Source organism: Vulpes vulpes, unplaced genomic scaffold (genome assembly GCF_048418805.1).
Source record: "Vulpes vulpes isolate BD-2025 unplaced genomic scaffold, VulVul3 u000000899, whole genome shotgun sequence".
Taxonomy (NCBI): Eukaryota; Metazoa; Chordata; class Mammalia; order Carnivora; family Canidae; genus Vulpes; species Vulpes vulpes.
Window position 1 is genome coordinate 2,502,189 of NW_027325780.1, and position 121,896 is coordinate 2,624,084.

General features: G+C 37.0%; 1 protein-coding gene and 1 pseudogene across 6 annotated transcripts; one reads left to right on the forward strand and one right to left on the reverse strand.

Moving 5' to 3' along the window:
• Positions 1-15,681: 15,681 nt before the first annotated feature.
• On the reverse strand, positions 15,682-121,634 carry MRPL1 (mitochondrial ribosomal protein L1). 6 transcript variants are annotated; one of them, XM_025998223.2, is made up of 9 exons: positions 121,393-121,634; positions 108,786-108,897; positions 93,699-93,957; positions 90,705-90,788; positions 89,276-89,347; positions 85,095-85,206; positions 66,798-66,904; positions 32,545-32,626; positions 15,682-18,376 (listed from the first exon to the last, which is right to left on the reverse strand). In XM_025998223.2, the coding sequence occupies exons 1-9, from the start codon at positions 121,421-121,423 to the stop codon at positions 18,258-18,260; spliced, it is 978 nt and encodes a 325-aa protein (XP_025854008.1). In that variant the 5' UTR covers positions 121,424-121,634; the 3' UTR covers positions 15,682-18,257. The 6 variants fall into 6 exon arrangements, with proteins under 6 accessions (XP_025854008.1, XP_072601628.1, XP_072601629.1 ...); XM_072745527.1 differs by having other exon boundaries at positions 121,075-121,395; XM_072745528.1 differs by lacking the exon at positions 121,393-121,634 and adding an exon at positions 111,854-111,997.
• Positions 27,470-27,768, forward strand: LOC112919714 (ATP synthase subunit f, mitochondrial pseudogene; annotated as a pseudogene).
• Positions 121,635-121,896: the final 262 nt, after the last annotated feature.

The following is a 121,896-nucleotide window of genomic DNA, read 5'->3' on the forward strand; positions in this document are numbered from 1 at the left end:
CATCCAAGACAGACCTATTAAAATAAAAATTTGGAAAAAAATGACAGCATAATTCACTCACCCTTGTCATTTTAGTTTTCACAATTTGATCCTCATTGATACTTGCTGACCTTAATATTAAAACTCAGCTATAAGTCTCAAACACTCCTTCAAAATTATATACTATCCTAAAAACAAACTTACACCATTTCTTAATTACTTTTTGTAGGAACTCAAAGGATCCCATTGTTTTTAATTTTATTCTTTTAAAATATTGAGAGTTATTGTTGTTATACTCAAACATTATTTTCCCATGGGAACATATATTTGTTAAGTGATTAGCTTTCTCATTGAAAGAGGATTTCTCCCAAACTACAGACATGTAACAAAGGCTCTGATTTATTTTTCCTTTGAATTATCAATGAATCCATTGAGATGATTTGACAAGTCCATCTGCTTTTAACGGTTAATTTAGGCTTTTAATTTATGCAAAATTGCTTTCTACCTTGTAGGCAATATTGGGAGAAGAATAAGACAGAAGGACACCTACAACCTGAAAATAAAAGGTTGGAGAACCATTTACCATTCAAATGGTCCTCAAAAGAAAGCAGGGGTTGCCATCCTTATATCAGATAAATTAAAATTTACCCCGAAGACTATAGTGAGAGATGAAGAGGGACACTATCTCATACTCAAAGGATCTATCCAACAAGAGGACTTAACAATCCTCAATATATATGCCCCGAATGTGGGAGCTGCCATATATTTAAACCAATTAATAACCAAACTGAAGAAATACTTTGATAATAATACACTTATACTTGGTGACTTCAATCTAGCTCTCTCTATACTAGATAGGTCTTCTAAGCACAACATCTCCAAAGAAACGAGAGCTTTAAATGATACACTGGACCAGATGGATTTCACAGTATCTACAGAACTTTACATCCAAACTCAACTGAATACACATTCTTCTCAAGTGCACATGGAACTTTCTCCAGAATAGACCACATACTGGGTCACAAATCGGGTCTGAACCGATACCAAAAGAGCAGGATAGTCCCCTGTATATTCTCAGACCATAATGCCTTGAAATTAGAACTTAATCACAACAAGAAGTTTGGAAGGACCACAAACACGTGGAGGTTAAGGACCATCCTGCTAAAAGATGAAAAGGTCAACCAGGAAATTAAGGAAGAATTAAAAAGATTCATGGAAACTAATGAGAATGAAGATACAACCGTTCAAAATCTTTGGGATGCAGCAAAAGCAGTCCTGAGGGGGAAATACATCGCAATACAAGCATCCATTAAAAAACTGGAAAGATCTCAAATTCGAAAGCTCACCTTACACATAAAGGAACTAGAGAAAAAGCAACAAATAGACCCCACCCCCAGCAGAAGAAGACAGTTAATTAAAATTCGAGCAGAACTCAATGATATCGAGACCAAAAGAACTGTGGAACAGATCAACAGAACCAGGAGTTGGTTCTTTGAAAGAATTAATAAGATAGATAAACCATTAGCCAACCTTATTAAAAAGAAGAGAGAGAAGACTCAAATTAATAAAATCATGAATGAGAAAGGAGAGATCACTACCAACACCAAGGAAATACAAACGATTTTAAAAACATATTATGAACAGCTGTACGCCAATAAATTAGGCAATCTAGAAGAAATGGACGCATTCCTGGAAAGCCACAAACTACCAAAACTGGAGCAGGAAGAAATAGAAAACCTGAACAGGCCAATAACCAGGGAGGAAATTGAAGCAGTCATCAAAAACCTCCCAAGACACAAGAGTCCAGGGCCAGATGGCTTCCCAGGGGAATTCTATCAAACGTTTAAAGAAGAAATCATACCTATTCTACTAAAGCTGTTTGGAAAGATAGAAAGAGATGGAGTACTTCCAAATTCGTTCTATGAGGCCAGCATCACCTTAATTCCAAAACCAGACAAAGACCCCACCAAAAAGGAGAATTACACACCAATATCCCTGATGAACATGGATGCAAAAATTCTCAACAAGATACTAGCCAATAGGATCCAACAACACATTAAGAAAATTATTCACCATGACCAAGTAGGATTTATCCCTGGGACACAAGGCTGGTTCAACACTCGTAAAACCATCAATGTGATTCATCATATCAGCAAGAGAAAAACCAAGAACGATATGATCCTCTCATTAGATGCAGAGAAAGCATTTGACAAAATACAGCATCCATTCCTGATCAAAACCCTTCAGAGTGTTGGGATAGAGGGAACTTTCCTCGACATCTTAAAAGCCATCTACGAAAAGCCCACAGCAAATATCATTCTCAATGGGGAAGCACTGGGAGCCTTTCCCCTAAGATCAGGAACAAGACAGGGATGTCCAGTCTCACCATTGCTGTTCAACATAGTTCTGGAAGTCCTCGCCTCAGCAATCAGACAACAAAAAGACATTAAAGGCATTCAAATTGGCAAAGAAGAAGTCAAACTCTCCCTCTTTGCCGATGACATGATACTCTACATAGAAAACCCAAAAGCCTCCACCCCAAGATTGCTAGAACTCATACAGCAATTTGGTAGCGTGGCAGGATACAAAATCAGTGCCCAGAAATCAATGGCATTTCTATACACTAACAATGAGACTGAAGAAAGAGAAATTAAGGAGTCAATCCCATTTACAATTGCACCCAAAAGAATAAGATACCTAGGAATAAACCTAACCAAAGAGGTGAAGGATCTATACCCTAAAAACTATAGAACACTTCTGAAAGAAATTGAGGAAGACACAAAGAGATGGAAAAATATTCCATGCTCATGGATTGGCAGAATTAATATTGTGAAAATGTCAATGTTACCCAGGGCAATTTACACGTTTAATGCAATCCCTATCAAAATACCATGGACTTTCTTCAGAGAGTTAGAACAAATTATTTTAAGATTTGTGTGGAATCAGAAAAGACCACGAATAGCCAGGGGAATTTTAAAAAAGAAAACCATATCTGGGGGCATCACAATGCCAGATTTCAGGTTGTACTACAAAGCTGTGGTCATCAAGACAGTGTGGTACTGGCACAAAAACAGACACATAGATCAATGGAACAGAATAGAGAACCCAGAAGTGGACCCTGAAATGTATGGTCATCTAATATTCGATAAAGGAGGAAAGACTATCCACTGGAAGAAAGACAGTCTCTTCAATAAATGGTGCTGGGAAAATTGGACATCCACATGCAGAAGAATGAAACTGGACCACTCTCTTTCACCATACACAAAGATAAACTCAAAATGGATGAGAGATCTAAATGTGAGACAAGAGTCCATCAAAATCCTAGAGGAGAACACAGGCAACACCCTCTTTGAACTCGGCCACAGTAACTTCTTGCAAGATACATCCACGAAGGCAAAAGAAACAAAAGCAAAAATGAACTATTGGGACTTCATCAAGATAAGAAGCTTTTGCACAGCAAAGGATACAGTCAACAAAACTCAAAGACAACCTACAGAATGGGAGAAGATATTTGCAAATGACATATCAGATAAAGGGCTAGTTTCCAAAATCTATAAAGAACTTATTAAACTCATCACCAAAGAAACAAACAATCCAATCATGAAATGGGCAAAAGACATGAAGAGAAATCTCACAGAGGAAGACATGGACATGGCCAACATGCACATGAGAAAATGCTCTGCATCACTTGCCATCAGGGAAATACAAATCAAAACCACAATGAGATACCACCTCACACCAGTGAGAATGGGGAAAATTAACAAGGCAGGAAACGACAAATGTTGGAGAGGATGCGGAGAAAAGGGAACCCTCTTACACTGTTGGTGGGAATGTGAACTGGTGCAGCCACTCTGGAAAACTGTGTGGAGGTTCCTCAAAGAGTTAAAAATAGACCTGCCCTACGACCCAGCAATTGCACTGTTGGGGATTTACCCCAAAGATTCAGATGCAATGAAACGTCGGGACACCTGCACCCCGATGTTTCTATCAGCAATGGCCACAATAGCTAAACTGTGGAAGGAGCCTCGGTGTCCATCGAAAGATGAATGGATAAAGAAGATGTGGTTTATGTATACAATGGAATATTCCTCAGCCATTAGAAACGACAAATACCCACCATTTGCTTCAACGTGGATGGAACTGGAGGGTATTATGCTGAGTGAAATAAGTCAATCGGAGAAGGACAAACAGTGTATGTTCTCATTCATTTGGGGAATATGAATAATAGTGAAAGGGAATATAAAGGAAGGGAAAAGAAATGTTGGGAAATATCAGGAAGGGAGACAGAACATAAAGACTCCTAACTCTGGGAAACGAACTAGGGTGGTGGAAGGGGAGGAGGGCGGGTGTTGGAGGGGAATGGGTGACGGGCGCTGAGGTGGACACTTGACGGGATGAGCACTGGGTGTTTTTCTGTATGTTGGTAAATTGAACACCAATAAAAATTAATTAAAAAAAAAGTTACTGTAGGAAATTATTTTACTAATAAGTGGGAAATATCAGAAAGGGAGACAGAACATGAAAGACTCCTAACTCTGGGAAACAAACTAGGGGTGGTGGAAGGGGAGGTGGGCGGGAGGTGGGGGTGACTGGGTGTCGGGCACTGAGGTGGGCACTTGACAGGATGAGCACTGGGTGTTATTCTGTATGTTGACAAATTGAACACCAATAAAAAATAAATTTATTAAGAAAAAGAAATTATTTTACCACCTTAAATAACTTAGCCCCAGAATTATTAATTTCTGTTTAAATTGATTTTGAGGAATAACTTACATGAAATAAAATGTACCCATCTTAAGCAATCATTTCTTCTATAACCCAGCATAATTATTCCTAAAAATCACAGTGCTGTGCAAATTACCACAGTAAAAAACAAAGGGCCCCGGGGGAAAATGGGGTTAGGAAAGCAAGTCTCCCTTTCCGTCTGTTCCTCCCTCCCCCAGCTCATGTGCTCTCTCTCTCTCCCTCTCTCAAAAAAAAAAATGCTTAAAAATAAAATAAAATAAAATAAAAGTTAAAAAATGTCCCACATGTCACACACACACACACACACACACACACAAACTCTAGCTGGCTTTTTGCAAAAATTGACAAATTGATCCTACAATTTGTATGGAAATGTAAAAGACCCAAAATAAGTCCAGAAATAAACACTTACATTTATAGTCACTTAATTTGTAACAAGGGTACCAAGACCACTGGCAGATGAAAAGAGCAGTCCTTGCAATAAATGGTGGTCAAACAACCAAATACCATACACAAAGGAATAAAGTTGAACCCCCTACCTAACACCATATAAATATTTAACTAAAAATGAATCAATGACCTAAATGTAAGATTACAACTATTAATATATTTAGAGGAACACACAGGTGTTAATTTTTATGAACTTGATAAAAAAGGAGGGTTCTTAGATACCAAAAACAGGGCAGTCCGGGTGGCTCAGTGGTTTAGCGCTGCCTTCAGCCCAGGGTGTGATCCTGGAGACCCCAGATCGAGTCCCATGTTGGGCTCCCTGCATAGAGCTTGTTTCTCCCTCTGCCTATGTCTCTGCCTCTCTCTCTCTCTCTGTGTCTCTCATGAATAAATAAATAAAATCTTAAAAAAAAAAAAGGACACCATCAAGAAAGTGAAAAGCCAACTCAGAGAATGGGAGACAAATCTTACAAAACATTTATCTGATAAGAAACTTGTATCTAGAATACATAATGACTTCCCAAAAATCAATAAAAAAACAAACATATAACCTAGTTAAAAAATGAGCAAAAATTTTGAATATACACATCTCCAAAGAAGAAACAAATGTCCAATAAGCACATCTTTAACTATCCAGGAAATGCAAATCAAAACTACAAGGAGATACAAATTCACACCCACTAAGATGGCTATAATTTAAAAAAAAAAAAAACCCCAGATAATAACAACTGTTGGTGAGGATGTGGAGAAATTGGAATCCTTACATGTGCCAAAATGATTATAACATGATGCAGTCATTTTGGGAAAAAGCCTAGCATATCCTCCAAAGACAAAACACCGAGTAACCATTTGGTCCAGCAATTCTACTGCTAGGTAAATATTCAGGAGAAATTAAAACATATGTCCATACATAAGAGACTCTTAACTATAGGAAGCAAACTGAGGGTTGCTGGAGGGTAAGTGGGTGAGGAGATGGGCTAACTGGGTGATGGGCATTAAGGAGGACACATGATGTGATGAGCACTGGGTGTTACATAAGACTGATGAATCACTAAATTCTACCTCTGAAACTAATAATACACTATATGTTAATTAAATTGAATTTTTTTAAAGTCCATACAAAAACCTGTATACAAATGTTTGTAGTACTATTGTTCATAATAGCCAAATAATGGAATCAATCCAAATGTCCATTAACTGTTGACTGGACAAACTATGATGTAGTCATACAATGGAAAAGTACTCAAAAATAAAAATAAATGAAGTACTGATGCATGCTATAGAATAGATAAATCTTAAAAACATTATGCTAAGTGAAAAAGCTAGTCACAAAAGACCACATATTATATGATTCCATGTATTTGAAATATCCAGAATAGGCAAATTTTTAAAAGATAGAATGTTTAGAGGTTACCTAGGGCTGGGGAAAGCATGTTAGGAAAATGAAGAATGAATAGATAGGAAATTGCCCTTGGGGTTTATAAATTTTTCAAATTGATGATGGTAATGGTTGCATTACGCTAAAGAAAACCCAAAACTGTACACTCCAAATGGATGCATTGTATGGTATGTCACTTATACCTTAATAAAGCTGCTATAAAATTTTCAATTAAATATGAGCTGCATAAACAGAGAAAAATCAATTAATCTAAAGCTGCTTTTTTATTTATTTTTATTTTTTTAATTTTTTAAAGCTGCTTTTAAAAAAAGATCAATAAAATAATAAACTTCTAGCTTAGAAGAATCAAGAAAAAAAGAGAAGACACAAACTACCAGTATAGAAGAGAGGGGCATCACCATATCAATATTAAAAGGATAATAAAGAAATACCTTAAGCACATTTATTGCAACAAATTTGACATTTTAGAAGAAATAGACAAAACCAAAACTGACACAAAAAATATTTTTAAAAAAACCCTGAACAACCCTGCATCATTTGAATAAATGAAATTAGTCACTTAAAATGTTTCTACAAAAAATATCCTAGTTCCAGATGGATTTACTGGTAACATTTATCCAAATTTGAGGAAGACATAATAGTTATCTTACTGAAAGTTTCAGAAAATAGAAGGAATATTTCCCAACTCATTTTGAATCATTACCCTGATGATAAAGCTATTACTAAAATATAAAATTTAAAAAAATTAAAGACCATTGTTTCTCCTGAAACTTGCTGGAAAAGTTTCTAATAAAATCTTATCAACTCCAAATTGCAACATATAAAAAAGATAATGCAGCATGACCACATGACCAAATGGGATTTACCTCAGGAGCAGAAGGTTGGTCTAACATTTGAAAACAAGCAATGTAATCCACCATGTTAACTAAAAAAGAAAATCCATATGGTTCTCTAAATAAGTGTGGAAAAAGCACTTGATGAAATTTAACACCTATCATGAACAACAACAATAACAAAAAAAATTCTCAGCAAACTAGAAATAGGAAAGAACTTCCTCAACCTTTCTCTGGCTAAGAGCCATTAAAGAATATTTAAATAAACACAGATACTAAACACGTATTAGTAGACAATATTGTTAACATACCAGTTCTATCTAAATTCAAATGCATATTCAATAAAATCTCAATCAAAATACAATAGCCCATTTTGTAGAAATTGATGAGCCAATTCTAAAATTTATCTAGGAAAACAAATGGCCCGGGGAGTCTGGGTGGCTCAGCTAAGGTTTAGCGCCACCAGCAGCCCAGGGCGTGACCCTGGGGTCCCGGGAGTGCCACGACGGGCTCCCTGCCTGGAGCCTGCTTCTCCCTCTGCCTGTGTCTCTGCCTCTCTCCCTCTCTGTGTCTCTCATGAATAAATAAATAATCGTTAAAAAAAAAAAAAAAGGCCTAAAACAGCCAGAACAAAAAAAAAATTTTTTTTTTTAAATTTTTTTAAAGATTTTATTTACTCATTCCTGAGAGACACAGAGATAGAGGCAGAGACTCAGGCAGAGGGAGAAGCAGGACCCCAGGATCACACCCTGAACGGAAGGCAAACGCTCAACCGCTGAGCCAGCCAGGTGTCCCAGAACAAATTTTTTTAAAAAACAAAGTTGGAATGCTTACATTATTTGGTTTTAAGGTTTACCATAAATTATAGATATCAAGACAATGTGGTATTAATATACAGACAGATAAATAGTTCTGTTGAACAAAATAGAGAGCTCAAATACATACCTATACATATACGATTAATTAATTTTGATCAAGCCAAATATGAGAGAACAGAGGAGATGGTCTTTTCAACAAATGGTGCTAGAAAAATTAAATATCTACATGGAAAAAATGCATTTCAATCATTATACCATGGAAAAAAATCTTTTTGAAATAAACCAGAAACCTAAAAATGAAGGTTAAAAACTATTAAACCCCCCCAAAAATTATAAATCCCCCAAAAACAATACTAAAAAATAAGATAAAAATTATAAACCTTATAGAAGAAATGTAATACAGCAAAATATAGAAAAAATTTTTTGCAATTTTGGGGAAGGAAAGCATTAACCATATGAGAAACATTAAATAAAATAGTTATGAAAGTTGTAAAATTCCACTTTTTGAAAGACATAACTAAGAAATGAAGTTAGAGCACAACTGGAAGAAAATATTTGCAACATATACATTGCAATGGACTTGAAACCAAATTATATAAAATACTCATAACTCAGTAAGAAGACAACCCAATTTTTAAAGAGCAAAACATCTGAACAGACACTTTGTTCTAATTACAAAATAAGATATGAGAACATCTAATTAGCACATGAAAAGCTCATTAGTCACCAGAGGAATGCAAATTGAAATCACAATGATACCACTACACACCCACTAAAATAGCTAAAATTAAACAAATGAAAAACCCAACTGAGAATATTAAGTAATTTCAACATTCAGACGTTGCTGGTGGGAGTATAAAACGGTATGACCACTTTGTAGACCTATTTGGTTGTTTCTTGAGAAAAATGTCAGTTACCATAAGACCTAGCAGTTCCATTATTTATCCAAGGGAAATGAAAGCAAATGTCCACCAAAATAAAAACAAAAAGTTTGAACATGAATATTCAGTTTTATTCATAATAGCCCCAAACTGGAAACAACACAAATACCCATCTGTTGAATGGATAAATACAGTTGCCGTATCTATATGAGGGAATATATTTCAGCAATAAAAAAAAAAAAAAGAACGAACACTATATTTGATATATACTATATAGCAACTTGGATAAATTTCAAAACATTATTCCTTTTTTTTAAAGATTTATTTATTTACTTTTATTTATGATAGACACACAGAGAGAGAGAAAGAGGCAAAGACACAGGAGGAGGGAGAAGCAGGCTCCATGTCAGGAGCCCGACGTGGGATTCGATCCCAGGACTCCAGGATCGCGCCCCGGGCCAAAGGCAGGCGCCAAACCACTGAGCCACCCAGGGATCCCTCAAAACATTATTCCTGAGCAAAAGAAGCCAAACATAAAATACATGTGTCAATCCTATGGTCCATTTATATGAAAGTCTAGAGCAGTCTGCAAATCTGTTGCTTGAGGTGAAGGCAGGAATTAGTATAAATGCACTAACTAAACTCTTTGAGGTGACGGAAATATTCTGCATTTTGATTTTCATCGTGGTCACATGTGTATAAACTTTTGTCATACTCAGTGAACTGTAAGGTCAGTTCTACTATAATGCTTACTTTTCACAATGTAAATTTGTTCTAACACAGTACAAAAAATTACTATAAGTTAAATTTTGACTTTGTGTGATTTCATCCACTAAAAAACACCAGATGAACACAGAAAATTGTACCCAGCTGCAATGATATGCATATATAACTTGCCAACCTTTATGCTATTATTTTCATATTTTACTTCAAACTGCCATAAACCCCACCATACACTGTTACATTTGCTTTTAAAAGGTAATTTTTTAAATGATAAAAATGAAAAAAAATCTCATATTTTCCCACGTATTTACCATTTCTGGCATTTTTCATTCATTTGTATGGAACTAGGTTTGTATCTGGTATAATTTTTCTTCCTCTGGAAGAACTTGCAAATTTTCTTGTAATTCAGGTTTGCTGGAAATAAACTCTTTGCTTTTGTCTGCCTCAAAATGTCTTTATATTGCTCTCCTTTTTAAAGGTTATTTTCATTTGACATAGAATCTTAGATTATCTTTTTTTTTTTTTAAGATTTTATTTATTTGAGAGAGAGAAAGCAAGAGACAGAGCACAAGCAGGGGGGGCAGGGGCAGAGAGAGGGAGAAGCAGACTCCCTGCTGAGCAGGGAGCCCAACAGGGGGCCCTGTCCCAGGAATCTGGGATCATGACCTGAGTCAAGGTCAGATGCCCAACTGACTGAGCCACTCTTAGATCAACTTTTTAAAAAAGCATATTAAAGTTATCATCCCATTCCTTGTTTTGGCTTGATTTTTTCTGACAAGAAATCAGTAGTAATTCTTATCTTGATATCCCTATATTTAATGTTTCTTTTTTTCCTTTGGCTGCTTCTCAGAGCTTCACTTTATCACTGGTTCTCAACAATTTGAATATGGTATGCCTTAGAATAGTTTTCTTTTCAATTATCCTTCATGGAATTTGTTGAGTTTAAGGCAATGAAACTTGCCTTAAAATTACTGGACAATAACAACAATGTACCTAATATAGCAGAGTTGGAACTTAAATCCTTAGTTTGACTCCAGGGTTTGTGCTCTTAATCACTATATTATTTTAGCAAACTACCTTAGAGAAGTACTTGCTCATACTTACAAAGACACACATAATAATTACGTTCATCAAAATGTTATATTGGAAAAAACCAAAATGTCTATCAATAGGGACTGGTAATATACATATGGTAATATATATATTAGGGTACATTCATATTATGGAGCAACATACAAACTTTAAAAAAAATATAGTAGTCATAGAATAATGCTCCGGATATTGAGTAAAAAAATAATTGTAAAACATTAAATATAGTATAATGCGGTCGATTTTAATCCATATGCCACAGGCAATTGACTGTATACATGTGGGAACAGAATTTGTATAAGTATAGAAGATTCACATGGAGCCACCAGAGAGGTTGGGTGGGCGATTCACAGAAAGTTTTGATATGATTGAATCTTTTTACCATGGGAATCTGTTCATGTGTTTATAATTAACAAAATGAAAATGAAATGGACATTTCTCCCCTCCAAAAAATAAATGGACACTTTTTTCTGCAAAGAATATCTACTATGTGTCTAAAAATACTTTGAGTAAGAAATATTTTGAGCTCATAGAAATAGTTACTGATTTCACAGAAATCAGAGGAGATATTTAATAAAAATTCAAAGAATGAACGGGCGTTAAAGATTTGTTAACCCTCCCATCAGTGCTCCTAATTCTTCCTAAATATCCATCCAAGTTGTAGTAACCTAATGTAGTACACATCTATTGGTTTTCATGCCCAACACGCAATAGCCACTTCTTTTGGTAAAAGCACCTCAATGTTCTCCTGAGGACTTTTTTTTACCCTACTGAATGCATTTTCAGTGAAATGATCAATTCTGTCTTTTCCTGACCAAGGAGTGGGTGTGTAAGCTAAACTAGGCCAAGCAGACCCTCTGCCTTGAGAACTTAAATCTTGAGTGGAATGACACAAGGTCAGAAGACTGAGCTGATTCAGTAGCTGAGGAAACTGTCCATTGGTTCCCGCTACTTAGATTCCATGAGATGCTTCCTATCCTTTCCCAAGACCAGTTCCTTGGCCTTTCCTTAAGTTCTGTGAATCAGCCCAAATCCTTATGAGTAATCCCGTCTCTGTTTAAGTCAGTCAGTTTCCATTGACAGTAATTACAGAATGCTAACTGATACAGCTGGATGTAAATACACTCAATAAAGAGATTACAACTAATTTGTAAGAGAGTACACTGCATCTAAGTTTTGCTTAACTTTGTGCCAGAACTTACTTCTTTATAAAATCTATATTAGTTATAGCTCTATTTCTGGAGCTTCAGAGTATCCAAGCTCCATCTTGCAATGGCATGTATTTAAAAACTATTATCATTTATACCTAAATACTTTCTTAGCAAAAAACTCATTTTCTCAATTAAAATATGTATAACTACTTCACACTGACTAGAAATGGTTATAAGAAAAAAGACAGACAATTCTAAATGTTGACGAGAATGTGAAGAAACTGGAAGCTTCATACCTTGCTGCAGGTAATATAAAATAAGACAGCCACTGTGGAAAAGTTTATATGATTAAAATATTTATATAATTTAATGTTTTCAAATGGACTTTATAAATAATCACCTATTGTAATATCATCCCATGTCATGATATCCATGAAATCATGGACTTTAGATGTTATATTTTTCTATGATACATTAAAGATACACTTAAATATTCATTTAAAATGTGGTTCACTTACTATTGAAATTGATTTCTTGTGCCGCTAATGGTAGATACTTATTGCCCTTTGGGAAACCCTGTTTTTTTTATATTTTAAAAAATGTATAAATTAATTTTCATTAAACCAATTACCAACTTAGGAAACAAAAATATAAAATTTATGTAACATGTGATACAGAAAGTATTAAACCTTTCATTTAGTAAATAGTGATTGTTTCTGGTTGCCTTTTTTCAAAAGGAAGTGATTAAAGTGCTGGCAATTTGGGAGCCAAGAAGTCTCTCTTCTACTCTGTACCCAACATGACCATAGCCACTCTATTTCAGGGAAAAAGGAGACCTCCACATAGAGAAAAGGAAAAAAAGGAAGTACAACAAAATGTTAACTGGTTATTTAAGAAATTATGGGTCATTGTTTTCTTTACATTTTTTACTGTGTTCTTTCTCCTTTGCTTCGTTTATTTAATGTTCCTCTATTTTTTAAAATAAAATTATATAGTAAAACTTTTTGTTCTTTGGATACGTTCAGATGAAAATATTATTTCAACCTATTCCTTATAATAGTTATATTTCTAATTTTAGATTTTGATTCAAAAATAAAAATTTAAGTGAGGATACCAACTTCTTCCTTATTTTTTGAAGTACTGATATTTATATACCCTTTTTTTAAAGATTATTTATTTATTTATTCATGAGAGATACAGAGAGAGAGAGAGAGAGAGAGAGAGAAAGAGAGGCAGAGACACAGGCAGAGGGAGAAGCAGGCTCCATGCAGGGAGCCCAACGCGGGACTCAATTCTGGGTCTCCAGGATCACACCCCAGGCTGAAGGCGGCGCTAAACCGCTGAGCCACCCGGCCTGCCCTTATACACACCTTCTATAGCTAATTATGTTACTAAGTTCTCAGAGCAATAGAAATAGATATTTGCCCATTATTACACGAAAAATTTTTAGATATTTGCCCAGTATTACATGAAAAAAATTAATAAAAACTGAATGCCCTCAATGGCCAGAGTAGCACACACAAAAATTGGGTTCTGAGACCTAAAACCTTCTTGTAATTATAGCTTCATTATTCTCAAGACACTATTGGTTAAGATATATGATACATGGGATTTTTCAGAATTTGCTTTTAATTACTCTAGTAGGCATAAGGACAAACTGGGGGCTGGTGGATAGATGAAAGGGATAGATGTAATTAGCACAATTGCATAATGCTGATAATTACTGAAGGTGGGTGGTAAGTAAACAGGTTTTCCTTATTTTTTAAAATTTACTGTCTGTTTGAAAAATTCTATAATAAAATTTAAAACAAAGAAAAGAATTCTAAATGCACTATTTACAGTGACAACTAAAGCAAACTCCACGGTATATCCAAAACAGAATTAAAATGAACAAATAAAAACTCATTATAAAACAAAGCTCCAAGTGGTCTATATAATAATTTTGCTTTTTTATCTGTATAGCCAAAGGAAAAAACCAAGTATTTACCAATAAACACAAGGCTATTTAAAAGTTGCATGAAAGCTTATGATCGCCACCTACTGTACACTGTTATTAACTGCTTGCTACAGAAAAAATCACTATTGAATAAGTGCCTGCCTCCCTCCTCCAGGCAAAGCATCTGGTCCTTCATGTGATAATCCTAATACCATTAAATTCATGTTTACATGTATGTTTATATTAGTAATATTAATTAACGTTCTATTAAATAACTTCTAACAACGTGAAATGCCACCTGCAAAAAATACTTTGTCAGAAAAGCATAGTGGTATCATTTTACAATGTCCTTATTTTACAGAAGAAAGATCCTAGATTTTGAATTGTTTTCTCATACACTGAGAACCCAGAATTTAAATTACTTACACATAGAGATAAATCAAAAACCTATAAATTAGTCCTGGCTTTTTTTTTTTTAAGATTTTATTTATTTATTCATGAGAGACACACAGAGAGAGGCAGAGACACAGGCAGAGGGAGAAGCAGGCTCCATGCAGGAAGCCCGATGTGGGACTCAATCCCAGATCTCCAGGATCATGCCCTGAGCCAAAGGCAGTTGCTTAACCGCTGAGCCACCCAGGCATCCCAGTCCTGGCTCTTAAATTTGGTGCATTAGCTTTTTATTACCTGTTCTTAAAATTGCAACTTATTTTTTTTTAAGATTATTTATTTACTCAGGAGAGACAGAGAGAGGGAGACAGAGACACAGGCAGAGGGAGAAGCAGGCTCCATGCAGGGAGAGTGCATGGTCATTATAGTGTTGTCATTATAAAGACCCTGGGTCTCCAGGATCACGCCCTGGGCTGAAGGCAGGTGCTAAACCGCTGAGCCACCCGGGCTGCCCTAAAATTGCAACTTTTATTGCAAATTTTACTTTTTTAAAAATAACCTAGCTAATTGCATATACCAGTGATTCTTGATCCTGGTGCATCAGTATTACCTGTGACTTTTTTTTTTTGAGTAGGCTCCATGCCCACCCAACACAGGGGTTGAACTCACAACCCAGAAATTAAGAGTCACATGCTCTACCGACTGAGCCAGACAGGTGCACCTGGAGTTTTTATTTTTTTAATATTTTATTTATTTATTCATGAGACACACACACACACACACAGAGGCAGAGACACAGGCAGAGGGAGAAGCAGGCTCCAAGCAGAGAGCCTGATGTGGGACTCGATCCTCGAGACTCCAGGATCACGCCCTGGGCAGAAGGCAGGTGCCAAACAGCTGAGGCACCCAGGGATCCCTCCCCTGGAGTTTTTAAATAAATTGTTGGTGGTACCACAGCCAGAGTTGTTTTTTATCTAGCCAGAATTTAAAAAGCCAATAGAAAATAACAGGGGTTCTCAAAGTGTTATCCATGAAACAGCAACATCACCACCTGGGAATTTGTTAGAAATGTACATTTTAAAGGTTCACCCAAGACTGCTAAGCAGAGCCCAGAGATTCGTGATTGTGAGCCCACCAGGTGATTTGAATACAGGCTAAAGTCTGAATATCACTGGTATTTAATATAAAATTTTTAAGTTTTTAATCTCTTTAAATGTAAGATTGAATTCTCTGTTCTCTATGAAAATATGACGATAATAATAATGCAAAAGAGAAAGACATTTACATTAAGGGTAATCTAGTACAATTTTATTTTCTAGAAACATATCATTATAAACACTCAACATTAGTTCTAGTTAGCCAAAAGGAAAAATTCTTAATGAAAGAGTAGGGAATAATTTATCCCTTAATGTTAATAAAACCCTTGAATGTTCTTGCCTAGAGCAAATTTTCCAACCATACTTCCTTGTTCTGGTTTGTTCTGATCACAAAAGCACCTAAGACACAATTAAGACTTCTAGCCATATCATACCTTTTAACCCAGGATGTCACTGCTAGGACTAGAGAGGAAAATACACTCAAAGATTTTCTCCAAAGCATTGTAAATAACAGAGAAGGGGGATCTGAGAGTGATTTAAATGTCCGACAATTAAGAAATGATTCCATAAATTACAGGACAGGATGGAATATTGCTCAACCATTAAAATGATGCTTTCTACATGAGATTTCAAATAATATGGAAAAATGCTTACTTTATAGCATCATGTGTATGTTCTCTTTCTCTCTGTCAAGTGAAAAAGACAATATAAAGCACCAAAATATTAATGCTCGTTATCTCTTAGTTGGATTATGAGATTTTTTATAATTATTAGTGTTTTTAAAACTTTCCATCATAAGAGTACACTTAATCTACTCATCAGAATAAGATCCACAAATATAAAATACAGCTTCTACTCTGAATTAGGATCTTCAAATAATGACTAATCAGTAAGCCTTCAAAAGATAGTAACTAGGGAAAACAAGTAAATATCTTTTTGTCTCCCTAACCTACACCACTCTTTTCTCATACCACTCCTTCCATACCATACCACTCCTTCCATACCATAACCCTTTTATTTCTACTTTCTTCACTTCAGCTCTGCCATAACCAGAGATACTAAGACATAATTATCCAATGTTCTCACAATTTTAAACTGTTCAGCTAAACAGTCCAATTTATCTTAGAATATATAAAAAGAAGATAAAATACCCTAATGGTTAAGAGAACAGACTTCAAACTCAGACAGATCTAGGTTTGAGTCTTAGTTTAGGGGAGCTCACAGAGGTTTCAATTTCATTATCTGTAAGTAGGAGTACCAACCCTCCTTCAGTGAACTGTTATGAGGATGAAATGAGAGGATGCATATAAAGCATAAGCTGGTAGTAGGCACTCAGAAGATAACTGCTATTACTATTTTACAGTTAATGTTAAAATTGTTTTAGGTAAATAGCCCTCAAATTTTAATTTTCCTGTGGAAAAAAGCTTACTAAGGTACAATGGTTGCTCACAGTCATTTGGACTCCTCCATCCACTTCTATTTCAAAAACAATTTGGAAGCTGCCAAAATACTCTTTACAAAGTGGGTGTTACTAAAACCCACCAACAAATTTATCAATGCTATTATTTCATGAAAGAAGCAGCATTTGAACATCTGAAAAAGAAAGAAGAGAACAAAAAAGAAAAGAAAAGAAAAGAAAAGAAAAAAGAAAAGAAAAGAAAAGAAAAGTCTGAAGATAGTCTTTGGGTAAAGGAAATCATTCCAAAGAAAGGACAGTGGGCAACTGCATCTCAAACTTATCCTTATGTTTTCCATTTTGTCACCTGCCAGTAAATACATAAAGACCAACACCACTTTGCAAACGGACACTTGATGAAATACACTCAACTTCCTAGCCTGATACTTCTCCATTCGATGAAGTTGTTCTATCCACATCATGGGATGTTCATTCAACAAACACTATCCAAACCTATTACTTGCTGTTAAGTAAAGGAATTCAAGATCAAATGAGGTTAAGTATATGAAGTATAGTGAAAACACTATACACTATATGTATATTGTAAAGCACCATTAAATTATAGAGTGTTGTCATTATAAAGCCCCACAAATATTATAAATTAATTCCTAAAAGGAAAAACTATTTCCCACTCACATGTTTTAATGTCTTAGTCATTTTCTATGTTCACGCTATCACAAGTCACATTTAAAATTCTTAGAATGAACACTTGCCATACTTTTTCTTTAGAAAATAGTCAAATTTGGGATCCCTGGGTGGTGCAGCGGTTTGGCGCCTGCCTTTGGCCCAGGGCACGATCCTGGAGACCCGGGATCGAATCCCACGTCAGGCTCCCGGTGCATGGAGCCTGCTTCTCCCTCTGCCTATGTCTCTGCCCCTCTCTCTCTCTCTCTGTGTCTATCATAAATAAGTAAAAATTTAAAAAAAAGAAAGAAAAAGAAAATAGTCAAATTTGTGATATAGCTCACGACTCTGCCATTTTCTATCTTACAAAAGTTGAGAATATTACTTTTCCCCAGACAGTATGGCTCTCAAGGGAAAGTTATTAAGCTAGATATTGCCGCTATAATTACCAGCATGCAGAATCTAAATTCTAAAGAAGACAATTTAATAGGATTTAAAATATAGGTTCAGAGAGAGAAAATTTTCTTTTATTTTGGAAAGTGTTGTTGTAAGATTTTCCAAGTGTTAAAATTCACTGTCAAACACGATGACTGAGAAATAACAAGACACCAAATATAGAAATTATACAGCTTTATAATTTCCTCTGTTGCTTCTTAATCCACTGAAAATAATTTAATAACATTTTTCACGCATCTTCTTTGTTACTTTCTTCGGTTTCTACTTCTTTAGGCAACAATGGCTTGATCTTTAGTAATAAACCTTCACTTGTTGAAGTACGAAGGAAAGCTCGTACCACGAAAGGTCCTGGAAACAAAGAATCAACTTTTGTTTTATTTCATAGATATATAATGAGCAAATAGAAACATACAACAAACCTTTTAAAACTCATGTTATATTTTCTACTTTTAAAGTATTTATATAACTGAATTAATATTGTGAATTATAAAGATCATCTCATCTCTAAAGTAGAAGACTAACTGTACAGTAGCATATTAGAATTTTATCATTAAAACTACATATTCTGTAATAATTCATTTCTCTCTTCCAGAAAATGACCACCCAGAATTTATTTTACTGCAGAGCTGAAAGTGAAGGGAGCAGGTGGTGATATTTACACTTGATGGCCATATTCTAAATATTTATATGAAACAGTACTGATGCTACTTTGTGTTACTGAACATTTAGCACAATTCCTTAAAAATTAAATAGCTTTTCATAAGAACAATTAAGGCACTTCATTTAAATTGTCAAAAAAAAAAAAAAAAAGATGGGAGATAGTTCAAGATGACAGCTTAAGAAGATCCTTAACTCATCTCCTCCCACAGACACAATAAATTTACAACTATATATGGAACAAATTCCTCGAAAAAGTCCTGAAGACTAGATGAGCAGCATCTTCACAACAAAGGATAAAAGGGCTGCACTGAGACACATGGGAAAGTCAGAGACAACACTCTGCAAAAACACCATGCCAGGCAAGGCGATCATCAATTAGGAGGGATCTCAAAAATACAGTACTTTTCCCTGAGGACCAAGGGCTTTGTCTCCCACACCAGGCATCCCAAGCACTGTGTCCTGTACCAGAGAGATGAGCTCCCAAAATATATGAATTTGAAAACCAACAGTGCATTCAGAACCCCAGAACTGGGAAGAGCAGAGAACTTGCTCTTAAAGGGCTCACACACAAACTCACTCACTCCACAACTGGTGCAAAAGAAGCAGTTTGAGAAGTGTCTAGACCATATGTGAAGGAAACCCACTTATTATCTTAAAGCAACTGCTAGAATGCAGGAACCTATTGAGACTCTCTCTCTGGGGATGAAAGTGCAGGTTGAGGCAATTTTTGCAATATCATTTGACTTCGCTAATGCTAATGCTGGAAGAGTCATGTTGGCAATGCCACTCTAACCTACTAGTGCCACTGGGCATGCTCTGCCCCCACATGCCATAGCCACAGCACAGCTGGTGGTCAAGAGTCCCATGTACCACTACCCTGCTGTGTTGCAGTCAAATCACAACCAGCCAGGTGGCCAGCCCCAACCAAAAATATAGCCTGTTACACAGTCAGCCAGGTGAACCCCCACCCCCATTCCTTCATTCCTACCATGCCACAAATAGACAAGCACCCTACATACAGCTGGCAAGTGTGTGAAGCCCACACAGGGGATATCCCTTGAGCACGTGGCTCCCTCCTACAGCTAAGCACCACAGAAAATCTTGTACATGGCCAACAAATCTTGTTGCCTACAGAAGTAGAAACCAAAGAAAGTAACAAATCTACCACTCCCTCAAGTAATACATAGAAACACACAAAATCAGGCCAAAATTGGAGGTAAAGAAATATGTTCCAAATGAAAGAACAAGGAAAAACCTGAGAAAAAGACCTTAATGAAATGGAGATAAGTAATCTATCTGATAAAGAGATCAAAGTAATGGTCATAAAGATGCTCACTCAGAAGAATAAATAAACATAAGGAGAACTTCAACAAAGAGAGACAAAATATATGAAAGTACCAAACAAAAATCAGAGCTGAAGAATAAAATTACTGAAATGAAAAATACACTGGAAGGGTTCAATAGCACCTGGATGAAGAACATAGCAGCAACCTGTAAGACGCAACAATGGACTCACCCAGACAGGGAAACAAACAAACAAAAAAAGAATTTTAAATCGTGAAAATAGCTTAAGGAATACATAGGACAACACCAAGCAAAATAATATTCTCATTATAGGGGTTCCATAAAGAAAATAAACAGGCAGAAAACTTATAACAAAGAAATAATAACTGAAAACCCTAACTTGAGGAAGGACATCAACATCCAAATCCAAGAAGGTCAGAAAGTTCCAAATAAGACAAAACCAAAGAGATTCACACCAAGACACATTAAAATTAAAATGTCAAAAGTTAAAGTTAAAAGTAGCAGGAAAAAAACAACTTGATACACACAAAGGAAACCCCATAAGGCTATCAGCAAATTTTTCAGAGGAAACTTTGAAGGCCAAGAGTAAAGGGCAGGACATATTCAAGGTGCTTAAAGGAAAAAACCTACAAGCAGTAATACTCTACCAAGCAAAATTATTCAAAATAGAAGGAGAGATAGAGTTTTTCAGATAAGTAAAAGCTAAAGGAGTTCATAATCACTAAACTAATCTTATTAAGAAATGTCAAAAGGACTTCTTTAAACTGAAATGAAATAGTACTAATAATGACAAGAAAACATACTAAAGTAAAAAGAATCTCACTGGAAAATGTAAATATTGTAAAAGTAGTGCATTTACTCACCTATATGGCTAGCATAAAAGTCAAAAGACAAAAGTAGTAAAACTAAAACTATAATAATTAGTTAAGGGATATATAAAACGAAAAAGTGTAAAATGTGACATAAAAACCATAAAATACAGAGGGTGGAAAAAAACTGTAGATTTCCCAGGGTGCTGGGGTGGCTCAGTTAGTTAGGGATCTGCCTTTGGCTCAGGTCATGATCCTAGAGCACTGAGATCAAGTCCTGCATCAGGCTCCCTGCTCAGTAGGGAGTCTTCTACCTCTACCTTGCTCCCACTCATGCTTGCTCCCTCTCTCACTCTCTCTCTCTCAAATAAATAAAATCTTAGAAAACTATCAAATCAAAAGAGACAGAGGAACAACAAAAACACTCAGAAAACAATTAACAAAATGGCAATAAGCAGGGATGGCTGGGTAGCTCAGCGGTTAAGCATCTGCCTTTGTTTTTTTGTTTTTTTTTTAGCATCTGCCTTTGGCTCAGGGCATGATCCTGGGATCTGGGATCGAGTCCCACATTGGGCTTCTTTAGGGAAGCCTGCTGCTCCCTCTGCCTATGCCTCTCTCTCTGTGTGTCTCTCATGAATAAATAAATACAATCTTTAAAAAAAAAAGGAAATAACTACACACCTATCAATAATTACTTTAGATGTAAATGGACTAAATCCTTCAATCAGAAGAGAGTGGCTGAATGGATTTAAAAACAAAAACAAAAAACAAGACTCATCTATACTCTGCCTACAAGAAACTAAGCTTAGAAGTAATAACTGAGTAAAGTAAAAACTGAGAAAAAAGATATTCTATGCAAATGGAAACAAACAAAAAGCTGGTGTAGCTAGGCTTATCCAACAAAATAGATTTTAAAACAGACTGTAGTAAAAGAAGGGCAAACTATATAATGATGAAAGGGTCAACCTGGCAAGAAGATATAGCATGTATAGGGATGCCTGGGTTTCTCAGCAGTTAAGCATCTGCCTTTGGCTCAGGGCGTGATCCCAAAGTCCCAGGATCGAGTCCCACAACAGGCTCCCGAGGGAGCCTGCTTCTCCCTCTGCCTATGTCTCTGCCTCTCTCTGTCACGAATAAATAAAATCTAAAAAGAAAAGAAGATACAGCATGTGTAAATATCTATGCACCCAACATAAAAGCACCAAAATACATAAAACAAGATTATATATAAAAAAGATAAAGATTACACAAAAAACTGTTAGAACCAATAGACAAATTCAATCAAGTGACAGGGTACAAAATGAATATACAAAAATCAGCTGTTTCTAGACATTAACAACAAAATATCACAAAGAGAAATTAAGGTAACAATCCCATTACAATCATATTGAAAAGAATAAAATACCTAGGAATAAATCTAATAAGGAAGGTGAAAGATTACACTGAACACTGTAAGACAGTAATAGAAGAAATTGAAGATGATACAAAGAAATAGATATTCCATGCACACGGATTAGAAGAATTAATATTTTTAGAATGTACATTACCCAAAGCGATCTACAAATTAAATGCAATCTCTATCAGAATTTCAATGGTATTGTTCAGAAATAGAACAAATAACTCTAAAATTTGTATGGAACCACAAAATTTGTTTGGCTACCCTGAGTAGCCAAAACAATCCTAACAAAGAACAAAGCCAGGGCAGCCCGGGTTGCTCAGTGGTTTGGTGCCGCCTGCAGCCCAGGGTGTCACCCTGGAGTCCCAGATCGAGTCCCACGTCAGGTTCCCTGCATGGAGCCTGCTTCTCCCTCTGCCTGTGTCACTGCCTCTCTCTCTCTCTCTCTCTCTCTCTCTCTCTCTGTGTGTCTCTATGAATAATAAATAAATCTTAAAAAAAAATAAAACAGGATGGTATTGACATAAAAAGACATATGGGAGGGGAGGGCAAGATGGTAGAGGAGTAAGTGCAACTCACTTGGCCCCACCAACAAACCTAGGTAACTTCCAAACCGTCCTGAAAACCTATGAATTCAACCTGAGATTTAAAGAAAGAACAGCTGGAATGCTATAGAGAGAAGGGTTTTTGCTTCTAACAAGGTAGGAAGGCAGAAAAATAATAAAGAAGAATCAGGTGGGGGGGGGGGGGGCACGAGGAGCCAGGCTAAGGGGGGCCGTGAGAGCCTCCGGGATAGGAGAGCCCAGCCCCGGGGACACCGAAACTTGAAAAAATGCGCACCAGGATTCTTCCCTGACTGACGAAAAGGCGCTCAGCAGGGAAACAGGAGCTCAGCAGGGAAATAGGGCAGAATTGCAGGAGGGGCAGTGGAGCTTCCAGTTTCCCAGAGTCATTAATAGAGGAAGTGCGCCCGGGAGAGAGCGCACCGCGCACACCATGGCTAATCTTGTTGAAGGGCTAGAGCCCGCATGGGGCAGGACCATGGGGAGATGCCGGTGGGTCAGGGGGCTCCGGGGCGGGGGGAGCTGCGCCCTGCTGCCTTCAGGAGCCATGGCCCCAGGTGCGTGATTCCAGCAGCAAAGGCCCTGGATCCCAGGGCGCTGGGGGGACACAGCCCACGATCCTGCGCTCCCCCAGGACACACGGAGGCAGGGAGGGCACAGGACAGCGAGGACGCTCTTGCCGCTGGGTGCCCCCAAGCTGTGCAGGTCAGTGCCTCCTCACCCCCCACCCCAGGCAGGGAGCATGTAGTCCAGCGTGGACTGGGAGAAGGCAGTGGTTCCTGCGGGGAGCTGACTCAAGGTCTGGAGAGCTGGCCGCTGCCAGTGTTGTTATTCCTCCTGGTGTCACCGTGTGCCTGGGAGAGGCGGCTGCCAGAGAACAACAGGGGCCTCACTGAGCCCAGCAGCCGGCAGGGGGCGGGGCAGCTCCCCCAGGTGCACACACCTGAGAATCAGCACAGCAGGCCCCTCACCCGAAAGACCAGCTGAAGGACAGGGGAAGAGCAAGTTCTTCACTAAGCAGCAATGGAAAGCTCCAGGGGAAGTCAGTCAAGGGAGTTACAGTATATAGAACCAGAGGGTACCCCGATTTTTTTTTCTTCCTTTTTCCAGTACAACTCGTTTTTATATCAGACTGCAAAATTTCCAATGTTTTTTTCTCTTTTCCCACCCTAATTACAATGTTTTACCACCTCTTCATTTTTAAGATTCTTTTTTTATGACTTTCATACAATTAGAGGTCCCACATATATTTTCCACTTCTAGATTCCTTTCAACATACTCAACTTAATTTTGGGAGATATACAAGATATGTTTTTTTGTTTGTTTGTTTGTGTTTCTTGTTTCCTCTGCCTCATTTTGTTCTATAATGGTGGAAGTTAATATAACCTTCTAAAACATGACCAGTATGCACCCAGAACCAAGTGGTATACTGTGCTGGTTCATTCTGTGAGATTCCTCATTTCCATTCTGCCCCCTCTTTTATCTCATTTATGTTTTGGTGGTCTATGTTGGGGCCCTCCACATTAGTTCTGGTTTATATAAATTTGGGACTAAGCATCTTCTAACATACAGAACTTAATATACTCAGAAACAAGAGGATCATCCTCTAAACCCCTCAGGTAGACTACATTCTCCCTCCACTACAACTTCATCACCACCACCATCTCCCAGTCCTCCCCTCCTTTTTTTTTCTTTTTTCTTCTTCTTTCTTCTTTTTCCTCCTCCTCCTCCTTCTTTTTTCTCTCTCTTCTTTAGGATTTCGGCCTTTTTTTACTACTTTGTTTTAAAATTTGTTTTTCACTTTAGTGGTCCTTTTGTGTTTTATTTCGTTCTAATCTTTGTTTTCAATTTCTGGTCTCTGACCTTGGCAGAATCATCAAGGGTGAAATTTACTTAAGTCATGGTTGATATTCTTGACACAGCCTGCTCATATAGCCACTCTGCACTGAGCAAAAGGACTAGAAAGAAGAACTCACCACAAAAGAAAGAATCAGAAACAGTACTCTCTCCCACAGAGTTACAGAATTTGGATTACAATTCGATGTCAGAAAGCCAATTCAGAAGCACAATTATAAAGCTACTGGTGGATCTGGAAAAATGCATAAAGGAATCAAGAGATTTCATGGCTGCAGAATTTAGATCTAATCAGGCCAAAATTAAAAATCAATTAAATGAGATGCAATCCAAACTGGTTGAGGGTTGATGAGGTAGAAGAGAGTGAGTGACATAGAAGACAAGTTGATGGCAAGGAAGAAAGCTGAGGAAAAAAGAGAAAAAAAAAAAAAGATCATGAGGAAAGGCTAAGGAAAATAAATGTCAGCCTCAGAAGGAAAAAATCTATGTATAATTGGGGTTCTAGAGGGCACCGAGAGGGACAGAGGACCAGAAAGCATATTTGAACAAATTATAGCTGAGAATTTCCCTAATTTGGGGAGGGAAACAGGCATTCAGATCCAGGAGATAGACAGGTCCCCCGCCAAGATCAATAAAAACTGTTCAATACCTTGACATTTAATAGCGAAACTTGCAAATTCCAAAGATAAAGAGAAAATCCTTAAAGCAGCAAGAGACTAGAGATCCCTAACTTACATGGGGAGAAATATGAGATTAACAGCAGACCCCTCCACAGAGACCTGGCAGGCCAGAAAGGGCTGCCAGGATATATTCAGGGTCCTAAATCAGAAGAACATGCAGCCAAGAATACTCTATCCAGCATGGCTCTCATTCAGAATAGGAGGAGAGATAAAGAGCTTCCAAGATAGGCAGAAACTGAAAGAATATGTGACCACCAAACTAGCTCTGCAAGAAATATTAAGGGGGATCCTGTAAAAGAAAGAGGACGCCCAAAGAAACAACCCACAAAAACAGGGACTGAATAGGTATCATGATGACACTAAATTCATATCTTTCAATAGTAACTCTGGACGTGAATGGGCTTAATGATCCCATCAAAAGACGCAGGGTTTCAGACTGGATAAAAAAGCAAGATCCATCTATCTGCTGTCTACAAGAGACCCATTTTAGACCTAAGGACACCTACAGCCTGAAAATGAAAGGTTGGAGAACCATTTACCACTCAAATGGTCCTCAAAAGAAAGCTGGGGTAGCCATCCTTATGTCAGATAAATTAAAGTTTATTCCAAAGACTGTAGTAAGAGATGAAGAGGGACACTATATCATACTTAAAGGATGTACCCAACAAGAGGACCTAACAATCATGAATATTTATGCCCCTAATGTGGGAGCTGCCAAGTATATCAATTAATAACCAAAGTTAAGACATACTTAGATAACAATGTACTTATACTGGGAGACTTCAACATGGTGGTTTCTACAAATGACTGATCTTCTAAGCACATCTCCAAAGAAATGAGAGCTTTAAATGATACAGTGGACCAGATGGATTTCACAGATATTTACAGAACTTTACATCCAAATGCAACTGAATACACAAATTCTTCTCAAGTGCACATGGAACTTCATCCAGAATAGACCACATACTGGGTCACAAATCAGGTCTTAACCGATACCTAAAGATTGGGATTGTCCCCTGCATATTTTCAGACCATAATGCTTTGAAACTAGAACTCAATCACAAGAAGAAATTTGGAAGAAATTGAAACACATGGAGGTAAAAGACCATGCTGCTAAAAGATGAAAGGGTCAACCAGGAAATTAGAGAAGAATTAAAAAGATTCATGAAAACTAATGAGAATGAAGATACAACCGTTCAAAATCTTTGGGATACAGCGAAAGCAGTCCTGAGAGGGAAATACATTGCAATACAAGCCTCCCTCAAAAAATTGGAAAAAAACTCAAATACACAAGCTAACCTTGCACGTAAAGGAACTGGAGAAAAAACAGCAAATAAAACCTACACCTAGCAGAAGAAGAGAATTAATAAAGATACGAGCAGGGCAAACCGGGTGGCACAGGAGTTTAGCGCCATCTGCCGCCCAGGGTGTGATCCTGGAGACTCGGGATTGAGTCCCGCGTCAGGCTTCCTGCATGGAGCCTACTTCTCCCTCTGCCTGTGTCTCTGACTCTCTCTCTCTCTGAATGAATGAATGAATGAATAAATCTTAAAAAAAAAAAAAAAAAAAGATACGAGCAGAACTCAATGAAACAGAGACCAGAAGAACTGTAGAACAGATCACCAAACCAGAAGTTGGTTCTTTGAATAAATTAATAAGATAGATAAACTATTAGCCAGCCTTATTAAAAACAAAAAAGAAACAACTCAAATTAATAAAATCATAAATGAAAAAGGAGAGATCACAACCAATTCTAAGGAAATACAAACGGTTTTGAATACGTATTATGAACAGCTATAGGCTAATAAATTAGGCAATCTAGAAGAAATGGACGCATTTCTGGAAAACCTTAAACTACCAAAACTGGAACAGGAAGAAATAGAAAACCTGAACAGGCCAATAACCAGCATGGAAATTGAAGCAGTTATCAAAAACCTCCCAAAGTACAAACGCCCAGGACCAGATGGCTTCCCAGGGGAATTCTATCAAACGTTTAAAGAAGAAACATACCTATTCTACTAAAGCTGTTCCAAAAGATAGAAAGGGACAGAACCCTTCCAAACTCGTTCTATGAGGCCAGCATCACCTTAATTCCAAAACCAGACAAAGACCCCACCAAAAAGGAGAATTATAGACCAATATCCCTGATGAACACAGATGCAAAAATTCTCAACAAGAGACTAGCCAATAGGACACCCAGGACTCCAAGATGGCGTCATCCGAACCAGTGAAGGAAAAGAAGCTCATGGAGGTGAAACTAGGAGAGCTGCCAGGCTGGATACTGATCTGGGATTTCACCCCTTAGGGCATTTTTGGAGCATTTCAAAGAGGTTACTACCGGTATTACAACAAGTATTCAATGTGAAGTAGGGGTCATCACTGGGATTTCTATGGTACTGGTTGCTTATGTGCTGTTCAACTACTTTTGTTCTTAAAAGGAGCTCAAACAAAACAGCTACGCAAGTACCACTGAAGAGGGCCCAGTGCGGAAGCACATTTGGCATTCCTGACCATGACTTTTGCCTGGCATCCTTGAATCCTTCCATTACCTAATTCACAATTATTATCCAATAAAAGTTGACTGTTGAAAAGAAAAAGATACTAGCCAATAGGATCCAACAGTACATTAAGAAGATTATTCACCCTGACCAAGTGGGATTTGTCCCCGGTATACAAGGCTGTTTCAACATTCGTAAAACAATTAATGTGATAGATCACATCAATAAGAGAAAAAAACAAGAACCATATGATCCTCTCAATATATACAGAGAAAACATTTGACAAAATACAGCATCCATTCCTGATCAAAACTCTTCAGAGTGTAGGGATAGAGGGCATATTCCCCAGCGTCTTAAAAGCCATCGATGAAAAGCCCACAGCAAACATCATTCTCAATGGGAAAACACTGGGAGCCTTTCCCCTAAGATCAGGAACATGACAGGGATGTCCACTCTCACCACTGCTAGTCAACAGTACTAGAAGTCCTCGCCTCAGCAATCAGACAACAAAAAGAAATAAAAGGCATTCAAATTGGCAAAGAAGAAGTCAAACTCTCCCTCTTTGCAAATGACATGGTACTATATATAGAAAACCCAAAAGGCTCCACCCCAAGACTGCTAAAACTCATACAGCAATTCGGCAGCGTGGCAGAATACAAAATCAATGCCCAGAAATCAGTGGCATTTCTATACACTAACAATGAGACTGAAGAAAGAGAAATTAAGGAGTCAGTCCCATTTACAATTGCAACCAAAAACATAAGATACCTAGGAATAAACCTAATCAAAGAGGTAAAGGATCTATACCCTAAAACCTACAGAACAATTCTGAAAGAAATTGAGGAAGACACAAAGAGATGGAAAAATATTCCACGCTCATGGATTGAAGAATTAACATTGTGAAAATGTCAACACTACCCAGGGCAACTGACACATTTAATGCAATCCCTATCAAAATACCATGGACTTTCTTCAGAGAGTTGGAACAAGTCATCTTAAGATTTGTGTGGAATCAGAAAAGACCCTGAATAGCCAGGGGAATATTGAAAAAGAAAACCAATGCCAGAGGCATCACAATGCCGGATTTCAAGTTGTACTACAAAGCTGTGGTAATCAAGACAGTGTGGTACTGGCACAAAAAACAGACACAGAGATCAATGGAACAGAATAGAAAACCCAGAAATGGGCCCTCAACTCTATGGTCAACTAATATTCGACAAAGCAGGAAAGACTATCCACGGAAAAAGGACAGTCTCTTCAATAAATGGTGTTGGGAATTTGGACAGCCACGTGTAGAAGAATGAAACTAGACCATTCTCTTAACCATACACAAAGATAAACTCAAAATGGATGAAAGGTCTAAATGTGAGACAAGATTCCATCAAAATCCTAGAGGACAACACAGGCAACACCCTTTTTAAACTTGGACACAGCAACTTCTTGCAAGACACATCTATGAAGGCAAGGGAAACAAAAGCAAAAATGAATTATTGGGACTTACTCAAGATAAAAAGCTTCTGCACAGCAAAAGAAACAGTCAACAAAACTAAAAGACAACCTACAGAATGGGAGAAGATATTTGCAAATGACGTATCAGATAAAGGGCTAGTTTCCAAGATCTATAAAGAACTTATTAAACTCAACAGCAAAGAAACAAACAATCCAATCATGAAATGGGCAAAAGTCATGAACAGAAATTTCACCAAAGAAGACATACACATGGCCATCAAGCACATGAGAAAATGCTCCGCATCCCTTGCCATCAGGGAAATACAAATCAAAACCACAATGAGATACCACCTCACACCAGTGAGAATGGGGAAAATTAATAAGACAGGAAACAACAAATGTTGGAGAGGATGTGGAGAAAGGGGGACCCTCTTTCACTGTTGGTGGGAATGTGAACTGGTACAGCCACTTTGGAAAATTGAGTGGAGGTTCCTCAAAGAGTTAAAAATAGAGCTACCCTATGACCCAGCAATTGCACTGCTGGGGATTTACCCCAAAGATACCTATGCAGTGAAACACCGGAACACCTGCACCCCAATGTTTATAGCAGCAATGTCCACAATAGCCAAGCTGTGGAAGGAGCCACACTCCTTTAAATTCATTTAAATTTAAATTCATCGACAGATGAATGGATAAAGAAGATGTGGTCTATATATAACCATGGAATATTACTCAGCCATCAGAAACGACAAATACCCAACATTTGCTTTGATGTGGATAGAACTGGAGGGTATTATGCTGAGTGAAGTGAGTCAATTGGAGAAGGACAAACATTATATGGTCTCATTCATTCGGAGAATATAGAAAATAGTAAAAGGATTATAGGGGAAAGGAGAGAAAATGAGCGGGAAATATCAGAGAGGGTGACAGAACATGAGAGACTCCTAACTCTGGGAAACGAACAAGGGGCAGTGGAAGAGAGGTGGGCATGGGGATGGTACAACTGGGTTTCGGGCACTGAGGGGGGCACTTGATAGGATGAGCTCTGGTTATTATGCGATATTTGGCAAATCGAACTCCAATAAAAAATATACAAAAAAAAAAGACATATGGATTGATAGAAGAAGACAGAGGGACCAGAAATAAAGCCACACACATATAGTCAATTCAGAACAAAGGAAGCAAGGATATATACAATGGAGGAAAGACAGTCTCTTTAATAAATGGTGTGGGAAAACTGGACCAATACCTCACACCACATACAAAAATTAACTCAAAGAAATTGAAAAATTGAAAGTAAGACCTGAAACCATAAAACTGCTAGAAGAAAACACGAGTCATAAGCTCCTCAACATAGGTCTTAGCAGTTTTTTTTTCTTAGGATGACTACAAAGGGCAAAAAAAATAAAAATAAACAAGTGGGACTATATTAAACTAGAAAGTTCTGCAGAGCAAAGGACACTATCAACAAAATGAAAAGGCAACTTACTGAACAAAAGAAGGTATCTGCAAATCATATATCCAATAAGGGGTTAATATCCAAAATTTATAAAGAACTCCTATAACTCAATAACAAAAAAATCCAACTTAAAATTGGGCAGAGAATCTAAGTAGACAGTTTCCCAAAGACATACAAATGGACAACAGGCACATGAAAAGAAACTCAACATCATTAATCATTGGAAATGCAAATCAAAACCACAATGGTATGAGTTCCATACCACCAGTTCCGTGGTATGAGTTATCACCTCATACCTGTCAGAATGGGTATTATCAAAAATAACATGTTGGAAAGGATGTGGAGAAAAAGAGAACCCTTATGCATTGTTAGTGGGAATGTAAATTGGTGCAGACACTGGAAAACAGTATGAGGATTCCTCGAAAAATTTAAAAAAGAACAGTCCAGCAATTCCACTTTGGGGTATATCTAAAGAAAATGAACACACTGGTTTGAAAAGATATAAACACCTCTATGTTCCTTTCAGCATATTTATAATAGCCAAGATATGAAAACAACCTAAGTGTCCACCTATACATGAATGAATAAAGAAGATATGGTATACACACACACACACACACACACACACAGTGGAATTCTACTCAGGCATATTAAAGAATGAAATCTTTCTGTTATATATCCTTTTCTTTCAGCTGGATATGCAAAGTGACCAGATAGCTGCCAATCTGCAAGCAGTTATCAGTGAAGTTTGTAAGCACAGACCACTCTGTTTGGGTAAGTGGGATAAATATAAATAAATATAAATAAATATAAATAATATAAATAAATAAATATAAATAAATATAAATAATAAGCACTAAAGGACCTTGAAGACACTATGCTAAATGAAATGATTCAACAGAGAAAGACAAATACCAATGATTTCATTTATAAGTGAAATCTAAAATACAAAACAAACTAACAAAACCAAACCAAACCCCGTCTCACAGATAAGGAGAACAGAGCGGTGGGTGCCAAGGGGGTATAGAGTTGGAGGAGGGAACAAGATGGGTGAAGGGGATCAAGAGGTAGAAACATTCAGTTATGAAATAAGTCCATAGGATGTAATGTACAGCACACGGAATACAGTCAATATTATTTTATTAACTTTGTATGTTGACAGATGGTTACTAGTCTTATGGTGGCGATCAAGATCAATTTGCAATGTATACAAATGCTGAATTACTATGTTGTACACTTGAAACTAAAAGAACATTATATGTTAATTATACTTCTATTTAAAAAACTGTAAAAAGAGGATATATTCCTTTTAGAGATTTACTGTTCATCATTCCACTCCTGCCATAGTCTCAGAAGATCCTATACTGAAATTAAAGTGCTTCATAGAATATAAGAATGCATACACATACAATTACTAAGAACTATGGCCATATCTACGACAGCAGAATTAACAATGAGGTATTTATTCACCAGTGTGTTTAACTCCCAAAGAAGGTTTAAAAAAAAAAAAAAAAGCTTAAGATTGTGTTTTAATTATACACTTGGTTATAAAACTAAACTTGACAGAGTCCTATAATAGTAAGTCTATAAACAAAGAGTCTACTGAGTATAATGAACCCTTTTTTTGGCTGCAACCAGCCAGGAGTGAAATTGCAAAGAGAATATGCATGGCACATAATGCAATAATAAGGGCACTATATGTGTTCCTAGCCTACTAAACAGCTTCCAGAAAATACTGCTGCTATTGTATACTGTACTTGCTCTTAACTTCATTGTTTTCTTAATATTTTACATTTTTAAAGAACCACAGAGCAATAGGGAAGTACTCCAGCAAATCACTTACCCAAACTGAGTGGTCTGTGCTTACAAACTTCACTGATAACTGCTTGCAGATTGGCAGCTATCTGGTCACTTTGCATATCCAGCTGAAAGAAAAGGATATATAACATTAATAATGTGAAAGTGAGAAGATAATGCAACTCTTGGTAACTATACCAATACTTATTTTAGACAGTGTTTTCCTGAGGCAGAATACACCATCCCTGATCCCTGTCTCCCAAGGATTTAGTGATACTTCCACTTAAAGTTTTTTTTTGTTTTGTTTTGTTTTTTAAAAAAGATTTTATTTATTTATGATAGAGAAAAAGAGAGAGAGAGAGAGAGAGAGAGAGAGGCAGAGACACAGGCAGAGGGAGAAGCAGGCTCCATGCCGGGAGCCTGACGCGGGACTCGATTCCGGGACTCCAGGATCGCACCCTGGGCCAAAGGCAGGCGCCAAACCGCTGAGCCACCCAGGGATCCCCTTAAAGTTTTTTTGTTGATTTACTTTTACTTTTTGTTTTCTTTTTTAAAGATTTTATTTATTTGAGAAAGAGAGAGAGCAAGAGTGGGGAAATGAGGGGTAGAGAGGGACAAGCAGACTCCACACTGAGAGCAGAGTCCAAAATGAGGCCCAGAGATCATGACCTGAGTAGAAGTCAGATGCTTAACTGATTGAGCCACTCAGACATCCCCTTTGCTGATTTACTTTTAAAGGACGCCAAGAAAATGTTTAGAAATTCATGCTTTCAGGAGTACAAAATAAAACTACCACACATTCAAACATACATATCTGATACAGAGACATTTTTCAGGATGCTATGGTAACACTCTATGCAATAACAAATATCTTGCTATTCAACAAAAATTATAGTAAGTACATATATAGTGAACAAGCCCTATTCATAAAACTCCAAAACCTAGCTCACAACTTTGGAATGTTTATCATTCAAATTTAATGCACGTTACTCTACTAAAATATACCAATTAAAATCAGTTATATTACATCCCGATGTTTAAAGGATTTTACACTTTGCCAAATGAATCAATTTTTTGAAATTCATGTAAAACTCACAATAGAATAATGGCAAAAAAAAAAAAAAAACAAATCACATGGTAAGAGTTCAAGTATGTTTTCTATTTTCTAGTGACTCTGAAACCCCTGTGGAAAATGTGCTGTGTAAGCATGAAGAGAATTCCTCATGAAAAAAAAAAAAAAAAACTATTCTCATCATCACCATTTATTTTACATTCACTTGGACATGATGCCATACCAAACCCTAAATGAGAAGGTTTGGATATTATTGGAGGCATTTTCACGTTATGCCAATCCATAAGTGAAACTGTGAGAGGAAAAAAATAATATCAAGCAATGCTTAATTCACCTTCTTAAGTCCACAGAACTCTATATGTTCTAACCAAGTAGTTCACTGGCAGAAAAGGCACCTTACATTTGCTTTGTTCAAAAGCAAAACAAAAACTAAGATGATCAGCATGTGTCTCCCTTCATCCGTACTTCTCCACATTAATCAAATTGTCCTTCTCTCTATTATCAAATGAAGTAACCACCACAGCTCTAGTAAGCCCCCTCACCCTTTGTTAAAGACCCACTGCTACCTTAAATTTGGGAAAGTAATAAGTACAAGAAAAAGCAAGATGTCCAACGTATGTTTTTACTATTTACTATTAAGTTACGCTCTACACTGTTATATAATATACTGAATATACTAAACTCAACTATACTTCTGTGGACTCGTCCTGCCTACAGTAAGATAAAACAAGATGCTAAACATATGCAACATATGCTTGAGAAACACAAAACAAATACTTCCTCTGCAACTTTCATTATTAGGATAACTTCAATGATTTCATTAAGTTCTAAAATACATAAAAATGTTTTCAAACATAGTTCACATTTTTGTCCAAATTTTAGCACATCTAATTTTTAGTACTGTGTCCTCTACTAAATTTTAAAATATTTATGGGCATAATACGTCATTTTACCTTTTCTTTTAGATATTACATAAAATTATGAAAAAAATCTATATATTTTATGGTTATGCAGTAACTGTGATTATTTAATTGGCTATTTGTGCAAATTATGGCCCAGTAAAAGTATGCATGTATGAATTTTATCAAAATTTGCACAGGAAATGAATTTGGGCTGACAATAACCTAGAGATAACTCAGGAAAGTAACATTCTTAGGCTTCTCTATCTATATCTCAGTTACTCTGCACTTCTATAGTGCCCTCATGCAATAACATTTTATAGTCTTACAAAAATAGGACAGACCATTTTGAGATATTATCTGTTAGATTCTCAATATCAGAGCATAAGACTTGGTACAGCAGAAAAGAAAACTGGGATTGGTGAACCCTGAACTATAGTAAGCACCATATTCATACATGTGCCTATGTGTGCATTTGAATATCTAATAGTTACAATCCTACTTACGTTTAGTTAAATGTCCACTACAGGACATGATAGTTATTCCTCATTCTGTAGCAGACATGGTTTCAAGAAAAGACTACTGAATCTTCCTTTCTGCTTAACATCCCTTATTATGTCAGAAATAATTCCCTAAGCAGACTAGATGGAAGACTTACCAAAGATGTTTTTGGGTAGAGGCTCAGTGCATATGTCTCTCTTTGCTTTAACTCTCAGATTTTCCTCTTTCCATGCAATTCCTAACCTTTGTCCTCAATTAGTTTTTACAATTATGAGAAAACTAAAAATCAATGGTTCCTGACCATTTTTTCATCCCTTTGAGATGTAGATGTATGCAAAGCAAACTGTAGTCATGAGTACCTAACACAATGATTCTTTTCTTTCAAGTTTTTATTTAAATTCCATTAGTTAGTACATGGTATAATACTAGTTTCAGGTATAGAATTTAGTGATTCATTACTTACGTACAATACCCAGTGCTCATCTCAACAAGTGCACTCCTTAATACCTATCACCCATTTAACTCCTCCCTCCCTCTCAAGCAACCTACAATTTATTCTCTATAGTTGAGAGTCTGTAGGTGTATCTGGGTGGCACAGTTAGTTAAGCATCCAACTCTTTGTTTCAGCTTAGGTTGTGATTTTAGGGTCATATGATTGAGCCCAGAGTTGGGCTCCAAGCTCAGCAGGAGTCTGCTTGAGATTTTCTCTCCCTCTCTTTTTGCCCCTCCCATTCATGTTCTCTCTTGCTCTCTCAAATAAATCTTTTCTTTTTTAAAAAGTCTTTTCTCTTTCCCCCCCCTACATTCATATTTGTTTCTTAAATTTCATATCAGTGAAATCATACAGTATTTGTTTTTCTCTGATTTATTTTACTTAGTATACTACAACTCTTTAGCTCCAGGACTCCCTTCCTCTGCAGTACCCACAATGTGTTTCTCCCCCAAACCACATCTTGGCACTTCCCTACCTTCCTGGAGGTGACCTCTTCTCTCCCTTTAGCTATGCAGTTTGTTCTATCAGCCCTCAGGTTGATTTCTTGAGTATTCAGAATGATTTGATAGTTATCTAGCTGTGTTCAAGGGACAAGGAAAGTCTAGGGTCCTCCTACTACACCACCATTTTAGTACCTCCCCCCCCAAGGCAATGATTCTTAAATTTTGGGAGGTTATCAAATCTCACTCCAGAAAACTGCACACAGGCACACACAAAAATTAGTCTATGCTTTCAGGGTCTTCATGGATTCTCTGATTAAAAGAAAGGGGAAGGGAGAAGAAAGGCTTCTGAGGAAAGTGTGTCTGTTAAAAGGGATCTATAATCACACTTTGAGAACTGCTGGAAAAAAAGGTGAGTCTCCAAATATTTTGGAGGACTAAGGACTATAGTGTAGGAAAAGTATTTGACTTAATTTTTTACCTTTTACAGGGGATAAAACTGAAGCAAACAAGTGACGTATGTACACATAATTTTTTAACAATTTCCTAAGGTTGTCAGGTGCTGTCACTGTAAACGTTCTGGCAGCCCGTAGATGATCATCTCTAACTGAAATCCGTGGAGAGGACTGTTCCTTTGGAAAGCACCTGTTAGAACAGCTGACCTCCAAAATTTCTTCCAAACACAATATTCTAAGATTAAATACAGCATGGCATAGCATACAGTTTCTGCAGACGGGCCAGTGGTCTTAATCACCATGACTCCTAACAGTCTCAACCAAGAAAAGGAAAATAATGTGTGTCTCCTATATATATATACATAGAGGAAAATAATAATAAGAATAACTATTGATTGAGCATCTTGATTTTTTTTCAAAGATTTTATTTTTTTTTTAATTTATTCATGAGAGGCACAGAGAGAGAGAGAGAGAAAGAGAGGCAGAGACACAGGCAGAGAGAGAGGCAGAGAGAGAGGCAGGCTCCATGCAGGGAGCCCGATGTGGGACTTGATCCTGGGACTCCAGGACCATGCCCTGGGCCAAAGGCAGGCACTAAACGGCTGAGCCATCCAGGGATCCCCCGAGCATCTCGATTTATTGAGTAAATCCTCTGCGCCAAGCTCTATTCTTAGCACTACATAAATATTCTCATTCATTTCTCCCAAGAATCCTTTGAGATAGGAACTACTGCAATTCCTCTTTTACCATTAGAAACTAAGACTTGGAAAACTTTGTAACTTATCCAAGGGCACATACTCCTGGTAAGGAGTGGCTCAACAGCTATAGTGAGCTCTAAAGGCATAGAAATCTTAATCTGAAGTCCACTTACACTACTTACTAGCTTGTGACGTGGGACACAGTTTTTAAGTGTTGGTAGCTCTTATGAAAAATAAATTATCAGTTGCCTGGAAAACACAAATGAGTGTGTTATAGAGTAGGAAAAGAAGAAACTAAGTGAAATACTTAATGGAAAAAAATATGCATTTAAGTGGGAAAAAATATGAATTTTTCTCTCTGTCAAATGAATCCTTTACCACCTGCCAACTTTTGATAGAGACGGTAACACCATATAATTCAGAAACCCTTTCTCATCTCCCACTCTATCCATCATCAGGTTGGGAACTAGGAGCAAAAGATGAATAAGATACAAACCTTGCTCTCAAGGAACTTACAATCAGGTAACTAAAACACATCATCATATATGCCACTCTATGTGAACAATGTAGTATAAGGGCACAGAGGAAGAACTGATTGACTTTGAGAGAAAAGGCTACCCCAAGACAGTGACAAGTAAGTCTTAAAGATTAACTGAGTCTTAAAGGATGAAGAGTTTTGAGGGACAATGAGGATCTTTTAGGCAGAAGGAGCAGCATGATATAATATGATAATAAGGTAGAACAGATGAGCACAAGGTAGTTCACTGTATCTAGGCCTGTGTAGCAAACTCAAATGCCTACAGTGGCTAGAGCAGGTTAACTTGTAGGATTGAGGAGGACCAGATCTGAATATATATGCATACAAAACCTGTGTGACACAGGCTGCGGAGAGGTGGGTAGCACCACTCCACATGGGGGAGGCAGAAAGCTACTTAGCACTGAGGCCCATGAGGCCAGTGTTAACAGAATTCCTGACTTGTCAAGAACTAGAAATCTGAACTTCTTTGTGATATCCTCTAGTTTTTCATGCTGATTCAACAAAACAAAACAAAACAAAACCACTATTTGGGCCCAAGCAGTATGAGGACCAAATTTAGCCTGTAAGCTGCCAATCTGTAACTCCAGACTTTAGCCTCCATCACCGAAAATAGGAAGAAATACTGAGTCCAAACCTGACACAGGGATTGGAGACCACAAAAAGATTGAAATGTAAGGCTAAAGATTTTTTTTTTTTTGGAACTGCGAAGCTGTGAGAAACTATTTAATGTTTAATTTTTCTCAGCAGACAAATGGTATATCTGAGTGGATTTTAGAAAGAATTCTACAGGATGGGTGTAAAACAGGAGTTGGCATACTTTCTCTATAAATGGTCAGACAACAAATATTTTGGGTTCTGCAGGCTAAACAGTCTGTGTTGCAACTATTCAACTCCACTCTTTAGCAAGAAGGAAGCCATAGACAATACATGAACAAATGAGTCCAACTGTGTTCCAGTGAAATTTGCCTTACGAAAACAAGTGAAGAACTAGAAATGGCCCACAGACCAGTTTGCAGACCCCTGGTATGGAAGACAGACTGAAGGATGATGTTTAAAGATGTGAATGGGCAAAAAGAGCCATTAATTTTTGCTAGATCAAAAAAGATTTTGTTTTGTTAACAGAAAGCTTTGTCAGATGCTGAGACATTTCTAAGTAACTACTATGCAGATGAAGCAAAAAAATGTTTTGTCAGGCTAAGAATTGCATTGCCATTTAAAGTAACAGTAGGAAAAATGCTTAGTGACTGCTTTAACAACTGTCCAAAGCTTGGATATGTGTTTAAATTCTTTTTTTTTTTTTTTTAGATTTTATTTATTTCTGCATGAGACACAGGCAGAGACATAGGCAGAGGGAGAAGCAGGCTTCCCGCAGGGAGCTCGACATGGGACTCAGTCCCAGGATCCCAGGATCATGACCTGAGCCAAAGGCAGAGGCTCAAACACTGAACCACTCAGGTGCCCTAGATATTTGTTTAGAAGAAGTTGTTGTATGGGGCTTTTCTGGAAGTTTCTTCAGGACTTCCAGATCAGGTGATAAATCTGAAACAAAAAAAGGCATACTACAAGTACCCTATATTCTAAACAGATTTTTAAAAAATATTTTTATTCATTTATTCATAGAGACACACAGAGGAGAGAGAGAGAGAGATAGAGAGAGAGAGAGAGGCAGAGACACAGGCAGAGGGAGAAGCACGCTCCATGCAGGGAACCCGATGCGGGACTCGATCCAGGGTCTCCAGGATCACACCCCGGGCTGCAGGCGGCGCTAAACCACTGCGCCACTGGGGCTGCCCAATACCCTATATTCTAAAGAAAGATACCAACAATTAAAGGCGCCAAAAAAGTCCTATTATAATCAACATCCACCTAAGTAGAAGCAGGCCAATTAAGGAGGCAAAGCTCCAAGAAGTCTTGGAGAGGGGGCACCTAGCAAAGGGGAGACTAGCTGGCTAAACACATGCTATGAAGGACATCAAAACAATAAGGGTTAGCCAGAGATGGAGCAATAATCAAAGTGGAGACAAGAAATATACATAGGTAGGCAGAGGCCTGTGCCTTCTATCCCTTATTCCCTTCATCAGGTCTGCAAAGGTGATTGGAACAAGGTATTTCAGAACTGAATCAAGTCATTGTAGCACTCTAAGTTCCAGAGTGGGAGGAGGTGTGAGTGAAAACTTAATGAAGCCCTCCTCACTTCAGATCACATGAACCATAAAAGCCTGGTTCCAAACTGAACAAGGGAAGTTTTTGCATATGAGATTAGAGTTCTGAACTGAATCAGATTGCACTTTTAATTACTGAGAGTCACTCGAATTATGAGCTCTATCTAACATGTCAGAGAAGGAAACAAAGAAAGGAAATCGTACACATGGCACAGCTAGAATCAGAGAACGGAAAAAACTACTCTGTGTTTGTATCCCACTAAATTCAGACTTTTCAATGAAGGGTTACACATTTATACACAGACTGTATTTCTGTACCTATGAAAGATGTGAATTTATGTTCACAGGAATGATATAAATAATAATGAGAGATATCACAGTCTAAATGCCCAAGAAAAGGATCAAGTTTGAATAAATTATGATATACCTACATGACATTATGATATAGCTATTAAAATGGTATCTTGCAAGAATTTTAATAATTCGAAAAGTATTCAAGAAACAGTATTTAAGAAAAAGAAAATATAAAGTTAATTTATAGTATGATAGCAATTACATAAACAAAAACTACAAGCATAGAGGCAGCAGTAATAAAAATACTAAAATGTTACCAAGGGCAACCCTTGTATGAATTTTATATTCTTATGCTATTTAACATTTTTCAAATATTTTATTACATACTTGTTAATAAAAAAATTAGTTTCAGTTTAGTATTTAAAATGACAAAAGCAGTCCTTTATGATGCTACAAATTATAGGGCATACTTTTTGTCTTCACATTTTTTTGAAATGAGACTCATTCATAGTGATAGTGGAGGGAAAAGCAAAATCCCCACCTTCACCACCACCACAGCCCCAACAGGCTAATTATTTTGTTACAGCTGATATGCTTTTTAATTATATTTTCAGGATTAAAGACAGATTAAAATGCAATTATATTTTCAAGATTAAAAATTGACCTTTTATAGGTTTACAGTTCCATGAATTCTAACTCACACATACATTTGAGGAACCATCACCACAATACATAATAAATAACAAAAGAACTATCTCACGTGATCTCTCTCAGCCACTTCTAACCCTGGCAACTCCTGATATGTGACTAAAGTGTTGTCTTCTCAAAAATGTCATACAAATGAAGTAACAGGGCATAACTTTTCTTTCCTTTGTGATTGTTTAAAACTGTGGTAAAATTTACATGGCATAAAATATACCATTTTAACTGTTTTGAAGTATGTGGTTCAGTGGCATTAAGTATACTCTCATTGTTGTGCAACTCTCACCACCATCCATCTCAAAAACCTTTTCCGTCTTCCTCATCTAAAACTCTGTACCCATTTAACACTAATTCCCCATTCTCCCATTCCCCCGGCCCCTGGAAACCACCATTCCACTGTCTCTATGAATATGACTGCTCTAGGTACCTCAAGTAAGTCATAGAGAGTATCCTTTGTCAATTGGTTTACTTCATTCAGCATAATGTCTTCAAGGTTCATACATGTTATATATATGTGTAAGAATTTCCTTCCTTTTTTATTCTGAATAATATTCCATTGTATATATAGCTAGCATACCTCATTTTCTTGAACTTCACTTTATTGTATTTTACAGATACTGCATTTTTCACAAATTGAAGTTCTGTGACAACCTTATGTCGAACAAGTCTACTGGCACCATTTTTTTTTTAAAAATTTTTTATTTATTATTTATGATAGTCACACAGAGAGAGAGAGGCAGAGACATAGGCAGAGGGAGAAACAGGCTCCATGCAGCGGGAGCCCGACGTGGGATTCGATCCCGGGTCTCCAGGATCGCGCCCTGGGCCAAAGGCAGGCGCCAAACCTCTGCGCCACCCAGGGATCCCTACTGGCACCATTTTTCCAACAGCATTTGTTCAATTCATGTCTGTCATATTTTGGTAATTCTCACAGTATTTCATACCTTTTCATTATTATATTTGTTATGGAGTCAATTGCAACAATCCAACTTCATTGTTGACTTATTTTAAGAAATTTCCACAGCCACCTAACCTTTAGCAACCACTGCCCTGATCAATCAGCAGCCATCAACAGGAAGGCAAGACCCTCAATTACTCCATCAGCATTAAGATTACAAATCCCTGAAAGTTCAGATGATGGTTAGGATTTCTTAGCAATAAAGTAATTTTTTTTTTAAGATTTTATTTGTTCATTCATGAGAGACACAGAGAGAGAGGCAGAGACACACGCAGAGGGAGAAGCAGGCCCCACGCAGGGAGCCTGACGTGGGACCCGATCCCGGGACTCCAGGATCATGCCCCTGGCTGAAGGCAGGCGCTAAACCGCTGAGCCACCCAGGGATCCCCAATAAAGTAATTTTTAATTAAGGCACATATATTGTTCTTTTAGACATAATGTTATCTCACACTTTAATGGACTACATATAATATAAACATAACTTTTATATGCAGTAGGAAACCAAAAAAATTCATTTGACTCACTTGATTGTAATATTTACTTTATTGCAGCGGTCTAGAACTGAACCTGCAATATCTCCAAAGTACGCTTGAATATGCATTTTGTTTATCCATTCATCTGTCTTGGACACTTGGGTTGCTTCCACTTTTTGGCTATTTGAATAATGCTGCAATGAACATGGCTGTACATACATCTGTTTGAGTTCCTGCTTTCAATTCTTTCGGGTATATTAACTATAACTACAATCTATGGATCTATGGTAGCTGTATGTTTAATTTTTTGAGGAACTGTCATGTCATTTCCCACACCAACTGCACCATTTCACATCCCCACCACCAATGCACAGGGTCCCAATTTCTTTGTATCCTCACCAACACTTACTTTTGGGTATTTTTGATAACAGATAGCCCTGTAAGTATGAAGCAGTATCTCATTTTGGTTTTAATTTGCATTTTCCTGTTGGCTAATGATGCTCAGTCTCTTTTCATGTCTTTATTGGCCATTTATATATCTTATTTAGAGAAATGTGTATTCAGACCCTTTGCTCATTTTTAAATATAGTTTTTAAAAGATTTTATTTATTCATGAGAGACCCAGAGAGAGAGGGGCAGAGACATAGGCAGAGGGAGAAGTAGGCTCCCTGTGAGGATCCTGAAGCAGGACTTGATCCCAGGACCCCGGGATCATGCCCTAAGCCAAAGGCAGATGCTCAACCACTGAGCTACCCAGGTGCCCCTCCTTTGCTCATTTTTTGAATTATTTATAATTTTATTATTGAGTTAGAGTGGTCCCCCCTTATCAATGGAGGATAGGTTCCAAGACCCCCAGTGGATGTCTGAAACTGCAGATAGTACCAAACCTCTATACTATGTTTTCATACATATCTATGATAAAGTTTAACTTATAAATTAGGCACAGTAAGAAATGAATAATAAAACAGAAAAATTATAACAACACACTATAATAAAACTTATGTGAATGTGGCCTCCCTCTCTCTCTTTCAAAACATCTTCCTCTACTATGCTCACATTTCTTGTGATGATGTGAGATGGTAAAATGCCTACATGGTGGGGCACCTAGGTGGCTCAGTCAGTTAAGTGCCCAACTCTTGATTTCAGCTCAGGTTATGATCTTGGGGTTGTGGGATCAAGTCCTGTGCGGGGCTCCAAGCTCAGCTGGAAGTCTGCTTGAGATTCTGTCTCTCCCTCTCCCTCAGCTCCTCCCCATGCCCCCCCCCCAAATAAATAAGTAAATCTTAAAAAAAAAATGCCTACATGGTGAGATGAAGTGAGGTAAGTGACACAGGCATTGTGACGTAGCGTCAGACTGTTACTGACCTCCTGACAATGCATCAGGAGGACTGTCTACTTCCAGATAGCAGTTGACTGTGGGGAACTGAAACTGTGAAAAGGGAAACCACAGATAAGGGGGGGTGGGGAAGACTACTGTGTAAGAGTTCTTCATATATTCTAGATACAAGTCTCTTACTATTTATATATGATTTGCAGATATTTTCTGCCATTCAGTTGGTTGCCTTTTTACTCTGCTGATAGTAATCTTAGATGCACAGTTTTAAATTTTGATGAAGTCCTATTTATCTCTTTCATTGCCTGTGCTTTCGGTGTATGTAACCTTCTGAGTACTTTCACTTGGGTTATAGAATGTAACCTTTAGAGATTCTCTAAAGTTGTTCTATAAGTAGTTCATACCCTTTTTATCCCTGATTAGTATTCCATTGCATGATATACCAGATGGGGTTTTTTAATCCATTCACATATAGAAGGACAACTGAGTTTCTTCTAGCTTTTGATGATTATCAATATAATTTCTATAAACATGTATTCAGATATTTGTATGAATATAAGTTTTGATTTCACTTTAAATGTTTCAATTTTAGGGGTGCCTGGATGGCTCAATCGGTTAAGCATCCAACTCTGATCTCAGCTCAGGTCTTGATTTTAGGGTCGTGAGCTCAAGCCCCTCCCTAGGCTTCTTCTCTTTCAGGGACACCAACAACATGAAGGTTAGATCTTTTTATTGGCCTATAGGACCCTAAGGCTTTCTTACTTTTCCCTATATTTTGTCTTTGTTTTTCAGACTGGATAATTCCTATGATCTATCTTCAAGTTCTTTCTTTCCTCTGTCCATCTCTAGTAGTTCATAAATAATTTTTATGAGGTCCCTTTTCTAGTTTCCCCCCTCTCCTTGATCTTCCTAGTACCTTCTGATTCCCTAAGACTCTCCTTTCGGAACCCTGGCCAGATAGCTGGGGCTTTATTTACCCCATTTTGCCACTTACTCTCTGTAACTGTTCCTGCATTGGTTGCCAACAGACAAGACAGAGAAAAGAAGCAAAGACAGTGTGCACACCCATCTTCTTGTGATCAGAGATCCTCCAGTCAGAGAGGAAGGCTCTCTGTTATCAAATTTTAGATACTTGTACCAATTTTCTGCACCAATTGTCCCCACTAGGATCCATGTTCTCTACTTCTCAAGCCTGAAGTAAAAGGCTTCTCGTGAAACTCCCCGCCTGCATCAATGTCCGCTTCCCAGTTTTAGACTTATGGTGAGAGTAGTTCATGTGACAAGACAAGGAGAAAAATGGCAAACTCATCACCAGTGGTGAGTGAGTGGTGGTACTTTAAATTCTGGTCTTCCCTAATTCGCCTGCTACTATTTACTTTTCAGGGTCTTCAAATAGCTACTCCAAGCATTCTGTCCAGGTTTTATAACAGCTGCATTCAGTGCAAGAGACAAGTTGTCATATGATTACACCGTATCACCTGGAACCAGAACTTTAGGCTTTTATGTTATGTATTTATATTTTAGAGTTGGGAAACTTTTTCTGCAAAGAACCAGATGGTAAATATATTAGGCTTTTAAGGCCACATACGATTTTTGCTGCATATTCCTTTTTTTTTTTTTCTTTTTAACAGCCCTTTAAAAGATCATTCTAAGTGGTGGTACAAAAACAGTGGTACAAAAATAGACTCACAGAGCCACTGTTTGCCAACTCCTGTATGAGAATACATTATTTGTCACCAAATATATAAGAATTCTTGCAAAGACAAGTTGTGGTATGAGTTATGCTTTACATCATTTTAACAAATTCCTAACTTTACCAAAATCTAAATGGGGGAAGGAGGGTACTCTCAGGCAACAGCAGCTTTCCTCATTGCTAATGATAAACCTATTTGGAAAACACTTAATTTTGTGTTTCTACTTAATATATTTAATAATTTGAAACAGGGGCTTATTGGTATTTTGTTTACTATTTACACAATATTAGTGAAAGTTATTTGTTTGAAAGTAACAGTGATGAAACTTACAAGGAATTATCTTTCAGACCCATTCAATTTCCTTTCCCAGCATTTGGATAAAGATAGATTTCAGTAAAACCTATCAAATTTATCACTGGTTTTTGAAGTAAACAAAAGAAAGCTATATGTGCAGTATGTGCAGTATACTGATAACTACTTGCTAACAAATGGATTAACAAAGGAAAGCAAGTCAGTTTATTCCCCTTTTACATGTTATGACCTACTCATATTTTTCATGTTATTCTATTAATCAATGATCACTACATTATTAAGTTAATGCAATTAATTAAAGAGAAAAGTTAGTGGTTTCTCTCAAATGGTATGGTTTGTCCTATGGTATTATTTATATCTGATAGAACGGGAAAGTCCCACCTTCAATTTCCCAAAAGCTCTTGGAAATTTTCCTCTAATTTCATGACAATATAGGTAAGAAAATTGGAAATGGTAATAAATAATTCTTGACCTAATACTGATGATTATCCATCCAAAGGATGTAATGTAACATACTACAAGAATTATTCATCCCAGTTAAATATACATCTCTCACAATAAAGCATCAAGCAGAAGGCTGGCACATACTGGGTTCTGGATAAATATTAGTTTCTTTCTCCTCTTTCTTAGATGCACACTTTTGAAGATCGAAGATCTATCACCAATCTACTTCCTTCTTTTTAAATGAGAACTAACAAGTACAGAATTTGACTTTTACATTCTAAAGTTTATTTTCTCCTCCTTGTAATTCCCTTACCTATGAGACAGCCCACTGTAGTATGCCAGAAATAATGCAACAAATGAAAAGTTAATTATCAAATGGAAGGAATGGAGGAAAAAGAGGAGAAGTGGCAGTGAACTATGAGCCAATGGGCTACCTACCACCTTTTATCCAACTATTGCTTGGGTCTAACTGATTTAAGCAATATTCTTTGCTTGCCACTTTCACAATTTATAGGCCTCATTGCTACAAAATACGCCTTCAATTTCCATGAATGATATTATCCACATCTTGTTTAAGTGAACTTCAATACATTCACTTCTCCTGTTGTAACATGTTTGTTAAAACTGGAGGCTCTGGTTTCATCACAAGATTTTACTATGTTTATATTCTCTTACCCTGAACTTGTTTATTTTTGTTACAATATACTTCAGCTTTTATTAGCTGCCAGGTTAACAATAATCTTGCCACAAAACAATTCACTATTACATAAGTAAAGCAAAGTAACATGCCTATGAATGAACCATGTCTACAACTTTAATTAAGAGAAAAAGTACATCGAAGACACTGCCTTTTTAAGTGTGTCAAAGATCCAAGTATTTTTGAAACCTAAACAAGAAACACTAGTTAAATCAGGCCTTGGCTCAATCTGGTATAAATGTAAATCTGAGCTGTCCTTCCCTGTTTTTTTTTTTTTAGAAAATGAGTATGGGCTTTATTTGTTGATACATTTGTCATTTATAAGTCTTCAAAATCTGGTTATTTATATGATTGTAAAAGGGCTTCAGCTGTTTTTTCTTTAATGCTATGAATAACTGCTCATGTCAAAGCCAGTCTATTATATAATGTATATTTTAAAGATATATATTCTTCAAAATTTCAATTATATTTAGTGAAGTTTTTACAAGTCTTCCTCATTCCAAATCATTCAAGATTTTATGTTCTAATTATCCAAAGGATATACAAACATAGTGCTTCAAAGGACTACATATTAAAAAATTAAAAGAATAGAAATAGTTTCTAAACTGAAACAGAACAAATGACACACATATTTTTAAAGAATATAGTTGCTTTAGAATACACTCTTTTATATACTTGGTTTTATAGTATACTAGTGGGATCTTGTCCTGTAATATAGGAAAATATAAAGGAAGAGGAGGACTCCATTCACTCACAAGAGGAATCAATGTTTAATAATAAATACTGATGCCACTAATTTGGAATTAGTAATAATTCACAGACTGTCAAATATATTTTTTAAAAGTTTATAATGTAACAAATGAATAATATAAGACCACAGGAAAACATTTAAACACCGTTAGAGAACTTTTATATTAAAAACATTTTTAGATAAACAATGATTTGTTAAGACAGAGCATTATAACTTTGGCAACATCTACCAGGCAACATTTTGTGATTAGATACCCTAAGCAATCAAAGTTAACTTGAATGTCACTGAAAAATTACTCTGTGGTATTCACTTCCCACTAATTCATACTAATTTTCCCATAAATTTAATTATATTTTCATCTTTCCAGTATGTAAGTGGACAGCCAAAGAGGGAGGGATGAGTAGAAAAGAAGTAAAAAAAGAAAAGCAAAAAGAAGGAGAGGGAGGAAGAAAATAGAAAAGAAAAACTTCAAAGAGCTATTAAAAGAAAAAAAGAGAGAGCAGAAGGCAGAAAGAAAGGAAAGGGGAATCTGAAAACAAACCTTACTATTACTACTACTGCTGCTGCTCCTGCTATTATTATTACTATCACTATCATTATTACTGAACCAAACCTCATCTAATCCCCTCCTGCCAGAGTTCTGAAAGCCAAGTCAGGGGAAGGGAGGGACTGCGGATAGAGGAAGGATTTCTCAGCATTCAGTATACCTAGATTCACTTAATCTCCATTATCAATTTTCTCAACTTCCAATCTCCCCTAGGTTAGAAACTGTTTTAATCTTTCTATCCATCTGCCAGCATGGGAAAGGGCAGTTACCCAGTGTTGTGAAGTATGTAAGAATCTTCAATAGTTTTAATTAAAGCTCCCTATTTCAGAGGGCTTTTGTCCCATCTCCAGATATACCACCAACACTCAGTTCCAGAGGTATCTAGAGTAAGATCCTGAGCCTCTTTGCAAGATCCTGAAATTTAGACTGTACTCGTTTTTTGGCTTTCTCCAGTGCTGGCTTAGATTTGGCATTTTCTAATCAGTTATCACTGTGGTGTTCAATCTGTAATCTTTACCTGGAAGCCTCACCATATATGTTATTTTGAAGCATCACTGGTACACTTGAAAAAAGAATACCGGGGATCCCTGGGTGGGGCAGCGGTTTGGCGCCTGCCTTTGGCCCAGGGCACGATCCTGGAGACCCGGGATCGAATCCCACGTCGGGCTCCCGGTGCATGGAGCCTGCTTCTCCCTCTGCCTGTGTCTCTGCCTCTCTCTCTCTCTCTGTGTGACTATCATAAATAAATAGAAATTAAAAAAAAAAAAGAAAAAAGAAAAAGGAATACCAATCTTACACCACAGGCCACAATGAAAGATTCAAGAAATTTTTAAAAAGCAAAAACTACATAGAATGCCTTCAACAATAAGGCAGTCAAACTAGAATAAAACAAAAACAAAAACTTAAGCCAAAAAAGGTTCCAATTTTCTTTAAGTTTTTTTTCTTAAAGATTTTATTTATTTATTCACAAGAGACAAAGTGAGAGAGGCAGAGACAAAGGCAGAGGGAGAAGCAGGCTCCTCGCAGGGAGCCTGATGCGGGACTTGTGGGACTCGATCCCTAGACAAAAGATCATGCCCTGAGCCAAAAGCAATCTCTCAATACTCAACCACTGAGCCACCCAGGCATCCCTAAGAAGTTTTTTTTTTTTTAAATAATCTGCCAAAAAATTTTTTTAAATACTCTGCCAAATAAGATTTAAAAAAATACCATGACACAGCATTTTAAAAATAATGACAAGAAAACTAAATATCAAGACATACAATCAGAGGCAAATTCACAGATTTAAACTCTTTGGAATTTAAGATACAAGACAGACGAACATAGGGAAAGGGGAGAAAAAACAGGAAGGCAAACCATAAGACACTCTTTACTATAGAGAATAAACTGAAAGTTACTGGAGGTAGCTGGTAGGAGGATGGGCTAGATAGGTGATGGGTATTAAGGAAGGCATTTGATGAGCACTGGGTGGTATATGTAATCACTAAATAGATGAATCACTAAATTCTACTCCTGAAACTAATATTACCCTATATGTTAACTAACTAGAATTTAAATAAAAATAAAAAGGGAATACTTATAAATCTCATATAAAACTTAGAAAATTAGAAAACCAATGAGCAAAAATCTCAGGATAATAGGATAAAGAAAAAGAACAAATCAATAAATTATAAATAGAAAAAAGGTACTAATAAATTATAAAAGCCATACCAAAAAATAAAACTACTTTGAAAAGCACATATAGAGGAATATTCTGTACTTAGGCTCTGCATGAGAAAATATTTAGCATGAAATGTTATGATGTCTGCAATTTTATGTGTTTCAGAAAATAAAAAGATATCTACTACTTTCTCTAAGCAAACTACTTTTACTAGTTTTTCTAAGCAAATGTGGCAAAATTAGTGAATCTAGATGGTGATGAGAATATAGTATATAGGTGTTCATTGTACTATTCTTTCAACTTTTCTATTCATTTAAAATTTTTCAAAATAAAAAACTGAAGAAAAATATTGAGGATATTTACAAATAGGAGCTTAACTAGAGGTAAGAATAAGCAATAAATCCCAAGAAAATGTGTGGTATTTAATTACATTTTGTTATTCATATATTTGTATATTCATTCTTTTATATTCATACTTTTGTATATTTTGTATATTTGTATATTCATTCTTTATATTCATACTTTTGTTATTCATATATTTGTATATTCATTCATTTAACAACTACTTGCTGAGCACCTATATTTGCCAGGTACTATTCTAAGAACTGGGGATACAGCAATAAACAAAACGAACAAAAATTCCTTTTATTTTCTTATTCTTTTAGGTTTCTTGGTTCCTCCTCAGCTGTGTCAAAACCTTAATTATCAGGCAGCCTGGGTGGCTCAGCAGTTCAGCGCCGCCTTCAGCCCAGGGCGTGATCCTGGAGACCGGGGATCGAGTCCCAAGTCGGGCTCCCTGTGTGGAGCCTGCCTCTCCCTCTGCCTGTGTTTCTGCTTCTCTCTTTCTCTCTCTCTGTCTCTCATAAGTAAATAAATAAAATCTTAAACAAACAAACAAACAAACAAAAAAACACCTTAATTATCTCACAAATCTAGCCAGTCTTCTTTTACTTTATTTATTTTTTAAAGATTTGACAGAGAGGGAGAGAGAAGGCGTGAAAGCACAAGCAGGGAGAGTGGCAGGCAGCGGGAGAGGGAGAAGCAGACTCCACACTGCACAGGGAGCCTGATTCAATCAGGACCCTGGGATCACGACCCCAGCCGAAGGCAGATGCCTAACTGACTGAGCCACTCAGGTGCCCACCAGCCTTCTTTTAAATAAAGTTTTTCTGAGCACATGGTCACCAGCTAGCACAGATCTTCAGCTAAGCCATATCTGTAAGCTCTGACCATGGTGTAGGGGCAGAAGTGATAAGGTCAATGGTTCACATGCTTGAAAGAAAGCTGCTTGCTCTCCATCTCCTTCTTGCCTCCTTCACACAGGCTACAAATCAGACATGGTATCCGCAAGAATTAAGCACCCAGAATAAAAGACCTTAGCAGATGGAAAGAAAAAGGAGTTGGGGGGAGAACTTTGACTCCTAGATGACTCTGGGGCAGAACAGCCCTAAGCTGCCCACCAGCAGCTCAAACTTGGGAGAGAAATAACTTTCGACCATGGTGAAGTCACTGTTATTTGGTCCCTTTAAAACAGCTAAACCAATATAGATATATAGGAGACCACTCATCATTTTGTGTATTATTTTAAAATATAAATAATGACCCTTAATTTACCCGGTATATATTTTCAAACTCCTCATAGAGAAGCCATCCTTGATCTACTCCATGCCATGATTACATCAATCACAGCTCCTTACATGCAACTTCTTCATTTTTTATATGAATCTCTATTATTACATTTATCATACTTTATTATAGTTTACTTCCATATTTATCTCACTATTAGTTATGTCTTAAGAAAAATATCTTATTCTTTTTTGTATCTAGCACAGAGCCAGTACTTAATATTTATTAAATAAAACATGTTTAATTGGTTGTTTTTGGTTTTTTCTTTTTTTGGTTAGGTTACAAGTAAACTATTAGTTTCTTGTATTCAGAGAATAAAGTTTAAGAAAAATCAATAAATGAAGATATTTTTAATACAGGATGTAGGGAAAATCTCTAAAATATTATGGGCCAGAAAAATCAGCCCAAAAACACTGGGTAGAAAAGGCCTTATTTTAAGTAATTAGCAGATGTTAGGCAATATCAGTATCTATAAACATTTCAATTTTACAAGCACCCTCAGTCATTTAGTAGGCACTGGTAAACAGAGCAAGTCATGGTAGAGGTGAGTCAGACAGGGTCCACAGTAAAGGGAGTCATAGGAACCCACATAGGAAAAAAAAAGTGTTGGAAAATCAGAGCAGGTTAGAAATATAGAAAAAAGGAGTAAGAATGGGATGGGGGGAAGGATGAGGAAACTCAGAATCTTAAGAAGAACAGAAGAGAACTATATAACCAAAGAAGAAAACGATAATGTTTACCCTGGAATTTTTAAGCTATTAAAAGTACACACACACACGCGCGCGCGCACACACACACGTAATATATCACTTAACAAACAAAATGATTACATCTGATGATATCTAATTCTGGTGAGTATGTGAGGTAACACACATAACACACTACTGGATGAATTGTAAGTTAATATAAACATTTTAGAGAGCAATTTAGCAATACTTACAATAACATTTTCTTTTCTTTCTTTTTTAAGATTTTATTTATTTATTCATGAGAGACACAGAGAGAGAGAGAGGCAGAGACACAAGCCGTGGGAGAAGTAGGCTCCATGAAAGGAGCCCGATGTGGGACTCGATCCCAGGCCACCCAGGCGTCCCTACAATAACATTTTCAATAGAATTCTATTTCTGGACACTTATCTTCTGGGTATACTTGGAAAAAGCTGGCAATGTGTATTTATAAGAATGTCATTATGGGATCCCTGAGTGGCTCAGTGGTTTAGCACCTGCCTTTCGCCCAGGGTGTGATCTTGGAGTCCCGGGATCGAGTCCTGCATCAGGCTCCCTAAACCGCTGAGCCACCCAGGTGTCCCTCATTTCTTTTTCATGGCAAGAACCATAATTTTAAAATAAGTTAGGGTCCAATTAAATATGCTTTTTCTCTCCTGCGAATCTTTATTTTTATGTTTTAAAATCTTTCCCTTAAATTTGGTTATTTAGCAATTTACTTTTATCCCAACCAACATATCCGTCATGCCGAGAAAAAATGGTGACTACTTGACAGTAATATAATTGACAGGGGAGGGGCAAGATGGCGGCGGAGTAGGGTCTCCAGGTCACCTGTCCTCAACAAATTACCTAGAAAACCATCCAATCATCCTGAAAATCTACGAATTCGGCCTGAGATTTAAAGAGAGACCAGCTGGAACGCTCCAGTGAGAAGAGTTCGCGCTTCTATCAAGGTAGGAAGACGGGGAAAAAGAAATAAAGGAACAAAAGGCCTCCAAGGGGGAGGGGCCCGCTAGGAGCCGGGCTGAGGCCGGGGCGAGTGTCCCCAGGACAGGAGAGCCCCGTCCCGGAGGAGCAGGAGCTGCACCGACCTTCCCGGGGGAAAGGCCTCCCGGGGAATTGGAGCAGGATCTCCAGAAAGGCGGGGAGGCCCTCGGGCTCCCTGGGACAGTAACAGAGGAACTGCGCCCCGGAGAGTGCGCCGAGCTCCCTAAGGGCTGCAGCGCTCGGCGGGCCCCGGAGCAGCTCGGAGGGGCTCGGGCGGCGGCTCCGCGGAGGGGGCTGCGCGGCTCCGGGAACAGCTCAGCGGCGGCGGCTCGGGCGGAGGAAGAAGCTCCGCGGAGGGGGCGGCGCGGCTCCGGGAACAGCTCGGCAGCGGCGGCTCGGACGGAGGAAGAACCTCAGCCCGGAGGGGGCGGCGCGACTCCGGGAACAGCTCGGAGGGACTCGGGCGGCGGCTCCGCGGAGGAGGCTGCACCGCCGGGAGCGCGAATCCAACAGCTCAGGCCCCGGAGCACAGGGCGCCGGGACACAGCCCAGGATCAGGCCTCCCCCCGGGACAGGCAGAGGCCGGGAGGGCCCAGGACAGCGAGGACGCTCCTGCCTGGAACTGAGCAGATCAGCGGCCCCGCCTGGGAGCCTCCAGGCCCTGCAGACGGAGAGCCCCGGAGCTACTGCGGGGGCTGACTTCAGGGTCCCAGAGCTGCCCCCGCCACTGTGGCTTCCTCCCGGGGCCTCACGGGGTGAACAACCCCCACTGAGCCCTGCACCAGGCAGGGGCAGAGCAGCTCCCCCAAGTGCTAACACCTGAGAATCAGCACAGCAGGCCCCTCCCCCAGAAGACCAGCTAGAGGGACAAGTTCCAAGGGAAGTCAAGGGACTTAAAGAACACAGAATCGGAAGATACTCCCCCGTGTTTTTTTTGTTTTGTTTTGTTTTTTTTTTTTTTGTTTTGTTTTGTGCTTTTTTTTTTTCTTTTCTCTCTTTCTTCTTGATTTCTGATTGCGTCCCCCACCCCCCCCTTTTTTTCTTTTTTCTCCTTTCTTTCTTTTTCTTCTCTTTCCCCCCCCCCTTTTTTTTTCTTCTTTCTCTTTTTTCTTTTTCTCTTTTCTTTCCTTCTCTCTCTTTTTCTCCTTTTCCCAATACAACTTGGTTTTGGCCACTCTGCACTGAGCAAAATGACTAGAAGGAAAACCTCACCTCAAAAAAAATAATCAGAAACAGCCCTCTCTCCCACAGAGTTACAAAATATGGATTACAATTCAATGTCAGAAAGCCAATTCAGAAGCACTATTATACAGCTACTGGTGGCTCTAGAAAAAACCATAAAGGACTCAAGAGACTTCATGACTGCAGAATTGAGATCCAATCAGGCAGAAATTAAAAATCAATTAAATGAGATACAATCCAAGCTAGAAGTCCTAACGACGAGGCTTGACGAGGTGGAAGAACGAGTGAGTGACATAGAAGACAAGCTGATGGCAAAGAGGGAAACTGAGGAAAAAAGAGACAGGCAATTAAAAGACCATGAGGATAGATTAAGGGAAATAAATGACAGCCTGAGGAAGAAAAACCTACGTTTAATTGGGGTTCCCGAGGGCGCCGAAAGGGACAGAGGGCCAGAATATGTATTTGAACAAATCCTAGCTGAAAACTTTCCGAATCTGGGAAGGGAAAGAGGCATTCAGATCCAGGAAATAGAGAGATCCCCCCCTAAAATCAACAAAACCCGATCAACACCTCGACATTTAATAGTGAAGCTTGCAAATTCCAAAGATAAGGAGAAGATCCTTAAAGCAGCAAGAGAAAAAAAGTCCCTGACTTTTATGGGGAGGAATATTAGGGTAACAGCAGACCTCTCCACAGAGACCTGGCAGGCCAGAAAGGGCTGGCAGGATATATTCAGGGTCCTAAATGAGAAGAACATGCAACCAAGAATACTCTATCCAGCAAGGCTTTCATTCAAAATGGAAGGAGAGATAAAGAGCTTCCAAGACAGGCAGGAACTGAAAGAATATGTAACCTCCAAACCAGCTCTGCAAGAAATTTTAAGGGGGACTCTTAAAACTCCCCTTTAAGAAGAAGTTCAGTGGAACAATCCACAAAAACAAGGACTGAATAGATATGATGACACTAAACTCATATCTATCAATAGTAACTCTGAACGTGAATGGGCTTAATGACCCCATCAAAAGGCGCAGGGTTTCAGACTGGATTAAAAAGCAGGACCCATCTATTTGCTGTCTACAAGAGACTCATTTTAGACAGAAGGACACCTACAACCTGAAAATAAAAGGTTGGAGAACCATTTACCATTCAAATGGTCCTCAAAAGAAAGCAGGGGTAGCCATCCTTATATCAGATAAATTAAAATTTACCCTGAAGACTGTAGTGAGAGATGAAGAGGGACACTATCTCATACTCAAAGGATCTATCCAACAAGAAGACTGAACAATTCTCAATATATATGCCCCAAATGTGGGAGCTGCCAAATATTTAAACCAATTAATAACCAAACTGAAGAAATACTTTGATAATAATACACTTATACTTGGTGATTTCAATCTAGCTCTTTCTATACTAGATAGGTCTTCTAAGCACAACATATCCAAAGAAACGAGAGCTTTAAATGATACACTGGACCAGATGGATTTCACAGATATCTACAGAACTTTACATCCAAACTCAACTGAATACACATTCTTCTCAAGTGCACATGGAACTTTCTCCAGAATAGACCACATACTGGGTCACAAATCGGGTCTGAACCGATACCAAAAGATCGGGATAGTCCCCTGTATATTCTCAGACCATAATGCCTTGAAATTAGAACTTAATCACAACAAGAAGTTTGGAAGGACCACAAACACATGGAGGTTAAGGACCATCCTGCTAAAAGATGAAATGGTCAACCAGGAAATTAAGGAAGAATTGAGAAGATTCATGGAAACTAATGAGAATGAAGATACAACCGCTCAAAATCTTTGGGACGCAGCAAAAGCAGTCCTGAGGGGGAAATACATCGCAATACAAGCATCCATTCAAAAACTGGAAAGAACTCAAATTCAAAAGTTCACCTTACACATAAAGGAACTAGAGAAAAAGCAACAAATGGACCCCACCCCCAGCAGAAGAAGACAATTAATTAAAATTCGAGCAGAACTAAATGATATCGAGACCAAAAGAACTGTGGAACAGATCAACAGAACCAGGAGTTGGTTCTTTGAAAGAATTAATAAGATAGATAAACCATTAGCCAACCTTATTAAAAAGAAGAGAGAGAAGACTCAAATTAATAAAATCATGAATGAGAAAGGAGAGATCACTACCAACACCAAGGAAATACAAACGATTCTAAAAACATATTATGAACAGCTGTATGCCAATAAATTAGGAAATCTAGAAGAAATGGATGCATTCCTGGAAAGCCACAAACTACCAAAACTGGAGCAGGAAGAAATAGAAAACCTGAACAGGCCAATAACCAGGGAGGAAATTGAAGCAGTCATCAAAAACCTCCCAAGACACAAGAGTCCAGGGCCAGATGGCTTCCCAGGGGAATTCTATCAAACGTTTAAAGAAGAAATCATACCTATTCTACTAAAGCTGTTTGGAAAGATAGAAAGAGATGGAGTACTTCCAAATTCGTTCTACGAGGCCAGCATCACCTTAATTCCGAAACCAGACAAAGACCCCACCAAAAAGGAGAATTACAGACCAATATCCCTGATGAACATGGATGCAAAAATTCTCAACAAGATACTAGCCAATAGGATCCAACAACACATTAAGAAAATTATTCACCATGACCAAGTAGGATTTATCCCTGGGACACAAGGCTGGTTCAACACTCGTAAAACCATCAATGTGATTCATCATATCAGCAAGAGAAAAACCAAGAACCATATGATCCTCTCATTGGATGCAGAGAAAGCATTTGACAAAATACAGCATCCATTCCTGATCAAAACACTTCAGAGTGTTGGGATAGAGGGAACTTTCCTTGACATCTTAAAAGCCATTTACGAAAAGCCCACAGCAAATATCATTCTCAATGGGGAAGCACTGGGAGCCTTTCCCCTAAGATCAGGAACAAGACAGGGATGTCCACTCTCACCACTGTTGTTCAACATAGTTCTGGAAGTCCTCGCCTCAGCAATCAGACAACAAAAAGACATTAAAGGCATTCAAATTGGCAAAGAAGAAGTCAAACTCTCCCTCTTCGCCGATGACATGATACTCTACATAGAAAACCCAAAAGCCTCCACCCCAAGATTGCTAGAACTCATACAGCAATTTGGTAGCGTGGCAGGATACAAAATCAATGCCCAGAAATCAATGGCATTTCTATACACTAACAATGAGACTGAAGAAAGAGAAATTAAGGAGTCAATCCCATTTACAATTGCACCCAAAAGCATAAGATACCTAGGAATAAACCTTACCAAGGAGGTGAAGGATCTATACCCTAAAAACTATAGAACACTTCTGAAAGAAATTGAGGAAGACACAAAGAGATGGAAAAATATTCCATGCTCATGGATTGGCAGAATTAATATTGTGAAAATGTCAATGTTACCCAGGGCAATTTACACGTTTAATGCAATCCCTATCAAAATACCATGGACTTTCTTCAGAGAGTTAGAACAAATTATTTTAAGATTTGTGTGGAATCAGAAAAGACCCCGAATAGCCAGGGGAATTTTAAAAAAGAAAACCATAGCTGGGGGCATCACAATGCCAGATTTCAAGTTGTACTACAAAGCTGTGGTCATCAAGACAGTGTGGTACTGGCACAAAAATAGACACATAGATCAATGTAACAGAATAGAGAACCCAGAAGTGGACCCTGAAATGTATGGTCATCTAATATTCAATAAAGGAGGAAAGACTATCCATTGGAAGAAAGACAGTCTCTTCAATAAATGGTGTTGGGAAAATTGGACATCCACATGCAGAAGAATGAAACTGGACCACTCTCTTTCACCATACACAAAGATAAACTCAAAATGGATGAAAGATCTAAATGTGAGACAAGAGTCCATCAAAATCCTAGAGGAGAACACAGGCAACACCCTTTTTGAACTCGGCCACAGTAACTTCTTGCAAGATACATCCACAAAGGCAAAAGAAACAAAAGCAAAAATGAACTATTGGGACTTCATCAAGATAAGAAGCTTTTGCACAGCAAAGGATACAGTCAACAAAACTAAAAGACAACCTACAGAATGGGAGAGGATATTTGCAAACGACATATCAGATAAAGGGCTAGTTTCCAAAATCTATAAAGAACTTATTAAACTCAACACCAAAGAAACAAACAATCCAATCATGAAATGGGCAAAAGACATGAAGAGAAATCTCACAGAGGAAGACATGGACATGGCTAACATGCACATGAGAAAATGCTCTGCATCACTTGCCATCAGGGAAATACAAATCAAAACCACAATGAGATACCACCTCACACCAGTGAGAATGGGGAAAATTAACAAGGCAGGAAACAACAAATGTTGGAGAGGATGCGGAGAAAAGGGAACCCTCTTACACTGTTGGTGGGAATGTGAACTGGTGCAGCCACTCTGGAAAACTGTGTGGAGGTTCCTCAAAGAGTTAAAAATAGACCTGCCCTACGACCCAGCAATTGCACTGTTGGGGATTTACCCCAAAGATTCAGATGCAACGAAACGTCGGGACACCTGCACCCCGATGTTTCTATCAGCAATGGCCACAATAGCCAAACTGTGGAAGGAGCCTCGGTGTCCATCGAAAGATGAATGGATAAAGAAGATGTGGTTTATGTATACAATGGAATATTACTCAGCGATTAGAAACGACAAATACCCACCATTTGCTTCAACGTGGATGGAACTGGAGGGTATTATGCTGAGTGAAATAAGTCAATCGGAGAAGGACAAGCAGTGTATGTTCTCATTCATTTGGGGAATATAAATAATAGTGAAAGGGAATATAAAGGAAGGGAGAAGAAATGTTGGGAAATATCAGGAAGGGAGACAGAACATAAAGACTCCTAACTCGGGGAAACGAACTAGGGGTGGTGGAAGGGGGGAGGAGGGCGGGTGTTGGAGGGGAATGGGTGACGGGCACTGAGGTGGACACTTGACGGGATGAGCACTGGGTGTTTTTCTGTATGTTGGTAAATTGAACACCAATAAAAATTAATTAAAAAAAAATAATTGACAGAAAAATAAAATATTCCAATAACCTGTTGTGTTTGCATTATGTTCAACATATCACTTAAATGGCATTTTCATAAATGAAAATCAAATAAATAAATTATTTTCTCTCAGAAAAATAAGTTGCATTTTCACTGATATGAGCATTTGATCTACTAGCATGCAGTCATAACCAATTTCATGAATATGTAAATTATAGGCACAAATGGTAGAAAAGATTAGCAAAAAAACTAACTTAAGTATAAGTAACATTCCTGACAAATGTTAGATATTGGCTAGCTATAAGGGCATTTGTACAGGTTTGATATACAATGGCATTAGTAGTTGAGTTCTAACACCCAAGATACTAATTTTCAAGTCAGATAACTAAGAAAGATCATTCAGCTGGAAAGCCAGCTTAAGATCAATTTTATATTACATCAATACTAGAACAGATCTTGAAGCAATGTGGCAGTATAGACCCTTTGAGAATCGTAACAACAGATATCAAGTGATTTAACTGAAGTAAGATAGTCTCTCCTCTACAAGCAAATAATTATTTATTATAATTATACAAATAATTATATATATACATATATACATGTACATACATATATATATGTATATATATATATACACAAATACAAATACAAATAATTATACAAATAAAATAATTAAAGAAAATTAATACATTTTACTCTCCCAAAAAACATCTTTGTAGATCAGAGGTCAGCAAATCTTTTCTCTAAAAAGTAAAGATTTCAGGCTTTATGACTACATATAATCTTTGCAGGAAATTCTTTGTTTTATTTTTTACAACCCTTTAAAGTTGTAAAGAGCATTTTGGCTCACAGGCTGTATAAAAGCTGACCACAACTGGATTTGGCCCATGGGCTATAGTTTGTTGACCTGTGCTCTGTATACCTTCCTTCTTATATACCAAAATAAGGCCCCTTAACAGGCATGTGATCTACCAGTGCTCTTTCATCTGCATACTCTTTCTAAATCCAGGCCTCACATCACACAGATGGCAAAAACAAATGAACAAAAAGCCCAACATCTTCAATATTTCCAACTGTACAGTAAGAGTAACATCACTCAGGGAGCATGGGTGGTTCAGTGGGTTGGGCAACCAACTCCTGGTTTCAGCTCAGGTCATGATCTTGGGGTCCTGGGATTGAGACCCATGCAAGGCTCCACACTCAGTAGGGAGTCTGCCTGAGGATTTGCTATCTCCCTCTCCCTCTAAGCCTCCCTCTTCTTGTGTTCTTTCTCTCAAATAAATAAATAAATCTTAAAAAAAATAACATCATTCGTAGAAATCTCAAACTTTTGAGACAGATATATTGCTTTGCTTTAAAATCTTTGTTATCTGGGGATCCCTGGGTGGTGCAGCGGGTTGGGGCTTGCCTTTGGCCCAGGGCACGATCCTGGAGACCTGGGATTGAATCCCACATCGGGCTCCCGGTGCATGGAGCCTGCTTCTCCCTCTGCCTGTGTCTCTGCCTCTCTCTCTCTCTCTCTGTGTGTGACTATCATAAATAAAAAAGTAAATAAATAAAATCTTTGTTATCTGATACTTAAAATAAATAAAATTCATATAATAGCTATATTAGATAAAACTGTAAATATATTTTATTGCTTTTAAAATAACTATTGATATACTTGACACACTGCATTTTTTTTTTAAAGATTTATTTATTCATGAGAGAGAGAGAGAGAGGCAGAGACACAGGCAGAGAGAGAGAGAAGCAGGCTCTAGGCAGGGAGCCTGACGTGGGACTCGATCCCAGGTCTCCAGGATCAGGCCCTGGGCTGAAGGTGGCACAAAACCACTGAGCCACCGGGCCGCCCGCACACCACATATTTTTAACTTGATTGAGGTGTATTTTGCATATCATATTATTTACCATTTTCTAATTTATGTTTATTTTTTAGTAAGCTTATCAAGTTGTACAATGATCACCATAAGTTTTAAAACATCTTCATCACCCCAACATGATCCTTTATGCACGTTTACTGTTAATGCCTACACCTACTGCTCTCACCTCTGCCCAAGACAACCATTCATCTATTTTTTGTCTTTATAGTTTTGCCCTTTCATATAAATGGTATCACATAGTATGTGGTTTCTATGTCTGATTTCTTTCCCTCAGCATGTTTTTGTGACTCACATCAGAGCAGGTATCCATAGTTCATTTCCTTTTCATTGCTGAATAGTATCCCACAGGATAAGCTGCACATTCTTAAAAGTGTCAATTTATTAAGTTGTGACATATGCATATACTAATGAAAACCTCACCAGTCAGAATAACAAGCACATCAATCATCCCCAAAATTCCTTGTGCTCCTTTATAATCCCTCCTTCCACTACTCCCCATCTACCTCTGCCCATTATTAACTACTGGTCTGCTTTCTGTCACTATACATTAGTGACACTATATAAATTTGCATTTGTCAGAATTTTATATAAGTAGAATCATACAGTATGTAGCTTCTCTGGCTTTTACTTAGCACAATCATTTTTATATTCATCCGTATTAAAGCATGTATCAATTATTTTTTTATTACTAAAGAATATTCTATTACATAGATATAACAAAGTGTTTATACATTCACCTGTCAATGGACATGTGGAATGTTTCCAGCTTTTAGCTATTACAAATAAATCTGTTACGAGCATTTGTTCATAGGTCTTTGTATGGACATATGTTTTCATTTCTCCTGGATAAATATCTAAAAGTGGAATGGTATATCATCTAGCAAGTGGATGTTAAATTTCCTTTTTTTAAAAGATGTATTTATTTATTTTAGAGAGAGAGCAAGTAGGGGGAGGGGCAGAAAGAGAGAGAGAGAGAGAGAGAGAGAGAATCCTGAAACAGACTTCCCACTGAGTGTGGAGCCCAATGCATGGCTCAATCCTAGGGCGCTGAGATCATGACCTGAGCCAAAATCAAGAGTCAGCCACCCAACTGACTGAGCCAGCCTGGCACTCTTGGATGTTAAATTTCTTAAGCTGTCAAACTGTTTGCCAAAGAGGATATATCATTTTACACTGCCAAAGTAGTGTAAGTGTTCCAGTCTCTCCATATCTTTACCAGTCCTTGCTATGGTCAATCTTTTTAATTTAAGCATTCCAATAGATGTATAGTGATATCTCACTGTGGTTTTAATTTGTATTTCTATAACAACTAATAATGTTGAGCATCTTTCAAATTGTTTCTCATCTCTATGCCATGTGTTTGTTACATTTTGATGAGGTTTGTTCCAATCTTTTGCTGGTTTTTAAAACTGGGTTGTTTTATTATCGAGCTTTGGGAGCTCTTTATACATTATGGATATTATTGATAAGTTATATGATTTATCAATATTTTAACCCAGTCTGTGATTTATCCTCTCATTCTCTTAACAGTGTCTTTTAAAGAGAAAATGTTGGGCAGCCCGGGTGGCTCAGCAGTTTAGCACCACCTTTGGCCCAGGGTGTGATCCTAGAGATCTGGGATCGAGTCCTGCGTTGGGCTTCCTGCATGGAGCCTGCTTCTCCCTCTGCCTGTGTCTCTGCGTGCCTCTCTCTCTGTGTCTCTAATGAATAAATAAATAAAATATTGAAATAAATAGAAAATAGAAAGCTAAAATAGCTTTTAGTTTTTATACAGTGAAATTTATCAATTTCTTCTTTTGTGGATCATGACTATGCTTTACATTCACATCTAAAAAAAAATCATTCCCTAACTCAACTTTTTCTTCCAGAAATTTTATAATTTTAGGCTTTATATTTACATCTTTGATACATTTTGAGTTAATTATATATGGTATAAAGTTATGGGTCAAAATTCATTTTACTGTAGATAGATATTCAACTGTTCTGGTATCATTTCTTGAAAAGACTAATGTTTCTCCATTAAAAATGACTTTGCAACTTGTTTTAAATCAGTTGTCCATATATGTTTTGTTTTGTTTTTTGGGGACTCTATTCTATTCCATATCACTTTGTCTTCTTTGGTGTCAATTCCATACTGTCTTAAATACTGTAGCTTTATAAATCTTGAAATCAGACCTCTAATTTTGCTATTTGTCAAAGTTGTTTTAGTTATTCAAGATCTTTTGTATTTCCATATTTTATTATCAGCTTGCCAGTTTCTACAAAATAAAAAAGGCTAAGTGGGATTTTGATTATGAATATGCTGAATCTATACATTACTTTGGGGACAACTGATATCTTTAAAATACTGGATTTACTGATCCATAAACATCATATACCTCATCATTTATTAGATCTTCTTTAATTTCCCTCAAGTATATTTTGAAATTTTCAGTGTATGGATCTTTCACATCTTTTGTCAGATTTATCTCTAAGTATTTCCTATTTTTTTATATTACTATAAATTATTATTGAAAACTTTTAATTTCTTTAAAGAATTTTAATTTCTAATTATTGCTGCTATACAGAAGCAAAACTGGTTTTTGTATACTTGTATCCTGCAACCTTACTTCTTTGTTTTTGTAACTAGATCATACCATCTGTGAATAATAACTATTTTATTTTTTCCTGTCTAATCAGGATGCTTCCATTTTGCCTGATTGCACTGCCTAGAATCCCTAGATCAATGGAGAACAGAAGTGGTGAGAGTGAATATCCTTAACTTGTTTCTGGTCTTAGAAGGAAAGTATTCAGTCTTTTACTTCTAAGTATGTTAACTATTGGTTTTTCTTAGATGCCGTTTATCAGGTTGAGGACATTAACTTCTAGTCCTAGTTTGCTAAGACTTTTTAATCAGGAATAAATGTTGGATTATATTAAATGCTTTCTCTATATCTACTGAGATGATCAGATGGCTTTTCTTTTATAATTTGTTAATATGGTGAATTTTAATAATTGATCATTGAATGTTACACTAACAGCATTCCTAGGATAAATCCTACTTGATGATCTTATCCTTTTCATATATTGCTGCATTCTATCAGATAAAATTTAGTTTATAATTTTAACACCTATTTTTCATAAATGATACTAAACTGTTAGTTTCTTTGCCTGGTTTTGGTATCACAGTAATGCTGACTGTTTCAGGTGAGAGAGTAAATCAGGTTCCTGTTACTTCATGTTAGCCAGAAATAGAAGTCTGCTTTATATTCATTATTTCACCTACTCCTCCCTAACCTAGAAAGTAATTATCATTATTAACTTCATTTCACATTTAGGGGGAATGGGGGAAAACTAAGATTCAGAGAGCAAAGTAACACAATTCTAATCTGGAACTAGGATTAGAATCCAGATAGTATGGATCTAAAACCCATTCTCTTAACCTGCTTATTATACAATACTATAATATTTAAGTAGTATTCAAAAAAAAAGTTGCTTTAAACACAGAAGTTCATTTATTTTTCATTAAGAAAAAGCATTCTAACTCTAAATGATACAAGTAATCTGAACTGGAGCTCATGTAATCACTTAATCACTATGGCATCTGTTAAAAAGAATAAATGAGATGCCATGATTTCTTATACACTGAGTCAGGATCCATTAAAAAAATATACTGAAAACATAACAAAAAGAAAAGATCCAGCTGGAAAGAAATAGTCTTATAAAGACATCCAATAGTCCCCAAAAGTCCAACTAAAACAATAACAACAGGGCACCTGGGTGGCTCAGTCAGTTGAGCATCCGACTTGGTTTTGGCTCAAGTCATAATCTCATGGGTTGTGGGATCAAGCCCTGCATATAGGGCTCCCCGCTCAGCAAGAGTCTGCTTAAAGATTCTCTCCCTCTGCTCCTCCCTCCACACACTCTATCTCTGAAATAAAATAAATCTCTAAAAACAACAACAACAAAAAAAACAGTAACAACTGCTGTTTCCATTTCATATTTTTATTTTACCTTCAAAACTACATTGTGAAATAAATATTACTACATAAATTCTACAGCTCAGGAATTCAAGACAAACATTAAGAAACTTGGTTTTTACAGTCTGCCATCCCATAAGTAATAGAACAGGTATTCAAACCTAAGTCTCTACAACTCTAGAATATTTTCTTAAAATTTCCATTTTTTTCGTTTGCTTTTCCCATTACAATGTTGTCATCCCTAACAAACAAGAAACACTGCCAAGGGCCTCCTGGAAATAAGGAAAGTACAACATCAGATTCTAGGAGAACACGATACCACACAATTGGTGCTGAGCTCTAATGCAATGACAATGAGGGATTTCCCAATCCCTGACTAGATTAAATTATCCTGCCCTTTTCTAAAGCAAGTTTTGGGGCAGCCCAGGTGGTTCAGCAGTTTAGTGCTGCCTTTGGCCCATGGTGTGATCCTGGAGACCCGGGATCAAGTCCCATGTTGGGCTCCCTGCATGGAGTCTGTTTTCTCCCTCTGCCTGTGTCTGTGTGTGTCTCATGAATAAATAAATAAAATCTTAAAAAAAAAGAAAGCAAGTTTTATGGGGATCCCTGGGTGGCTTAGTGGTTTAGCACGTGCCTTTGGCCCAGGGTGTGACCCTGGAGACCCGGGATCAAGTCCCATATCGGTTTCCTGCTCGGAGCCTGCTTCTCCCTCTGTGTCTCTGCCTCTCTCTCTGTATCTCTCATGAATAAATAAATATAATCTTTACAAAAAATAAAGCAAGTTTTCATTCTATAAAACTAGCTGAGTGCCTTTTCCCTACTTCTGATGAACTATATTGGGCATAGCTCAATTAGCTTGGACTATTAGCCACTAGCTATAATGCAGAATTCCTCTTAAGAGCTGGATGGAAAGAGGAATAACAAGCTATTCAAATAATTCCAGGCATGAGGGAAGATGGTTTGGGGCAAAGAGCCTGGACTCTTGAAAAGACTGCCAATGTTTACATACCTATTCTGCCTCATATTAGCTGTGAGACCTTAGAAAAATTATTTAAACTCTTTGGGCTTCTATGCCTTCATCCATTAAATAGTGATGATAATATGTCCTCTCATAGTGTTGAAGATTAAGAAAGGGAATGTATGAAGAGTGTTTAGAATAGTGCCTGGCACTTGCTAGGTACTGTTTAAATTTTATTATCAATATCACTATTATTCCTATGGTTAGTTACTAAACAGGAAAAAAATACTCTGAAGATTTTTTAGCATAAAGAAGGTATTAGCAAATAACTATATATCTACAAACATAGTCCTATAAACCTGATATATCTAAAACAGAGTCCAAAAAATAGCTTTGGAAGTTGATTTCCAGTCTCTTCTATGAGTAGGCAGTTTTAAAATACAAACAGGGATAATCAAAATAATTCATAAAAATAAAGCAAATTACTCAATTCCATTGTTGTAGTATTAAATACCTACTATGGGCTGAGCATTATGCGATGTTCCACAGGGATATACAATCATACTCTCAATAATCTTAGAATATCAGAGAGCAAAAAATACATACGTAGAATAATCAAATAAGATAAAGGACAGTATCATTGAGTGGCACATGAAGGAACTCTTAAATACCATTAAAATTAGGAGTTCAATCTACAGAACAGAAAAAATATATCTAACTGTATATTAGTGCTATTCCTGATGCTAGAACCAAGAACAAGTTCAAAGGACTGACATATTGTATTATAAATTATCAGGCACTTAAGCGAAAAAAGAAAAGATGGTTATTTAATAATTTCTTCTATAACTTACTGTTGCTATTTTGGTCTCGAGAAAGTTCTCCCTTTCTTCATCTACCTTAATTTCATGTCCAGTTTTAAATAATTCAAGCATTTTGGGGATGTCACGGCCAATAGAATCTGGTTAGAAAAATTAAAAACCCAAAGTTATCACTATATATAAGTAACAAAAATTACTGAATAAGAGAAACATTCATTCCATATTAAGACATAGCAAACAAGTTGTGGCAGACAGGCTTTAGAGTGGCCCCCTTGATGCCCATTTCCTGGTTTTCATGCTCTTTCGTGATCCCCTCCCACCCCCTGAGTGCGGATAGGAGCTACACCTTGCTTCTAACCAAGTGACAAGATGCTTATATGTACATGATTAGATTACATAAAACCATAATGCCCATCTTGGAGAACACTCTCTTCCCTACTAGTTTTAAACCAGCAGCTGCAATGTTTTAAGCTGACACATGAAAAATTTCTAGCAACCTGCAAAGAACTGAATCCTGCCAAAAAGCCAAATGAGTCCAGAAGAGGACCCTTCCCCAGACAAATCTCAGATGAAACCACAAGTTCTGAATGATATCTTGATAGAAGCTTTATGAGACACTGAAGCAGAGGACTCAGCTTAGCTATATACACATTCCTAACATACAGAAACCATGAGATAGTACATGTGTGTTGTTTTAAGCCACTAAATTTGTGGTAATGTTCTTGCACACTAATAGATAACCAATAAATAAGTATATGCAAAGATGACACTTACTGCACTTTAGAAACATTAGGACAAATTAAAATAAAATCTTTAAGATTTTCTGTGATAAAAAAAAAAAAAGATTTTCTGTGATAAAAGCAAACAGTAGTCTTGAAATCTTTTAGGAAGTTTTTTACCTACTTTCATGTGAAACTCACCTGACCTTTCTTACCATAAAAAAGAGAAACAAACTAGAAAAGTCACAAGATTTAGCAGTAGAAATGAAAATCATAGTGACTGACAGTCTAGAAGCAGCTCATTATTGCACAAATGGCTACAGAAATTGGCATGAAAAAAGAGTTAAGAATTGAAACTCAATTTATAGGATTCTAATGGACTCTGGCCAATGTTCAGTGTCTCATCCACTTGGAAATGAGCCAGTCTTTTTTGCAAAGTTGGTTAACCAAGAACCTTTGTCTTCTCAACTGTAAATAGCTGTGTTTTTGTTTTACGGTGGGTGGAGGGAGGGTGGGGAATATAAATTTGTTGCATGAGTAAATGGGTCAGACCTTTAGTGTAGGCATGCACCCTTCTGCCAGAGAGGACATCATGTTGAACATAAGCACCTTGGTAACTAAGCCCCTTTACATAGCTATAAAGGTTTTAGTTCTGTATTGATTCAGTTACTGTAAAAGCTTGGGTTTACTTTTGTAGGACTTAATGGCTAAGAATTAGAACATAGCAGTGGGCTGCTCTGTTGGAGTAATGTAAATTGTAATTATAAATAAACATGCAAACCTTTAAAAAAAGAAAAAAAAAAACTTTGTCCTCCACTATGGTAGAAAAAGAAGTATAACTGAATATAGAAAGAAGAAAAATTAAGTCAAGGTAAAAATTAAGAATTTTCAAAGGATCACAGAGAAGACTTCAAAAATAAACGGTACCTCCCAAATTTCAGTCATTAATTCAAATTTAATACACAAAATATAAGTTTTTAAGATTTCGTGACAACGTAGCTTAACTTGAAAATTTTTCAATTTTGTACATAGAAAATATGAATTATTTGAAGAGTAAGAAATATAATAAGGAATATGCTATTAATGACACACCACTCTTCAGTGTATCCAATAATTCTTCCCATGATAAGTCAACGTGAAGATATCATTACGTAGAGAGTATGGTATATCTTCAGCATATTTTAAGGATCATCTGAGGAGTTGTTCAGTATGGCTCAGGAGCACTTCACTGTAAATCAAAGCAATTATCCACAAGAAGCTTACAATCTAATTGTCATTGATGGGAAGAAAAGGGATGTGCAGATGGAACAACTACTATAAAATGCTACTTTTTTTAGTATCACATTCTGATGTAACTAGTATTAAACAGTATGAAAAATAGTATCATATAAACAGTAAATGCTGATAGTGGTGTACAAAAAACAGGCACTCATATCTCTACTAAATGTTGTTCCTTAAGAATAGTGTCTTCTACAAAGTGAGAGCTCAAGAATTATGTTGACTAACCAAAATCTATAACCACAATGCCTTCTTCCTTTCTGTCACTGTGAATGAAGAGTCTGTGCTCTTAGCAAAAGCCAATCATCTTCATTTGTGCACTAGATCCCACCCCTCCCTTCTATTACACTGTCGATTTTCTTAGACATGCTTTTCTAAAACACTATCAACAGCTTACAAACTTGCAATAAAATCTCCCAACTTAAAACACATCTACAACTTCATAATGTCTTCAGGCGGCCAATACTTCCCTTAAGAGTATTAGTTCTCAAAACAGCTGTTTAGTCTTTCTCTCTCTCTACTTCCTCTTTCCATTTTCTCTTAAATCTACTTCAATCAGATTATCATCCACTGAAAATAATAGTGTCAAGGTCACCAATGACCTTCACAATGATAAATCTAATAATCACTTCTCAATGCTCCTCTGACTTGACCTATCAAGAGCAGTTCAGAGTATATATATCTCTTTTCTTAAAATATCCAGACTTGTTCTCTGAAACACTACTCTTACTAGCTGTTCCACTCAATTTGTTGGTTGACCCACCCTCCCCTAGGTGACTTACAAAGATTAAACTACCTTAGAGCTCAGTCATCTGACCTCTTTCTATTAATCACACCTAAGTGATCTCATCCAGATGCATGGCTTTAAAAACCATTTATCTACAGATAATTGCCAATTTTTATCTCCAGTCACAACCTCTCTCATCAATGATCTCCAATAGCCTACCTAATATCTCTGTCTAGATGCAGGTAGGTTAATTAGTAAGGAGTACAAAAGGGCAAATGTTTGCTGAAAGAATAAACAAATAAACGACTTCATCATCTTGGGTCTGATCTCATAGTGACGTTCAATGAGTTTGAAAGATCAGGGCTTAAGAAGAAAATAGAAATAGGTCTGCATTAAAACATACTGAAGAGAAGGTTCTGATGGAGTACTGAAAAACAATATATAGTGTGTTTACAGTTAGAATATGAAACCAGAAAAAAAATTGATATGAAACCAAGAAAAAATGATATATGAAAATTGATAGGTTTAGTAATGATGCAGATTTGAATTTTCAGGCCAATTCTTTTTTTTTTTTTTCCCCGTTTTGAAACTTGTTTATCTCACTTTATTGTGTATCTTAGGCTTTCATATTTTATTTTATTTATTTATTTTATTTGTATCACTGAAGCTTTTTTTTTTTTAATTAATTTTTATTGGTGTTCAATTTACCAACATACAGAAAAACACCCAGTGCTCATCCCGTCAAGTGTCCACCTCAGTGCCCGTCACCCATTCCCCTCCAACACCCGCCCTCCTCCCCTTCCACCACCCCTAGTTTGTTTCCCCGAGTTAGGAGTCTTTATGTTCTGTCTCCCTTCCTGATATTTCCCAACATTTCTTTTCCCTTCCCTCATATTCCCTTTCACTATTATTCATATTCCCCAAATGAATGAGAACATACACTGTTTGTCCTTCTCCGATTGACTTATTTCACTCAGCATAATACCCTCCAGTTCCATCCACGTTGAAGCAAATGGTGGGTATTTGTCGTTTCTAATTGCTGAGTAATATTCCATTGTATACATAAACCACATCTTCTTTATCCATTCATCTTTCGATGGACACCGAGGCTCCTTCCACAGTTTGGCTATTGTGGCCATTGCTGATAGAAACATCGGGGTGCAGGTGTCCCGACGTTTCATTGCATCTGAATCTTTGGGGTAAATCCCCAGCAGTGCAATTGCTGGGTCGTAGGGCAGGTCTATTTTTAACTCTTTGAGGAACCTCCACACAGTTTTCCAGAGTGGCTGCACCAGTTCACATTCCCACCAACAGTGTAAGAGGGTTCCCTTTTCTCCGCATCCTCTCCAACATTTGTTGTTTCCTGCCTTGTTAATTTTCCCCATTCTCACTGGTGTGAGGTGGTATCTCATTGTGGTTTTGATTTGTATTTCCCTGATGGCAAGTGATGCAGAGCATTTTCTCATGTGCATGTTGGCCATGTCCATGTCTTCCTCTGTGAGATTTCTCTTCATGTCTTTTGCCCATTTCATGATTGGATTGTTTGTTTCTTTGGTGTTGAGTTTAATAAGTTCTTTATAGATTTTGGAAACTAGCCCTTTATCTGATATGTCATTTGCAAATATCTTCTCCCATTCTGTAGGTTGTCTTTTAGTTTTGTTGACTGTATCCTTTGCTGTGCAAAAGCTTCTTATCTTGATGAAGTCCCAATAGTTCATTTTTGCTTTTGTTTCTTTTGCCTTTGTGGATGTATCTTGCAAGAAGTTACTGTGGCCAAGTTCAAAAAGGGTGTTGTTTCAGGCCAATTCTATCCCCAAATAAAATCTTCCTTTGACCTAACATATTCCTTTTTCTTCCTGTCTTTTTTTTTTTTTTTTTTAAAGATTTTATTTATTCATGAAAGACACAGAGAGGGAGGCAGAGACACAGGCAGAGGGAGAAGCAGGCTTCATGCAGGGAGCCTGACATGGGACTCAATCCCAGGACCCCAGGATCATGCCCTGGGCCAAAGGCAGGTGCCAAACTGCTGAGCCACCCAGGGATCCTCCTCTTTGTTTTCTAACCAAAGTCTGTCCTTGTTGATTTGCATTTACCTAATGACCAACATGTTGAGCATCATTTCTAGTGCTTAATGGCCAAATGTAGATCTTATTTTGTAAACTGCCTGTTCAGTTCTTTTGCCCCTTTTAAAAATAGTCTCTTCCTAAATTATAGAGTTCTTTGTATATTCTGGATATAAGTCTTTTATCAGTTATATATGTAGCAAATATTCTCCACCAAACTGAGGCTTGTCTTTTTATTTTCTTAGTGGTGTTTTCCCATAAGCAAGTTTTTAATTTTAATAGTTCAATGTAGCAATTTCTTCTATGGCTCATGTTTTTTTGTGTCCTAAGAAATCTTTGCCTAATTCAGAGCCAGAAAGATGCTCTTCCAGAAAATTTTCTTCTAGAATTTCATGGCTTTAGCCCTTACAATTAGATTTATGAGCCATTTTTAATTAATATTTGTGTTTGATGTGAGGAAAGGGATATCCAGTTATTTTAGAAACATTCATTGAAAAGTATTCTTTCCCCATATAACCTTGGCAGCTTTGCCAAAAAGCAGTTGTCCCTTAGGCTTGGGTCTATTTTTTTTTAACTCCCAATGTTTGATCTACACACATCCATACTCATGCCATACCACACTGTCCTGATTACTACAGCACTAAAGTCTTAAATCAGGTAATGCAAGTCCTCCAATTCTGTTTTTCCTTTTTTAAAAACATTTTTTTTTTAAAATTCCAGGCTCCTTCCATTTCCACTTATATATTAATTCAAAAATAAATGTTATTAATTTCAAAAAAATGTTTTTTTAAAAAATCTTCTGGGAGCTTGATTGGGACTGCACTAAATTTGTAGAAAATATAGGAAAAACTCCCTCTTAACAATATTATCCTTCAAATAGCAATGACATGCCCCTTTTTTTTCTTAGGTATTCCTGACACTTTCAGCAACATTAAACAGCTCTCTCTAAGTAGGTCTTGTGTCTTTTGTTAAATGCATTCCTTATTTTGACTTATTATTCCCTTATTTGACCTTCTAAACTCTTATTATTATTTTTATAAATTTCATTTTGATTAGTTATTGCTACTATAGAAATACAGTTGATTTTGTGTATTGATCTTAAATACTGTAACCTCTCTAAATTCACTTATTAAAATTCACTCAGGATCACAGTTTCTGGGTATAAAGACAGTTTGATTTTTTCCTTTCCCATATGTATGCCCTTTATTTCACTGACCTTCAGTACAAGGCTGAACATAAATGATGAGAGCATAAATCTTTACTTTGTTCCTGATTTTAGGTAGAAAGCACTCAATCTTAATGGTTTCATCACTAAGAATGATATAAACTGCTGATTTTTCATAAATGTGCTTTGTCAAGTTGAGGAAGTTCACTTCTATTCCTAGTATTCTAAATTCTTAGCATGAATGGCTGCTGTAGACTTTGTCAAATGATTTCCCTGCATCTACTGAGATGATCTTAAGATCTACTTCCTTTATTCTTTTTTTTAATCTTTTTTAAAATTTGTTTAGTCTTTTATTTTATTTTTTTTAAGATTTATTTATTTATTCATTCAGAGAGAGCAAGAGAGAGGCAGAGACACAGGCAGAGGGAGAAGCAGGCTCCATGCAGGGAGACGACGTGGGACTCGATCCAGGGTTTCCAGGATCACACCCCAGGCTACAGGCGGTGCTAAACCGCTGCGCCACCAGGGCTGCCCTACTTCCTTTATTCTATTAACATGATACAGTATATTGATGTTCAGATCTTAAGCTAACTTTGTGATCCTAGAATAAACCTTCTTAGTTAATGTTTACTAACCTTTATATACATACATATATACATAAAAACATACTGCTGGATTCAATTTGCTAATATTTTGTTAAAAATTCATGCTTCAATGCTCATGAAGGATATTTTCCTTCATGGTCTGTTGTTTTCTTTGTTTGTAATGTCCTGTCTACCTCTGATATCAGGGTAATGCTGAGTTCATAAAATGAGTTGGTAAGTGTTCCTTCCCCATTATTTTCTAAAAGAGGTTGTGATATTATTTTTGCCTTAAATATTGGATAGAATTCACTAGTAAGAAAGTCACCTGGCTCTGAACTTTTCACTGTGGGAAGCTGTAAATTACTAATTCAATTTCTTCAGTTGCTATAGATCCATGTAGATTTTCTAGATACGCTGGTGATCTGTGTCTTACAAGAAATTTGCCCGTTTCACTGGCATAAAGTTGTTCCTAACAGCTCTTGTCTCAACAGTCCATTTTGTCTGGTAGTAATACAGTCAGTCCAAGTCACTAATGCTTACTGTTTTCATAGTATATCTTTACCTATCATTTTATTTTTAGCCTCTTTGTATGTTTGAATATAAAGTGTGTCTCCTGTAAACACCATAAAATTGGATTTTTTTTCTTTGTCTTATAATCTCTGACTTTTGGGTGGAATGTTCATTCATTCCATTTCCAAATAACAAAACTATTGATATGGCTGGATTTAGGTTTTTATTTTGATGTGTTTTCTATTTGTCTCATTTGTCTCACCTCATATGTTCCTCTTTTCTTCCTTTACTGCCTCTTCTCTTTTAAACAAAAATATTTTAGTGTATCTTTTTTTTATTCCTTTATTTAGTTTTAACCTGTATCTCTTTGTGCATGATTTTTACTTACTCTAAAAATTACAATGTGCACATTTATATATCACAACTTATTCATCTTAATACTGACTTCTAGGAAAACAGAATAAATTTGTGCCAGCCTAACTCCATCTTCCCTCTTTTGCCTGATATGACCATGCCCAAACCTGTCTCACCACCTGTATATTTCATAGTATATACTGGATTACTCACAACAGAAATCAGGGAATCATTCTAGATTCCTCCCTCGCCCTTACCCCCTATATCTAATCAGTAACTCCTGTTCATTCTGCCTCCTCAATATCCCACAACAGCCTTTCTCCTCTTCATCTTTATTGCCGCTGCTCAGATTCTGTCCTTATTCATCTTTTACTTAGCCTACTGCGTTAGCCTCCTACTAGTCTCTGTTTGAGTTACATCATTTCTCTATTACCATGCTATCACTTACACAGCTCCCACATATAGTAATTCAAATATGCAAATCTTACATCATTCTTCTACGCAACATTTTTCAATGGCTTCTAACTGATAAAGGATAAAATCTAACCTCCACAGTACATCACACAAAGCCCTCGGTCATCTGGCCCACTGCCTATCACTGTCTAACCCCACTGATCACCATTATCTGATAAAATGTTATGTACCAAATGATAGAATAGTATTTATAATTTCCTGAACACAACATTCTCATATTTTTGTGCCATTTCCTCTACATGGAATGTTCTCCCCATGCATGTCAGGAAAGAAAATACTTACTAATACTTACTAATCCTTAACCTCTCAACTGCTGTCTCCTTTATATATATATATATATATATATATATATATATATATATATATATATATATTATTTTTTTTTTAGTTTTTATTTATTTATGATAGTCACACACAGAGAAAAAGAGAGAGGCAGAGACATAGGCAGAGGGAAAAGCAGGCTCCATGCACCTGGAGCCTGACGTGGGATTCGATCCTGGGTCTCCAGGATCGCGCCCTGGGCCAAAGGCAGGTGCTAAACCGCTGTGCCACCCAGGGATCCCTCCTTTATATAATCTGATTCTACAAAGTAGTCCCTCAATCCTCTCAACACTTTGCACACTGTACACTAGTTCTCTTTCTGCATTTTAGTGCAGTAGTTTGTTCTTGTCTCTCTTTTTTTAAATCTCCTTAAAGATGGAAACTATCTTTTTATCTTTCAACCCTCAGTGCACTGTCTGGCACATAGTAGGTCCTCAATTATTATGTTTTTAATTAATAAATGAATTATGAAGGCAGAAATGATATATGAAGGCATGAACAAGAATGAATACTCCTAAATTAACTGCAGAGAATAAATAGCTACCTTAGGAATTTCAGGGAGTCGATAATAATTGTAGTTCATTTATATTATGCACCTATCACCCAGCCTGTGCTAAGCTCTTACATACACTATAATAAAAACACTATAGAGAGATGTTATCATGAAATCCATTTTGTAGATGCATAAACAGAGACACAAAAATGTTAAAAAGCCAGTTCAAGGTCGTAAGTGAATAAACATAAGACCAAGAGAGGTATATATTAACCAATATTCCATTCTGCTTTTCAACATAGCCCAGTGTTAAATCTTCACCACTATTTCTAGGGCTCTGCTAGCCCTTATTATATGTAGTTGCTGTCTTCTTCATTTTCTCTTTTCTCTGTACTTTTATATTCTTCTACCTCTCTCCTTTTTCTTTCTTCCTTTCCCTTTCTCTTCTTCTAATTCTACCAATTTCCATAATGAACATAATCAGTATTAAACTATATAATCAGGTATTTCACTCTAATATTCTCTTTTCTCCTTTATCCAAGAATATCATAGGAAAGAAGAGAGTAGGATAAAATAAGACAGGGAAGAAAAAGTAGGGACAGTTAGTAAGAAATAAGGTGAGTTAAGATCATATATTGTAAAAGAAAATTTCCAGAAACAAAAAAAAAAATTAGAAGAGATCTTTGAATACGGCAAAAGAAAAACTGATGATTTTTACTAAGAGCAACATTTTAGTTGAATTATGAAAGAAGGATGTAAGAAAGAATAATACTTGGTAAGGAAAAGGAGACATCCAACCAGTGAAGACCACTTGTGTAAACAGTATAAAACAACAAAGAAGAAAAGATCATAGCTAGAAAAGATAGCTAAATCTAATAAAGGTTTTTTATATATCAAATATACGTTTTGTGGTTCTTTTGTTTAACTAGAAATCTGAGCATGATTAAATATCAAATTAAATAAGTTTGCCTGCTGCAAAAAACAGTTCTGTGACAGTAAGGGCCTTGTCTGTCTTGTTCATACTTACCACACTCAAGGCTTGGGACACGGTAGATACAGATTCTCAATAACTATACATACAATTATTCTAATCCAAAAAAAAATCTATAAATTGTAATTCATTCCTCACTTGACTTAATTTAATGTTGTATCTTCTATCAACTGAATGTTACAATGTGCATTCACTGTACAAATATTTGTTGAGGTCCCCTATGTGCCACATATCATTCTAGGCCATGTGAATACAATTAGACAAAACCAAAAAATGCTCATACTCTAATAAGAACCAAATACACACCACAAAAAAAAGGATATAAAATGAAAGGTGAAAATCGTGTGATCATCTTAGTAGATACAGAAAAGGCAATGACAAATTTCAATATCTGTTCCTGATAAAAACTCTCAACATCTATACAGAAGGAACATACCTCAACATAATAAAGGCTAAATATGACAAATGTACAGTTAACACTATACTCAATATGACAAACTGGAAGCTTTTCCTCAAAAAACAGGAATAAGATAAGGATGTCGACTCTTGCCACTTTTATTCAACACCTACTGGAAGTCCTAGCCATAGCAATCAGACATGGGAAAAAAAAAAAAAAAAACTAGTTTCCTTCCAAACTAGTAAGGAAGAAGTATAACTGTTTCTATTTGCAGATGATATAATACTATACAGAAAACCCTAAAGACCACCAAAAACTATTAAAAGTAATAAATGAAGGGTGCCTGGGTGGCTCAGTTGCTTAAGTGTCTGACTTCAGCTCAGGTCCAGTGTCCTGGGATCGAGCCCCACATCAGATTGTGCTCAGCAGGAAGTCTGCTTCTCCCTTTCCCTCTCCTTTTGCCCCTCCTCCTGCTCATGCTAGCTCTCTTTCTTTCTCTCTCCCAAAAAAATAAATAAAATCTTAAAAAAATAAATGAATTCAGTAGGCTTGCAGGATACAAAATTAATAATACAGAAATCTGTTGCATTTCTATATATTAACAATGAAGCAACAGAAAGAGAAATTAAGAAAGCAATCTCATCTACAATTGCACCAAAAGAGAATAAAATACCTAGGAATACATTTGACCAAGGAGGTAGAAGACTGAAAACTATAAAACATGGATGAAAGAAACTGAAGATGATACAAATAGAAAGATATTCCATGCTCATGGACCAAAGGAATTAATACTATGTTAAAATTAAGAAATGCGTTAAAATGTCCATACTACCCAAAGCAATGTACAGATTCAATAGAATACCTATCAATACCAACAGCATTTTTCACAGAACTAGAACAAATAATCCCAAAATCTGTATGGAGCCACAAAAGACCCTGAATACCCAAAGCAATCTTGGGAAGAAAAAAAAAAAACACAAGAAAAACAGAACAAAGTTGGAGGTAAAAAAAATCCCACATTTCAAGATATACTGCAAAGCTGTAGCAATCAGAAAAAGTATGGTACTGGCACAAAAACAGACACATGGATCAACAGAACAGGACAGAGCCCAAAAATAAACCCACACTTACATGGTCAATTAATCTTCGCCAAAGAAGGCAAGAATATACAATGGAGAAAAGAAGGTCCCTTCAATAAACAGTGAAAAACTAGACAGCTACATGCAAAAGAATGAAGTTGGACCCCTTTTTACACTAAACAAAAAAAAAAAACTCAAAACGGATTAAAGACTTAAATCTGGGACCTAAAATCATAAAACTCCTAGAAGAAAACATAGTCAATAATCTCTGATACAAACTTTAGCAACATTTTTCTAGATACTTCTTAGACAAGGGAAATAAAAGCAAAAATAATCTAATGGGACTACACCAAAAAATAAAAAGCTTTTGCACAGTGAAGAAAATAATCAACAAAACAAAAAGGCAACCTACTGAGTGGGAGACGATATGTGCAACTGATATATGTGATAGTGGGTTAACAGCCAAAATATATAAAGAACATACATAACTCACACCGAAAAAACAATCCAATTAAAAAATGGGCAGGGAATCTGAAAAGACATTTTCCCAAAAAAGACATGCAGAGGGCCAAAAGACACATGAAAAGATGCTCAACATCACTAGTCATAGGGAAATGCAAATCAAAACCACAATCAGACATTACCGTATACCCGGTCAGAATGGCTAGTATCAAAAACACAAGAAATAACAAGTGCTGGTGAGGATGTGGTGAAAAAGGAATCCTTGTGCACTGCTGGTAGGGATGTGAATTGGTACAGTCACTGTGTAAAACAGTATGGAGGTTCCTCAAAAAATAAAAGGTAGAAATTACCATGCAATCCAGTAATCCCACTGCTGAGTATCTACACAAAGAAAATGAAACCACTAATTCAAAAAAATATATATGTATCCCTATGTTTGTTTATTGCAGCATTATTTACAATAGCCAAGACAGAAGCAACCCAAGTGTTCATCAACAGATGAATGGATAAAAAAGGTATGATTGATACATACACACACACACACACACACACACACCCCAAATGGAAAGTTACTCAGACATAAAAAAGTATGAGACTTTGCCATTTGCAACAACATGGATGGACCTGGGGGCTATTATGCCAAGTGAAATAAGTGAGACAGAGAAAGGAAAATACCGTATGATTTCATTTCTATATGTAATTTAAAAAACAAAACAAACAAAAAGGCAAAATGACCTATAAACACAGAGAACAATATGGTGGTTGCCAGAATAAGATGCTAAAAGTGATTGAGTCCTAAAAAATTAAAAAACTGCAATAATGAAAAAATCAGTGATTAAGAGGGCATGGAGGATAACAGTTTCTATAGGGTAGTTATGGAAGGCCTCTTTGCCTAGGTGATATGTGAATGAGAAAGTGAACCAGGTTAATAAGCAAAGAGCATTATAGATAGATGAAACAGTAAGTCCAAAGACCAGAGAAGGGAGAACACTTAGTGTGTATGAGGAAGGGCAAGAAGGCCACTACAGCTAGAGTATAGGAAATGAAGGAAGAGTAACAAAACCAGCTGTAATATATCAATAATTAATCTATAATAATTATCATTATTCCTAATTATCATTGGAGTCTTTCACACATAAATACTTTTTAAACTAATACATGAGGGGAGAAATTTAGAAAAATTTCTAATTCATTACTGTGTAAAAATCCTGTCTTCATATTTTTCTTTATATAACCAAAGAGTTCCAATTGTTTTAAAAATGCAAGTAATACTCTTAAGTACAGCATGTCAATCTATGAGTTAAAAATATTTCACATTAGGTTTCAGTAAGTTTACATCCACTAGTGTCAAATATGATACAATACCATCTTCCATACAGAAAGCAGTGTCCTACCCAGTAGATGTGAATACTCTTTGGACAAGACTGCTATAGCATCCTTTCTTTCTTTCTTTTTTTTTTTTTTTTAAAAGATTTTATTTATTTATTCATGAGAAACACAGAGAGGAGAGAGAGAGGGGCAGAGACAAAGGCAGAGGGAGAAACAGGCTCCATACAGGGAGCATGACATGGGACTTGATCCCGGGTCTCCAGGATCACGCCCTGGGCTGAAGATGACACTAAACCGCTGAGCCACCCGGGCTGCCCTACAACATCCTTTCTTTTTGAAAAGACTCCAACTAGAGTATTGATGTTAACTCTAAGAGCTATGTGTTAAAGATAAACTCAAAATGGATGAAAGATCTAAATGTGAGACAAGAGTCCATCCAAATCCTAGAGGAGAACACAGGCAACACCCTTTTTGAACTCGGCCACAGTAACTTCTTGCAAGATACATCCACGAAGGCAAGAGAAACAAAAGCAAAAATGAACAATTGGTACTTCATCAAGATAAGAAGCTTTTGCACAGCAAAGGATACAGTCAACAAAACTCAAAGACAACCTGCAGAATGGGAGAAGATATTTGCAAATGACATATCAGATAAAGGACTAGTTTCCAAGATCTATAAAGAACTTATTAAACTCAACACCAAAGAAACAATCCAATCACGAAATGGGCAAAAGACATGAAGAGAAATTTCACAGAGGAAGACATAGACATGGCCAACAAGCACATGAGAAAATGCTCTGCATCACTTGTCATCAGGGAAATACAAATCAAAACCACAATGAAATACCACCTCACACCAGTGAGAATGGGGAAAATTAACAAGGCAGGAAACCACAAATGTTGGAGAGGATGTGGAGAAAGGGGAACCCTCTTAACACTGTTGGTGGGAATGTGAACTGGTGCAGCCACTCTGGAAAACTGTGTGGAGGTTCCTCAAAGAGTTAAAAATAGACCTGCCCTACGACCCAGCAATTGCACTGCTGGGGATTTACCCCAAAGATACAGATGCAATGAAACGCCAGGACACCTGCACCCCGATGTTTCTAGCAGCAATGTCCACAATAGCCAAACTGTGGAAGGAGCCTCGGTGTCCATCGACAGATGAATGGATAAAAAAGATGTGGTCTATGTATACAATGGAATATTACTCAGCCATTAGAAACAACAAATACCCACCATTTGCTTCGATGTGGATGGAACTGGAGGGTATTATGCTGAGTGAAATAAGTCAATCGGAGAAGGACAAGCATTATACGGTCTCATTCATTTGGGGAATATAAAAAATAGTGAAAGGGAATAAAGGGGAAAGGAGAAAAAAATGAGTGGGAAATATCAGAAAAGGAGACAGAACATGAGAGACTCCTAACTCTGGGAAACGAACAAGGGGTGGTGAAAGGGAGGTGGGCGGGGGTTGGGGGTGACTGGGTGATGGGCACTGAGGGGGGCACTTGATGGGATGAGCACTGGGTGTTATGCTATATGTTGGCAAATTGAACTCCAATTAAAAAAAAAATAAAATAAAATAAGGAATCAGGGTTGCTAAAAAAAAAAAAAAAGAGAGAGAGAGCTATGTGTTAAGAAGAATACACATTAGTGAGTCCAATTTTCTAATCATGTCCCTCTTCCACCTACCTGCCAATAACTTAGCATAGTTTAAAAAGGATTCCACTTTCTCCATCTATGTCATAATACCCACTCATAGGTTAATATGTGTAATAAAAAACTAATTCCATTAAGATATTTTTCATACTCATATTTTTTGTTTAATAAGTATGAAAAGATAGGTTTGCAATAAAAAAAATATAAAATATCAAAAAAACATATCTATTTTAAAAAGGAAACAATCCAGAGGGCATTTACATTGGGAGAAGAAAGCTAGTTGACAAGCAAAATGAAACCCAATTTCTTCCAAGAAATTTGAAAAGCAAGTTTTAAATGTCTTTATTTCAAAGAAAGATGACATAATACTAGGAAAAGAACCCAAGTGTGCATTTGACAAGTAGAGAACTTGCCTACAGTTACGTAATTAAAATAAAATGAATAAAAATGCAGCATTAAACATGCTGCAAAATGTGCACGCTCAATCCAGCCAAGACAGTTACACCCACTCCCATTAGTAAAACAAAATGTAAGACAAAATGGGAAACTAATGAGCTCAGCTGTAGGGGCTTGTTTGTTTTTTAATTTTCATCCATTTGCTCAAAACGTAGTTTCTATTTTACCCTAAAATCTTTTGTTGGATATAAGGGGAATCAAATGTTCCTAAAAAAAAAAAAAAAATCAGAATAAGCTCTGAAAATGCATAATACAAGTCTCATTTGTTCTTTTTTTTTTTTTTTTTTTTTTTTAGTCTCATTTGTTCTAATACACATCTGGTGTGTTCTGTGTTAACATTTTTGACAGGTTAATCGTTTGTCTTCATGTTTAAAGAACATAAATGTTTTGCCAGTGCTGTTAAACAGATCCTGAGGAGGGAGAAAAGAAAACGTTATAGAAGGAGAAAGGTCTATTTTTTCAAGATGCTTTGTTAAAGCAAATCGAAGTGAGGGACTACATACCTAGGAAACTTGACCATGGTAGGTATACGGAAACCATGACTCATGAAAGTAGAAATAAAGTCAATTAATAAAGATAAACATTTTAAAGGGACACTTTTCTAATTTGAAATAAAGAAATAAGTTATTTGAAAATCTTTCAGGCTAAAAACAATAGTCTCAACGTTTATGATGAAAGCAGTAATAAAAAAAACTCAAGGCTAAAGAATAAAGAAAGTAGAAGCCAAGAGGATTTATCAGAAAATGGATAAAGTAGCAAAGGTGACAAAGTTAATTTCTGTGAAAAATCAGTTCACTATGCAAAGTAAGGAGATAACTGGATACCGATATATTTGCTATTCAGTTTGACTTTTAATTGACTATATTTAGTATTGTTTGGTTTTAATGAGCTTAATTTAATTAGAAACAAAAAATTATGAGAGATATTTTCATCAAATTCAACTATAATTCCAGTTTAAATTTTAAAATAATGTTTAGTTTCACGTTTTCCTTAGGTAAGACTCGAAGTCTGATTCCATGACAATAAACACTACCATAATGGATATCCCTAATAAAAAGCACCAAACTTCAATCTGATTTCTAATAAGGATGTGTTATTCAATGCAAGTTACCAAAATTAAACAAAACTCTACAACAATAAAAGAATCAGAGAGGACATTTGAATTAGCTTAAATACAGAACGTAATCTACAATTCAGATAAGTATTAGTGGCTATCATATATCATGAATTAGTTCAATTTGAATTAGAATTTGAAAATGAATCTACTAAAACAATTTTAAAATACTTGTTCTGTTTATACCATAAAATTTTATCTCAAATCCAGCACACCTAAAAAAATGTCAGCAAATAAACTTATTCTTCCTCCCAAATCTATTCCCTGTTTCCATTAATATCAATTTATTAGGAGATCCCTAGGCTTCAAAATCTCAGCATTATAGGACTCCTCCCTTCCTCCTCCTCAACTTGTCCATTCCTAACTATTAGCCCTAAGACCTAGTATCTTTGACATTTATCTCCTTACTCGTCTCATTATGAAGACTTTAGTTTTAACATTACCTTTATTAGTCTCTGACAATTGCACCGAACCTGAGCTCCCAACTTCTAGTTTTTTTTTGTTTTTTGTTTGTTTGTTTTTTTTTTTTTTGGTCAACTTCTAGTTTTGATGCATGCCAATATATCTTACAAACTCTTTCTAGATTAAAACTGTAAGGAACTCCCCACTTTAAAAACTTCTAAGAAATTCCTGCTAAATACAGAATAAAAGCCCAAGCTTATTAGGATCTTACTTAAGATCCTTCCCAATATGGGATCAATCTTCCAATACAATTCCATTATTCTCTTTCATTTCAATGTAGGGGTACCATTTGCTACAAGCCAAAGAGAATTAACTGACATTTTTTGTACATGGCCTATAATATCTGACTTATATCATTGTAAATCATTAATAGATTTCTTCTATTTAAAATTTTTTTTTTTTAATTTATTTATGATAGTCACAGAGAGAGAGAGAGAGGCAGAGACACAGGCGGAGGGAGAAGCAGGCTCCATGCACCGGGAGCCTGATGTGGGATTCGATCCCGGGTCTCCAGGATCGCGCCCTGGGCCAAAGGCAGGCGCCAAACCGCTGCGCCACCCAGGGATCCCAGATTTCTTCTATTTAAAATGGGATGCCTGAGTGGCTCAGTGGTTGAGCATCTGCCTTTGGCTCAGGGTGTGATCCTCGTCCAGGGATCAAGTTCCATAATGGGCTCCTTGCAGGAAGCCTGCTTCTCCCTCTGCCTATGTCTCTGCCTCTGTCTCTCTGTCCCTCTCGTGAATAAATAAATAAATACAATCTTTAAAATTAATAATAATATTAATAATAATAATAATCTACTCATCCAATTATTCAAGGTATAGGATTTTTGTTTGTTTGCTTATTTAAGTAGGCTCCACACCAAATGTAGGGCTTCAATTCACAACTCTGGGATCAAGAGTCACATGCTCTACTGATTGAGCCAGCTAGGTGCCCTTTAAAGTTAAAGTTTATTTTCTTTTTTAAGATTTTATTTTTAAATAATCTCTACACCCAAAGTGGGGCTCAAACTCACAACCCTGAGACCAAGAGTTGCACACTCTACAGAATGAGCCACCCAGGTGCCCTCAAATTATAGGTTACATGTTATCTCCTTCAGCATGCCTTCTCTGATTTCCCCACCAATGTATAAATTCCTCCTCTACTGAACACATTTGGCATACTGTGAATTTATCATATAATACCTCACACTATGGCTATTTATGTAACAACATTACCTCTTACTAGATTTCATAAGAGGGAAATGACTAGAAGGGGAAAGTTCCTTAAGGGAAATATCTACAGAGCCATGCACACAATAAGTATTATATATATATATATATGTATATATATATAAAATACATGAATGCTGACATATACAAGCATACATATTATATTGATAAAGAGGTATAAAATAGTATGAAAATAACATATCTAGTGGGTTAAATATATGGCATTAATTTCAAACTTGAATGTGGCCTAAATTTAAAGAACTGGTATTATAAAGTAACTAGGTTTTCAAATTATTATTACCAGTATTAATGCCAAAGGGGAAAAAAATCAAATCCACATGTTCTTTGAAATTCACAACATGAAATTCAAATACTAGAACATATTATTTACTCTACATATAAGCAGTTTCGTTTTATAAATAAATATATATATTAGAAAGTTTTGACAGCATATTAAATTAATAAAAAGAATTCTCCCTTACTTCGAGTTAGTTTTGGAAATCTTTTTTTCAGCTTCTTCTTTAATGGATTAAGCTCAGGCATTATTTCTGGAACAGCTACATAAAAGTCTGATTGAATTTCATCATCCAAAATCTGAAAATCAGGGGAAAAAAGATAAATTATATGAAAAGCTTTATCCTTCTAAAAATAAAGTATAATGTAGAAATTTCCCTTAGAACTTAGAAAACAGACATTAAGCACAATTCTTTTCTTTAAACAGAAAGACCTTACAAACACATTTACCAATTATGAAAACCATTAGAACCAAAATATTTTCTGATGTTCTTTTATTTTTTTATTTTTTACTTTTTAAGATTTTATTTATTCATTCATGAGACAGAGAGAGAGAGAGGCAGAGAGACACAGGCAGGGGGAGAAGCTATATCCACACAGGGAGCCTGACGTGGGACTGGATCCCAGGTCTCCAGGATCACGCCCTGGGCTGAAGGCGGCGCTAAACTGCTGAGCCACCGGGGCTGCCCTGATGTTCTTTTAAAAACTGCCACATCCCTAAAAAAAAAAATTCATCTGATTTAATTCTTACATGGGGTTATACTAGGCAAAAGTATAATAAACTAGAAGATAGCACTGATGTGTACATGCCTCATATACTCCTAACAAAGGTGAATTCCTATGTTCATTAAAACTGGCCATAGAAACAATGCCAAAAATTGTGCAATATATCACATGTAAAATTAAAAACACTCAAATTGCTAGCAACCACACTGCTTTCCTAAATTTAGAGCATCAAGAGAACTAATCTATAATTATTTTCACAAAGAACTGAAACTAAACTTCTATTGCCTCCAATAACTAAAAATAAAAGAGGAGTGAGATGGTCAAAGATAAATTCATTTATAACATATTTATCCATACTCTAATTCAATTTTAATAGCAAAAATAATAATAATATACAAATTTTTAAAAACAGTTTTAATGTAGGCAAGCATCTAAAATAATTATTAGACTACAATATACTCCATTTAAACATACACTTGATTACAAAGTGATTACAAAAACATTTAGTTTGATTATAGAAAAGCAACTTTTTAGAATAATACTGCTTGGACAACAAATATTTTACCGATGATTCTTTTTGCATATACTATTACCATAGTATGTCACTCAAAAAACGCAGTTTGGGGTTACACAATAAACCCTAAAATCTTGTACCATGGCAAAATTAAACAGTGATTCTGGAATTTTACCTTTCTGTTACTATTCTTATTTTTGCAAATTCTTTACTCCCTAAATAACTTACTGTGGTCCCCTTAACAATAACTTGCATTAAACAAGCACTTAACACATGTGCCAAGCATTCTGCTAAACATGTCAAATGATTTAGTTCATCCAGTCTTTACAATAATTCTAGGAGGCCAGTACTGATGTTGGCCACACATTCCAGATAGGAAACTGAGGTCTCAAGGCATATTAATCAGACTGTGCACTTACAAAGAGCAGACCCAGATCTCAAACACATGTAATGTAGTTCCAGAACCCAGAGCTCTCATTCATATAAATATGAAAACAGAGGCAATTTTTAAATGTCAAAGAACTGCATGTGAAATTTCTACTCTAAGATTACTTTCCAATATGGATTTTATGACATGTTCCTTTAAATTTATGTGTGAAAGTTATGTTACAGTTAACCTTAAAATCACATCTTGGAATAATACAAAACTATATAAACAAAAACCATGCTTTAGGGAGGAGTAAAAATTAAATTATTTAAAAATCTCTCACAACCAAGTATATTTGTGATATCTCAAAATGTAACAAAATGAATTTATTAAATAAAGGCCTTACCTAAATGACTATTAGTTTAGTAAATTCACCGTACCTTACCTTTTTTTTTTTTTTTTTTAATCTACGATAGTCACACACAGAGAGAGAGAGAGAGGCAGAGACACAGGCAGAGGGAGAAGCGGGCTCCATGCACCGGGAGTCCGACGTAGGACTCGATCCTGGGTCTCCAGGATTGCGCCCTGGGCCAAAGGCAGGTGCCAAACCGCTGCGCCACCCAGGGATCCCCGTACCTTACCTTTTATAAGTGCTAAGTAAAATAGTATTTAATCTAAATAAAAAATACAGAATGTGTTAAAAAATTACACTCATGATACTATTTACAAAACTGGATTGAATTTATTTCATAACCTGAATACCTTTGAAAATTAACATGAATGAGGGATGCCTGGGTGGCTCAGTTGGTTGGGTGGCATACTCTTGATTTTGGGTCAGGTCATGAGCTCAGTACATAGTCTGCTTAAGGAGTCTTTCCCTCTCCCTCTGCCCCTCCCCCCATTCATATGCTTGCTTGTTTTCTCTCTTTCTCTCTCTCCAAAAAATAAATAAATCTTTAAAAAAAAATAACATGGATGAGCTTTGAAAGATTCCATGTGAAAAAAAAAATAAAATAAATAAAAATTAAAAAATTAAAAAGAAAGATTCCATGTGATAACCTGCAAGAATATGCTAGTGATGCCTTATACAGATGGCATTTTTCCTCTAGTAATAGATCATCAATGATATCCCTAAGAGAAATTTTGTACCTGTAATATTGACCAAATAATTTCAAAATGTACTTGATTTCCTTAGGGTTACTTTTTCAAATATGTTTTATTTAATAAACAATGTTACAGACATTTATTTCTTGAGAAGTAATTTCTTGCTTAACATTTAATTTCATTTAAACTCCATTGTTGTTTTGACAGTTCTACCAGACACTCTTATGCTTTCTGAAAAAAAAAAAAAAAAAAAAAAAAAAACAGATGGAAGGCGGTACACTAATTTAATAAAAATAGTTATTAGTTCTCTGGCTCCAGACATTAAGCTCTACTCTCCAATTCCAAAGAATATGTGGTATGGTTTAGTTTTTAAAAATTAAAAGAATTTTAATAATTTGATTAAAGTTTATCATACATCAGAAAGAACTGGTACCACCCTCTGACTTTGAGCCAGACTCTGCATGAAAGCATAATCTCTTTGTATTTTCCATTAGCGCTACTCCCAAAAATCATTCCGGAGACTCTCCTTAAAAATACAGAATCCTCCCCACATTTAGAGTACTATTGGGGGTGGAAAAAAAAAAAAAAAACCCTACAAACACTCTTCTACATCCCAAAGGAAGGGCCCAGTTCAAACTTTCCCCAAATCCAAATCTGAATATGCAACAAAGAAATTTTCAGGGACACCTAGGTGGCTCACCAGTGAGCATCTGCCTTTGGCTCAGGGCCTGTTCCTGGAGTCTGGGGATCAAGTCCCACATCAGGCTCCTTGTGGGAGGCCTGCTTCTCCCTCTGCCTATGTCTCGGCCTCTCTATATCTCTCATGAATAAATAAATAAAATCTTAAAAAAAAAAAAAGAAATTTTCATATACTTTCTCCTGCGCCAAATACAAAAAGTATTCCTATAACCTAAACAATTAAATTTAAAAGAGAAAGATTTTAGAGAATGTTAAAGAAAATCTCCTGTATTTTCAAAAATAATTCCCAAAATTCAACAGACAGGCTTCTTCTTCCCACCTCTTAAAAAAAAAAAAAAAATGTTCTGATTGCAATTCAGCTCCACAAATTCTTTGTTACTTTCTCAATACAAGCAGCATAACCACTTGTTGCCTCATGGGGAATCTATGCAACTCTGAAGTGGCTGCAGAGTAAAAGAGTAATTAGAAGTATCATATTACAAAAAAAAAGTATCATATTACTACAGAGGTCAGATACTATCCTTTGTGATCTGTAAAGTTAATCACACTTTTCACCTCAAGAAGGCAAAAACAAATATTTGAGCTTCAAAAAATGAATAATGATGTTCATGAGTGCTACCTTTTAAATGTCATTTTAAATCTCCCACTCAAAACCACAAAGAGTCATATTGCCCTTTCCAGTCTACTCACAAAACTCTCACAAACATACAGCAAGAAAAGAGGGGGAAAAAAATCACAATAAGTCAAGCATAATTAGTATCAGACTGGATAGTTTTTTCTTAGCTTGATTTTGAGACTTAAAAGAGTGGGAAAATTCTTCCCTGTTATACAAAGCTTTACTAACCATTTACATTACATCAAAAGATGTAAGCATAGTGGTTAGGTTCCACATGTAACAAATCAATGGATGGCAAAGATAACAATTTCTATAACTAATGAACATGAATACAACACTGTACCTTCTGAATCAGATTAGTTCCTCCTGCAAACGCAGCTCCATTTTCTTCTGCTATTTTAATCTCTGATGCATTCTATAAATACAATAGTTTGAACATCAATCTTTAAGTAAATTCAATCTGCTTTCAAGTATTTTGTAAGAAATAATATCACAGGTCAAAGTAAAAATTGTGGTTTTACTTTTAACTGAAAATGCATCAATTCTAATCAGACGCATCAGAGATATTACATCCTGAACAAGTTTACTTTGTAGGTGATTAAGGTGTTTCTTGACTAACACATGAGGAAACACATTGAAACACACTGAACCAGAGTGGTTCAACCTAACTCTTCAATGCCTTCAATATATCATCTTCCAAAAGTAAAAGATTAAAATATATTTAATTTTGCTAACTTAAATGGAGACATCACCAATATAGAAGAGGAAAAATTACTTAAGAAATGACAAAATCAAAACTACATTGTACACCTGAAATATAAGACTGTATGTTAACTAACTAGAATTAAAAACTTAAAATAAATTTAGCCAGCTGTCTGAAAATTCAAAAGAAAAACACAGGATTAGTTATTGTCTTTCTGTATATTCCATTTATGCCATTTGATTTTACTGTGAAAATGTATCACTCCTTTAAATCATTCAAGTTTTATAGCATTCCAACAGCTATATTCTCCACCTTTCTAGAAATAAAAAAAAATCTCTTCCTTGAAAGTGAGGCAGATATAGAAGAATCAAAATGCTCTAACATGGGATCCCTGGGTGGCGCAGCGGTTTGGCGCCTGCCTTTGGCCCAGGGCGCGATCCTGGAGACCCGGGATCGGGTCCCACGTTGGGCTCCTGGTGCATGGAGCCTGCTTCTCCCTCTGCCTGTGTCTCTGCCTCTCTCTCTCTCTCTCTCTCTCTCTCTCTCTGTGACTGTCATAAATAAATAAAAATTAAAAAAAAAACAAAAACAAAATGCTCTAACAATTTATAAATACATTACAAACAAATGTTTATAAGTAACACAAAAAGACTGAAAAAGAGCCGTATGACTCTGTTACAGCTTCGACTTTCCTGGCTTTTCAGACTAGATATTTTTAAAAGTGTGGTTTCTGTCTTCACAGTACTAAGTGAGCTCATTGCTTTAAAATAATTTCATTGTTTTTGAAAAGAGTACTTTGAGTTGGAAGCAGGAACTAGTAGGACAAATTCTCTATTTCTCTTCAGTTTCTTATGAGAAACATAATGTAGTAGATTAAAAATGATGAAATTAATATTCTAGTTTAGCTCTTTCTCAAACTAATGACATAACCTCAAATAAGGCACCTAACTGCTTCAAATGGGGAAAATAAGGCTATGTGACTAGTCTATTCATTCCGTTAATCTAAGCACTGATCAATGTGATATGTAAAAAAATTAAATGATATGAAAAGTTGGCAAAGGTTACTCACCCCTGTAAGTACAGCAACTTTATTGATTTCTGAAATGAATGGGTATGGAAAACTAAGAACACTGGCAAATGGCTCCACTTTTTTCTAAATATACAACAATGGAAAAATAATTAAGAAAAATTCATTCATCTTTTCTGTATCTCTTACATCTATAAAAAACAAAGCTAACATGTTTTGTTTTCAACATTTTAGTTCTACCATCTGTCCTCTAATTAATTCAGAACTATTTACTGATTACTATTAAAGCATAAGAGACTATCAAGAAATCATAATGAAAATCTATCTCTCTCCCCACCTCCATACTGCCATAGCACTTGGTTTCTATCTCCACATCATTCTTCACAGTCTCTCCTATATTAAAAGATGTGTTTGAATACCCATATCTTCCCCAGAACCTAGTACAATGCCTTCTACGTGACAGATATCAATAAATGTTTACGGGATGCCTGGGTGCCTCAGCAGTTGAGCGTCTGCCTTCTGCTCAGGGCATGATCTCGGGGTCCACAGATCCAGCCCTGGTTTGGGATCCCTGCAGGGAGCCTACTTCTCCCTCTGCCTATGTCTCTGACTCTCTCTCTCTGTCTCTCTCATGAATAAATAAAATCTTTAAAAAATAAATAAATAAATGTTTACTACCTTGAATTAAATTAAAAAGAACATGTAAGTTTTTTGATACTATCAAGGAATCAAGGAGTATATGAGCACAGCTATGCATAATGGACAACAGAAAATATCCAGCTAATCTGCTTAGTAGGTCACTATTAACCCTAAATCAAAGATAGAAATGCCAAGCCTGAAAGGCTCTTCTGACTGGGTCTATTCTGAAACTATATAGACTGCCTATCACTTTGAAAGACATTTGGGAAGTCAGTTGGAAAATCCAAGATATGTAATGGCGTGCATTGAGACACCCACCCAAACATGGGTGGAGATTCTACAGGGCCTCAGAACTTTTTTGTTCAGTTACCTAAGCCAAGGATCTGTCTAGCCCTGTGGCTCATATCACTTAGAGAGACTTCACATGGAAACAAGTTCTAGGCCCATAGTTTTTGTGCAGTTTTAAGATCTAGAAAAAAGGGAAAAAGGGTTGTTCCCTAATTAAAACTGATTGAAAGGTTATATTTTTAAAAAACTTTGAGTAAAGATAAGCTCCTGAGGACTTCTTTTCAGACAAGAAGGCACACTCTTAAGCACACTTGTTATCAGACATGCAACTCAATTTTATTGACTGATATTCCTTTGCCATTAACATGTCACAACTGGTTTCAGGGAATTTTTCAATGACCAGTAACCACGATAAAATCATGATAAAATTCCCTGGGGGAATATTAGCTTGTTGTAAAAGGGCTCTATCAAAAACAAAAAAATGTCTTAGAAAGACACCAGTACCCTTTCAATGTTAATGAAAGTGTGTGGTACAACAAGTCTTCATTATGAACCACAGCTGACCGCTAAAGAACTCAGGGGTTGGAGCACTATCCCCAGCCCAGTGGAAAATCTGCGTATGACTTTTGACTTCCCCAAAACTTAACTACTGATAACATAAATAGTCAACTAACACATATTTGGTACACTGTATATATTAGATACACTATATTATCATATCAAAGAAAGCTAAAGAAAAGAAAATGTTCTTAAGAAAATAAGAAAAATATATTTACAGTATTGTACTGTATTTATCAAAAAAACTCTTCATGTAAGTGAATCCTCAAATTCAGCCTATGTTGTTCAATGGTCAACAGTACATTAACGGCTGACTGAGAGGGTGATCATCTTGGATACCACAACATTTTTAAAATAAAAGAACTAACAGTAACACTGCGGTATAAAATAAAATTACAGCGTGGCTGGTATAAACTCTAATAAATAAGAACTAAGAAAAACGTTCTTGATTCAAGACCTTGATTCAAATCCTAACTCCACCTCCTATTCTGTGACCTTGAACAACTTACTTCAGTTTCTATGTCTCAGCTTCCTCTTTTGAGGTTATTATAGAATTAAATGAGAAAATGCATGCAAAGCACTTAACATTGTGGCTGGTACACAGAAAATTTTCCAGTAAATGTTCACTGTGATTATTAAGCACTTATCAAATCTTTTACATGCATTATCTCAATTAATCCTCTTAAAAACTGTATAAAAGAAGCATTTTATTTCCCCTTAAAGAAGGTAGAAAAATAGATCTGAAGAGGTTAAACCAGAAACCCAAAGAGCAAGTAAGTGGTGACACCAGGATTCTGGCCTGTACTATAATCTGACTCCAGAGCCCATGCTCTTAAGGACTACACTGTACTGCCTCCTCCTACGTGTTCAACTGTTGTTGTTGAGGTTGTTAAATTGTATTCAAAAATTTGTATCTTCTAGTTTGACCCAAAAAAAAGACATCCTCAGAATAAAAATTAAAATACTGTTTCCAAGAAAATTAAATTTCTTAAATGCAACACTTCCAAATTTAGTGCTATAATGGACCTCAACTCTAATTTAGTATTTTTACTACTTTTAGAGTTTTATAAGCAAAAGTCTTCCAAAACTGCATATAAACAGATAAAGCAGAAAAGTTTAGGATGAAGCAAGAGTGAGGAGCTTGGTACATGCACATACAAACTCAGTCTCAACACAGGACTCTAAGGAACATACCTGCAGGCAACTGAGCTAATCCCAAATCCTCATTTACAGAAAAGGAGTATGACACTCAGGCAGCGTAAGTCACTTTTCAAAGTTACAGTAATACCTCAATTAATTTTAATACTACTTTTGCTGAAATTTATATCAGTGATTTTCAGGTGAATAGGAGACATATGTTCATTAACTCTGCAGAGTATGTTCAACATATTTTATATTTGGAAAATAAAAACAAACATTTTTCATTCTATAGTATACAAAGAGCATAAGATTTCCCAAAAATTGTTTTAGGAAACAAGGAATTAAAAAAATTAAGAAACAGCAATTCACACAGCTACTATTCACAAATTTATTTTAATTGAATTTACATACCTTCTTCCCCAGTGACATATCCAGTGTCAAATCAAGATAAACACCTTGCTTTGGATTAGTAAAGTCTAGAGTTTGAAATTTCTTAAGTAATTGAATAGCTTTCTCCACCTCATATATCTGCCTTGGATATAGGTGCTTTAAGTAGACATCATCCTCAGGTTCACCTTCCATAAAGGAATATGACTTTATTTTTTCTATCTCATCTTTTTTCTCATCTGATGCTTTATCTTTCATACTTTTTTTTGTTTTCTTTGCAGGCCTTAAAAAAAAATTCAAGATCAGTTATCTCAATACATATTCTAAGAAACTTTTTTTTTTAAAAAAAGCCAATGTACATAATTCAGAAAAAAATAATAAAAATAAAGTTTTTGTTTGTTTAATTCAAAAGCATAGACTGCTTTATAATTTTTCTAGTTCAACAAGTATTAAGTGAACTTTTGTACTGTATGCAGTTGATACAAAGTTGGATAAGGCATTGATGCTGTTCTCCAGAAATTTAGAGAAATAGAGGAGACAGACATATAAACAGATAATTTCAATAGAATGGCTAAGTACTTTGATACAGTGTTATCAGAGCTGTAGTTAAGACATTTAATCCGGTCTAGGAAACTAGGAAAGTGTTCTATGAGAGATGACCCTAACATCAATTCTTGAAGAATAAGGAAGAATTGGCCAAAGTATATACCCTAGAAAGACAAAAACATATGACCACATGAAAAGGTGTACACAAATGTTCATAGCAGCATTACTCATAACAGCCAAAAAGCAAAAATAACCCAAATGTCCAATAACCCAGATCAATACATAAATGTGGTGGTATATCCATACTTTTAAAATACCCGTATTTTATTAAATATTAATCAGCAGTGAAAAGGAATTGAAGTACTGACACAAGCTATAACAAGTATGAACTGTAAAAACATTATGCCAGTGAAAGAAGCCAGTCACAAAAGACCACATATTTTATGAAACATGAAGGATAGGAAGTCCATAGAGGCTGAAAGTAGACTTAGTGATTGTCTGAGGCTGGGAAAGGAGGTTATTAAAAATGGGGCATCACTGTCAATAGGCATGAGGTTTTAGGGGAAGTTAACAAAAATGTTCTAAAACTGACACTGGTGATGGTGTCAAAAGTGTGAATATACTAAAAACCACTGAATTGTACACTTTAAATGTGTGAATTGTATGCTTTGTAAATTACATCTCAATAAAGCTATTACTTTAAAAAGTAGGGTCAGCCAGGCAAAGAAAACATAATAAAAGTATTGAGTCATGAAACAGAATACAAGTATTCAAGGAGACCAATTATAAATTCTAACTGATGGGCAGCCCTGGTGGCTCACTGGTTTAGCACCACCTTTGGCCCAGGGCCTGATCCTGGAAACCCAGGATCGAGTCCCACGTAAGGCTCCCTGCATGGAGCCTGCTTCTACCTCTACCTGTGTCTCTGCCCCTCTCTCTCTCTCTCGTGAATAAATAAATAAAATCTTAAATAAATAAATAAATTCTAACTGACGAGAGCAAAGGTGAGCAAAACTTTTCTGGAAGGGACCAGACAGCAAAATATTTTGTGGTCTCTTATCTCAGTATTTCAGTTTTGGCACTGTAATGTGAAAGCAGCCATAGACATTGAAAAATGAATGAATGGGGATCCCTGGGTGGCGCAGCGGTTTGGCGCCTGCCTTTGGCCCAGGGCGCGATCCTGGAGACCCGGGATCGAATCCCACGTCGGGCTCCCGGTGTATGGAGCCTGCTTCTCCCTCTGCCTGTGTCTCTGCCTCTCTCTCTCTCTCTCTGTGACTATCATAAATAAATAAAAAAAAAAATCTTAAAAAAAAAAAAAAAAGAAAAATGAATGAATGTAGCCACGTTCCAATAAAACTTTATGAACAAATAGCTTAAATTTCATAATTTTCATGTGTCACAAAATACTGTTTTTTCTTTTTTTACCCAATCACTTAAAAATGTAAAGACCATGTCCATGAATTATACAAAAATAGATAGTAAACCAGATTTTTTTGGTCCACTGGACATAGTTTGCTGACTCCTGAACTAAAGGGCAAAACAGAAGGCAAGATACATCAGAAGATGGGGCTGGAGAATCTAGATCACAGAGCGCCTTCACTAGAGGTAATAAGAAGCCACAGAACAGGAGTGGCATCTGTATTTCCAACAGAGTATTCCAGCTATAATACAAGAGACAGATTTGAAGGAAGCTGAATTAGAGACAATATAAAGACTAATTCCTCCCTTTCTTCTCAAGGAAATATGATAGCCTCCAGAGTAGTATTGGTAATAGACCGGAGAAAATGAGATTATATATTTATAAAGTAAACACTGCAGAAATAGAAAGATGGAAAAAGTCTATATAATGTCTCCTACATTTCTAGCTTAGGTGAGTAGGCATAGAGTAGTATCATTAAGACTAGAAATAAAGAAAGCAAAATAGTTTTCTTATAAGGGAGGTATTTACAAAGACGAGTTTAGTTTGAGGCAATACAGAGTTTGAGCGTGGGGTTAGTTGCATCACTGACCCTACTTCTTTATTCCCTCTCTTCATTCAAGTCCCCTTGCTGAGTGACTTTGCAGTTCCTCCTATTTAAAGAGGTAAAACCTATTTCCCAGCACTTTGATTGGTCATCTGACTAGTTTGGTCAATATAATAAAGCAAAAGTGACAGTTTCTCTGCTCTAAGCTTAGGCCAATAAGAAGCTTAAAAGGTTTCCACTTGCATGTTTGTATTTCTGCCATTTCCATAAGAATATGCTTGGGCTACAAGAATAAGAGATACGTGAAACAGAGCTGACCCCACAGAGCCCCAGGCTAGATTGGACAATTTGCAGCTGACCTGCAGACTCAAATGTGCAGCAAGCCCAGCCAAGGTCCTAAGAGATACCCCATCCAAACCTGGCTTAGATCAGCTGACCAACACATGTGTGGGCAATGATAAATAATTCTTGAGTGGTTTGATACATAACAAAAGCTAACAAGGTGTTTATAAAATATCTAGGAAAATATGTTCAACAGGTAACTGCAGGTAAGAGTTTGAACCTAAGACAGAAAAAAAAAAGAGCTAGAGATAATATATTTTAAAATTTCAACATTAATTCAAATCACACCTATAATCTTTTAACCATAGAGTTTGAAATTAGTTAAGTAATATTTCTAAAATATTATGGTAGGCAGAATAATAGCTTTCCAAAAATGTTATATCTCCACGGCAAAAAAGGACTTTGCAGATGTGCTTAGGGCTAAAGACTTTGAGATGGGGAGACTGTCTAGATAATCCAGGGGGCCTATCTAATCACACAAGTCCTTAAAAGCAGAGAAAATTTTTTCCCTTTCCTAACTACATCTGACAGAGATGGGAACAAGAAATTCGAGCATGAAAGGGAATTCCTGGCTTTGAAGATCGAGGAAGGGGGCCAGAATATTTTTTTAACTTACAAACAGAACACTGTTTTAGTTAAATAAAAAAAGAGCATATTATAACACAGATCAAACAGGACTCTAAAAAGCACTTTCTTCCAAAATTAAAAAAAAACATAACTGAACAAAACCTGTCAATAATTTTATAGACCCACTGTCTGTTTTTCATGACCCTCCAAAAATGTCTATCTTTATTCATTACAATCACATCCAGAACTCTTGTTGTTCATGCAATTATATAAGGCCCTATCAGGAGAGCTTAAATGCTATGATTCTTGGGAATAAAAATAAATCATACTAAGAAGGTTTTTGCCAAGGCCAGGGAAAAATATCTGGCAATCTGACTTCAAGTGAATTTAGCTGTGTTTATCTAAATGACACAGATTAAATATAACAAGAGACTATACTCAGGTAATAACTTTCTCCCTGCCTTATCTGATCCTTAACTCCAAAAGCATAAAAGGAAAAATAATTCCATGGTTATACTCAAATAAAACAAGAAAAAAATCAGTGCTATATAATAAAGCTCATTTTAAGAACTCTGAAGATCTGTGACCCCAGAGATCAAGTCCCTTCAAGGCTGAAAAACTCTTTACCCTGAGGAACTGCGGGATGGAGGTTGGGGGGCATAGTGATACACAACTTCCATCAAACTAAACTAAACAGAACTAAAGAGAAAATGCCTAGGGCATGTAATTATTAATGAAATGCAAACATCCTGACATCTTCTTTCTCAGTGTAATTCTGTAAATAAGTTCACTAATATCTCTGATGCTTTTATTCATAAAACTAAATGCAGAAGTTCTGTTTATACTGACAATGTGAAAGTAAAAAAAAAAAAACAGTGATACAAATAAATGAAAATTGAAAAATAAAAACTGGAATGAATATTAACAATTAGAGAGTCGGATAAAATCACAACTTTTCTTGAATGCATCACAAAGCTAAGATTACAGGGCAACAAAGTAGCCTTATAGCCAAGGAGAATCAGCCTGCATTCCCTATCCCCACTCCACATGCATACTCAGGTCAGACCTGTAGCATAGTAGGAGAGAAAGGTAAGCAGGTAAGAAAAAAAAACAGCTAAAATGTTAGGGCTACTAGAAACCTCCTGGGATATCCACACACAATAGGAGTTCACACTCAATTTGTAGGCCTTTTCCATTGACCTCCACCAGATGCTCCTGGGAAAGACTGGAGCAGGCCAGGAGACTAGAAAGCTTCCCTAAAAAATACAGGCACAGAGATTTGTCACTGCTACCAGAAAGACATGTAACCCTGAAACCACATAGGTCACAGGTAAACACCGATGTGTATAAGGAAAAGAAAGAAGAAAAAAACACAAAAACTTCTATCCTTAGGGGTAGGTCAGTAAACAGTCCTGAGCACAATATCTTCCAACAGTAGTCGAGTTGGGGAAGGGCCTGGACACTCTGGCAAAGACCTGCAATAGATAGAAACCGTGAGGAAAAGGGACAGAAATATTGAGAAAACCCCATCCCGAAGGTCCAGTCACACAGGGCGCACTTAAAGGCTGATTTGGAAAACAGAGAATCCCTCCTGCACCCATCTCCAGTCCAGCAAACACTAATAAGCAACAGCAATCTACACTAGGGAAGAAGCAAGAGTATGAAGAGAGACTCCCCCACCCCCACTGCCCTGAGGTACAGGTACACAGGCAAGGCAGAAAACAGAGCATAAAAGAGGAATGCTGAGAAAAATTTTCCAGCAACCCTGCCCCCACCTTTTGCACCAGGTAAAGAACAGAAATTTGAAGCTGGTTGTAACCATAGCAACAACAAAACCAAAACCTAGCTCCACTTCTAACTGGGCTGATTCAACACTGTTACAAGAGGCATGTGCATTCCCAGGCATAAAAACTAGGTACTTAGGTTTCAAATGTTCTATGCAAGATGTTCCGCAGTCAATAAAAAATTTTGAGATATGTGAAGAAGAAAAAGAACCTATTATCAACAAAGAAACAGAACCAAAGTCAGAGATGACCAAAGTGGCCTTTTATATCAGGATCTGCCACTGACTGACAAACTATGAGTATATGCACATACACGGACGAATGAAATGATGAGAGAAGAATCAAGCACAAGCCTCTCTACCCTGTCTCAAATCCTGATAAAAACAATTTTTTCCAGGGACACCTGGGTGGCTCAGTGGTTGAGTGTCTGCTTTCAGCTCAGGGTGTGATCCTGGAACTCTGGGATTGAGTCCTACATCAGGCTCCCTGTGGGGGACCTGCTTCTCCCTCTGCCTATGTCTCTGCCTCTTTCTGTGTGTCTCTAATGAATAAATAAATGTTTAAAAAAATTTTGGCATACAAAAAACATTTTTTTAGTATATTATAAAGTCAGTATACTAAAAAACAAAAAACAAAAAACATAGGGCCATCTGGATGCCACAGTAGGTTGAGTCTCCGACTCTTAGTTTCGGCTCAGGTTGTAATCTCAGGGTCAGGAGATCAAGCCCCACATCGGGCTCTGCACTTAGCACGCAGTCTGCTTGGGATTCTCTCTGTCCTGTCCCTCCCCACAGAGTGCATGTGCACTTGCACGCACTCTCTCTCTCAAATAAAGAAATAATCTTAAAGAATTAAAACCACAGGGCAGCCCCAGGGGCTCAGCGGTTTAGCACTGCTTCAGCCCAGGGTGTGATCCTGGAGACCCGGGATGGAGTCCCATGTCAGGCTCCCTGCATGGAGCCTGCTTCTCCCTCTGCCTATGCCTTTCTGCCTCTCTCTCTGTGTCTCTCGTGAATAAATAAATAAAATCTTAAAAAAAAAAATTAAAACCACAACTAAGATTATAAATACGATGATTCTCATCAAGCTATGGAAGAACTCTCATTGCTCCTTTTATTTATTTATTTTAGAAATTTTATTTATTTATTTTTTAAAGATTTTATTTATTTATTCATGAGAAACATAAAGAGAGAGAGAGACAGAGACACAGGCAAAGGGAGAAGCAGGCTCCATGCAGGGAGCCTGACATGGGGCTCAATCCCGGGTCTCCAGGATCACGCCCTGGGCCAAAGGCAGCGCTAAACCCCTGAGCCACAAGGGCTGCCCTCATTGTTTCTTTTAAATTCCTTTTAAACTTGCACTGGAATAGAATATGGGGAAGACATAGAATGAAAATTTTCAAAAAAAATTTTTTTCTATTGGATAAAGGAAACAAAGATAAAATATTCTCAGCGTAATTAATATCCCTAATAAGAATTTTCAAAAAGCAGGAAAAAATAATAACAGACAAACAGTTCAACAGAAAAATAGGCAAAAAGATATAAATTAGAAATATGATAAAGAAACACAAATGAAGACTGACGATATCCAGAGTTTTTAGGAATGCAGGCACTCACTCACTGCTGGATGGGTATGGGAATGTAAACTGCTACAACCAATACTTCTCCAACTTCTCAATAACAAAAGGAATCCAGGAACTATGCAAACTCAAAGGAAGATTCCTTTCTAGTCACATTTCTGCCACCTCCCTCTTCATCCTATATTCAAGTTACAGCAGAGCGTATTTTATCCCTATCATTCACTTTCATGCTTCTGCACCACTGAAATACTTTCCTCTCAACCCCTCTGCAAAATTCCAGGACCCAGTTCAAATACTTCTTGCCATATCCTCTTCCAGGTAGAATTAATTTACCTTTCACCTGTGATCCCACAGCACTTGGTCCATTTCTCTATCATAACAGTTAAAATATACAGTGCAGATATGTGTTAACTTATTATATAAGGAGCTCCCACTAATGAACAACAAAGAATCAGAATAGGACATGAACAAAAAATTTATAGTAAACAGTGCTCACTTCAACAGTATGTACACAAAAACTGGAACAATACAGAAAGACAAATTCACAGAAAACAAAATGTGGCTCTTAAACACATGAAAAGATATATAACCTCAACGATAAAAAAAGAAATAGGAATTAAAATCTGATTCCATTTATTACTTATCAAATTGGCAAAGTTCAAAAATTTCAGCAATATTGTATATGGAAAAATGGACATTCTAACACTACTTACTGGTAAGGACATAAATTGGCAATATCTCTATGAAGGCAATTTGGTATTACCTTTCAAAATTATAAATGCATACATTTTTTTAAATAATAAACTTATTTTTTATTGGTGTTCAATTTGCCAACATACAGAATAACACCCAGTGCTCATCCCATCAAGTGCCCCCCTCAGTGCCCGTCATCCATTCACCCCCACCCCCCGCCCTCCTCCCCTTCCAAGACCCCTAGTGAGTTTCCCAGAGTTAGGAGTCTTTATGTTCTGTCTCCCTTTCTGATATTTCCCACACATTTCTTCTCCCGTCCCTTATATTCCCTTTCACTATTATTTATATTCCTCAAATGAATCAGACCGTATAATGTTTGTCCTTCTCCGATTGACCTACTTCACTCAGCATAATACCCTCCAGTTCCATCCACATCGAAGCAAATGGTGGGTATTTGTTGTTTCCAATGGCTGAATAATATTCCATTGTATACATAAACCACATTTTCTTTATCCATTCATCTGTCGATGGACACCGAGGCTCCCTCCACAGTTTGGCTATTGTGGACATTGCTGCTAGAAACATCGGGGTGCAGGTGTCCCGGCCTTTCATTGGATCTGTATCTTTGGGGTAAATCCCCAGGAGTGCAATTGCTGGGTGGTAGGGCAGATCTATTTTTAACTCTTTGAGGAACCTCCACACAGTTTTCCAGAGTGGCTGCACCAGTGCACATTCCCACCATAAGTGTAAGAGGGTTCCCCTTTCTCCACATCCTCTCCAACGATTGTGGTTTCCTGCCTTGTTAATTTTCCCCATTCTCACTGGTGTGAGGTGGTATCTCATTGTGGTTTTGATTTGTATTTCCCTGATAGCAAGTGATGCAGAGCATTTTCTCATGTGCTTGTTGGCCATGTCTATGTCTTCCTCTGTGAGATTTCTCTTCATGTCTTTTGCCCATTTCATGATTGGATTGTTTGTTTCTTTGGTGTTCAGTTTAAGAAGTTCTTTATAGATCTTGGAAACTAGCCCTTTATCTGGTAGATCATTTGCAAATATCTTCTCCTATTCTGTAGGTTGTCTTTTAGTTTTGTTGACTGTATCCTTTGCTGTGCAAAAGCTTCTTAGCTTGATGAAGTACCAATTGTTCATTTTTGCTTTTGTTTCTTTTGCCTTCGTGGATGTATCTTGCAAGAAGTTACTGTGGCCGAGTTCAAAAAGGGTGTTGCCTGTGTTCTCCTCTAGGATTTGGATGGACTCTTGTCTCACATTTAGATCTTTCATCCATTTTGAGTTTATCTTTGTGTATGGTGAAAGAGGGTGGTCTAGTTTCATTCTCCTGCATGTGGATGTCCAATTTTCCCAGCACCATTTATTGAAGAGACTGTCTTTCTTCCAATGGAGAGTCTTTCCTCCTTTATCAAATATTAGTTCACCATAAAGTTCAGGGTCCACTTCTGGGTTCTCTATTCTGTTCCATTGATCTATGTGTCTGTTTTTGTGCCAGTTCCACACTGTCTTGATGACCACAGCTTTGTAGCCCAACACGAAATCTGGCATTGTGATGCCCCCAGCTATGGTTTTCTTTCTTAAAATTCCCCTGGCTACTCGGGGTCTTTTCTGATTCCACACAAATCTTAAAATAATTTGTTCTAACTCTCTGAAGAAAGTCCATGGTTATTTTGATACGGATTGCATTAAACGTGTAAATTGCCCTGGGTAACATTGACATTTTCACAATATCAATTCTGCCAATCCATGAGCATGGAATTCTTTGTGTCTTCCTCAATTTCTTTCAGAAGTATTCTATAGTTTTTAGGGTATAGGGCCTTTACCTCTTTGGTTAGGTTTATTCCTAGGTATCTTATACTTTTGGGTGCAATTGTAAATGGGATTGACTCCTTAATTTCTCTTTCTTCAGTCTCATTGTTAGTGTATAGAAATGCCACTGACTTCTGGGCATTGATTTTGTATCCTGCCACACTGCCAAATTGCTGTATGAGTTCTAGCAATCTTGAGGTGGAGGCTTTTGGGTTTTCTATGTAGAGTATCATGTCATCAGTGAAGAGGGAGAGTTTGACTTCTTCTTTGCCAATTTGAATGCCTTTAATGTCTTTTTGTTGTCTGATAGCTGAGGCTAGGACTTCCAGTATTATGTTGAATAGCAGTGGTGAGAGTGGACATCCCTGTCTTGTTCCTGATCTTAGGGGAAAGGCTCCCAGTGCTTCCCCATTGAGAATGATATTTGCTGTGGGCTTTTCCTAGATGGCTTTTAAGATGTCGAGGAATGTTCCCTCTATCCCTACACTCTGAAGAGTTTTGATCAGGAATGGATGCTGTCTTTTGTCAAATGCTTTCTCTGCATCTAATGAGAGGATCATATGGTTCTTGGTTTTTCTCTTGCTGATATGATGAATCACACTGATTGTTTTATGAGTGTTGAACCAGCCTTGTGTCCAGGGAATAAATCCTACTTGGTCATGGTGAATAATTTTCTTAATGTGTTGTTGGATCCTACTGGCTAGTATCTTGTTGAGAATTTTTGCATCCATGTTCATCAGGGATATTGGTCTGTAATTCTCCTTTTTGGTGGGGTCTTTGTCTGGTTTTGGAATTAAGGTGATGCTGGCCTCATAGAACGAATTTGGAAGTACTCCATCTCTTTCTATCTTTCCAAACAGCTTTAGTAGAATAGGTATGGTTTCTTCTTTAAACGTTTGATAGAATTCCCCAGGGAGCCATCTGGCCCTGGACTTTTGTGTCTTGGGAGGTTTTTGATGACTGCTTCAATTTCCTCCCTGGTTACTGGCCTGTTCAGGTTTTCTATTTCTTCCTGTTCCAGTTTTGGTAGTTTGTGGCTTTCCAGGAATGCGTGCATTCTTCTAGTTTGCCTAATTTATTGGCGTATAGGTGTTCATAATATGTTTTTAGAATCGTTTGTATTTCCTTGGTGTTGGTAGTGATCGCTCCTTTCTCATTCATGATTTTATTAATTAGAGTCTTCTCTCTCTTCTTTTTAATAAGGTTGGCTAATGGTTTATCTATCTTATTAATTCTTTCAAAGAACCAACTCCTGGTTTTGTTGATCTGTTCCACAGTTCTTCTGGTCTCAATTTCGTTGAGTTCTGCTCGAATCTTAATGAACTCTCTTCTTCTGCTGGGTGTAGGATCTATGTGCTGTTTTTTCTCTAGCTCCTGTAGGTGTAAGGTTAGCTTTTGTATTTGAGTTCTTTCCAGTTTTTGAATGGATGCTTGTATTGTGATGTATTTCCCCCTCAGGACTGCTTTTGCTGCATCCCAAGGATTTTGAACAGTTGTATCTTCATTCTCATTAGTTTCCATGAATCTTTTTAATTCTTCCTTAATTTCTGGGTTGACCCTTTCATCTTTTAGCAGGATGGTCCTTAACCTCCACGTGTTTGAAGTCCTTCCAAACTTCTTGTTGTGATTTAGTTCTAATTTCAAGGCATTATGGTCTGAGAATATGCAGGGGACGATACCAATCTTTTGGTATCGGTTCAGACCCAATTTGTGACCCAGTATGTGGTCTATTCTGGAGAAAGTTCCATGTGCACTTGAGAAGACTGTGTATTCAGTTGAGTTTGGATGTAAAGTTCTGTAGATATCTGTGAAATCCATCTGGTCCCGTGTATCATTTAAAGCTCTTGTTTCTTTGGAGATGTTGTATTTAGAAGACCTATCGAGTATAGAAAGCACTAGATTGAAGTCACCAAGTATAAGTGTATTATCTAAGTATGTCTTAACTTTGGTTATTAATTCATTGATATATTTGGCAGCTCCCAAATTCGGGGCATATATATTGAGGATTGTTAAGTCCTCTTGTTGGATAGATCCTTTAAGTATGGTATACTGTCCCTCTTCATCTCTCACTACAGTCTTCGGGATAAATTTTAGTTTATCTGATATAAGGATGGCTACCCCTGCTTTCTTTTGAGGACCATTTGAATGGTAAATGGTTCTCCAACCTTTTATTTTCAGGCTGTAGTTGTCCTTCTGTCTAAAATGAGTCTCTTGTAGACAGCAAATAGATGGGTCCTGCTTTTTTATCCAGTCTGAAACCCTGTGCCTTTTGATGGGGTCATTAAGCCCGTTCACCTTCAGAGTTACTATTGATAGATATGAGTTTAGTGTCAACATATCTATTCAGTCCTTGTTTTTGTGGATTGTTCCACTGAACTTCTTCTTAAAGGGGAATTTTAAGAGTCCCCCTTAAAATTTCTTGCAGAGCTGGTTTGGAGGTCACATATTCTTTCAGTTCCTGCCTGTCTTGGAAGCTCTATCCTTCCATTCTGAATGAGAGCCTTGCTGGATAAAGTATTCTTGATTGCATGTTTTTCTCATTTAGGACCCTGAATATATCCTGCCAGCCCCTTCTGGCCTGCCAGGTCTCTGTGGAGAGGTCTGCTGTTACCCTAATACTCCTCCCCATAAAAGTCAGGGATTTGTTGTCTCTAGCTGCTTTAAGGATCTTCTCTTTATCTTTGGAATTTGCAAGCTTAACTATTAAATGTCGAGGTGTTGAACGGTTTTTATTGATTTTAGGGGGGGATCTCTCTATTTCCTGGATCTGAATGCCTGTTTCCCTTCCCAGATTAGGAAATTTTTCAGCTAGGATTTGTTCCAATACATATTCTGGTCCTCTGTCCCTTTCAGCGCCCTCAGGAACCCCAATTAAACGTAGGTTTTTCTTCCTCAGGCTGTCATTTATTTCCCTTAATCTATCCTCATGGTCTTTTAATTGTTTGTCTCTTTTTTCCTCGGTTTTCCTCTTTGCCATCAGCTTGTCTTCTATGTCACTCACTCGTTCTTCCACCTCATTAACCCTCGTAGTTAGGACTTCTAGTTTGGATTGCATCTCATTCAGTTGATTTTTAATTTCTGCCTGATTGGATCTAAATTCTGCAGTCATGAGGTCTCTTGAGTCCTTTATGCTTTTTTCTAGAGCCACCAGTAGCTTTATAATAGTGCTTCTGAATTGGCTTTCTGACACTGAATTGTAATCCAGATTTTGTAACTCTGTGGGAGAGAGGACTGTTTCTGATTCTTTCTTCTAAGGTGAGGTTTTCCTTCTAGTCATTTTGCTCAGTGCAGAGTGGCCAAAAACAAGTTGTATTGGGAAAAGGAGAAAGAGAGAGGAGAGAAAGAAGGAAAGAAAAGAGAAAAAGAAAAAAGAAAAAAGGAAGAAAAAAGAAAAAAAAGGAGAAGAAAAAGAAAGAAAAAAGAAAGAAAGGAAAAAAAGGTTGGGGGAAGCAAACTGAAATCAAAAAGCAAAACAAAACAAAACAAAAACCACGGGGGAGTATCTTCTGAATCTGTATACTTTAAGTCCCTTGAGTTCCCCTGGAACTTGTCCGTCTAGCTGGTCTTCTGGGGGAGGGGCCTGTTGTGCTGATTTTCAGGTGTTAGCACTTGGGGGAGCTGCTCAGCCCCCTGCCTGCTGCAGGGCTCAGTGGGGGTTGTTTACCCCGTGAGGCCCCAGGAGGAACAACCACAGTGGTGGCGGCCAGCTCTGGAGCCCTGGATTCAGCTCCCGCAGTAACTATGGAGCTCTCCGTCTGCAGGGCATACATCTTTTGTTTCAAAAATTCTATTCTCAGTGTTTATACTATGAATACATTCAAAATCCTTGACAAGATTTATGTACATGACTATTCATTTACAATAACAAAGACGGAAAAAATAAATAGGTACCAGAGGGGGAAATAGGTAAATGGTTAAATTATGATATATGAAATGAAACACTATAGGCATGTTCATTAGAGTGTTATTTACAATAGCCAAAACATGGAAACAACCTAAGTGCCCATTGACAAATGAATGAATAAAGAAAATATGGTCGATATATAAAATGAAATATTATTCAGCCATAAAAATAAAGAATGAAATCTTGCCATTTGAGACAACATGGATGGACTTTAAGGGCATTATGCTAAGTGAAACAAGTCAGAGAATAAAAAGACCTTATGATCTCACTTATGCATGAAATCTTTAAAAAACAATAATAATAATAATTCACAGATGCTGAGAACATACTGGTGGTTACCAGAGACAGGCGTGGTGGGTAAAATGGGAGAAGGTGGTCAAAAGTACAAACTTCTAATTTTAAAATAATCATAGGGATATAATGTACAGCACAGTGACTATAGTTAATAAAATTATATTGTCTATCTGAAAGTTGCTAGAAGAGTAAATATTCAAAAGTTCTCATCACAAGAAAAGAAAGTGATAGCTCTGTATAGTGATAGATATTAACCAGACCGTGGTGAGCATTTCCCCAAACATATAAATAATGAATCATTATGTTGGACACCTGACAATAATGTGTCAATTATATCTCAACAACAAAAAAATAAATAACTAGACAGCTCCATCTGAAACAATCTCCAAGATATATTGTTAAGTTAAAAGCAAGCAAGATGCAGGACAGGGTATTCAGGCTATTAAATAAGAAACAATTCTAACACTAAATGTGTGGATTTTTTCCCACACCAATCAATTATCTGATACAAGCCAGGTATCCAACAATTAACGGCAGTTCTGATACTATCTACCTGGATTTAGCATCAGATCCCGCAAGTTAAGGACTCAGTTCCATAAGACTGCCCCCACCTCAAATGCCAATAGCAATTCAAAAGGCCTCTCTTGTATTTGTGGCCAACTAGCTATAAATAAATCAAGGGGTCCTGTGACCCCCTCCACAGACTTCATAATTTGCTAGAATAGCTCACAAAATTCATAGAAACACTTAGTTAACATTTACCAGTTTCTTATATAACAAAAGATATGGTAAAGAATAGAGATAAATAGGTACATAGGGCAAGATGCAGAAGAGTTGGAAGTGCAAGAGTTTCTGTCTCCATTGGGTCTGGATGTACCACCCTTTGGGCACAGATGTATGCTCACCAATCCAGAAACTTTCAGAACCTCACAGTACAGGGATTTTTATGGAGGCATGATTAATTATGAACTCAATGTCTAGATCCTCTCTCTTCCCTGGATAACAGATAGGGTTGAAAGCTTCTAATCATGGCTTAGTCTTTCTGGAGACGAGTCCCCATCTGGGAGCCTACCAAAAATTTCTTATTAGGACAAAATGCTCCTATCACCCAGAAAATTACAAGAGTTTTAGGAGCTCTGTATCAGGAACTGGGTCAAAGACCAAATATTACAACAATAGATGCTCCTAGCATCCCTATCACTCCGGGGATTACAGGAATTTTAGAAGCTCTCTATCAGAAACTGGGGGCAGAGACCAATATATAAATCTTATGTCACAAACTCCTAGCTCCAACACTTACTACTACTGTGAACCTAGGCAGGTTACATAATCTTTCAATGCCTTGCTTTTCAACTGAAAAAAAGAACATAATAACAACAGCTTCCACATAAAATAGCTGTGGAGACTAAATTAGTTACTGAATAGCAGTATTTAATAAATGTTAAGTATTACTATAATAAATCATATTTTTCTTTTAAATTATAAAATGTTAAAAAAAAAAGCAGAGATGATAACTTTCATAATTCTATGCCCCTGTACATCTTTATGGGAAAAGCATGTTTTTTAATCAAAATTTTAAATAAAAGCAAACAAAAGTAATAAAAAAAAGATACTTACTTTGTAGCAGTAGCAAAATGTCTGCTGGACACCTGAACATATACAGAACAAGGATAAAGAGGTATCTGATAAGCCTTCTTTGAAAGACTATGCTTTTGATGACGTATCAAGACTTGAAAGAAAAAAAAACATATAAAATATTAACATTAAACATTACCCCCATAATTTTTTCATCTTTAATATTTTCCGAAAAAAAATATTCAATATTTTATGAGTCTCAACCATTCTTTAAAAAGCATAATAATAGGGGCAGCTGGGTGGCCCAGTCAGTTAACAGTCCTACTCCTGGTTTCAGCTCAGGTCATGATTTCAGGGTCATGGGATCAAGGCTCACATTGGGCTCTGTACTCAGTGAGGAGCTGGCTTGGGATTCTCTTTCCCTCTCCCTCTGCCCGTCGCACTTGTGCACATTCTTTCTCTCAAATAATAAATCTTAATAAAAAATTGTAAAAGTAGAAACTTCAATTCTTGAAACTAAAGCCAAGCAAACATCTAATTGAATAATTCGGTCTTTATTTACTTTTTAAAAAGATTTTAGGTAATCTCTACACTCAACATGGGGCTCAAATTTACAAACCTCAGATTGAGTCACATGCTCTACCAACCAAGCTTGGCAGGCACCCATGCTTCACTTAGTTTTAACTTAATCCAGTTCAGGATCAACAGAGTATGTTAGCTCTACTATTATGGAATATGATATACATATCCTGAATTTCTTTTTAAGAATTTAAATTTTATTCTCTATGTATATCTGAAATAGGACAAATGCTATTACCAATCACTTCATGAAGAATTCAATTAAGTGGGGTTAAGAAAAGGGATTATGCATAGGGAAAAGAGTATATTTAGATCCCTATCTCACACCACGCACACACTCAAAAATCAAATGTAGGTGGACTAAGGATTTACATTTGAATGACAAACTAAAGGTTTTCAGAATATAGAAAAATATCTTTTTGACTGTTTGGGAGGGAACAATTTCACAAACAAAACCCAAAAGCACTAGCCAAAAAGTAACTTATTAATGTTAAGAACATCTGTTTATTAAAGAAAATGAAAGGCAAGCCAAAAACTGGGAGAACATAATAGCAACCTATAGAACAAAGGATTAATATCCAGAATATGTAAGATCAACCCAATTAAAAAATAAAAGAGATGAACAGGCTAATTTTAAAGGAAACATAAACGGTACATGCATGTATGGGAAAATGCATAATTTCATTAGTAATCAAGTAAATATTAATTTAAAATATAATAAGGGGGATCCCTGGGTGGCTCAGCGGTTTAGCGCCTGCCTTTGGCCCAGGGTGCAATCCTGGAGTACCAGGATCGAGTCCCACATCGGGCTCCTGGCATGGAGCCTGCTTCTCCCTCCTCCTGTTTCTCTGCCTCTCTCTCTCTCTCTGTATGTCTATCATAAATAAATAAATAAATCTTTAAAAAAATATATAATAAAATATCATTCCACAGTGCTATTTAAAGAGTGGTCAGTTGGCCTATAAATCAAAATTACAGCAGCATGTAAATCAACCACATCACTAAGTATGTCATTTACTGCAGCTGACATCATTTTTTTCCACAAGAGTTCTTATGAAAAAGTAAAGAGTAAAGCAAGGAATGCTTTGATTAAATTGTGGACAGATAACAGTTTCTAGGTGCGATCATTTAAGTAGCAAAATTTTACATACATCAGATTGGCAACTTTTTTTTTTTTTTAAGTCTGGAGTTGCTGAAAATGTTAAGTAAGGGTAAATTTTACACATAGTAAATAAAAGTATGAACTGGAATACCACTTTGGAAAATAAAATGGCATAACTCAATGAGCTGGGCATATATATATCAATGATGCAGTAATTCCACTTGTAGAAATATGCCCTAGAAGAACTCCGACACATGTGTACCAAGATACATGCCCAAAATAACAACATCATAATGTCAGGAGACTTCTGGGGAAGATGGCAAAGGTAAGAGGTCCATAAGCTCTCCTCACCCCTGGGATACAACTAGTTAACAACCAATTCAATGTAAATAATCCAGAAAATGCCCCAAAAGCTGGCAGATCAGACTCTCTACAGCTAAATGTAGAGAAGAGGCCAAGGCCACTTCAAAGAGGGGCTAAATGGACCTGCAAGGCTGTCCACAGGAGAGAGGGAGACCATGGACACAGAAAGGGGACAGAAACAGACCCTCACACCAAGGAGCCCACACAGGGAAGACCAATCTCCATAACATTTGGCTTTGAAAACCAGAGGGGCTGAATTTCAGTAGTTCTTAAGCAAGTCTTAAGACCTGGAACCTTACAAATCAGCAGGCTCATGGGAGAGACAGGAGGGAGAGACAGAAGGGAGCCAGGAGGACAAGAGGAAACTGAGTCCCTGCCCTTAAAGAGGCAGCAAAACAAAGAGTCCCCATGCAATACAGCACAATACAGCAGTTTGAAAAATGCCTGGGATGTACAGGAGGGAGATTGGTTTATATAAATCTCAGAGCATGCGCTGGAGAGGCAGGGATCCTTGAGAGACTTCTCCAGGAACAAAACTACTGGCAGTAACCATTTTCATGCCTTACCCCCAGCATCAACACACCAACACCTTTAGGAACCAGTGCATCATCAACACTTGCTACTTAACTTGCTAAGAGTGTGCCCTGTTCCCTGTTCTCTTTCTGACATGCCCCCACCAGCCAGGCCTCTGATCTGGGTCTCCTCTCACAACAGACCCATGCAAACCTTGCTAACACCATGCATCCCAATCCTGAGCACTTCTGCAGATCTGCCCCCTCCAACACAACCTGTCTCAGTCTATATGGTGCTGGAGGTCTGGTCCTGTCAACTTGGACCTTGCTGGCACCAAGCACACTGCCCCCACATTCACCTATAGTCAGGTGCTATTGCATCTCTGGCAAATCCCTGATCTGACTCAACTTTAAGTCCCAGGTGGCCCCATACTAGCCCATTAATAACTGAGGGACCAAACCCTGCCCACAACAAGCCAAGAGAGCCATTGCAGATGACTGGACTGAAGGCAAACATGGTTCAGCCACAACAGCAGGGCACATGCCACACTCACTGAAGATACGGTTGAAGTGCCAGGCTCTGGTGAGTAGGGGACATTGCACTGCAGCACACTACAGGACCTGTTCTCCATAAGGCTACTACTTTCAAGAGCAGAAGACAGCTGACTTTTTAAACACACAGAAACAGACACAGAGAGCTAGAAAAAATGAGGATACAGATGAATATGTTCCAAGTGAGAAATAGAACAAAAATCACAGCAAGAGACCTAAATAATATGCCTGATAGGGAATGTAAAGTAATGGTCATAAAAATAATTCACTGGACTTGAGAAAAAGGTAAAGAACCTCAGTGAGGCTTTAACAAAGGGATGGAAAACATAAAATAAAACCAATCAAAGAACTCAATAGCTAAAATTAAAAATATACTAGATGGATTAAATGGTAGTGACCTGTAGGATAGAATAATGGAAAGCAATCAAGCTAAACAAGAGAAAGAAACATAATAATAAATATGAAAATAGACTTAGGGAACTCAGTAACACCAACAAGCATAATAACATTCCCATTACAGGGATCCCAGAAGAAAAAAGGGGTGCAGAAAATTTATCTAAAGAAATAATAGCAGAAAATTTCTAAATCTTGCGGGGGGTGGACAAAAATCCAGATCCAGGATGTATAGAGATCCCCTAACAAAATCAAACAAAGGAGGTCCACACCAAAACACATACGAATTAAAATGGCAAAAAGTAGTTGTTAAGAAAGAATTTTAAAAGCAGCAACAGGGCAGCCCGGGTGGCTTACTGGTTTAGCACTGCCCTCGGCCCAGGGCTTGATCCTGGAGTCCCAGGATTGAGCCCTGCGTCGGGCTCTCTGCTTGGAGCCTGCTTTTCCCTCTGCCTGTGTCTCTGCCTCTCTCTCTCTTCCTCCCTCTCTGTGTCTCTCATGAATAAACAAATAAAATCTTAAAAAAAAAAAAAAAAGCAGCAACTGAAAAGTTACATATAAGGGAAACCCTATAAGCCTATCAGAAGATTTTCAGCACAAACTTTGCAGGTCAGAAGAAAGTGGCATGATAAACTCAAAGCGCTGAAAGAAAAAAAAAAAAAACCTGCAGCCAAGAACACTGTATCCAGCAAAGCTATCATTCAAAATAGAGGGAGAAAAAAAAAAAAAAAATAGAGGGAGAGATAGTTTCCCAGACAAACAAAAGTTAAAGGAACTTATGACCAAGTAAACTAGTCCAACAGGAATGTTAAAGGGGACTCTTTGAGTGAAAGGGAAAGACCATAAGTAGGAATAAGAAAAGCAGGAAACACAAAAGCTGTAAAAATAAGTATATCTATAAAAATCAGTCAGGGATTCACAAAAATAAAATGATGTAAAGTATGACACCATATATCTATAACATGGGGAGGAGAGGAGTAAAGAATGGATCCAAACTTAAGAAACCATCCATTTAGACTGCTGTATGTATAATATGTCAAATAGAAACCTAACAGTAACCACAAATCAAAAACCAGTGATATGCAAAAAGAAAAAAATCCGGGGATCCCTGGGTGGCTCAGCGGTTTGGAGCCTGCCTTTGGCCCAGGGCGTGATCCTGGAGTCCCGGGATCGAGTCCCACGTCAGGCTCCCGGCATGGAGCCTGCTTCTCCCTCTGCCTGTGTCTCTGCCTCTCTCTCTCTCTATGTCTATCATAAATAAATGAATAAAATCTTTAAAAAAAAAAAAGAGAGAGAAAAAATCCAAGTGTATCATGAAGAAAGCCAAAAAACCATGAGAGAAGAGAGAAAGAAGAAACAGAGAACTACAAACAATCATAAAACAAGTAACCAAATGGTAGTAATTACTCTGAATAAATGGACTATATGTTCAAGTCAAAAGACACAGAATAATAAAATAGATTTAAAAAGCAACATGCATCTATATGTTGCCTATAACAAACTCATTTCAGACCTAATGACACATGCAGATTGAGGTATCTGGCTGGCTCAGTCAGTAGAGCATGTGACTCAATATCAGGGTCGAGCTGGAAGCCCACACACTGGAGTAGAGTTTGCTACAAAAAAAAAAAAAAACACACACACACACACACACACACAAAAAACAACAAAAAAACCCCCACAAATATGCAGAATGAGAGTGAAGGGATGGAAAAGCATTATCAGGCAAATGGAAGTGAAAAGAAAGGAGCAATATTTATACTGGACAAAATAGACTTTAAAACAAAGACTGTAACAGGAGAAAAAAGGGGAACATTATATAATCACAAAGGGAAAAACAAAACAAAAAGATATAACGACTGTAAATATTTATGCATTCAACATAGAAGGACCCAATACATAAAGCAGCTAACAATAAACCTAAAGGGAGTAATCAGCAGTAATATAATAATAGTAGGGGACTTTAACAACCCACTTACGTCAATGGATAAATTATTCAAATGGAAAAATCAACAAGAAAACAGTAGTTCTGAATGACACATTGGACAAGATATATCTAACATATTCATAACATTCCATTCCCAAACACCAAAATACACATTCTTCTCCAAAGCATATGGAACATTCTACAGAATAAATCACATATTAGGCCACAAAACAAGTCTCAACAAAATTAAGAAGATTAAAGTCATCCCATTCATGTTTTCTGACCAAGACATTATGAAACTAGAAATCAACCCCAAGAAAAATCTGTAAAAAACACAAATACATGAAGGTTAAATAACATGCTACTAAACAATGAAAGGCTCACCAAGAAATCAAAGAGGAAATCAAAGAATACATGCAGACAAATTAAAATGAAAACACAATGGTCAAAGCCTTTGGAGGTGGAAAAGCTGTTCTAAGAGGAAAGTTCACAACAATACAGGCCTATCTCAAGAAGCTAGAAAAATCTCAAATAAAGAACCTAACCTTCTACCTAAAGGAGCTAGTAAAAGAAGAACAAACAAAACCTCAAACCAGTAGAAGGAAGGAAATAATAGATTAGAGCAGAAATAAATGAAACTAAAAGCAAACAATAGAACAGATCAATGAAACCAGAAACTGGTTCTTTGAAAAGATCAACAAAATCGAGAAACCTTGAGCCAGAATCATCAAAAGAGAGAGAGAAAGGACTTAAACCAAAATCAGAAATGAAAGAGGTGGGCAGCCCGGGGGGGGGGGGGGGGGGGGCTTGGCGGTTTAGCGCCACCTTCAACCCAGGGTGTGATCCTGGAGACCTGGGATCAAGCTCCACGTCGGGCTCCCTGCATGGAGCCTGCTTCTCCCTCTACCTCTCTCTCTCTCTCCTGTGTTTCTCATGAATAAATAAATAAAATCTCAAAAAAAAAAAAAAAAAGAAAGAGGAGAAATAATGTCTGACATCACAGAAATACAAACCATTATAAGAGAATATAATGAAAAATTATATGCCAACAAATTGGACAACCTAGAAGAAACGGATAAAATCCTAGAAACATATAATCTATCAAAACTAAAACAGAAAGAAATAGAAAATGAACAGAATGACTACCAGCAATGAAATTGAATCAGTAATCAAAAGTCCAACCAACAAACAAAAGTCCAGGACCAGATGGCTTCACAGATAAATTCTACCAAACATTTAAAGAAGAGTTACCCATTCTTCTCAAACTATTCTAAAAAATAGAAAAGGAAGGAGGGCAGCCCGGGTGGCTCAGCAGTTTAGTGCCGCCTTTGGCCCAGGATGTGATCCTGGAGTCCCCAGATAGAGTCCCACATCAGGCTCCCTGCATGAAGCCTGCTTCTCCCTCTGCCTGTGTCTCTGCCTCTCTCTCTCTCCTCTCTATGTATTCTTATGAATAAATAAATAAATCTTAAAAAAAGAAAAAAAAAAAGAAAAGGAAGGAAAGCTTCCAAATTCATCTTATGAGGCCAGCATTACCCTGATGCTGAAACAAGATAAAGACACTACAGAGAAAGAGAACTAAAGGTCAATATCTCTGGGCATAGATGCAAAAACCCTCAACAAAATATTAGTAAACTGAGTCTAACAATATATTAAAAAGCTCATTTACCATGATTCAAGTGGGATTTATTCCTGTGATACAAGTTTAAATATTCTCAAACTAACCAATGTGATATACATCATATCAATAAGAAATAAAAAACAATAGTATCATTTCAGTAGATGCAGAAAAAGCATTTGACAAAGTACAACATCCCTTCAAGATAAAAACCCTCAACAAAGAAGATTTAGAGGGAACATACCTCAACATAGTAAATGCCATATATGAGAAACCTACAACTAACATCATCCTCAAAGGAGAAAAACTGAGAGCTTTTCCCCTAAGATCAGGAACAAGACAAGGATATCCATTCTCATTTATTCAACATAGTAGTGGAAGTCCTGGCCACAGCAATCAGACAACAGTAAGAAATAAAAGGATCTAAATCAGTAAGGAAGAAGTCACACTTTCACGATTTGCAGATAACATACTATATAAAGAAAACCCAAAGACTCCACTAAAAAATTACTATAACTGATAAATGAGTTCAGTAAGATTGCAGGACACAAAAATCAATATAGAAATCCATTGTATTTCTTTATATTAATAATGAGGTAGCAGAAAGAGAAATTAAGAAAACAGTCCCATTTACAATTGCACCAAAAACAATAAAATAAGAAGGAATAAACTTAAAGAGGGGAAAGACATGTACTCTGAAAACTAGAAAACACTGAAGAAAGGAATTGAAGATAACACAAACTAATGGAAAGATATTCCAAGCTCATGGATTGGGATAACAAATATTGTTAAAACATCTGTAACTGCCCAAAGCAACCTACAGATTTAATGCAATCCCTATCAAAATACCAATAGCATTTTTCACAGAACTAGAACAAATGATCCTAAAATTTGTAGGGAACTACAAAAGACCCTGAGTATCTAAAGTGATCTTGAAAAAGAAAAATGAAACTGGTGGCATCTCAATCCCAGATTTCAAAATATACTACAAATCTGCAGTAATCAAAACAATATAGTATTGGCACAGAAATAGACACATAGACCAACAGAAAAGAATAGAAAGCCCAAAAATAAACCCATAATTATATGGCCAATTAATCTTTGACAAACTAGGCAAGAATATGCAATGGGAAAAAGAAAATCTCTTCAACAAATGGCATTGAGATAACTGGACAGCTATGTGCAAAAGAATGAAACTGGACCATTATCTTACACCATACACAAAAATAAATTCAAAATGGATTAAAAACCTAAATGTGAGGGGTGTCTGAATGGCTCAGTCAGTCAAGCATCCAACTTTTGGTTACAGCTCAGGTCACAATCTTATGGTTATGGGATTGTGCCCAGCATCAGGCTCAATGCTCAGAGGGGAGTCTGCTTGAGATTCTATCTTTTCTCTCCCTTCTCATTGCCTTTCCCCCTGCTCAACCTCTAACTCTAAAATAAATGAATAAATCTTAAAAAAAAAAACCTAAATGTGAGACCTGAAACCATAAAAATTTTAGTGGAGAGAACAGGCAGTAGTTTCTTGGACATCAGCTGTAGCAACATCCTTCTGGATGTATCTCCTGAGGCAAAGGAAACAAAAGCAAAAAACAAACTACTGAGTCGACATTAAAATAAAAAGCTTCTGCACGGCAAAGGAAACAATCAACAAAACTAAAAGATGACCTACTAAATGGGAGAAGATATTTTCAAATGACATATCCAATAACAGGTTAGTATCCAAAATATATAAAGTACTTACAAAACTCTACAAAAAAAACAAATAATTCAATTTAAAAATGGGCAGAAGACATGAACAGACATTTCTCCAAAAAGACATGGATGTCCAACAGACTCATGAAAAAATTCGCAAGATCACTCATCATCAGGGAAATATAAATCAAAACTATAATGAGACAGCACTTCATAACCTGTCAGAATGGCTAAAATCAACAATACACAAAAGAAATTTTGGCACGGATACAAAAACAAAGCAACCTCGAGCACTGTTGGTGAATGTAAACTGGTGTAGCCACTGTGGAAAAAAGTGTGGAGGTTCCTCAAAAAATTAAAAATAGAAAAAAAATTACCATATGATCCACTAATTCCACTACTGGGTATTTACCCAAAGAATATGAAAACACTAATTCAAAAAGATACATGCACTTCTATGTTTACTGCAGCATTACTATAACAGCCAAATTATGGAAGTAGTCGAAGAGTCCATCCATCAATCAATGGAAAAAGAAGATGTGGGATTGGTGTCTGTGTATACACACACTATGAAATATTACTTAGCCATAAAAAAAAGAATGAAATCTTGCCATTTGCAACAGCATGGATGGATCTAGATATTATAAGTGAATGAATCAGCCAGAGAAAAACAAATACTATATATTTCACCCATATGTGGAATTTAAGAAAAAAAAAATTAAAAAGAGATAAACCAAAAAAGGAAAAAAAAGACTGTTAACTATAGAGAATAGATGGTTACCAGAGGGGAAGTGGGTGGAGGGATGGGTGAAATAGGTGAAGAGGATTAAAATACACTTATCATGATGAGCACTGAGCAATATATAGAATTGCTGAATCACCATATTATAGATCTGAAACTAACACTGTATGTCAACTATACTGGAATTAAAATAAATCATCATTCATCATCATCATTATCATCATCATATCTTTGTAATGGCAATACTGCAGAAAAGAACCCAAACATTTATCTACCGTAGAATCCATAAATAAATTGTGCTATATTCCTATACTGGAAAGCTAGAGAAGAGTAAAAATGACTAAACTATGTGTTCTATGGATGAACTTCACAAACATAATTTTGAACAAAAGTTCAAAAGATTTGAAAGAAATGGGAAAATCAGTCACACAAATTTCTAGAAAAAGCGTTCAAGCCCACCCCAGTTGGAGGAAAAAGTTGTCCCAAGGCAGAAATGTTCTTGGTGTTGATTAGGGCAATGTGACTAGAGAACACAGAGTAAGTAGAAAGGTAACTGGAAAAGAGGTCAGAGAGGTAACCTGGGTGAGTGGGTGAGTAGGGGGGATAAGGCAGGTGTGAAGACCCTAGGCCAGTGCTGTCCAGTGGAAGTAGAATGTAAACTACACGTATATCTTTAAATTGTCTAATAGCCACATTAAAAAGGGTAAAAAAAGAAACCAGTGAACTTAATTAATAAAATTAACATATTACAGCTAATAACTCAAAACATTATCATTTCAACATGTTATTAATATTAAAAAAAACTCAGGTATTTTACTTTTTTTGGTACTAAGTCTTCAAAATCTAATATGTATTTGTCACACTCAATTTAGATTAACCACACCTGAAGTGTTCAATAGTGGATAACAATATGGACAACACATCGTTAGGCCATTCTAAAAACTAAGAAAAATGGGGAGGTCTTACAGTTTTGAGAATAAGGGTAATATGATTTAGGTTCTTAAAAGACCAATTTCCCTACCTTTTGAGAACATAGTGAATGCCAGGTGAGGAACTGTAATGGCATGCAAGGTAGTTGCTATAGTATAGTGAGGACATAGATTTTGGATTTATTTTGAGGGTAAACCAACAAATGTGTCAACTATTTTATGTGAAGTGTGGGAAAAAGAGAGGGAATTGTGGATATGCTTTTGGCCCAAACAACTAAGAGGATGAAGTTACCATCAAATGAGAGGGGGAAGACTGCAGGCTATGATGAGTCTGATTTCTGACAAGTGTTAAGTGCTAATGAGATATACAAGTGGAGACCTAGAATTGGCAGGTAAGTTTAAGAATCTAAAGTTCACAAGAGGGGAAACCCTGTCGAGACCCCTCCCACTTCTGAGAGCTTTCTCTCTATCTTTGCTTAATAAACTTCTATCCCGGGATCCCTGGGTGGCGCAGCGGTTTGGCGCCTGCCTTTGGCCCAGGGCGCGATCCTGGAGACCCAGGATCGAATCCCACATCGGGCTCCTGGTGCATGGAACCTGCTTCTCCCTCTGCCTATGTCTCTGCCTCTCTCTCTCTCTCTCTCTCTGTGACTATCATAAATAAATAAAAAAATTAAAAAAAAAAAAAAACTTCTATCCCTTTACTAACTAACTAAAGTTTACAAGAGGTCCCAACCATAGATAAAAATTTGAGAGCCATTAAGATATAGATACTAGTGAAAGCCAGGAAACTTGGAAGAGATCACTAGAGGAATGAATTTACATACAAAAGACATGAAGATTGGGGGACACTTAGGTGGCTCAGGGCTTGATCCTGGGGTCCTGGGATTGAGCCCCCCCCCCCCCCCCCCCCGTGTCAATCTCCGCGTCGGGCTCCCTGCATGGAGCCTACTTCTTCCTCTGCCTGTGTCTCTGCCTCTGTGTCTCTCATGAATAAATAAATAAAATCTTTAAAAAAAAAAAAGACATGGAGATTAAAGATGGGTTCCTGGCTCCTGAGGTATTGCAAGGTAAGAGACTGGGGAGAGGAGGTGGAACTAGCAAAGTAATGTGAGAAATGACAGGTGAGATAAAAAGAAAATTAAGAGAGGAATGCTAGAAGCCAAGAGAAGAAAATGTGGCACGAAGAAAATGATAATCCTCAGTTCTCTTTTTGGTTTGTCTAAAATAGTGTTATTTCTGTCATACATGTAGAAAATACCGTAAGTCTCTTTTCAGTAAAGATACACTTTCTGGCTTGGTCACTTCGTAGTTATCACCACTCTTTTAAACAACTATCCCCAACACAGAATCCTGTCTTGACGCTAAGCATTCCCAAAAGAAGCTCACAGAGAAAAAGCAGGATGTAGGTTAAAAAAAAAAAAAAAAGAAAAGAAAAAATCTCTAGCCTAGGAGTGAAGCTTCAGTTTTGCCCCTGCCATTCACTAGTTATACGAGCGCTACCACGTACTTTAACGGGATCAGTTTATTCCTCTGTAAAACAGGAGTGATGCTGGCTGCTGCCTTCAACTAAAGAGCTACCTTAATCAATAACAATATGTATCGGTGCTTCAAAATCACAAAACAAAAATTAAAGAGCACTGTACCAAAAAAAAAAAAATTGTACCAAAAAGGGCTGTCCTCCTAGACAATAAATCGTGGAGTTTACTAAGTCCGGAAAAGAGCTACTACCAAGAAGTAGGACACACTTAGTCTCCCAACGATAAAGGTCGATGCAAATCACGCAACGTCTGGACCTTTAAGAATGAGAGTCGCCGGCAGGGCGGCCTGGGCAGGCGCCGGTGAGCGTTCTGCGCGGCGGGAGTTCACAGGTGCGGCTCACTTCAGCACGCCGCCTTTTCCACGCCAGAACTCACGTCCTTACGAGGTTCTCCCACGCAGCCCGCACCCCGTGCTGGAGGCGGAACCGCGTCTCCACCTCGGCCCCGACGGGCGGCTGCAGGCTGGCAGCGCACACCGCCTCCCACTCCAGGCCTGGGGTTCGCGGCTCCAGAAGGGAGCGAGACGTCTGTGAAGCCGTTTGTGAGTAGCAGTTGCCCTCTGGAGAACCTAGAACTCGCAACAACAGGGAGCCCTCGAGCCCGCCGCGCAGACCCGTGCCTAGGAGAGTCTGGCCCACCGCAGGAGGACACCGGAGCTACTTCCCCCCAAGCCCGGATCACGCATTGCTTTACCTCGACCAGCACATCTTATGGCCGCCGCCATGTTGACCGTTCCGGATTGTGTTGACGAAATCGGTCCTACGCTTCAACTTGCAAGAAACTTAAAAAGGGTTCCTCTCCGGAACTGACGGAAGGGTGAGGACTTAGAAAGAGCAAGAGGAAAAGGGGCGGCACCAAAAGAAGCTTCACACCGGCAGGGAACCCCGAGCCCCCGCCCCCCCCCCCCCCCGTGGCGGTGTTACAGTCGGGCTTCCGTGCTGGCCTTCCGTGCTAGGACCCTGTGCCTCTTGGTTCCGGGGCACCGCTTAAACCACCTGCAGAGAAACCTGCCCTTCGTGGAAAACACGGTCTTGTTCGCGTTGCTCTATTTTTTCTTTTTTCCCCCTTTGATTCAAATGTACTTAGAACGATGATTTAATATATTGAGAGAGTACCCAGCAAAGCATGGAAAACAATCTGAGGAATCTCACCAGTTTCTATCGGCCCATTTCTAGCCTTGTCAAGACTTTCAAATCG

What these genes read in the sequence shown, in the direction of transcription:
- MRPL1 (XM_025998223.2), bottom strand. Translation starts at nt 121,423, where the DNA reads ATGGCGGCGGCCATAAGATGTGCTGGTCGAG. An exon ending in CATAAGATGTGCTGGTCGAG is followed by an intron (nt 108,898 to 121,392) that starts GTAAAGCAATGC and finishes TTTTCTTTCAAG; the next exon opens with TCTTGATACGTCATCAAAAG. An exon ending in AAGTTGCTGTACTTACAGGG is followed by an intron (nt 89,348 to 90,704) that starts GTGAGTAACCTT and finishes TTGTATTTATAG; the next exon opens with AATGCATCAGAGATTAAAAT.